The following is a 102,903-nucleotide window of genomic DNA, read 5'->3' as shown; positions in this document are numbered from 1 at the left end:
CGGAGGTTGCTCCCAGACTTCGAAAATGCGCAAAAGGTTGGATCTTGAAACAACAACATTGGTAAGAACGCGAGGCAGCTTTTCTTGGCTGTAAGATCCAGTGATAGTTGAGGGCGTTAGTTTGAGTGTCGTTGCGAATTCAATACCACTAGGGGGGAGTAGTAGTATGTCGTGTCTCAAGGCATGCATTTCTCCACCCCGGTCTGTTTGTTTCTAAAGGTCTTGCCAAACAACCTCAAATTTTAATCGATTATGTAATAAGATCACGTTCTACTAAGTGGATGGATGCTCGGCGCTTGAGTCTCAAGTCTTTCAGTTCCTCGGTGAGAACAGTGTACCACGATGATGAAAATATTTAGTGCGTTCTCCAAATTGGAAAGATCCTGAACATCCGTGTAAAATTTGAGATTGAAATCTACCGGAAAGGTAAGTGATGTTGGTATGTTGCATGGTCACCCATATGCACCCAGGTCTCCGTATTGAGCTATCAAATCAACCTTTGACAAAACATTGACATGCGGCAGTTCCAAGAGCAGCATAGTCCGGAGGGACAGGAGAAGTACGGAAACATATTCATATTTCGCGGTGTCGGTCGCATAGTGCGCATTCACAGAGATGAATTAGCGTTGTTTAACAACAGAACCAACATAATAGAACGTACCATAAACCCGATCTTCGTCAATCGTTGCACTATGCATCTCAGCGCCTCGTGATGTATGCTAAGCTCGACCTGACCGGGTACGTCAAATAGCACATATCCATCAGATCCCAGCTCTTGCAGCCGTGCATCGAGCCAATTGAAGTTGATGTATAGGTACTCCATACAGATCAGGATTCCTCCGTTGGGGCCAAGGCCATGTTGGTCCATGACATCCTGGAGGGAGATCAAAGAAGTTATATCAATTGTATATGGATAAGGCATGTTGTCGTTAGCTGGGTCAAGGTTGACAATGGATATTGGGCGATTAAAAGCAGTAAATAACTGGTACTTCAACATGTGCGGAACTTGAGCAGAAAAATACAACCACGTCCCCATTACAAACTCACCTTGCAAAATAAAGAACGTGAGATTGTATCAGCACTCTGAAACAGTCCCCGATGGTCGATCCTGTCGATGGGTCGAGTCGTCGCAGCTCACTGAAGTGTTTCACGGCAACCCAGACTGAGAGACACAATGCGAGGGCCTCCCAAACAGTGTCGAGCATCCAAACCATTGAAATAAAAAGCCGGTCGTTCACTACAAATTCATAGCTGCACGTATATGTGCCAGAGAGTATCAACTCCTCTGGTGTTTGTCTAATGAGCCGTGCTCTTCAAGTCAACAAGTAAAGCTTACCCAGGACAGTATCGTTGCCGCAATTACTCCGCAGGCGACGTTTACAGCCAGGAAGTTAATAACAATGAACATGAGCATCGCTCTAGATCCCTGATACATGGCATGTAACCGAGCAATCATGATGACTTGCATCGTGTGTCAGTCAGGTCAATATCAGAGGTATTGCACCTGGGTGACTTACTACCCAACATGGCACATTTGTGCCATTCACTGCGTAGTCCGTGATAGTACCTAAAAACTTCCAATTAGTGAACGCCCTCGCACTAGTATCAAAGACTCCAACTTACACCTATTAAGTAACTGTGTTGAGCCAAGTTGGATGCTTGGAAATCTGACTCACTCCCACATATGAGCATATGGATTGGATGGGAATGAGATGGTTACAGAATACTTACTGCATCTGTCATCGATACCGATGGCATATTTCTCGACACATACGTAGAATAAGGTATCCCAATATAGCGCATCTAGAACATTTTGGATTCAGCATAAGTTGCCCACCACGCTAAAGCACAACATCAAATACGAACAATAAAATACAGCACGGTCATGAGAGACCAGCGTTGTCTCTGTCGCAAATTCATCGCATGCTCTTGTTTTCTTCTGATACGGCACTCTTGTCACTCACCCAAATGAGTTCAATCTAGGACACCATTCTTAGTGAGATATCTGCTCCGACAATAACATCGACGTACCTCTTGTCCGAGTGTTGAGATTGAAAATATCAGCGATTTTCGAACATTAATATTGCTCTCTCTGTTCTCATGAGTCGGTCTGATAAATTGAGCAGGGCGGATGATGATAATGAAATATATGACAAAAACATATTCTAATGCCAAGTAAACTATGGAAAGGGCAGACGCAGAGACCCATCATCACGAGTGTGTCGCAATCCGAGGATCTACGTGGCAACTGGTAGATATTCAATTAGACCTCAATAGAGTGTAGCATTTCCAGAACTTACATTGTGATGTTGATCGTTTCTCTGAGTTGTGGACAAACAATATCCCAGCTAGTTACTAGCTCGGATGTGACTGAGATTACCTCCTCGAAGAAATTGGTAGCTTCCGTGCTGTCAGCTAAGTCTGAACTGTAAAAAGGATCAAATGCCCGAATAGCAGCCCAGTTCCAGTTTTCACTGAAGGCATATTGCAACTGAGGGTCAATTCAGTTAGTTACTGGACGAATGAAAGACTACTATACGCACCGTAACAATGGCGCATGCTAGCGTGTACCTAAAATTAATGAGCCCCGGCCCACTATTGAGGACTCGAGGGCCTGCCTGGTTGTTGGAAATTTCATGACGTATGGCATCAGCATAATTGCGGGAGAGAAATTCAGCCATCAATCCTAACGGAAGAGTATTCCGAAATAGTCTCCTGTCTCCCTATATACATTCTCGAATCATCAATGGAATGGAAAAAGAATGTATAACAGTACCCACCGTTAGCGAATCATGGTAGTGTAGCCACTCATACCGTGCTTCAGGCCGTCGGGCTAGGGTAATCCTGTCGACCACGAGAGCACTAAAACTGAACTGAACCGAATCCAACATATTCGCCTGAACAAGATATCCGAAGCAGCACTTTTTCCAAAGTGATAATAGTCGGATAGGGCCGCGTACCCCAATTTCAGTGTTCAAGGACAATATTGCCAGATTTTCTTGTTGAGTTTCTGTTACGTAGTGGTCAGATACATGAAGAGTTTTGAGAATATAAATTACCGCTGATATTATTCTTGAAGGCCACAAATTTGAGGTGGTGGCCTGCTTCGGCTTTCAGTATCGCAGGGGCTAAAGTCCAAGCACGCAATATGACTATAGCAAAAACCGCTTGATGAAGATCGTTAAACATTCGCTTGGTAATCTATATGAAAGGTCAGACAAATTTTAGGTGTCAGATTTTGACTTACCGGAGCGCCGGGAAAAAATGGATGGTCGGGGGACGAAATCATATAAGGGTCATAGTTGGGGGGAGGACCTTGAGAATTATCATGGTGGACGACAGTTCCTTCTTGGTGTGACATGATATGAAGAACAGCTGGGTGTAATCTCAGGTGAGCAGCTAAGCACACTCAACATGCTTTATATTTTGGATGGGCAATGCGGGGCTCAGGGCCTCAGCCAAGTCACACTCACTCGCCTAACAAACTGAATTGCTAGTGTTGCCGAGTACAAAAAGAGTAAAAGTTTAACGCTCGCGAAACGGAACCGAAGTCCAGAAATTCATCTGGAGCGGCGAACTTTGTGAACTCGCGTTCCGATCGGAATGTTCTAGTTTTATGAGTAATGAGTTTAACGGTGCTGACAACACTGATTTTGCTAGTAAGTACATCAAGCTTTTAGTATACTTACCCGAAATAGTCACCTCGTGGCACAGCATCGGCATTCGGTGCGATCAATTTGGGGTTCAAAGTTGAGACTCTGGCGCCACATGCACTGACAAAGTTTCGATACATTAGTTTTCTGAATTCTAAATGGAAACATCCCTTCTAGGCGTGTGATATCAATGATTGACCGAGTAACGTCGTGAGGTATACTCGGACTGTGTCTCTGCAGGGTTTGAGGAAGCTCGGAAGAACTAAATAAGCTTTGACTGATAACGGTACTCATGAACCGAGAGTGATATGGTGTGAAGTCAGGAAGTGGTTCACGTGACCCAACTTGTAATTTTCTACGCGGTCCTGCCGTGGTCGTGACGCGGCGAGACTAACGTGGACTAGGACTAGCAGTAAGACCTAAACCGCTTACAATTGTTTCAGGGTCAGCAAGTCGGGTCCTTGAAATACGTTGATTTATTCCGATAGGCCCATCATTATGAGAACCGCAGGATGTGAGCCATTTATTCTTCAAATCAACGGAAATCAACTCCCCAGGTCTGGTGTCAATCAGCGTCATTGTCTGAGATGGAACGCATTGACGGGTCCATCGATATCGATACCATGTGCTCATTCCACGGACACTGAACTTTTCAGTGATTTCTGTCGACGATCTCAGGTGTAAGCTTGGGCGTTGGTCCGAATTTCAACCACAAGTAGTACGAATTCATGCTCAGTTAATTAGATATATTCATCGTCCTTACTACTTGAATCTATGTACCACGAACAAAAAGAGTTGCACAGCCACAGACCTTCGAAGTTCTGAGTGACTTAGTCTCATCGTGACCTCATAGAGGAAGGAAAATAATCGTTTCAGAATCCTTGGTTAATCTCAGAGAAGGAGCCCTCACTTTCTTTCAGGCCATGAAGGTCGAATTTTGCCACTGGTCCATAGTAATTATCACTAACTCATTCTAATAGATTGCAGTGGAGGGATGCAGCCATGCGCACTGAACGCGATCTACCAGCACCTACGTGACCTAGAGGCCAGGCACAACTATATTGTGGATTTACTTCTTATGTGCGGGGACTTTCAAGCTATTCGCAATCACAGAGACATGCAATGCATGGCTGTCCCGCAGAAGTATAGGCAGCTAGGTGATTTCCACAAGTACGTGCCAATACCTAGTTGACATAAACATGCATTGATACACTTTTCTCTAGATACTATACAGGAGAAAAGGACTGCTCCGGTGCTTACCATCGTAATAGGCGGGAATCACGAGGCATCGAATTACATGTCAGAACTGTATGCATCCGCTCCGCGCGCTACCTATAAGGATATACTTATTTAACTCTCACAGGTATCATGGCGGGTGGCTTGCACAAACATATACTTCCTCGGCATGCCGGATGCATCCAAGTGAATGGTATCCGTATTGCTGGTGCGTCTGGAATTTTCAAAAGTAATGATTTCAGTCTAGGTGATTCTCCAATCATGTTCTCGGATACTCCACATTAAACACATGCAGGTTTTTACGAAAGATTACCTTATGATCATGGCACCATGCGAAGCATATATCACATCAGGGAATTTAATGTTCGTCGTCTGTCCTTGGTGCGTGAATTTTAGTCTTTGTGAGTTCTTGATCTCACATTGGATACATCACAGTTATCCTCCCTGGATATCTTCCTTTCTCATGATTGGCCCCAATACATCGAGCGACATGGTGATACTCAGGGCCTCCTTTGCCGCAAACCATTTTTTAGACAGGATGTACAGACGGGCAACCTGGGTTCCCCTCCTTTAATGGGGCTCTTGCGGACGCTGAAACCAAAATGGTGGTTTTCAGCGCACTTGCATGTTCGCTTTCAGGCTACCGTACAGCATGAACAAACCGGTACTGGATCAAATTCTCTGCCCATGACTTCGCCACCACAAAACCCAGATGAAATAGCAATTGCAGATGATGATTTCGATGCAGTTGAATCTCAGAATCCTCCAATTGAATATTCTCGTTTGCAAACGACTTCTCACAATCCTGATCAAATAACCCTAGAAGAGGAAGTTACACAATTGCCTCCCATTGCTTGTCGGCCACAGCCATCTATGACAAACTTCCTCGCATTGGATAAATGCCTTCCAAACCGAGAATTTATGGAGGTATGTGGCTTTGTGTCGATAGGGCATGGTTCTGATAATTTCTAATATAGGTCATCGATGTGCCTACACATCGGATGAATCTACCATGCCTGGACAACGCTGTGTGCCGAAGTTAACCTTCGATCCGGAATGGCTGGCAATATCACGCGCTTTTCACCCATTCTTCTCCACGAGGCGGCGTCAAGCAGATTATCCCAATGAAGCAACAGCTCGTGCGATGGTTGCCGAAGAGATGGAATGGTCAAGTCCAATGTGCGCAATAACGAAGTAGACTCTTCCGGTGTCCCTCTACCTGGCATCCGAACCATTTTGGATTGCCAGACATTCGTGCAGAGCGCCCCTGGTCCTGGAAGTGAAGGAGCTCAAAAGAATCAACAACGTGAGAGTACTGATTCCTTGAGATATATTAACTGACATTGGTTATGCAGCACCTTGGTACACTAATCCTCAGACTACCGTTTTTTGCGATATGCTTGACATTCAAAACGTGATGATTTCTCTTCGGACAATCGGGCCTAAGAAGCTTTCCCGATGACAAGTGCATATCTCACGTTCAGATCACTCATGCTTTCTACGTGTTTTCCGAACTGCACGTTCATGTATATGTAGCTTGCTTGCGCTCGTTTGCCCCTCCCTTGTATCAGTACTGGGACTTGGTTTGCATTGAGATTGTGTGACTAAGCTTCCAAATATGGTGTAATTACAGTGACCGTCACGCTGTGACAGGAGGGGGGGGACGCCTCTGAGGTTTCTCCGGGTGTATGTGCTATATTCTAGTTTTGCACACCTCTTGTCAACAGGCGTCCATAATATACTTTCCCAAACACAATTGTAATTCATTATTCGACTTTCAATTGACATTTTCTTTCAATCCTTGATCTTCTGCGCGCTGGGCTGTGTTTCCCTGTAATTGACGAAAACCTGTTGGAATTTGTCAGGACTCGTCTAAATCTCGTTGAGAATAACACAAGGACGAGGAGTTCATTAGCCTTCCTAGTGACTGAATTGCAAGTGTGTTTGTGTTTACAACGACAATCCGCCAGATCCACTTATACCTTCGTCTAAAGTCCCTTGCTAGCGAGTCTAGGAGAAAGCATCCAGAAATACGCGAGGTACGGCGGAAAGTGCTCATCCCATGTACTGGCGTCTTACTATGTCCACGCAAAGGCAACAGAGAAGTCGCTTGCGATACTTAGGTCCTCTCTGGAGCAAGCGGCAGCATCTTTGGCATCTGGTACGTGATTCCATTCAAACGTGCCTCGCTTTCTTCATCGTTCACCCACAGACAGCGCACAGTCAGATGATCTTCTCCGTCCAGTGTTCAAGGGGTGTGCGACCAAAAACGCGAAAGTCGTCGCCATCTCGTTGGGATCGCTGCAGCGCTTGATAGCCCTCAAGGCTGTACCACAGTCTGTTGTTCCACTCATCGTAAGCACGATGAACGATGCCATGAGCCAAGACGTGGACATTCAACTTCGGATCCTGCAAACCTTAGTCTCTTTGATCACTAATTCTCTTTCGATACACGATGAGCTCCTGGAAGAGGTACATTCTGTCTATACTACCTGCTACCTATCTGATTACCTTCACTGGAGGGTCACCTACATCTAGTTCTCCGGTGCGTCAATCAATTTCTTTATCTTTTTTTTGTTCAGTTCTTGGTTCAGGCCCTTCTTGAACCGGAACAGGATTATTATCAGACTGAACTGATGGTTCGGTCGACGGGTTTGCTTGTTGGGAGACCTTGGCCAGCCCCATCCATCACTACCGCTGAGTCGTTTACATTTTTCGAGTGTTCTTTGTCATGTCTCCATGCTGCCTAACTTCGTAGAGCCATAACCATCCAATATAATCTTTGCGTGGTATCCACGATCCCGATAGCCCATCTGTCCCTCATCCATATTAATACCCGGCCTCAGGATTATTTTATCGGCGACATGAACATTTGCTGTTTAATCTCTCGTGCCCTACTGCCACCTCTTGGTATCTTTTTTAGTAATAATTACGGACTTTTATTGCCTATACCTTGCTACCCTGACCAAACTCTTTCCGCTGTGATACTAAGTTTTGGAACACGTCACTTGTGGGCTGTGTTACATGCACTTTGCTATGTTGTATTGTGTACTCCGTTGTTGTGTATCGCGCACCCTATGTTGTATCGCGCACTGAGTAGTGTGTCATGCAAATATTAAAGTTGGCTTTGGAGCGTGATACTTCAGCAACTCAAACAGAATAGTGTTCGAGATACAACCATCATTATATACATGTACACACGTAGCAGATCACGAATATGACCCTTACGATCAGCAGAAGACACATACATAGAATGCGCACGCACGAGCTGGGAGGCCAAAAAGTCAAATGCAATGAACTACTATACATGCAGGACATCATATGATAAGAATACTATATACATATCAACTTACGTGGAGGTTGCCACTACTGTTGCCACTACTGTTGCCGCATGTTAATACAGAGATATAATTATGAAATGTGTTGTTACTGCAATGTTGGCTTAGACGTCCCCTTCCTGCGATTGCAATGACCACAAGGTTTGTTCCGCCTCGAATTCCTTCCACTTCCAGTCGTCCAACTCCTCACCCAATGCTTTTAATAACGACAGAAATTGTTCGAATCTAGCTTGAGCAGCCACTCGGCCACCACGAACAATGTGATGCGTGCTCTTTGCTAACTTTAATAGTGACTTCCGGTCAGAACTGCAGAAGTCGACCATGGAGTACTGCAAGTAATATATAGTGAGCAGTTTCTCAGCAGCCAATAGAGTCCAGACTTACCATGTGATGGAAATATTCATTGTTTGCAACCTCTATGCCATACTGCCTCATTGGACTGCCCGCGCTCCCTGCACTGTGCCCACTGGTTGGACTACCTGTGCGTCTTAAAAGGGAGGCCCTCGGTAGACCCGTTGATGTCTGAGATTGGAGGGACATTTGAATTATACTGGGGGATCTTGAAGGTGAGCGCACATCAGGTGATACTATGATGGGGGATGAGAGAGCAGGCGTGGACATTTGGAGATGTGATCCCTCTGGACGAGCGCAAAATCCGGTAACTAGGACCGTGGTTGCATCCAAGGAGATTTCAGTACAAATTTGTAGCGGAGATTTTAAGATACATACGGCATGCACCAAGAGCTGAGTTGGCTCCGCTCCTTCAAGGAGCGATTTTGATTGGCTAACTGTGCTATAGATATCGGCCAATTAGAACTCTTCACTGCTCTTCACAAATGATTACCTGAAGGTGCGGAAAAGATCCGGCACGATATACTCAGTCTGGGTTTAGCTCAAGGGTTGCTGAAGGTGAGTAGGAAATGACGCCCGGTCTATTGACAGGCTTAAATACCTTCACTTTTGGGAGAAACGACACTGCTCATAATCATGTCACCATACTTCAAGTTTCAGGGCCGCTGCTATAGCCACGACTCTCACATGTCTGACCGTAATGACGCAGCTGAAGCGATCTTGCTCGGTGTCAGTGCCAGTAACTCTACTACGGACAACTTGAACGCGCCGGAGGACGTCTTTGCAGGAGTCGCTTTCAGTGACGACTACATTTGCACTCCTGGGGCGGAGAATTTGGCATATGGCCGAGCTGCTCCAGATGTAGACCGTGCCATGAAGCTTGTGGAGCAGTTCGAAGAGGAATACCAGCAACTGAAAAAAGTAAGTGCATATTCTGTCCGCCGTAGCACCAAACATACCTCGTTGCGGTTTTTCAGAACGTTGAGGATTGGAATGCTCGAGTTAAAGATACCACTAAGATTTTGCCCATTCTGAAGAAAAGGCAAATTGCATTGGACATCGTGAGTAATGTTGCGTATCCTTCTACAAATCATTTATTTTTGACAGACACCCTGCAAGTCTGGGCACAACAGGACCAACTCTCCTGAATGCGCTTCTGCTACAGGTTCTATTGCGCCAAAGAAGCGCAGACGGCTACAGACACCGTTTGAGTTCAGTCCACGCCCAACCCGGTCCAAGACCATCATTCAGGCAATATCTAGCATCGAGGGTGCTATTGAAAGACAGACGTTGGTGCTGTCTAGGATCTGTGAAGCTTTAGGCGACGGTCACTGAATTTTCGACTGGTGGTTACTATACCTGAGTTGATACATTTGTATTTGGTCTTTACTGTTGACAAGTGCTCCGATCACCTCCGGATGGAATTCTTAGAGTTGGACCAACTGAGTTGATGGAGGGTACCATTTCCAACTTCGACGTTGTCCCCACTGTCACAGACAAACCTGCTAGTGCATCGACCGGTCTATTTCCTATGGAGGTCCCATCATTTGTCTGAGACTGCTGGTATTGTCGACACCGGCACGACTCGTTCTCATCGCCTTCAGTAGGATAAGTCACTCATAAATGCAACGTCCAACACTGACTTGGAGCCTGAGAATGTTAGATGCGTCTCCCAGTACAGTACTCCTGCGAGAATACAACGGTCGTGACGGATTCGTGCTGCAATGTCGTGCAAGGCGGGCTCGTGCTACGGGCGCAGACTGGAACACATATACAGCCCCAGCAAACCACAAGACTACTGAGCTCACAGGCTGCGAGTCTAGATGCTGTTGACGTGAGTGCATTCCTTCTTAAAGACACGAACTCGATGTGCACTACCTTGTCGTTACGATGTCTCATACAAAACATATACAGGTCATTCCCCTCGTACCTCCAGATTGGCCACTTGGTTCCCTTTCTCCTTTCCTGACTCACTCATTCCGACGTACACTCCACGCTAAGCATGAGGGGGCATTATTTCCCTACTATCAGTGTCGTACGTACATGAAGAACTCGTCTTCCCGGTCCCTTTCTTACCAATCATCGATAAATGACAGCCCCCGGAAGCCGCTTGCTCCACTAGCAAACAACTCTTACAGTTTTTAGAGGTCACGCAGAGGGATATTGGTAGGCTTCCTTTGTATGTAATTGTCAGTCTCGCATGGTATTGACGGTGGCCTGATGTGGTCGATTCATGTGCGGCGAATCTAGATTATTCGTGCACAAAGGCAGAGATGCACGCCTCCCGATATGTGTATCTTATCAGCGTCGAGAAAGGTATTTTGTTCGTATCCACTTCGTCGCTTCTGCACAATGCCCCTTTTGTCATCTAGATTCTAGGTGCATCTGCCGAATTGCCTCCGACCCCACTTTGCAATCACACTTCTCTCTTCACATTACGAATATCTTACTGGTGAGTCACGTTCATTCTGGGCTAATTGCTGTGCTGCTTGACAACACAGCATACAGGCCTCACACGCAAGTGTCTTGCCTTCACATATTCATTCGGATATCACATGCTTCAGATTTTGGAAATATTCAGTCTGGTCATCACATAAAAAGGGATCGTGCTGTCAAGGGTTCCCCATCCTCTGCGCCCTCCACTTCTCTAACTTTCTCCATGGCTATAGAATCCTCCTCTGACCACGATGATGCTGCTGCTGTCGTTCGTGCTAAACGACGTATTGCGGCTCTGGAACAGGAGGTTGAGGTTCTCAGGGCCAGTAACAAGCGGGTCAAGCCGTACGTTTTTGGCCTCTTTTTGACTTGATACTCTCATTCCAAATGTGCACAGGCAAATCGACTCTAACGTACACAAAGGACGAGCCATCCGTCGGCTTGTGTCCTTGTTTGATGGACTCGAGGACCTCATAGCTGAAAACGACCGACGTGAAGAGTTGCTGGACTCATTGGATTTGCCAGATCAGCTTGTTTCTACTCAAGAGTGAGTGCTTCTCTCTGTTTGGCCCGTAACTCCCTTAACTTGGACCAGCGAGGACAGGACCATCAGATCGTTCAATGAACTACTTCGTTGCCTTCCCTGGCTCAAAAAAAAACTTTCGTCGGATGTTGATGAACTTGATTACATTTTGAGAGATGTAAGTTCTTACTTCGGGAATTATTTCTGTATCGCTGATCCTATGTTGTTAGCTGCGTAAGGGCGCGGACAGCGCCCGAGGGGATGATACCGCCAATCTCAAACATGTGATTGTCGCGTGGCTCACTGAACTTTTTCATCCCCTGGACCCGCCCCTTCACACGAATATCAAAGACGATCGCGGGTTCATCCATCACATCACTGGCAAGCTCTTGTGTCCCGTAGAGTATACTTGGTCTCTCAATTTGTAAGTGCCATCTGCACGTGGTAGTATTAATGTATTCACTGCCGCAATAGGACTAAGGAAAAAATCAGGGACAGGGACCCTGACTTTCTTGTCACAGCATACTCTTGGCCAGCAATGTTATACCTGGATTACACTTTTGACTCTGGCAACATCGAAAAGGGACTGTTTCGTTCGGCTCTGCTCCTCAAGGTAAGTCGTGCTATTTCAAATGGCCAACACTGCTTATTTGAAACAAAGGCCTTCAAACATATATTCACATCTCCATCTTCTGCCAAAGAAGTTGATGGTGATGGTGATGGTGCTGACGCTATTGTAGCCTCTCAACGCCGCCGGTCCTCTGAGAGCGACATGACTACTCGTAGTCACGTGGCAAATATTATCGGCATGAAGTCGGTTACCCCACGATCCATCGCCTACACCGCTTGCCAGGTTCGTGTGAGCGCCTTCACGTATTTTTTTTACCTTCAGGGCTAACTTTTACTTATAGCTTCGGTTCTCCCTCTCCAACGTCAATTCCTGGCGGAGTATTGACGGAGACTTCGACTACTACGTGTTCTACAACAACATTGTTGATTTTTTCGAAGTCGCACCTGGCATTGACGCACAAGCCCGCATCAAGGAGTTGCTAAAGTGGTGGAACAGGTAATATTCTCATTTTTTCACGCCCCAACTGGTCTCATTCCTGACAGGAAGGTTTTTGGAAAGACTCGGGCTATACCTCTTACACCAGCGCAGCTTGGGAGGTTCTCCGTGTCTAGGATGACTTCGCAGAGGGCTGTTCATGAGGGAGGTTCTCCTTAAGGCTGGACTGCGCAACTATATAAAATTCTTAGACTGTAGACAGATTGGTTCCAGAATATATATTCTTTATTTGTTCAAATCAGCCGATTCTCAATACTAAGCTACATGTTTCAATTTCATTGGTAGGATATAAACGAGGCAACGCGCACGACGCGCCCATAACGAGGCAACGCGCACGATGCACCAATGACGAGGCAACGCGCACAACGCGCCAATGACGAGGCAATGCGCACGACGCGCCCATAACGAGGCAACGCGCACGACGCGCCCATGACGAGGCAACACGCACGACGCGCCCATAACGAGGCAACGCGCACGACGTGCCAATGACGAGGCAACGCGCACGACGCGCCCATAACGAGGCAACGCGCACGACACGCCCATAACGAGGCAACGCGCCCATGACGGGTCAAACCTGGCAGTACCCTAACTGATAGGAACATATTCCATTTAGAAGCAGAAATGTAGAAATATAACAAAAATAATTCATCGAGTTGACGTAGTTTCATTCATGGACAGCTTTACCTAGAATGGTCATCGACTGCGGCTCAAACTGACTTTGTGTACCCTGAAAAAAGTTGTATGTTGTTCCCGATCCTCGACCATATTGCTGATGCTGGCGAGATGTCGACTGTAGATAGATTTATCATCCATAAATGCACATGTCTACTGTCCAGTGGAATTAGTCCCTCGCCGAGAGAGGTAAGACATGATGCTCTCGTAAAGACTGAGCTTTGCAACCAAGTGCTATTGCGTCTTCGATGGCAAAATTTATACTAACTGTGACCCCAGAATCAACTTGCTCATTCTGATGGCAAAGTACAATGCCTCAACAAAACTCGTGATACCTTACGTATTTTCCTAATCACTGCACAACTCTCACGTACAAAGTCATAAAGACTCAGTGATATATTCTCCGCATAAAGGGTGATGGATTACAGTTCACCCTAATTAATTGTAATACTTCCTATGTTAAGATAATACAGGAGAAATATTAGTGTCCAGCACCGCTGTACTCTGAATGTGTAGCTTTAGGAAAGGAGGGTTCCTGTACATTCCAGTGCATGGGCTGATAGTTCAACTTGTCTATATTACACTGATTACGGACATTACAAGCATTATCGGGGTATATATTCCATGATCCAATTTTTCACGGTACAATGATGCAATTCTTCCTTCTCAGAACTACTTTGTCCGTCACGCCGATTGTCCATAGTGCATCATCGAACATGTGTTTCCCTCAACTTCTCGCCATCAATACACCTCGCGTCGTTAAAGTGACCATTTGCCTGCCCTAATAGGAGCGATTGTGATCAATTGATCTATGCCAATTGGTGTATGTATGTATGCATGTTTGTATTTCATTAGTACTTTACTTTGATGGTCGTGCTTAGCAGGGGCTTCGGCAGACCTCATCTCGAGCTTGTCATGCTCATTCGCTACAGCCAGCGAGCGATGAGTCCGCAGGATTCATTCATTTTCCTTCTCCGTAGCCCGAATGGATAGAAATGCATCTCAGACTAATGAACTATATACATCAGCCAGGTGGGCTTCACACTTCGCAGTCAGTTTTTCATCATTTCAGTGCAAAACTTCGAAAACCGGTAGAATCAGCCGTCTGGGCACTTGCACAGATTATCGTCGTATTTCAATATCTGGCATCAAGTACCACGCACTTCATTCCTTTCATTCTCCTTGGCCCATCGGATGGAGGAAATCGCATCTGAGCACTGGTGAGTTATCGTTATCAGCCATCTGGCTTCACGATCCGCAGTATCTATATGTCGAGACAGTAGAACACCAACGCGCAGAATCAGTGGTCAAGGCACTTTTACTGACTCGTTGTATTTCAACAAAGGACCAGATTGGTTGCTAGACGTTCCGGACAATTTCCCCTTACCACTTGGTTCAAGCGCGGGTACTTTGTTCTAGTAGTGATACAACAAGAAATAGCTTTGCCTAGACCTTTCAAACGTACTATATGTCAAATAAATATCAAAACGGATCCTCGATCAAATTTCTTCTCCCTGCAGACCACTCGACAAGCATCTCCCTACACAGTACTGCTAGTCAATACATGTACATGCTCCTGGAAGACAAGCAAATTCATGCTAGTTTCTGCGTCGGAGTATGCCACGAGTTTGGCGTGGTATCCTCGAACGCTAAGGATGAGGCGTGGTCCCAGCACAAACAACTGAATGACCATACAAATTTGAAGAGTACCACCGAGTATCGAAACTCCAATAGAATCCGAATTCTAACAGAAATGATGAACACTGGTTGCACGAAGATATCAGCAACAGATCAGCGCACCGGAAGTTCTGGGAAAAGAAAAGCAAGCTGGACGCAAGAGACACCAACAAAGCTAACATGTGCGGAACTTGAGCAGAAAAATATGACCACGTTCACATTACAAGCTCACCTTGCAAAATAGAGAACATGAGATTGTATCAGCACCCTGAAACAGTCTCCGATGGTAGATCCTGTCGATGGGCCGAGTCGTCGCAGCTCACGGAAGTGTTTTACAGCAACCCAAACTGAAAGACACAGTGCGAGGACCTCCCAAACAGTGTTGAGCATCCAAACCATCGATCCGAGGAGCAGGTATTTGCCTTCCAATTCAGAACTGCACATATAAATGCCAGAGAGTATCAGCTCCTCTGGTGTTTATCCAATCAGCCGTGTTCTTCAAGTCAACAAGTAAAGCTTACCCCCTACAGTATCCTTCAGTATTATCGCCATGATCACTCCGCAGGCGATGTTTACAGCCAGGAAAATGATAATAAGGAACATAAGCATCGTTCTAGATCCCTGATACATGGCATGCAACCGAGCAATCATGATGACTTGCATCGTGCGTCAGTCAGGTCGATATCGCAGAAGTATCGCACCTGGTCAACTTACCACCCAACATGACAGTCAAGGCCACAATTGTGCCATTTAATACGTAGTACGCAATAATGCCTAAAATGCGTAATTAGTGAACGCCCTCGCACTAGTATCAAAGACTCAGACTTACACCTAGTATTGAGTCATTTTGTTGAGCCAAGTTCAATGGTTGAAATCTCACTCACCCCTACATATGAACGTATTGATTGGATGGGAATGAGATGGTTGCAGAATACTCACCGCATCTGTCAGCGATACCGATTGCATATGTCCTGTGTGTCGCAGGTCAGAAAATGGAACATAGCGCATATGAGACATACCCAGAACATTGACACTAGTTGTCATAGATGTAGTGCTGCCGCGGTCCGGTTCGGTCCGGTTCAGAGGCAGTTTGATGAGAACCGAGAACCGGACCAAGGTCCGGTTCTACCTTTATCGATGAACTTTGGACCGAACCTTTGTGAACGGTTCACAGCGGTCAGGTTCGGTTTTTTTTTGGTTCGAACGCGAACCGGACCCAATTTTTTCTACAGCTAGCAAAAAATACATATAATCGAAGTACTTTGACTGCGGCAGCACTACGAGCTCTGTATCCCTCCACAATACTAACAACAGCACCTGTCCTGGCGACAATACACTCCGCTGAGTCACGCGAAGAGAAATATATCAATGTCATTGCGCATGTACATACATGGGACGGAACGAGTTGTATCTAAGATGCTTGATGCATCAACAGCTAGTAGAATGGGGGACTCATGAGGGTTGGATGATATGTTGATGGTGCGGGAGTGGTGCCTGCCTCAATGGGGTTGCCAAGTCCGAGGAGTCCTGGAGAGGCTGTATCTATATAGGATGGTAAAAAAAAGTAAGTTGCCCAACCAGAGTCGAGTCTACATGCGCAACGTACTACCTAAAGCATAGTGAGACATCATTGAAATGAGGAGTCCTGGAGAATGTCCAATTGTAAGGCGGCTGTGTGAGTTCAAAGGAGAAAGTGAACAAACAATGTAGTTAGATAGAGTTGAGAATACCATGGAGTTTGTGAAGAGAATGGATGTGCATTGAAGAGCAAGGGTGCAAGACATTTCATCATAACGGACCGCTCTTCGTAGCAAAGACACAGGTGACGTGGCGGGCACTTGTTGTGGTGCCGCAGTTGATGGTCTCAATACCAAGTGACATCGGGAAGTAGGAGGGCATGAAAGATGGGGCGTGGCCTGAGAGAACAGGTGGGAGAGTTAACATGAGAGAATGGGCACAAGAGGACAGGTACGAGAGAGCAAGCATGAGAAAACGGGCGCAAGATAGCGAGCACAAGCGAAAGAGTTAGAGCGTGCATCAAATTAATTGAAGGTGAAGAGGTCACTCACCTGACACCTCAAACTCAGTGGTTTTGGTTGCCTTGGTCTTTGTCGGCACGTTGATTTTAGGGGTGGAGGCGGTGGTTTTGCGGGAGTGGGACGATGGGCTTGTGGGAGGAGTTGCACAATGAGACGTGTGGTCTGATTCATCAGTTTGAACAGTGCATATCATGACTAACCTTGTCAATGGGCCTCTGCATTTGATGGAAACAAGTAAATCTTGAAGCTTGAGAATCCCTGAGGCCGAAGTGGATCATCAAAGGAAGGGCACTTCAACAATGTGGCAAGCTTCTTTCGGTTCGCGGTTCGGAACGGTTTGGGACCGGTCCGAACCAAAGTCGAACCGTTCACCCAATGGCAGAACCGAGAACCGTACTGTGGTCCAGTTCTGGCTGACACCTGGACCGTGGACCGAACCACAGGAGAACCGGACCAAAAGTCCGGTTCGAACCATGGTTCAGGACTGGACCACGGCAGCACTACATAGATGAGCTATTAGCACAGTCCAAAGTTGTTGATCTCGATACATACACAAAATACGGTATTCCACTATAGCGTATCTAGAATATTTTGCAGTCAGCACAAGTTGCCCAACAAGCTAAAGTACAACATGAGGTACGAACAATCAAATAGAGTACGGTCATGAGAGACCAGCCAGCGTTGTCTCTGTCGCGAATTCATTTCATGCTCTCGTTTTCTTCTGATACGGGACTCTTGTCACTCACCCAGATGAGTTCAATCTATGACACCATTTTTAGCGAGTTGGCTGCTCGGAAAATAACATCGACGTACCTCTTGTCCGAGTGTTAAGACTGGAAATATCATAAGAATATCAGCGATTTTCGAACACTGCCCTGCTTACCCCAATCGTGTACCACCATGACGCCGGCGGCAACTGCAAAACCCCAAGTCAACCTTAGTAGATCTAGACATGTTGATGAGACGAACCTATCCAATAGCTGTGTAATAAATTGAAATTGATTGTCAGCCACCAACTGGGATCATTTGAGAAGAAGGTCATGTTCGAGGGATGGGTGTGAGCGAATGGGCAGTGTTCGTGCTAGATATCAAATCCTACTCCAGAGTCCACAGACATTACATACAGAGGGAATACACAGGTACACACATACATACAGCAAATGGTCTAGGACTGTATCTAATCCAAGAATCGACGTCATTGGCAAATGCAGAAATTTACCTGTTGGAGCGTTGGACAAGTAAAAGCCATTACTACCTTCGGTGTTTGCCGAGAATCGAAAAATGAACTCACTCTCATTTTCGGACTTTGTTTGTACGCCACAAAGATACTCCACCCACTTCATTTGCCACCCCTTCACAGATACATAAAACTATGTTCGCATTTTCCAATTCATTCAAAACCCTTCACCTTGTCTTCGTTCTAAATACGATCACTTTCGCTATCTAACCGACCCCGTCTCACCATATAACTCATCTCGCCAATCCTCTCAGCTCATCCTTGTCTGGCATCAGGTTCAAATTGACATGTGAGTATTACGCGTACTTCAGCCGGAACGCTGACATACCACAACTCAATTTCATTCCTAGATGTCTTCTCTACAGACTCCCGGTCTGATACTAATGCCTGCCCATAATGTGCGCCCGCACTAATCTGCGCACTCCAATATATGGAGTTTGCACCCCAAAAGAATTGGTACGGGTGTTGGAGACGGCTTATTTAGGGTATCCGGTTTTGACCACTAGTTGTAAGTTGTTTACCCTGTCCCACTACTATCAGCGACATTATGACATATGCTAGCCTGACCGTCGATATATCAGTGCTCGTGCGTCCGCTGCCCTCGAGCGTAGCACTATTACACTTTCAGATATTTTCTTGATTTTCTTTTTCAATCCCTTGTTCTCCATTCGCCCGCGTTCGATGACTCGTACAGACGGATGAGCAAGATTGTTGCGTGACCAGCTGTCTGAACTGACATGCTACTCAGGTCGACAGTGATGAATGACAATGGCGTCAACAGTTGAGTCCATGTCATGATCTGGTTCGACGCATGCTGACAGAGCTACTTTCTTTACGGGTATCAACAGATCACAAGGACCTGAATAGAAACCCGGCGCAAAATTCTAAAATCACCGACTTCCTTTTCTTCGCTGTTTGTGCTCAGACAGTCGATAATCAGGGAATTGATCATTCTCGAGCTATCAGCTGTCTGAGCTCAGGCACGCTAATTTTACTTTCCTGATTCACAGCACTTTTGCATTGTGTTCCATATGCCTGGCCCAGATGCATTATTCAGCGGACCGATGTGTTATTAGCTATCTGTGCTTGTACAACCATTCTCGCTTCTCACTTTTTTTTTTGCCCAGACAGCTAGGATACATCGTCAGTGCAATTTACTCTCTGCTCACTACACCTCGTCTCCTTGCCATGCGCATCTATGGCAGAGGTAAATACGCAAGCCTAAGTATCTCAAAATCATCATACTCTACATTGTTGAATCGTGCTGGACCACAGACAATTGTTAGCTTTGAGTTGGTTCAATCAGACAGTCTCCAGGTTATCAACTCCCTACTTTCCAGGCATTCTGGCTGATCTGACGCATTATCACCCATCTGTGGTGTTGGACTCGCTCAGGTCGCTTCTTCTTTTGCTTTGCTCGGGCACTGCATGACAGAGCCAGTGCAATTTGGTCAAAGTGCGTATATCAGAATATCGTGGTCGGCGCCTCATTGATGCTTCCCAGGTGCGCTTGATGCCTTTCGACTTGAAGCCCCGAATCTCTTCTCTACTCCCCACTCAGCACTTGTCATCTCCCTGCCATGCACATACTCACCCCGTAAATCTCTTCTTATACTCAATATGATCGAATCATGCGTCTGTCCCGTTCTGCTCCGCTCTTATGTGGAGCCTTAGCCACTCGACAGAAAGGGAAGTAGACCGAGAAAACTATTGGTCTCCCAGCACGCCTTCTGTCAATTCGCTCAATATAGATATATAATAAAACTTGGAATGTCAACAAAATCGGCGATTTGATTTCCAATAGATCTTTTCATGTCGTCGTCCCTCGTACAAATTTGCGTCGAATTCCAAAATTCGTATCATCATCCATACTTTATCTAGTCCGGCATCTATTCCAGGCTATTCTTCTTTCATCCATCGTGCTTCTATTCAATGCGGGGCTTTATCGAGATGCATCACGGTACCCTTCAACGCTCCTGCAAAATATCTTCGAATTTCCCCGTTTCCCCCATTCTATCAGACACTTCATTCAAGTACCCATCTGCTTACCCTAGCTATATCGGAGCCACTGTGATCTATGCTAATGGGTGTGTATGCATGTCCGTATCTCGTTCGGTGCTTTACTTTGATAGTCGTGCTTAGGGAGTGTCCCAACAGAATATCGCAGTCGATGCCTCATTAGTAGTTTGATAGGTACGCTCGAGGCCTTCTGACATTATCTGATTCTCCACTCCCCACCCAGAAAACTACATATCCTTGTCATGCTCATTCGCGAGAGATGTGTAGTCAAGCCATGAGTCTAAGTGACCCATCCATTTCATTCTCCGTAGCTCATCGGATGGAGGAAATCCCATCTGAGCACTGATGAGTTATCAGCCATCTGGCTTCACGATTCTCAGTATCTATATGTCCAGACAGGGGAACACCAACGCGCAGAATCAGCTGTCAAGGCACTTGTACTGATTCTCGTTGTATTTCAACAAAGGACCAGATTGGTTGCTAGACGTTCCGGATAATTTCACCTTATCACTTAGTTCAAGCGCAGGTACTTCATTCCAGTTGTGATACAACATTGCCTGGACCTTGTAAATATACTTCAAAACCCTATATGCTAAATAAATACCACGATGGACCCTCCACTGAATTTCTCCTCCCTGTAGACCAGTCGGCAATCATTTCCCTGCACAGTACTGCTAGTAGAGAGTAGATACATGTACACGCTCCTGGAAAACAAACGAATCCATGCTAGTTTCTGCGTCGGAGTATGCCACGAGTTTGGCGTGGTATTCTCGAACGCTCAGGATGAGGCGTGGTCCCAGCACAAACATCTGCACGACCAATAAAATTTGAAGAGCACCTCGGAGTATCGACACTCCAATAGAATTTGAATTCTACAAGAATGATGAGCAACGTTGACACGCAGATGTTGGCGACAGGTCGGCGCACCCAGATTCCTGGAGAGAAAACAGTGAGCTGGAGGCAAGAGACACCGGTAAAGCTAACATATGCGGAACTTGAGCAGAAAATATAACCACGTTCACATTACAAGCTCACCTTGCAAAGTAAAGAACGTGCGATTGTATCAGCACTCTGAAACAGTCCCCGACAGTCGATCCTGTCGATGGGCCGAGTCGTCGCAGCTCACGGAAGTGTTTTACAGCAACCCAGACCGAAAGGCACAGCGCTAGGACCTCCCAAACAGTGTTGAGCATCCAAATGATCGAAATAAGCTGGTTGTTCCCTTCAGATAAATCGCACACATATGTGCCAGAAAGGATGAGCTCCTCTGGTGTTTATCCAATGAGTCGTGTTATTCAGGTCAACAAGTAAAGCTTACCCAGTACATCATCGTTGAGTGCTATTGCTGCGATTACTGCGCAAGCGATGTTTACAGCCAGGAAGATAATAACAAGGAAGATAAGCATCGCTCTAGATCCCTGATACATGGCATGCAACCGAGCAATCATGATTACTTGCATCGTGCGTCAGTCTGGTCCATATCACAGAGGTATTGCACCTGGGTCACTTACCGCCTAACACGGCACACAAGGCCACATTTGTCCCACCTGATGCGTAGTACGTGACATTGCCTAAAACTCGCAATTAGTGAACATCCTCGCACCAGTATCAAAAACTGCGACTTACACCTATTGAGTCATTATTTTGAGCAAAGTTCGATGGTTGGAATTTCACTCACCCCTACATATGAGCGTATTGATTGGATGGGAATGAGATGGTCACAGAATACTTACTGCATCTGTCAGTGATACTGATGGCATATTTTCTGTGTCCCACTGGTCAGAAAAATGGAACACAGAGCATATGAGACATACCCAGAAGACGGACACTAATTGTCAGAGATGAGCTATTAACACAGTGCAAAGTTGTTGATCTCGACACATACACAGAATATGGTATTCCAATATAGCGTATCTAGAGTATTTTGGAGTCAGCACAAGTTGCCCACCACGCTAAAGCACAACATGAGGTACTAACAATCAAATACAGCACGGTCATGAGAGACCATCGTTGTCTCTGCCGCGAATTCATTGCATGCTCTTGTTTTCTTCACATACGAGACTCTTGTCACTTACCCAGATGAGTTCAATCTATTACACCATTCTTAGCGAGTTGGTTGTTCGGGCAATAACATCGACGTACCTCTTGTCCGAGTGTTAAGACTGGAAATATAATGAGAACATCAGCGATTTTCGAACACTGTCCTGCTCACCCCAATCGTATAACACCACAACGACCACGGCAACTGTGAAACCGCACGTCAACGTTAGATTTAGACATATTGATGCGACAAACCTTCCCAATAGCTCAAAAAAATGTTCAAACTGATATGTGGCCAGTAACTCGGATCATTTGAGACGAAGGTCATGTTCGAGGGATGGGTGAGCGAGTGGGGAATGTTAGTGGTGTATGACGATAGCTTCGTGCTAGATATACCACCGTTCGGCCCATGTATCTCCAAAATCAGCATAACGGAGATAGATAATCGATCCTACCTCAAGATTCTTGGTCAGGTGAAACGGAGCGAAATCACACAAAAAGCCGGCAATAAACCTGCACCACGCCAGGAAGCTAATTTCTGAATGTACAGGCTCATCTCTATGGCATCGTGTTTCAGTGAGCATGTAACAGACTAAGATTGAAACTCATCGTTTGCTGGAGTCAGACGAACATGGTAATAGTAGTACAAGCACATGGTAGAAGCTGACCAAGATCACAAATCATGACACAAGTAGGGAACACCGATAACCGAGAATAGCCGGAGCGGATCAGCGTAGTAGCACGGAAGAGAATCAAGACCGAAACACAGACTTTCGGATCGCACACATTCCGGTTTTGACTAGTTTACCCTGTCCCACTACCATCGGCGACATATGCTAGCCCGAGGAATTGAATGCGCTATTGGGTTCCAGGCAAGGGTTCGAGAAGCTCAGCCAAGACGCATGATGCCACCATCACTCAGGCATCTCACATAAATTTCTTCTCCATTGCAGGCTCTGCCTTGTGGTCGGGTTATTTATGTAAGTATATCTGTCTTTCACCGTCTTGTCTGTCTGTCTTCCTTCTGTGATTCAATGGTAAAATTCATCTGGATCATATTGCTCGAGCAATACGAAAATTCGTTCAAAAACAATTGTACTGATTGGCTGTGTCACCGCCAACTGGATATTGCACCATCAATCATGATACCAAAGCGAAAGCAGAAAATGACCCACTGACGTGACATCCCGCTCGGGCTACCGACTATTTCCACTCTGTCAGTCCTGGCATGCATGTATGCTAAGGCGAGTAGGTGAGTGATTGGATCCTGGTTGCACGGCGACCTGCTCATACTCACCCCAACCTGTTCACAAATCAAGGAGTCGCAGCAATCTGATGATAGTTTGCAATAGCCAGACTCTGTCGTACATGCACCAACAAACATAGATGTTGTCAAAGAGACAACAACAGCAAGGAGGGAGAGACGCATTTATGTGTGAGATGATATGGAGTCTTCTGAGAGAGATCTCGAATGATGCTTCTGAGGATAGGGAAACACTGTAGGACGACAACCAGCTTTTATATCCTGCACACTGTGACACACTTATGCATCAGCGGGTCAGATCGTGCTACAGAGTGCTACGAAGCACTCTGTAATCATGGGGGACGATTCTCGATTTGGCAGACTTGTGCGCATACATTGAACCGTTTCTCGGCGAATCTGCTCCACTCTTTGCAATTCGGATATTCAAAATTCTCTGTTTGCTGCTGAACTATTTTATTCTGTGACCTGGCATCTACTACAGACGCAACGCATGTAGCCTTCGTAACACCAGACAGCTCACTAATAACCAAACACTCGGTTCATCAGGAAAAAAACCTTTGACTACAGCGTGCTATATAGTCATTATAGTACCTGTAGCCAGATTTGTCAAGTGTCTACTATGTGGAGCTATATAGCCACGCAGCGAACTATATAGTGCTACGGCCACTCCTGTAGCTCGTTGTAGCAACCAACTACAGGTGCTACAGAATGCTATATGTGCTACAAATTACTACAGGGTGCTATAGGAATAGTGTTAGTATTTGCTCGTTCGAGCTACAGGTAGCTACAGGTAGCTACACACTGCTACTGTAGCTCCCACAATATAGATCAGGCCACTGACTGGAAATCAACAAAATCGAATCAATTAAGGTGCTATAGTAGCGCGTGAGCATGTATACAATCCTCGAGATACAGCCGCCTCAATCACCACCCCCTTCAGAATTCTTGTGCTTCTCGAGCCTCGTCTTCGTGCTCTCGAATAGCTTCATCAAAAACGTCATCTGTGAAGCTATCGATAGTCACTGCCGCCATGAATGGATCCACACCAGCGTGCATCCTTTTTATGAATGTCAGTTTGGATGATGAATGACATAAGTAATAAAAAAATACCGAGCGACGTCAAGAAGATTGACACCAATTTTACCGAGCAGTTTGTAAGCAGCAGTCCGCTCGTCGAACCGCCGCAGGGAGTTGAGATGGAGAAGGTAGACCGGGGAGTAAGCAAGCGATGAAAATTTGATGTCCTCCTTTACTCCAGTCATCCACTCGTCGATGCAGCATTCAATCTGTCAGACCTCAGTTGCAGTACGAACATCAGAATCACTGAATACACTCACTGCTGTGAGTAGTGGTGCCGAAGTTCGGTTCGGTCGGGTTCATTGCCCTATATCTGCGAACCCCGAACTCGACCATTGGTCAGGTTCAGGCCAGATGGCTGAACCTAGGACTGGACCCCTTCGAACGCGTTCGCAAGAGTTCGGTTCGGGTTCAGGACGCGTTCGAACCCTCGAACCATTGCTTCAATTTGCAAAAAAAAACAATGTGTACAGTGTCAATAGCTACTAGGACCCTTCCTTCACAATGCGGTTATCATATGGAGCGACAAACTCAGCCTGGGCTGTCGCAGAGATATGCCCTTGACGGTATGCACTCTTGAGCAATTGAAGAGCCTCGAATGTTGTTGGTTGCAAGCTGCCGCGACGTGCGGTCCCAGTAATGCCGCCGCTTGAAAACGCTCGCTCGGACGCAACAGCCGAGCCCTGAATGGCCAGGTAGTCCTTCGCGATGCGGGAGACAGTCGGGTTTCACGATCCTGGTCACCGAGCATTTTCGTCTGTTGGTATGCTTCCTCTTTCTCATCGTCTTCCTCATCATCTGTAAAATCCTCGAGCGGAGGACATTCTTCTTCAGTGTCATCGTGATCGTGGTTCTCTTTGTTGCTAGCGCTTCGTTTGGGTGCAGGGGCACCTTGAGGAGGTCCTGCAGCTGACCGTTTGGCCGGGACACTGCTAGCTAGGGAATGACATGGGTATACCCATGGGTATCTGTGGTGATACCCCCACCCACACCCACCAAAAACCCACACCCACCTGGTGGGTGTGGGTATATTCATGGGTACCAGGGATGGCTACCCATACCCACACCCATAGAGGGTATACCCATGGGTATGACATGAATGATTGGTACTACACACTTAGATATCTTAATGAATGTTGTAGTAGTACTGGAGACAAATATACTGCTAGTCTCACCTTGTTAATTGGCAGTCATTTGAGAGAGATATAAGCTAAATAAAAACCCAACATCAGTAAGTTTTTTACATACATACCCACCGTGTGGGTGTGGGTAGGGGTGTGGGTATCCTAAGTGCCTACCCCCACCCATACCCCTGGGTACCCACACCCACAACCCACGGTGGGTGCTAGATACCCATGACATTGCCTACTGCTAGCAGTCTCCCGGATCTTCTCCGTAGGTTTGGTGGCTCGACCCGAACGGCGTATGAAAGAGTTAAGAGTGCCGTTGTGCGCAGGGGGGGGAGGAAGAGGGGGAGGGGGTATTGGGGAGTCATCATCAGCGTCGTTGTACCAAACTATCTCAGTGGCATCTTTCAGTGAGCCGTCAGCGCGACGTGCGGACGACATGGTTGCCGAACTTGTGCAACACATTAGTGTATTTTAACTAAATTCAAAACCGTTGCGCACCTTAAAACGCCGAGACGTGAACATTCCGCATCATAAAACACCGAAGTTCGAACCAGTGGCAAGATTGCCAACTCAGAGGTGCCAAAGCATGGCAGAAAATAATTATGGTGAATCGCAAGCACGGACAGTACATTCTGCGATAAATGACATGAGAAGTTAGCAACTAGTAGCAACCAATTGTGATGGACAACAAACTAGTTGTAAACTTACCAGCGCGTTAGTGAGTCGCATTGCTGAAGACGCCGAGAAGAGAGAAGAACACGGGAGAAGGCAGAAGACAGTAAAGATGGGCAAGCACGATACTTGAATAGAATGCCTCACCCAAAACGTGAGGCTTCGCCGAAGTAGCACAGCGTTAGGTTCAAACCGGTCTAGACGCGTCTGGACCGGTTCACGTGGACTAGGATAATGCCGAACCTAGAACCTATCAGGGGGTTCGGTCCAGGAGAAATAACGGACCCGTGACTGAACCATCGGTCCAGTCCACAAAGGTTCGGGTTCGAACCTTGGTTCGGGACTGGACTGTGGCAGCACTAGCTGTGAGTATAAGCGCAATGGTTTGAACGGGTAAAGGATCGAAGTATTTAGCATATACTATACCCTCGTCGCTTCGGTTTGCGAACCACATATCATTCATCGCCTCCTGGATTAATCCGGTCTTGTATATGCCACATTTCATTTCCCAGTCCTTTTACTCCACCAGTCAGACGTTGACTAATGATGGTAAAATTGAATTTAAACACGCACCTTAAAAACAAAACGTGATCCTTCCTTGAGAGACTCAGCCAGGTCACGGTTTTGCTTGATGGCGGGTATAGATCTGCTTGCACGGAAGCCAAAGAACGAGGCCGTCAGTGGGCGCATCTTTGTTTTAAGCTCCCCGCGCACTTGTGATGTGCGCCTCGTCATCTATATGCAACATAAAATCAAGTAGGGCAAGGACGCGGACACGAGACGTACCATTTTGACAAGAGAAGGGGTCAGTTGGATGGTAAGCTCTGCCATGTTAGATGCCTCACGCCAGGCATCCTTTGCTAGCTTGGTCTCAATGATCAGTGTCTCTGGAAAAGGTGCGCGAGTCACGACTAGACAGCGGTAGATAGACGTGGCAGTGGTGAGCAAATCCTTGGTGACGTTGTCGAAATCGCTGGCCTTTAACCGTTGGCGTGTTCCGTCTGGACCTTTATTGAACTTCATGTCAGTATTGAGGACCTCCGAGTCCTCCAGTTTGTGCTTGGTGCCGACAACCAGTGGTGAAGAAGCTTCGGCCACTTCGTCATGATCATCGGGAGTGTTGTCCGCGCCACAATCAGACTCGTTCTCAGTGTCGTCCTGGTCCATGCTATCGACAAAGTTGTTCGAATCGTTGCTGTTGCTGCTGCCCTCACTGTCACTGTCGTTGTGCAAAGACACAACAGTTGTGGACGCTGAAAAAGTGTGTTAGTTCAAGATACACACAGGACAAGACATAGTACCTTTCTGTGGCTTTGTATGGATCTTACTCGTGGGTTTTTGGGCCAAGACAGTTGGAGGGGTCTTGCTCATACTGTATGTGAGCGCCTGTTGATTAGGTAGTCTTGTAGGTACACTGCGGTCCGAAAACTATTATGTAGTTGTGAGTAACATGGAGCGCCTGGACAAATAAGACACTGACCATGTTGTCTTCGTCCCTGTCAGCATCGCTGAGAAGCCCAGCAGGCTCGCTGTCGAATACCTCGGGATGTGTCCGGTATGTAGTGCGCAGTGCCTTTAAGTCGCGCTTCTTCATCTTTGTTTCTAAGGCTTTTTGGCGTTCTTCTCCTCGATGAGCTTTTAAAACTGTTGAGCAGAAACATGTAAGTGAGCGCAAGCATTCATGTTGGGCTTGATATAACTTACTTCGATATGTTTCTTTTTCAGTTGGCCGACGTTGCCGACCACTTGCGGTGCATCCCGCGGTCGACACCATCTCTGCACGTAGGTTCTCCTGGGCCTTCAAAAGTGCTGTTTTACCTCCCTTTTTGGAGGGGGCTTTTGCGGGCATGATAGACGGTAGTCAGTAGAAATAACGATGACAGAAGGAGGGGGTATGCATGCCTTTAAAAACCCTACAGTGGCGTCGAATCAACAAACAATTTTTGAGTTTTGTTGATTGAGTTTTGTTGATCACGAAGTTAAAGTTTTCAACTGACCAAGCGGTGTCAATATATTGGCATAAATAAGAGGGACGGGGATGACTTTCCTTTCAAACATACAATCAATACTACAGCGAAATCAATACTACAGCCAAAATGAATAAATTGTAAGTGGCTGCCTTCTCCAATGCTCGCCTCACACTCACCGATGTTGTAGTTCAGCGTTCATGTCGTTGAACGAATCAGACAACGTGAAGCCGAACATCTTGTTATTGAACAGAGCTGAAGAGAAACCGAACACGCTTGAAGTCAGCAAAAGGTGATACTCGACCATAAACCATGACAAACACTAACCAACCATCAGGCCCGTACCTCCTCCAAGTCAACCATTTCACGTGGTCGTTGCTCCAGGACGGGCTAGGGAGGTACCTCATACACCAAGGGAGGTTAAGCCTGCTCTTGATATTCAGTTTCCATTGGCGCCATATCGCCAAACTCCAGGACCCATCAAAACCTCACAGACCTACCTGCGAACACTTGTCCTAGAGCGCTGGGATGCAGAGATTAGGCTTTGTGATGAGTCATGCAGAGCGCAGCTCTCAGAGCACATACAAGGTCCTGTTGCTCACCAAAATTTGGTGCGGGAGATGATAACGGTGCGATGGAATGCTGAAAAAAAGCGGTGTGAGGAGTCACGCAAGGTTCAACTTTTGGAGCTCTTACTTGCGGCTCATGGCATTACTACCCTAGCTTAGTTGTCAGTTAGTTTTAGTCAAGTGTCATTCGGAATAAGGGTGCACCGTGTGGATCACCTTTATTTTCAACGATGTTCGGGTCAATCTCCATATTATGAACTGCGTCCGTGACAGTAGTTGGTCACTTGCAAGGGTCACATCGCTGCAAACGACTTTCGTGTTAGTCACAATTAGGGCCGGTATGAGGACTCACTTGAGGGTCGGCCTGGTCTAAACTCAAACTGGGCGCAGCAGTAACCAGGCGCTGCGCCACAACTAGATCCGGGCACTGCGCCACAACTAGATCCGGGCACCAATGAGGCGAGTACCATAGGTAGATTGAAGATGCTTACATGTATGCCAGTCGAATGGCAGTAGCACTTCAAGGTCATGAAACTTCGAATATAGTCCGATTTTGGTCTCCGCGAGTCCAAGAAGGAGGACCTTCTGGAACGCGGTTTGTGTATGCCAGTCGAATGGCGGTAGGTCATGGAACTTCGAATATAGTCCGATTTTGGTCTCCGTTTGAGCCTGGACAGGATAGTGTTAGCATGTTTTTTCCATTTTTTGTGGCGTCAAGATACTTAGGGCCGGCACAACACGACTTGACACGAGTTTCGTGTCAATCGCACCGTCAATCGCACCAGACAACCCAGCATGCCCCACTGTGTATTCTGTGGGAAGGTAACAACTACACCTGAGGGTCTCAAGAGACACATTGTAGGGCGTCCTGAATGTCGAACGCAGTATGAATCAATGATCGAAGAAGTAGAGGCAGAGAACTTAGACGACGCACCAGATGTTGACTTCCCCCATCAAGATGCAGCTCCAGGCCATGTTCACCCGCGCCCGTCTCCAGATACAGACAATAACCCAGCGCTCAGCAAGACTCGTCGTGTTACAGTCGAGGAAGTCGAAGATGAAGATGGGATGTCGTTCACCAATAATGGCCGATATTTCGAACCTCGGACAGATGCTGGCTGGGCACTGCATGAGGGGGAGACGAGTTTTGAAAAATATAGAACATACCAAGAGGAAGAGGGTGAGGATCCATGGTCGCCTTTTGAGGACGAGTAAGTGCTTGAATGCGCTGGCAAAGCATCTACTAAATAGATATCACTCACCAGGGAAGAGTGGGATCTGGCCCACTGGCTCGTCAAGAACCTTGGTCAGACGCGGACCGAAGAATTCCTGAAACTGCCCATAGTAAGTTTGAAAGCATTGATCAAAATTTGAACTTACAATATTGATACCCTAACCAGACACAAAACCGCAGCAAACTTTCATTTCATAACAACCGCTCATTCTTGCAGCACGTGGATAAACTTCCACGCGGGCCAGGATGGAGTTGTAAGAAGGTGACTGTGCGTGGAAACTGCGAGGATGAAAAAGGCGAAATGTTGCAAGAAGAGGTTGAATTGTGGAGCCGGGACCCTGTAGAATGCGTGAAAGAGCTCATTGGCAATCCTGCCTTCAAAGAACATATGGCGTACTCACCTGCCAAAGCATATGCAGACCATGCAGGGCAACATAGAGTCATCGACGAGATGTGGACAGCAGACTGGTGGGGCGAGAAACAGGTAAGACTATTTGAGAGGGAGCGACCGCCGACAAAGTAACAGACTGACCTCGCACACAGAACACCTTGCCAGAGGGTGCAACGATAGCACCAATCATTCTATCTTCAGACAAAACGTCATTGTCGCAGTTCCGAGGGGATAAGTCGGCATGGCCAGTGTACATGTCCATTGGAAACATTGCTAAAGCAAAAAGGCGCCAAGCATCAGCACGAGCAACCGTCCTCATTGGTTACTTACCAGCTAGCAAACTTGACTGTTTCACCCCCGATGCACGCTCCTTGGCTGGATACCACCTCTTCCACCATTGCATGGCTCTACTGCTCCAACCTCTCATCGGTGCTGGAAACGACGGTGTCGAAATGGTGTGTGCGGACTCGTGGGTTCGTCGTGTCTACCCAATTCTTGCAGCGTATGTCGCCGATTTCCCGGAACAGTGTTTAGTCAGTTGTTGCAAAGAGAACCGATGTCCGAAGTGCCTTGTAGCAGCAAATGAGCGAGGGGATGCACTCAACTCGGCAATGCGTGATCCAGAGTCAACAAAAGAAATCTTGCACAAGCGCAAGATTGGTCAGCATCCTCCGGAATTCGAGGCCAATGGTCTACGCGCCGTTTACAAGCCTTTCTGGGCTGATCTGCCTCACGCGGACATTTTTCTAGCTTTCACACCCGACCTTCTGCATCAACTTCACAAAGGTGTGTTCAAAGACCACCTTGTGAAGTGGTGCATCAATATTATTGGGGAGGACAAAATGGACGCACGTTTCAAGGCGATCCCGAATTATCCCGGCCTTCGACACTTCAAGAAAGGGATATCGAGTGTGAAGCAGTGGACAGGACGCGAACATAAAGAGATGCAGCGAGTATTTGTTGGCTTATTGAGCGGGGCAGTACCTAGGTGTGTGTTTATCGAGTCGTTAAGATGATGTTTTGATGTCATGCCTGGCAGTCGTGTTTTGGTGGTTGCACGATCTATTCTCGACTTCTCGTATTATGCCCAGCTGCACATTCAGACGACTGAGTCCCTCGAAGCCCTACAAACTGCCCTGACTGTATTTCACGCAAATAAAGACATCCTCAAGGAGCTCGCTGTTCGAGAGCATTTCAACATACCGAAATTACACCAGCTCTCTCATTATGTGCAGTCCATCACGTTGTTTGGCGCAGCTGACGGCTTTAACACAGAACTTCCCGAGCGCTTGCACATTGATTTCGCAAAGGATTCATACCGTGCTAGCAATAAACGGGACTACGAGGAACAAATGGCTTTGTGGCTCCAACGCCAGGAAGCCGTGTTTATACGTAGCGCATACCTGGATTGGTTGTCACAACAGCCTCACTCAAACCCACATGACTTCGACGCAGATTCAGACACGGACTCAGAGTCGGAAACACCAAATCTTCCCGCCGCTGAACCACTTCAAGCAACCCATGTCCTTGCAAAAGTCCCCGCACATCCTCACCAATCTGTTCAAACCATCATAACAGCACATGGTGCTACCGAGTTCCTCCCTGCTCTCCAATCGTTCTTACTCAAGAATCTCCCGCACAACACCATAGTCCCTGGTCTTCAAGACCGATTCGATCTTTATCGTCAAGTGGTGATTGTGACGCCACCAGATTTACGAGTTAGCAACGTGCCAAAGCGAAGGCGCATCAGAGCAACTCCAGAAAAGTTGCCGTCAGGCCGGAAGCCTGGTACCCCAGCCCAGTTTGACATGGCATTGATAGCAGACAGGCCTCGCTCTTCGCATTTGCATACTCTTGAGGGTATTTTTTTGCCGAGTTTCTCAGCGGTCAATTTTGATAATAGTCTGGTTGCAGGTGTACGAGTAGCCCAAGTTCGCGCTATTTTCACCCTACCTCACCAGTTCGGCGCATATTCCAGAGCCCTCGCTTATGTCGAGTGGTTCACACCTTTCAAACCACCCGACCCTTCCTCTCGAATGCGACAGGTCTCGCGCTCAACCCGCCAACTTCGCCGCAACGCTGCTGTAATCCACGTTGACGAAATTGTGCGGCCGTGCCATTTAATACCGAGGATGGGACAATCAGTAGATCTGAGGTTGAGAAGCGGAAATGCATATGAGGTGGCGAACGATTTTTATTTCAACGAGTTCATTGATGGCGAAATGTTTTGCGCATGTGTTATAAAGTAATTATATACAACGACGTGTCACGTACGTACTACGGTTGCACCTGTAGCTGCCTGTAGCCGCAGTGGTAGCTCCTGTAGCTGCCTGTAGCACCCCCCAACCATATAGCCGCTTGTAGCATGGCTTAAGACTATATAGCGCTATATAGGTCACTGTAGCATAAGGTGTGCCTACATAGTGCTACTGTGCCTAAAAAGCGCTATATAGCTGTCGCCCGGGCTACGGCATTTTGGGTTTTTTCCTGATGTTCTTGTTCTTGATGATCAGGTATTCGATACTCAATTAGTATCCACACATCTAAAAAAACGAGTATAGAATCATAAATAGGCGTACACGTCTGCTATTTGAGACGCGCAAGGTAAGCTGTTCCAGCAGTCTCCGGGACGATCCTTAACTGGATCGTTCCATCTAAAACAATAACAAGCTTCTACTCACAGAACTTCCCTGTTGTATGTACAAATCGTAGAAGGAAAAACTAGATTAAAAGAGGCATTGTTGACTAGAATCCTGATGAAGTTTTCACAGTGTTAGTAAATGAGAGAAAGTATGGGATTGACATACAATTGGATATGAACTCGACAGCTGCGGCGTCTGCCTCTGAGTCCGACGTAAGATAACCTGCACAGACGCAAGTACCTGCAAATATGTCTGGGTTGGGTTGGTCGCTAATGCCAATAAGTCGCATGACTGTCATCACTAGAATAATACTCACTAAGGGACGAGATGAAGGCCTGATAGTCACTATTTGGTCAGAATAATACGAGCGAATTGTTAATTACTACGCACAGAGGACATGGCTCCAAGAAACTCTCCACCCCTTATGATAATGCCCCCGCTACCTTGGAAGTCACTACAGCTTGCAAACAATACCTGATATCTGATCGTCAAACAGACTTCGAGTTGAGGAGCGTATTTCACTTACCACATGAGCTTGCGGGTATTTTGTAAGAGCTCGAGAGTTCGCAGCATGCTGTTTCAGGTGATCACTGGGTTGATACTAAGCAAATGATTAGACAGTCGCGAGTGCATCAAGTTGCATCTTTGGACTGACGATGTATGGCAAATCTGTGCACGAGACAGATCAACAAAGAAACACAACATAGTTATATGACAGCTTCATACCAAGGACAGATCCAGAATAACATGACTAGTATTCATGATACAATCTGTTCAACTTGAAATTGGCAACTAAAACTTACATCAAACAACACCTGTTGATAAAAAAAATTGAAGTTGGTTGACACATAAAGCCGCTCACAAACTCACATTAAGGCAGCAGCCAGTGGGTAGGGGTTTGACCTGTGTAAAAGTTAGTATCAACCTCACAGTTCGCATTCCCAGTACTTGCCATCACGTCGTATAAGTCCTGTTTGAGAATTAACATCGCATATAATCAAAGCAAACAAGTATACAAACGCACCTCGCTCACAATCTCACCAGCGCGTTCCCAGTCAACTGGATGGATAGCTTGTTTGCGGATCAGCACTTTTCAAATTTGGAACTATCGTGACTGTTACCCTTCTCAAATCCATCTACACGGTGACCATCCACACGGCGACCATCCAAGTCGACGATTCATCCTCCATGTCCAGAGTCTGGATACATCATCAATCGCTTGTTCAAAAGACAGATACGTGACTCACAGTGAAAGAATAAGCAATCTCCAGGCTGGGCGTCTTTCACTATCCATCGCAACGCGCTAAGGATGTTCCGTCTTGTCGGCATGTATTTCAGATTGTATGGCTCATCTGTGAGCACCATGATGTCCTCTTTCGCGTAATTCCAGAAGGCTGTTACATGGTTGTGTTGTTCAATACTGAGTGAGTAAGAGATGATCAAAATGGACAAACATTTTAGAAATTCTGCAATGTTCCAAGCATCATTCACACAGCCACGAAGCTCTCTATCCTGGCTTTTGTAGTTTATACCGATCTACCCGAAGGTAAGCTATGCAAGGACAAACTTGAAAGGACTCACGCATAATGCCTTCTTCTTCCTCGCACGTGGAGGCAACACTTTGATTGTCTGTGGAATATCTATTTCAAGTTGATCACACAGGTCACAGTTGCACCTTGCGACGACAGGTCGTCGCGCAGCACTATAGGGTGAATGTATGTGATGTCTCGATGGCTCTATACTCTCTCCCGTCTGTTGCTGAAGAGATTGCGTCGATTGCGTCCATCCGCGGTGAATAGTGGTGGCCAGGTCCGGTTCTGAACCACGGTTCGAACCTGAACCTTTTCGAACCTGACCAGCGTCCAGTTCAAGGTTCGGGCAACAGGTAGAACCGGACCATTGGTCCAGTCCTCGGTTCGAGGATGATGCAGACTTACAGAACCGGTTCAGAACCGGTTCGAACCTGTTCAAACCATTAGTAGTAAGTCTTTGAATTAGTAAGAATAGATCAAGTGATCCGCACTTACTTTGACAGATTGTTGATATCATGGACTCATCTGCGACTCCGATGCCTTGACAACGACACTTCAGATCCTCAATCAATGAGTTCAAGGTAATTTATCAAACAAACTGACATTTTTTCAATCAATAATCATGGCGCCGGCTTAAAGCTGCAGCGCATGAGTTCTATGGTGAGTTTGACTACAGTTTCCCGCCCACAATCATGACTGACCAGTGTGCTGTTGGCGCTGATGGCAATCTCAAAGATGCTTCTGAAATCGTGTGGCACAACGACCCAGATGACGAGTGCCCTCTACCTGCCCCTGGTCCCACCACCGAACAATCTACTGCCCCAGTGCACCATTTCTTTACTGGTGCTCGACGTAGCGCTCGAGCACCAAGACCTTCGACGAAAATTGTCGACCCTGACAATGTTGCCTCGTCAAGTTCAGCCCGGAGCAAGCGAAAGGCTGTGGACAGTGGTCCAGGGACCAGTCGGCGAGTTGCACGCAAGGTAATTCCAGCTTCCAGTGTTTCTAGTGACGATGCAGGCAACGGCGAAGATGACGCAGAGTGCACAGACGACGGTGCAGAGGCTTCATATGTGCAAACTAAAGCTATGGGGGATGCGGACCGTGAGGCAGGCAGGACTCGTCTCAAAAGCGAACGTACTGCAGACGTCCGCACCATCTTTCAGGCTATAGTGTCATTCTATTGCATTAAACTAGGCTAAGTATCAGTAGAGTGTGATGCAGGAGACAGGCTAAGTGGCTGCATTACCTTCTCACCCAAACTGGCAGTGTAATGCATTACATCTACTCCCCCTATTACTAGGCCTGTCCTATACACAGCCGCACTTTTTGCATTTTTGAAACTCAGCTATTTGTCATTTCAGGTATATCATGACCGCAATTTTGGCTTCCAAAAGCGGAAATTCATAAAACATATCTTATTTTGGTCACCTCCTCATCCCCACATTATCCCCACACATCACATCTCCGCATTTTTCACCCCCACAGTGTGGGAATTACCCCACAACACCAAAAACATCGACCATTTTGGGAATCTCTTCAATATCAATTATTCCCACACCCTCCCCACCTCACTGCAGCTTCACCACCACACCACAATAGGTCCCTGTTCATATATAAGTAGTAATTTAGTATATATATATCTAATATAATATAATAAACCGCTTTTTTTGTCTATTTGTGTGACTGCTCCTTCTCCAGGGGCAATTCAACATAGGGTAGGGTACAAAACACTTTCGCATTTTTGCCCCTTTGGTGGGGAGGTGTTCTATGATATTCAGAACATGTTTATGAACATATATGAGTATATTCCCATCTTTATTTGACCCCCTGAAGGGTCCTACATCAATAGATACAGCACATATGCAAGAAAACACAAAATATGTTCTCATTTAGTTATTTCTAGGTGGATATACTTGGAAAGATTATTCCCAGCATCTATTCAACAATAGTAACAATGTATCAGGAGCCCAGGACCATAGGAGAATCCCTTGTTGCATGGTGTACCCTTCCTCTCCTGATGGTTTACCCCCTGTGAAATTTTTTCCTGTAGGACCGGACCTTAATTGAGGTGAGGGGTCTATTTCTATGTATATTTGGAGTAGATCTATCATATATATGGCCCAGGACACACATAGGATCCTACTACAAGAACAAAAACATAGAAATCTCACTTTTGACATTTTTGATGTTTTTCAGTATCTTACTCTTGCATAAATGATCTAACCTGTTCATATATCATTATCATAGCATATGTACTTGCTTTGTATGACAAGGATCAGCTCAAAATAGGTCGGAGTTTTGAGCTGGTGTGGATACTTGCTATTTTTACTGATAAGGAGCCCATACTTTCAAAACATCGAAATTTAATAATCAGACACCTGGAGTAGATTTCAAATATATTCACTATCATATAGCTAAATTTACAAAACAATCCAACAAGAATTGAGTGCTGAGGAAGTGAAATAGATAAGAAATTGAGTGTGGGAAAGTTCAAAGCCCCAAAACATCGAAAATGGTTAGTTGGGCAGTAGTAGGACTTTAATGCTAGGTCAACTCAGATATACACCATATTCCTTCCACAACCCTCTAAGCTCAGGGCAGTATGTAGTATAGGTTCCTTTAGTAGTATACCATATATCCTACATATTTTTAATGGAATATTTGACTTGTACCATACATAAATGTGACTTTGTGAAAAAAGATGTCAATTGTCACTTTTCACACATATGTCATTTTACTTGACATTTGGTCAGTCCTTCATGGATCTTTCTAAAACTTCAGATACATCATTAGGGACATATATGAGAGCTATCCCAGGTATCTGATCACTTATCACAGGCTTGATTACTATGTAGGCCTCTTATCAGTAGAAATATCCCCTGTACATCAGATATCAAATTTTCGCCCTATGTAGGGCTGATCCTTGTCATACAAAGCAAGTACATATGCTATGATAATGATATATGAACAGGTTAGATCATTTATGCAAGAGTAAGATACTGAAAAACATCAAAAATGTCAAAAGTGAGATTTCTATGTTTTTGTTCTTGTAGTAGGATCCTATGTGTGTCCTGGGCCATATATATGATAGATCTACTCCAAATATACATAGAAATAGACCCCTCACCTCAATTAAGGTCCGGTCCTACAGGAAAAAATTTCACAGGGGGTAAACCATCAGGAGAGGAAGGGTACACCATGCAACAAGGGATTCTCCTATGGTCCTGGGCTCCTGATACATTGTTACTATTGTTGAATAGATGCTGGGAATAATCTTTCCAAGTATATCCACCTAGAAATAACTAAATGAGAACATATTTTGTGTTTTCTTGCATATGTGCTGTATCTATTGATGTAGGACCCTTCAGGGGGTCAAATAAAGATGGGAATATACTCATATATGTTCATAAACATGTTCTGAATATCATAGAACACCTCCCCACCAAAGGGGCAAAAATGCGAAAGTGTTTTGTACCCTACCCTATGTTGAATTGCCCCTGGAGAAGGAGCAGTCACACAAATAGACAAAAAAAGCGGTTTATTATATTATATTAGATATATATATACTAAATTACTACTTATATATGAACAGGGACCTATTGTGGTGTGGTGGTGAAGCTGCAGTGAGGTGGGGAGGGTGTGGGAATAATTGATATTGAAGAGATTCCCAAAATGGTCGATGTTTTTGGTGTTGTGGGGTAATTCCCACACTGTGGGGGTGAAAAATGCGGAGATGTGATGTGTGGGGATAATGTGGGGATGAGGAGGTGACCAAAATAAGATATGTTTTATGAATTTCCGCTTTTGGAAGCCAAAATTGCGGTCATGATATACCTGAAATGACAAATAGCTGAGTTTCAAAAATGCAAAAAGTGCGGCTGTGTATAGGACAGGCCTAGTAATAGGGGGAGTAGATGTAATGCATTACACTGCCAGTTTGGGTGAGAAGGTAATGCAGCCACTTAGCCTGTCTCCTGCATCACACTCTACTGATACTTAGCCTAGTTTAATGCATTATCCCTACAGGATCTTGTGCATCTTTGTCAAAAAGGATGATGTGTCCGAGCCTGGACATGTTTGTACCATCTGCGAGTGAGTTTTAGTAATCATACCAATATTACCTTTACTTAACTGACTTGGTTCTGTAGAAAGAACGGTGTCCCGGCTCACCATTGCTTCTTCAAAGGAGGTATGTCAACACTTCGTACCCATATCGCTAGGCGAGTGCCATATCTTTGCTGACTAAGTACTATTGCTGACGGAGCAGTGTTGTAGGCATCCCGACCACTTTGCTGTTTATCAAGCATGCTGCAAGAATCTGCAAATCCCTATGCACGCGCGAGCATGTCCAAAGTCTGATGGGACTCTCCAAAGGTAAGTTTCCTCTGTAATCTACTTACTACATACTCATTGTGTAATTCAGTCAAGGAAGTCTTGATGGCATTGTAGTTCATCAGCCTCGGGCACCCGTTTTCACTACCAGCGGTCTTCTCGACTACATTGTCGAGCTAGTTGTATGTGAAGACAAGGTAATTCAATTGTTCATATTCAAATAACAACACACGACTAACCAAATCATACAGGCATTCCAACTGGTGGACAAGGGACCATTTCAGCGCTTGCTGACATATGTCCGACCAACCTTGTCTGACAAGGATATTCCGCACCGAAAGGCCCTTCGCGAGGAAATCATCAAGAAAGCCAAAGCTACTGAAGTGCGCGTCAAGGAAATTCTCAAGGTATGTACTTGTATTATTTCATGAGCCCTGACTCGTACTGATGCTGTGGTGCAGGATATACCTGGCAAAGTCTCGTTCACCTTTGATGCTTGGACTTCGGATCCTGGTGACCCTTTTCTTTCGGTAACTGGCCATTATATACATGCACCACCTGAACGTCCTAACACCTGGAAACTCCAAACTGAACAACTTGCCTTTGCTCCAATGGAAGGACGGCATTCAGGAGCCAATATGGCCAACTTGCTCACACGAACTGTTGACCGCTATGGTCTTCGCAAAAAGGTTGGTTGGTTCTCGTGTGATAACGCTGCCAGTAACGACACATGTCTCATGGTGTTCGCCGACACTATCAACACCAACAAGAAGTCCGAGTCTGATGTGCAGAGGTGGGATCCAGTAGAAGGTCACATCAGGTATGATTTTGCCTCGTCATTTGGTGCATTCATCACTCACTCAATATCAGATGCATGGAACACACTATCAACCTTGCTGCTGGACATTTTCTCATGGCCGTCTCACCAACATCCAGCCGCAAACTTCTAAAGAAAATCAAGGCGGCAGTTAAACGCTCGGATATCGATTTCGATGCTTTAGATGTCAGTTTGGATGGGATTGATTATGAGGGAGCGGATGAATGTGAAGAGGATGATGACGAGGATGACGAATTCGGAGTCGGTGACTCGATTGGTAAGGCTCTTGCGCTTGTGAAACAGGTTCGTTGACTTCCGTCTGACAACTTTTATATTCTACTAACTATTGATTATAGATCCGTGCATCACCTCAGGCCCGCGCATTCTTTGCACAGTCATGTAAACAAGCAGATGTCCCTGTTCTGGAGCTTACACAATGGATACGGACTCGGTGGGCGTCCATGCACAGTTTTATCACCCGCATGTTGTTACTTCAAAAGGTACGTCTCTCATATGTTGCACGTCCATGAGCTCATTGTTCTTTATAGGGTGTCAATCTTTTTGTCGAGCTCGCGGATGACAGCGAGGAAGTCCCTGGCCTCAAAGGCAAATGTTATGCAGACTTTCGTCTTGACAAAAAGGACTGGGAGAAATTGAAATTGGTGCACGAAGTTCTTCAGGTATGTGTATCTAGTTCTACCAGCTGTACTTATTACTAATATTTGCACAGGAACCAGCGAGCGCCACACAAACGTTTTCCAGTTTGTCCGATCCTTCCGTCTGGCGGACAATTCCAGTCCTCGAGTTTTTGCAGAAGTCCTGGGAAAATATGGCAGCCCTTCCTCGATTCTCACAAGTCCACGACGCTATTCTCAAGGGATTGAACAATGTTGCAAAGTGGTATGACAAAACAAAAGCTACTAACGCATACTTTATTTGTCTAGCACTCGATCCTAATGTCAAGGTGGCCTATTCCGAGCATCAGTGGGATACGGAATCCTTCAAAATCGGTCTCAAAGATCTCGAACAAGTGGTATGTTTAATATTTGTTGACCATTGAAGCCAATATTTGCTGACATGTTTCGATAGTTTGACGAGTACTATACTATTGCCCCCGTCTCAGCTCCTGTGGATGCAAACATCGAACAAGCACCACCTGGGCAAGCCCAATATGGCCGTTCCTGGGTCCTTGCTGCTGTACAAGCACGTCAAGCATCTGATCGCACCCAGCTTAGGCCTTGTGCTGAACTTACTGCATACCTCTGGAGTCCTCTCGAGCAGACAGAGGATGTTGTGGGTTGGTGGGGTGTAAGTCTTTTTTTCTCATCATTGCAAGTTCATTTACATCAACTTCATACAGCACCATCAGTCACAATATCCGACACTTTCACGCATGGCCCGAGATTATTTAGCCATCCAGGGTAGTAGCACAGCATCGGAGCGTGCCTTTTCAAGCGGTGGACTAACAGGAACCAAACGACGGAACCGTCTCAACAAGGATGTATTCGAGAACTTGCAACTGTTGAAGAGTGCATACCGCAATGGCCACATCTCTGCCGCTAGTGATGCCGAGCAACATCTAGATTCGTTGATTGCTGCACTCCATGACAACACAGATGACGAGGATGGTGAACTGGTCTAGTAGCATTTAGTATTAGTACTTCTGTTGTCAGGCATGTTTCGTTTATATGATTTTTCTTCATGAAATTTTTATTATTTTGGATGGTTCGGTTCTCGGTTCGAACCCTTGCTGAACCAGAACCAGACCATTATTGGACCGAACCGATGGTCCAGTCCTTGGTTCTGCTCACTGGTAGAACTGAACCTATGGTCAGGTTCGTGGTTCTCAGAATTTGCCTGAGAACTGGACCGAACTGGACCTGTCCATCACTAGCGGTGAAGCCGCGAAGTCACATGTTGTACTGGCCAAGCATCTGGCGTAGTCCTCCCGTTGTACTTGGAATCATAGGAAGGCACCGATGGAGGAAGGGCTGCATGTGCACTGGAGGACGTCGGGGGAGGATGTTGGCGTATTAGCGCTCGGCGCGTTTTGGTAGCCGCTGGTCTAACCGATGTGAACTTAACACGACTTGATCACGTGAAGTTGAATGAACTTACTTCGGAGATGGCGATCGCCTCATGTGAACGACTGCAGGGATGGACGAAGTGTATGAACTCCTTGATCTGTCTAGCCTTTCGAAACGAGTCAATACTAGGCAGGCACATCCTGCATTGACGGTCACATTACCCCTTGTTTCGGCGACTGTTAAAGTCATGGGACTACGTTAGCGAGGACAATAACGATCAGGAGGTAAACATACGAAATCAGCTTGGCAGGAGGGACAGACATACGCGCTTATCAATGAGGGCAGTTTATGACTACTAGCTACGCTTCAGAGTGCGTGGGCAAGTAGCTAGTGAAACCCTTGAGAATCTACCCATGCGTTTTATTAGGGTAAGGATTATCAAGCTCCCACCCTCATAGCGCTAGATGATTCTGTCAAATTGACTACAACACACTATCACTAGGTGATATATACCAGTCTTGGCAAGCTTCGTTTGACAGGTGCATCGCAAAAAAGACGGATAGGAGGAAGGTGGTGTTCTAAGTTAGCCGAGGCACGAGGCTAACGTAGAAGTAAGTCTACGCGCAAATAAGCGAAGTGGCGCAGAACCTCTTGCTTCTGCCCACTTCGCACTCATCCATCAGCTTCAGTATAAGCATCTAGTTCTACATTTTTGCTTACACCTTTTATGACATGGCCAACGTTAATCCAAACGAAGCCGTCAGACCGGACTATGCTCTAGCTGAGTACCAGCAAGAACGTCAACAGCTAATAAATGAAGGCCTATCTGAACAACAAGCCGTTCGGTCCCTTACAGCTTTATGGAACGTGAACAACAACGCAGAGAAACAGCGTTGGGCAGACAGACAAGATCGCCTGCGCGAAGCCCGTCAGCAAGCAGAGGAGGATGAGCTCCAAAGACAACAAGACCGCAGAGACGAGGAAGAAGCGGCACGGCTAGAGGAGAGAAAGAAGAATAAAAACAAGTACGCACCCATCAAGCGCGGAAAAGTTCCTTCGGACCCCACTATCCTTCCAGCGCAGTATGCGACTCGGAAACTCAAAGCAGGCGACTACTGTGAATTACATTATTTCACTAACAAGGGCTTAGATGATGCCAGAGTATCAACATCCATCGCCGAACCAGAAGCGCTGGTAATGTTACCCGCTGCGGATGGAATCCATTCCTGGGTCCCCGCAGCAGCGGTCAAAGACCCGAAAGCAGCACCTGTAGTCAAAGATGAGAATCTTACCTGGGAAGAGTTCAATGAAGCTGCACCGCGCATGATCCTTTCCATGAAGATGCACGACTGGCCGGATGACTGGGTGGACATGCATGTTCAATTCTGGACAGCGCTACAGTCTCATCGCTGGCGCCATACACCCGACCCCCTCAAACAAAGAGCATTGTTACTATACCAATCCCAACAACGCCGCCGCTGGCACCTCACCATAGGAACCGCGCAAGGCTGGAGCTTGGAAGAAATCAATCAAGACTTGCTGTTGGAGGCGAGGGAGGAATTGTTCAACGAGAAACGCGAGAAGGAGACAGCGATGGCAGTACAGGTCAGTCATAATCCCTCCCACAAGCCCGTCTTCTCACCATTTCGAACACCTTCAAAACCACACTATCTTCTTCCTTGGGCTATCGCATCCCTTTTAAAAACGTTATTGGCCAATCGCGTGCCAATAACGCCAATTGCAAACGCGGGTTATCACAACCTCACCCAATGACACATCACGCTGTCTATTGGGGCTGTCTTAATGACAAATGTTCATCACGAACATTGGTTATCACAACCGAACACCCCTGGGATGCACACCGCGCGCAACCGAAACCACATACCACATGTGGACGCATCACTTGCTATCACAGCAAGCAGCGGCGGCGTTCATCGCCAGCAACCTAGACTCTCTACGGCCGCCACAAATGACTTCAACGCGCCAAGTCGCCAGCGGGCAAAAACACCCTCTCCCACCAGCAGAAGAAGTATCAAACTTTAACAAGAAGGTACGCACCATTCGTGCACCTCCTGCATCTGGTCCCCTCCCATGCTGCGCAGTGTGCCTCGGACGTAACCCCCATAAGACCATCGAGTGCATGGCCTCCCACACGTGGGATAAGCAACACGAGACCTTTGCGGAACGCATCCACAAGGGTCTGTGGACGAAAGACGGAAAGCAGCTCTGCACTGCCTGGCAGCGCGAAGAGGGCTGTTCCGTGGCCAGACATGACACCAAACATGTGTGCTCAGGGTGCGGGGCCGCCACTCATGGAGCCCAAAGATGCGCTCGAGCGCAGAAAGCAGAATCTGCTAACGCCGTATAAGGCAGAAGCTTGGAATCGCGCGCTCAATCACCCAGAGTTAGCTAAACGTTTCGCGAAGATCGCAGACGGCCTTCGTAGCGGCTTCAAAATAGACTTTCCCGTTATCACCAATGTACAAACCCCCCCTAATAAAGACTCGATTAGCGAGTTTGCTATCGAATTTCGCGCCATTATCCAAAAAGAGATCGACAAAGGAAGATACATCGGCCCTTTCGATGCTGACACCTTAGAACGACTGATTGGACCTTTCCAATCGTCCCCGTTGTCCATTATTCCAAAACCAGGCAAACCTGGAAAGTTCCGACTCATTCAGAACTTCTCATTCCCACACAAAATCAACGCGACATTCGCAAACGCTTCAGTGAATTCGAGCATAAACGCTAATGATTTTCCAACAACATGGGGAAAGTTCTCAATAATCTACGACTTGATAGCCAATCTTCCTCCAGGGTCAGAAGTAGTGACTCGGGACATAGCTGAAGCTTACCGAACAGTACCGCTACATGAATCCCAATGGCCGGCAGGTATAGTCAGAGGTTCGGAGACATCCTTTTGCGTGGATACTTGTACAGCCTTCGGCGCAACGCCTTCAGCAGGAATCTACGGTCACATAGCTGATGCCGGAGCCGAAATATTTCGACACGAAGGCATCGGACCGTTAGACAAGTGGGTAGATGACCACATCTTTTTCAGGATACGTCGCGAATTTCTCGAACGTTATAACGAGGACAGAAAGACATGGCATGAAAAATTCGCCAGTTCTGGCTTAAGGCAAATGGAAGAAAGACTCTGGTTCGGTGAACGTTGTCCTATCAGTGGAAAAATAGAAGAATCAAACGAAAGTCGCGCGCTCCCCTTAATTGACCTCTCGAACCGATCACCTCGTTCGAAACACGATGCCCTATTTACGTTCTGCCTACAGGACATAAATGACCTATCAGACGAGCTAGGCCTAATCTGGGAGGTCTTGAAAGACCAACTTTTCAACACGTCCACGATTTACATAGGTTTTTGTTGGAACCTCAAACTAATGATAGTAGCATTAAGCGAGGCTAAGGTAGCCAAGTACTTAGCGGCCATACACAGGTGGAGGAAGCGTCACGCACACGTCCTCCAGGACGTTCAAGAACTTTATGGCAAGTTATTGCATGCGTGTGCCGCAGCACCTCGAGGCAGAGCGTACATCACCAGCCTCGAGGATATGTTAGCGGTTAGTCAATCCAACCCTTTCTCACCCCGAAGGGCTGGGAAAACAGTAGCCGAAGACCTTAATTGGTGGTCTGAACTACTTCAATCTGGCGGTGTGGCCCGCGACATCTTCGCTACTCCCCCACTCCAGAACCCTCTAGCATTCTCTGACGCGAGCTCTGGGATAGGAATAGGGATAGTCATCGGCGATTATTGGAGAGCGTGGAGACTAATTCCAGGTTGGCAAACCCTCAATGGCAAACGAGATATTGGCTGGGCAGAAGCCATCGGCTTTGAACTCCTCGTGCATGCCATCTCCTCTCTCCCTGGCACTAGCAGCAATGTCCTCGTCCACGGAGACAACACAGGAGTCGTGGAAGGTTGGTGGAAACACAGACATCGTAATAAAGAAGTCAACGGGGTGTTCAGAAGAATCCATGATTTCCTCCACAATCTACCCTACCGTCTCGAAATCGTCACTACATACGTCGCGAGCGAGCACAACCCGGCAGATGGCCCATCTAGAGGCATTCTCGGACCCACCCACCTTCTTCTTCCCCCCATCAGTATCGCTAGTGAGCTTGAACCGTTCCTCATCAACGCAACCCAACCTCTATCCCCCACTGAACTACGGCTACTGCGGGACGGGAAATACTCCGTTCCCGCGGCTAAGCTCATCAATCGAGCACTCGTCAAGCAAAGAGCAGCAGAACGACAAGAGATCTCTCGAGCAGAAGAAGAAAGGCACATCAGTGCAGTGCTCCGAAACGAATGACTCTCAGAGCCGCTCACGGTTCGGAGCTCCGTTAGCCCAAAGCCAACCAGTGCAAATAGCTACCCCCCAAATCTACAAACAGTCCCTAACACCGCGCCCTTCAGTCCTTCGTCCACACTGTCTAGCACGAGATCGACTAAGGCTTTGGGTACCAGCAGGAGAGAGTACCAGGCAACTAGCGTCGACGCTAGAGAAGTCGCAGAACCACGAGGTATCGGATGAGCAATTGGATCGAATCCTAGATGTAATAGGGTCAGCGTGGGCGCAATCCACAAAGGAAACGTACGGGGCGGGCCTCTTAGTTTTCCACGTATACTGCGATGTCAACCACGTTGAAGAGGACAAGTGTTGCCCCGTTAATCCCAACCTTCTCCTAGAGTTCCTGTCCAGCTGTGCTGGTTCCTATTCAGGGTCAGCAATAGCAAACTTCATAGCCAGCATTAAAGCCTGGCACTTACTCCATGGTAGAGCCTGGATGATCCAACCGGGAGAGCTTAAAACATTACTCGAAGGGGCATCAATCCTTGCTCCTCCATCTTCGAAGCGTCCAAAGAGACAGCCGTTCACTCCCAACTTCATCACATGCATCCGCAACCAGATGGACTTAAACAAACCGCTTGACGCAGCTTTCTACGCCTGCATGACGACAACGTTCTACTCTATAGCACGTTTAGGTGAATTCACGGTCAAAACAATCAAATGTTTTGACCCACGCAAACACGTCACGAGAAACGGAATGTCCGAAGCCACTGACCGCAATAATCTACCAGTAACCAAGTTCGCACTACCCAGCACGAAATCATCTCCGCTTTCGGGCGAAGAGACCTATTGGGCTGCTCAGAACGGCCCCACAGACCCAAAGGAAGCCATGCAGAATCACTTACGAGTGAACCCAGGAGGAGGCGAAGAACACCTCTTTGCGTGGAAACACGACAAAGGCATAAGACCGCTATCGAAGTCGGAATTCGTCAAACGACTAGCGCTAGCAGCAAGCGCAGCAGGCTTACCAGACCTCAAGGGTCATGGGCTGCGTATCGGGGGAACGTTGGAGTACCTGTTGAGAGGAGTACCTTTTGATGTAGTCAAAACAATGGGGAGGTGGTCGAGCGAAGCATTCACCATTTATTTGCGAGACCACGCGAAAATACTAGCTCCATACATCCAATCATCGCCCGCTCTAGAACCGTTCACGAGGTACACACTACCACCGGTGCGCTAGAGCGAAGCAATTAGTGAGTCCACTCCTTCTTTTCATAGGGCACCAAGCTTCGCCATACACGTTGTAGCCCTCCTAAACCATCGGGAACACAGCTCACCTTGCTATACCAGGTTCGGTTTTGAGTTTCAGACCGGAAAGGCCCTGCGGGCCTTCGCCCAGTAACCCAACAACCTGTCACATTTTGTACTTGCATAGATTCGTATTCCACACCGTGTCGACGATTCCATCTGCACCCTTCAGACGTTAGCATTTCCCATCATTCGAATTTCAACATTCGTTTCCTCGTAAAGTCCAAGACGTTTCGCAGTGCAGCGCATAGACGAAGCGCTGACTTTGCAAAACGGTACGGAGATTATATGGGGCTTGCGATGAAATAATCACTCTCGCGACTGAAGAGGCGCGATAAGATACAGAAGTAGTGTGACTTGTGCCAATCTGGCCAATAGCCCGTCGGATGGGGAAAAAATGCATCTGAGCACTGATGAGTTATCAGCCATCTGGCATCACGATTCGCAGTATCTATATGTCCAGGCTGTGAAACACTAACGCGCAAAATCAGAATCAGTCGTCAAGGCACTTTCACTGATTCTCATTGTATTTTAACATTGGCGATCAAGGACCAGGTTGGTTGCTAGTCGTTCCAAATAACTTCAGCTCACCACTCGGTTCAAGCACGAGTATTTCGTTCCAGTAATGATACAGCAAGAAATAGGTTTGTCTAGACCTTTCAAATATACTTCGAAATACCATATGCTAAATAAATACCACGACTGATCGTCGACCAAATTTCTCCGCCCTGCAGACCACTTGGCAAGCATTTCCCTACACAGTACTGCTAGTTGGTACATATACATGCTCCTGGAAAACAATCGAATTCATGCTAGTTTCTGCGTCGGAGCATGCCACAAGTTTGGCATGGTATTCTGGAACGCTCAGGATGAGGCGTGGTCCCAGCAAAAACATCTGCACGATCAATAAAATTGCATGAGCACCATCGAGTGTCTCAGTTCCAATAGATTCTGAATTCTACAGAAATGATGAGCAATGTAAAGGTGTTTATAACGAGCGCGAGAACAACGAGGAGTCTAGAACGAGAAAGATCTCAGTGTCTTGAACGAAACTCAATTACAAACGGTGCGTCTACCTAGAACGAGAAAGCTACAGCTAATGTTAGACGTGTTAACAACTCTAGGTGACTTTTAGAACGTACATCTCAGTGTCTTGAACGAAACTGAGATGCACCTGCGCTACTGGTACTGGTCTTATAGTAAGTGTGTCAGGAACTTGAATATATGAATGAGAGACTGAAAATAATCTAGGATGCGAGCCGATGTCACTCCACCGCTCGCCTATGTCCATTTTGGCTTGAGCTCGTACCTATCACCTCCCGGACATCCTTATCTCGGATCCTTCGGCTTCTCTCGTCTCGGACGTCTCGGCTTCGTAGTCCAACACTCCCCCTCGAGCGCAAGCCACGCTCATCAGCATCCTCAACTTCTGGAGTCGTGGTCGTGGGAGCGCCTTCGTAAAGGTGTCAGCGATGTTGTCCTCGGAGGGGCAGTAGAATAACTTGAAGGTGCCGTTCTTGACGTGTGAGCGGACGAAGTGGTATCGAAGGTCGATGTGCTTGGTGCGTGACTGGAACTTTCCATTGGATGCTAATGCTATCGCAGCTTGATTGTCACAGAACATGGGAATGGGATGTGGGACGGGGTCGTAGAGCTCTTCAATGAGCAACTGAAGGTAAAGTAATTCGCGTATCACACTGGTCAGGGCGATATACTCAGCCTCTGCCGTGGATAGCGCGATCAGTGGTTGCTTACGGGCACTCCATGCCACTGGCCCTCCGTTTAATAGAATGACATACCCGGACATCGAGTGTCGGTGGGGTTGGGACGCCCAGTCTGCATCCACGAAGGCTTCAAGGCCGCCGTCCGTCGAACTGAGTGTCAGCTCGTAGTCTCCCGTTCCCTTGAGGTAACGTAGCACCCTTTTGGTGGCCTCCCAGTGGGGCCTACCAGGATTGCGCATGAATTGCGACAGCGTCGCAACGGGGAATGCTATATCAGGTCTGGTGCTAGTGGCTGCGTACATCAGCGAGCCAATGGCTCGCTGATACGGCATGTCGCGCATGGCCTGGATCTCCTGCACTGTGGCAGGTCCCTGCTCAACGGACAAGGTAAGTGTTGGCTCCATCGGCGTCTGCGCACTCTTAGCGTCTCCCATGTAGAAGTGTTCGACGATCGTGTCGACATAGGCTTTTTGGGAGAGGGTCAAGGTACGTGCACCACGGTCTCGTGTTACCTTTAGGCCTAACAACCAGCTTAGCTCGCCTAGGTCCGTGATTTCGAAGAATTCGCGGAGGTGGGACTTGAAACGGGTGATGTGGGAGGTGCTGTTGGCGGTGACGGCCATGTCGTCCACGGAAACGGTGATGACGACGTGTTCTCCCGGTGCCCGCCTGTAGTACACTGCCTGGTCCACCTTGGACCGGGTGAATCCTATCTTCGCAAAGACTCCCGCTAACTCCTCAGCCCACTCAAAACCGGCCTGCTTCAAACCAGGTAAGCTCCTTCGCAGCCACAACACCTTTCCTCGCTGACTCTCCGTGAGATAGCCAGGTGGCGCGCGCATGTAAATCTCCTCCTGGATACTGGCATACAGGTACGCACTTTTTATATCGACCTGGTGGATCTCCCAGTCGTTCTGAGCCGCCATTGTCAGCACGGTGCGTATGGTGCTCATGTTGGCTGTCGGCGCGAACGTGTCGAAGTAGTCGACGCCGAATTGCTGCCTCTGGCTGTTGGCAACGAGTCGTGCCCGCAGTTTGAGTTTTTCGCCATCGGGTCCACGTTTCGTGGCCAAAACGAAATGGCAGGGGTTAGAGTGGTGATGGGCTGGACGCTATGAGGTAAGTTATTATTATTACTGTTGCCGCTGTTATGTTCGTTAACAGCAGTAGGCTCCCCCTCGTCCAGTGCATCCACCAGGATCTCCACCGGTGCAAAGGTGAGGTTCCTCTCCACCGATACACGGCGTTTCCCCGGCCAGTACACCCTATAACCCTTGCTTTCAGCGTCTACACCCACAAATACGGCCTCTACAGCCTTCGGCTCTAGCTTCCCACCCCCCAGCACGTGCACAAAGACCTTCGCCCCAAACTCATGGGCGCGCGACAAATCCGGCTTGCACTTTCGCACCAGCTCGTAGGACGTGGTGCCGGGGATGGACCTTGAAGGTAAGCGGTTCTTTAGCCATGCTGCGTAGTTGATGGCTTCTGCCCACAGATACTTTGGTAGGTCCCGTCCTATCAACATCGCCCTCGCGTGCTCCACCAACGTCCAGTTCAGACGTTCGGCTACGCCATTCTGCTGCGGTGAGTCGTGGACTGTCAACTGACGTTCAATGCCTTGCTGACGGAGGTACAGGTCGAATTCGGCGCTAAGATATTCTCCCCCTCTGTCCGAACGGACTTTACGAAGCGTGACAGCCGGCGTCTGACGCGCCAGCCACGCTTCATAAGCCTTGAAGGCGGTAAGTGCTTCGCTCTTCAGTTTCAAGAACTGAACCTTCGTCTGCCTGCTGTAGTCGTCGGTGAAGCTGATGTAGTAGAGGCTCCCGTTTAGACTGGTTGTCTGCGCAGGTCCCCACAGGTCCGTGTGCACTAAGTCTCCATAGGTAAATGCGCGCGTACTGGACTCATCTGGGTAGGGTTTCTGCGTTGACTTCGCCTTCACACAGACATCGCAAAACTCGGGCTTGGATGTGAGGTCCAGCTCTATACCGGTGACGAGGCTCTTCTTCACGGCGTCCATGGCTGCTGCTTGGGAGGTGTGTCCTAGGACACGGTGCAGGCTCCCTACGGTGAGTTTTTGCCTTGCTACATTGGCATGATGCGTCTGACGACGCGCAACGACGCTGTAGAGTCCCTCCAGCTGCGGAATCTCGGCGATAACATGTCGCTTCGGCCCTTGGGAGAGGATCCGGCACATGCGTCCCTTGAAGAGGACTGCTAGGCCAGCCGCCGTTATCCTGTTCGTGGAGATAAGGGTGAATGCCATCCTAGGTGCGTATAGCGCATTTTTCAGCGTCACAGTCGTGCGCTTCTGACCCATTGGCAGCTCTATCTGAACATCACCTTGGCCTATGGCACTTAGAGTCGAGCCGTCAGCCATGTGCACGTCTTGGGGTGGAATGGTGACAAAATTCGTGAATTTGGCCCGGTCTGGGCAGAAATGAGATGTGGCGCCCGAATCTACGATGGCTCCTCTCTTCTCCACTGGTACGTCCAACTGCCCTGCTACGTTCGCTAAATCTGACGTTACGAAAGCATATTGGTCGTCCTGCGCCTCAGATTGGGTGGCTGAGTTGGCTGCCTGCTTCGGCGCCTTCTCACCTCTCCTCTTCTGTTGGTTGGGACCTTGTCCCTCCTTCCCACCACCCGGACGCCAACAGTCGGTCTTGTAGTGGCCTTTCCGGTCACAGTTAAAACAGGTGACGTCCGGATTGGCTTTGGCGGCGCCTGCTGACGCTCTACCTTTCCCTTTTGTTTCTCTCGCGGAGAGGGCGGAGCCAGAGGCTCCCTTTTTGGTGGGACGACGTTCGGTGAGTAGGCGATGCTCATACTCTTCGGTCACGATGCTGATTAGCTCGTAGGAGGTGATCGGAGTTTTGGTTATCCTAGCCGCTGCGCTGATGGAGGATAGGAGTGGTCGGTAGGATTCTGGGAGCGAGCCCAAGATGATGGCGTGGAAGTCGTTGTCGACGATACCTGCGCCCATTCCGGCCAAGGACTCGCGGAGCCTCATGAGCTCTGCGAAGTGGGCCTTAACGTCCCCTCCTTCATCACAGCGTGTCTCTTGCAACCGACGCCGTAAGTCAATTTGCACGAGTTCAGTCTTACCCTCGTGAATCTGACAAATCTCGTCCCAGATCTCGGAGGCGTCCCCAAGCTTCTGGACGCGCAGTAGTAGCCGATCGGTGATTGTGCTAAATATCTGCTGCTTCACGAGTGAGTTTTTCTGGTGATACTCGTCGATCTTGTTATCGAGCTCGTCTATTTCAGTCTGCGATGGCGTTGACCCGTCAGGCTTTTTAACGGCCTTGGTTTTCGGATCGACGACGAAAGGAATAGGCTCGCAGACTCGACCATCGGTATATCACATCAAACCTCGCGCTCCAATAGCCGTTAGTGTTCGTTCTTTGTAAGTAATTCAGTTCGAGCCGTCTTCTGCGAGCTTCGGGATATTGAACAGGCTGGAGTTGGTAGCGGGGAGCGTAGATTCCATGATGGTGGCAGGGCTCATAACCTAAAGGTGTTTATAACGAGCGCGAGAACAACGAGGAGTCTAGAACGAGAAAGATCTCAGTGTCTTGAACGAAACTCAATTACAAACGGTGCGTCTACCTAGAACGAGAAAGCTACAGCTAACGTTAGATGTGTTAACAACTCTAGGTGACTTTTAGAACGTACATCTCAGTGTCTTGAACGAAACTGAGATGCACCTGCGCTACTGGTACTGGTCTTATAGTAAGTGTGTCAGGAACTTGAATATATGAATGAGAGACTGAAAATAATTTAGGATGCGAGCCGATGTCACTCCACCGCTCGCCTATGTCCATTTTGGCTTGAGCTCGTACCTATCACCTCCCGGACATCCTTATCTCGGATCCTTCGGCTTCTCTCGTCTCGGACATCTCGGCTTCGTAGTCCAACACAGTGGTTGCACGCAGATATCAGCAACAGGTCAGCGCACCAATATTTCTGGAGAGAGAGCAGCAAGCTGGAGGCAAGAGACACCAGCAAAGCTAACATGTGCGGAACTTGAGCAGAAAAATATAACCGCGTTCACATTACAAACTCACCTTGCAAAATAAAGAACATGAGATTGTACGAGCACTCTGAAACAGTCCCCGATGGTCGATCCTGTCGATGGGCCGAGTCGTCGCAGGTCACGGAAGTGTTTCACAGCAATCCAGATTGAAAGAGACAATGCGAGGACCTCCCAAACAGTGTTGAGCCCCCAGGCCATTGAAACCAGAAGCTGATTGTTCCCTTCAAGCTCAAAACTGCACATATGCATGTCAGAGAGTATCAGTTCCTCTGGTGTTTATCCAATGAGCCGCGTTCTTCAAGTCAACAAGTAAAGCTTACCCCCTACAATATCGTCGAGTCCTATTACCGCGATCACCCCGCAGGCGATGATTACAGTCAGGAAGATAATAACAAGGAACATAAGCATCTTTATAGATCCCTGATACATGGCATGCAACCGAGCAATCATGATGACTTGCATCATGTGTCAGTCAGGTCAATATCACAGAGGTATTGCACCTGGGTAACTTACCGCCCAACATGGCAGTCACGGCCACATTTGTCCCATTCAATGCGTAGTACATGATAGTGCCTGAAACTCCCAATTAGTGAACGCCCTCGCACTAGTATCAAAGACTCCGACTTACACCTATTGAGCCATTATGTGGAGCCAAGTTCATTGGTTGGAATCTCACTCACCCCTACATATGAGCGTATTGATTGGACGGGAATGAGATGGTTGCAGAATACTCACTGCATCTGTCAGCGATACCGATGGCATATATTCTGTGTCCCGCTGGTCAGAAAAATGGAACACAGTGCATATGAGACATACCCAGAAGAGTAACACTAGTTGTCAGAGATAAGCGATTAGCACAGTGCAAAGTTGTGGGTCTCGACACATACACAGAATACGGTATTCCAATATAGCGTATCTAAAACATTTTGGAGTCAGCACAAGTTGCCCACCACGCTAAAGCACGACATGAGGTACGAACAGTCAAATACAGCACAGTCATGAGAGACCATCGTTGTCTCTGTCGCGAATTAATTGCATGCTCTTGTTTTCTTCTGATACGGGACCCTTGTCACTCACCCAGATGAGTTCAATCTAACACATCATTCTTAGTGAGATAGCTGCTCCGGGGATAACATCAACGTACCTCTTGTCCGAATGTTAAGACTGGAAATATCATGAGAAAATCAGCGATTTTCGAACACTGTCCTGCTCACCCCAATCGTATACCACCACGACGCCTGCGGCAACTGTAAAACCGCAAGTCAACGTTAAATGTAGACATCTTGATGCGACAAACCTGCCCAATAGCCGATAAAAATATCCAAATTGAGGAACGGCCACCAACTGGGATCATTCGAGACGAAAGTCATGTTCGAGGGATGGGTGAGCGAGTGGGGAATGGTGGTGTATAACGACAACGTTCGTGCTAGATATACTACCGTTCAGTGCTCAGCCCTTGTCAGAGATGGATTTTTGCTCACGCCTCAAGACCTTTGATTGGGTGGAACAGTGCAAAGTGAAACAAAAGCTGGCAATCAACAATTCAGTATTACGCACAGGACTACTTGGACACCAGGAAAGTTCCAGCCGTTGGTGATGTCGGTCACTTATTTGAAACACGATTTTTGCTGCAAGGTTGCAAAAATCAAGAGTTTCATGTAGTCATCGATCTAACACAGGTTGAAGTGTGATATGCGTGAAACAAGTATTTACGCACTCTTTGGCATCGCTGGCTGACCCCGAGGCGTAACAGCCCTCCGAGTACTCTTATGGAACAAGTGTCACTCTGCGGAACTCAGACAAGAAACCATGACAGAGTGGGTCTAATATATCTTACCTTGTCCGTCACCTGGTACGCTCGAATAATTGAGCTATTTTATCCAAATGATGTACAAAGAGATGGTAAGCATAAAGCGAATTCGATAGAAAGCGCACTTGATGTCATGGTGATGCAGATGTATTGTACTGCCAGATACATCCTGATTTGTGATTGACTAATTATACGACACCATCGGGGGAAATTGCACACGGGAAAGGCTCATATCGATGGCATCGTGTTTCAGCCATCCTGTGTCGGAACATATCAGTGCCTTAGAGTGTTAAATACATGAAAGCTATGATATAGTTACCTGTGGCGACACTAATTACGGCGACGAATTAAGGCTTTCGAATTGCTATCGACGAAGAAACGGAAACTAGGATCGAAAATAGCTTGTCGAAGGGTCAAAGTTCAAATTCAAAGGTGCTTTGACGGTTGTGCGATGCGTTGTTGTTATAAGTACGAAATGGTCGCGGTGCTTTGCAAACAAACAGTTTGTGACAGCGAATTGCGAATCACAGCTCGATCGACGTACCAAATACACAGTCGGGGGCGAGGAGATAGAGTAGTGATAGGATATGTGACAGTGAGACCTGGCAGGGCCAATTTTGCTGTGGTCGCAGACTTGTTTGCTGAAGTACGTTGGTCACCGGCCGTGTTCAGCAAAGCACTACTATTAGTTATGACCATCGTCCAGAGGAAGGCCTGATCGTTTTGAGGCAGGAGGCTGAAGATACAGATGATCCTGGGCAAAATGAATGAACAAAACAAGGAATTTGCATTCGCGCACCCAACATAATACAAAAAAGGTGCATGCGGAGTCTCCATGTGTTCGCAGCCTTGAATAAGCTTGAATGTTGAACGTTGAACGTTGCAACGTTGAAGCTTCTAAATTTTAATTACATAAAGCCCGCGGCGCTACCTTCGGCGTTTGCGGAGTCAAAAAATGAACCACCTACTGTAACCTTCCAGCTCTGCAAGTAGTGCCGCACCCGTTCCGAAACTCACACCTGTGTCAATTTCTCTTGTTACATCGCCCGCATCGGTCACGGAAGATGAGAATCGACTGGCGTATGTATATGAAGCTCGACGGACAGGCACTATGTCATCGAAGCTAAAGGAACGACTGTCGTATTTGGTCTGCCTGTGACATAGTACTCAAGTATATATATGAGACTAAAGTGTTGCTCCGACTCACCCAGGTCACTTCTTCTTTTGCTTTGCTCGGACACATGATAGAGCCAGCAAAATCTGATCAAAGTACGTATATATGTCAGAATATCGTGATGGGCATCTTACTGATACTTCTCAAGTGCACTTGATGCCTGACGACATACGGGTAGACCTTGTAGAGAAGGGCCATCAGCGAGAACTTTCCAGGCACGCCTCAAACCAAATATGTTCTGTCAATTCGATTGATCTAGATAAACAAAAACAGAATAACAAAATCGGCGATCTAATTCCCGATCACATACTTTTCTTGTCGTTTATGTCGTTGACCATTCTAGGCCGATGACCCTTCTTTCATCCATCGTGCTTCTATTTAGTGCTCGATCACGATTCACATATCCCAATCTCGCCATCGATACACCTCGCACGCGTCTCCATCGATAATGCCCTATCAGACACATCATTCACCAAGGATCATTTGTTTGCCTAGGACTGTGATCCATGTCGACGGTGTATGTATGCATGTATGCATGTCTGTCTCTCGTTCGCTAATGGGTTGTCAGCTACCTGGCTTCACGAGTCGCAGCATCTATTGTCCGGACAGTGAAACATCAACACGCAGAATCAGCGGTCAAGGTACTTTTACTGATTCTCGTTGTATTTCAACAAAGAACTAGATTGGTTACTGGACGTTCCGGATAATTTACCCTTACCACCTGGTTCAAGCGCGGGTAGTACTTCATTCCAGTAGCGATACAACAAGAAATAGCGTTGCCTAAACCTTTCAAATATACCATATGTTAAATAAATACCACGACGGATCCTCCACCAAAATTCGTTTCCCTGCAGGCCACTCGGCAAGCATGTCCTTACACAGTACTGCTAGTTGATACATGTACATGCTCCTGGAAAACAATCGAATTCATGCTAGTTTCTGCATCGGAGTCTGCCACGAGTTTGGCGTGGTGTTCTCGAACACCAAGGATGAGGCGTGGTCCCAGCACAAACATCCGCACGATCGATAAAATTTCATGAGCACCTGCGAGTGTCAGGGCTCCAATAGATTCTGAATCCTACAAAAATGATGAGCAGTGGTTGCACGCAGATATCAGCAACAGGTCAGCGCACCGAGAGTTCTGGAGAGAGAATAGCAAGCTCGAGGCAAGAGACACCAACAAAGCTAACATGTGCGGAACTTGAGCAGAAAAATATAACCGCATTCACATTACAAACTCACCTTGCAAAATAAAGAACGTGAGATTGTATCAGCATTCTGAAACAGTCCCCGATGGCCGATCCTGTCATTGGGTCGAGTCGTCGCAGCTCACGGAAGTGTTTCACAGCAATCCAGACTGAAAGACACAGTGCGAGAACCTCCCAAACAGTGCTGAGCATCCAAACCATTGAATACAGAAGCGGGTCGTTCCGTTCAAGTTCAATATCGCACATATGCATGCCAGAGAGTATCAGCTCCTCTGGTGTTTATCCAATGAGCCGTGTTTTTCAAGTCAACAAGTAAAGCTTACCATCTACAGCATACTGGAGGTCTATTCCTGTGATCACTACGCAGGTGATATTTACAGCCAGGAAGATAATAACAAGGAAGATAAGCATCTTTCTAGATCCCTGATACATGGCATGCAACCGCGCAATCATGATCACTTGCGTCGTGTGTTAGTCAGGTCAATATCACAGAGGTATTGCACCTGGGTGACTCACCGCCCAACATGGCAGTTACAACTAGATTCATCACATTCCCTGTGTAGTACATGATAGTGCCTAGAACTCCCAATTAGTGAGCACCCTCGCACTAGAATCAGAGACTCCGACTTACACCTATTGAGTCATTATGTTGAGTTAAGTTCAATGGTTGGAATCTCACTCACCCCTACATATGAGCGTATTGATTGGATGCGAATGAGATGGTTGCAGAATACTCACTGCATCTGTCAGCGATACCGATGGCATAACTTCTGTGTCCCGCAGGTCAGAAAATGGAACACAGGGCATATGAGACATACCCAGAAAATTGAGACTGATTGTCAAAGATGAGCGATTAGCACAGTGCAAAGTTGTTGATCTCGACACATACACAGAACACGGTATTCCAATATAGCGTATCTAAAACATTTTGGAGTCAGCACAAGTCGCCCACCACGCTAAAGCAAAACACGAGGTACGAACACTCAAATACAGCACAGTCATGAGAGACCATCGTTGTCTCTGTCGCGAATTCATTGCATGCTCTTGTTTTCTTTTGATACGGGGCTCTTGCCACTTACCCAGATAAGTTCAATCTATGACACCATTCTTAGCGAGTTGGCTGCTCCAGCGATAACATCGACGTACCTCTTGTCCTAGTGTTAAGGCTGGAAATCTCATGAGAATATCGGCGATTATCAGACGCTGTCCTGCTTACCCCAATCGCATATCACCACGACGCCAGCAGCAACTGCGAAAATGCATGTCAACGTTAGATCTGGACATCCTAATACGACGAACTTGTGCAATAGGTGAAAAAGATATTCAAACTGATATATGGCCAGTCACTGGGATCATTTGAGACGTAAGTCATGTTTGAGGGATGGGTGAGCGAGTGGGGAATGTCAGTGGTGTATGATGATAGTGTTCCTGCTATATATACCACTGTTCAGCCCTTGTATCGCCACAATCGGCGTGATGGAGATAGAAATTCGATTTCGCCTCAAGATCCTTGATCAGGTGAAAGGGTGCGAAATCAAACAAAAAGCCGGGAATCAAAGTAGACTTTTATTTCCAACTCACTATTACGCACGGGACTACTTCAACACCAGGAAAGTTCCAGTCGTTCTTGATGTCGACAACTTATTTCCAACACGATTTTTTGCTTGTGTTTGCTGCGAGCTTGGAAAAATTGAAGAGTTCCCTATGAAATCATGTGGTCATCGATCTAACACAGGTCGAAGTGTGATTGATATACGTGAAACAAGTATTACACACTCTTCGGCATCGCTGGCTGAGCCCGAGGTGTGATATCCCCCCGATTACTCTTATGGAACAAGGGTCATCTTGCGGAAGTCAGACAATAAACCGTGACAGAGTGGGTCGAATATATCTCACCTCATCTGTCGCCTGGTACGCTCGAATCATTCGGCTATCATGATCATATCAGAATGATGAACGGAGCGATGGTAAGAATAGAGCAAATCCGATGCAAAGCTCACTATGTTCAATGCATCATGCACATCATGTCATGGTGATGTATTGTACTGCCAGATATATGCTGAAAATTTCACAAGGAAGACGATGAGCGACGCACCAGAAGCCTAATTTCTGATTGTACAGGCTCATCTCGATGGCATCGTGTTTCTGTAAGCATGTAACAGACTAAGATTGAACCCCCTCGTGTGCTGAAGTCAGACGGACCATCACAGGGTAGAAGCTGACCAAGATAACACAGCACGACGCAAGTAGGGAACGCCGATAACCGGAATAGCCGGAGCGGATCAGCGTAGCACGGAAGAGAATGAAGACCGTACTTACAATAGAATTCAGTCGAATTATTAATTGGCCTTCTAGGCACGCCTTGAACCAATTCTGTCAATTCGATCAATCTAGATAAATAAAAACCTGAATAAGAAAATCGGTGATCTAATTCCCGATATCGGTTTTCGTTCGTCCTAATGTGCGTCTTCCAGGACAATTCCAGGATTTGTATCATCATCTGTGCCTTATCTAGTCTGGCATCTATTCTAGGTTGTGCTTCTACGCCATCGATTCACCTTGCGTCTCTATCGATAGTACCTGCAGGAATAGCTGTTCTCCTCAACATTCCTGCAAAATACCTTCGAAGAGTGATCACCCGCCTACCTAGCTAGGACTGTGATCTATATTTATATCTCGTTCGGTGCTTTACTCTGATAGTCGCGCTCAGCGAGGGCTCCAACAGAATATCGCAGTCGATGCCTCATCAGGAGTTTGATAGGTACGCTGGAGGTCTTCTGGAACCTCTGATTTTCTTATTCTCCGCTCATCACTCAGCAGACACCATATCCTTGTCATGCTCATTCGCGAGAGACACGTACAGTCAAGCCATGAGTCCACGCGATTCATCATTTCATTCTCCGTAGCCCGTCGAATGGGAAAAAATGCATCTGAGCACTGATGAGTTATCAGCCATCTGGCTTCACGAGTCGCAGTATTTATATGTCCGGACAGTGGAACACCAACACGCAGAATCAGCGGTCAAGGTACTTATACTGATTCTCGTTGTATTTCAACAAAGGACTAGATTGGTTACTAGACGTTCCCGATAATTTGCCCTTACCACCTGATTCAAGCGCGGGTACTTCATTCCAGTAGCGATACAACAAGAAATAGCTTTGCCTAAACCTTTCAAATACACCATATGTTAAATAAATACCACGACGGATCCTCCACCAAATTTCGCTTCCTGCAGGCCTCTCGGCAAGCATGTCCTTACACAGTACTGCTAGTCGATACATGTACATGCTCCTGGGAAACAATCGAATTCATGCTAGTTTCTGCGTCGGATCATGCCACGAGTTTGGCGTGGTATTCTCGAACGCTAAGGATGAGGCGTGGTCCCAGCACAAACATCTGCACGACCGATAAAATTTGACGAGCACCTGCGAGTGTCTCAGCTCCAATAGAATCTGAATTCTACAGAAATGATGAGCAGTGGTTGCACGCAGATATCAGCAACAGGTCAGCGCACCAAGAGTTCTGGAGAGAGACCAATAAGCTGGAAGCAAGAGACACCAGCAACGCTAACATGTGCGGAACTTGAGCAGAGAAATATAACCGCGTTCACATCACAAACTCACCTTGCAAAATATAGAACATGAGATTGTATCAGGACTCTGAAACAGTCCCCGATAGTCGATCCTGTCGATGGGCCGAATCGTCGCAGCTCACGGAAGTGTTTCACTGCAATCCAGACTGAAAGAGACAATGCGATGACCTCCCAAACAGTGTTGAGCACCCAAAACATTGAAAGCAGAAGCTGCCCGTTCCCTTCAAGTTCAAAAGCGCACATATGGATGCCAGAGAGTATCAGCTCCTCTGGTGTTTATCCAATGAGCCGCGTTCTTCAAGTCAACAAATAAAGCTTACCCCCTACAGTATTGTCGAGTCCTATTACCAGGATCACTCCGTAGGGGATGTTTACAGCCAGGAAGATAATAACAAGGAACATAAGCATCTTTCTAGATCCCTGATACATGGCATGCAACCGAGCAATCATGATCACTTGCGTCGTGTGTTAGTCAGGTCAATATCACAGAGGTATTGCACCTGGGTGACTCACCGCCCAACATGGCAATTACAACTAGATTTATCACACTCTCTGTGTAGTACGTGATAGTGCCTAAAACTCCCAATTAGTGAAAATCCTCGCACTAGAATCAGAGACTCCGACTTACACCTATTGAGTCATTATGTTGAGTTAAGTTCAATGGTTGGAATCTCACTCACCCCTACATATGAGCGTATTGATTGGATGCGAATGAGATGGTTGCAGAATACTTACTGCATCTGTCAGCGATACCGATGGCATAGTTGCTGTGTCCCGCTGGTCAGAAAAATGGAACACAGTGCATATAAGACATACCCAGAAGATAAACACTAGTTGTCAGAGATGAGCTATTAGCACACTGCAAAGTTGTTGATATTGACACATACACAGAATATGGTATTCCAATATAGCGTATCTGGAACATTGGGGAGTCAGTACAAGTTGCCCACCACGCTAAAGTACAACACGAGGTACGAACAATCAAATACAGCACAGTCATGAGAGACCAACGTTGTCTCTGTCGCGAATTCATTGCATGCTCTTGTTTTCTTCTGATACGGGACTCCCAACCAAAGTCCTGTGCCATATTTTTATTCACTCTCCCAAAAACCGCCTAGACGCTACCTGAATCAAATTCATATTCTATTCTACTCGTAACTCACCAGGGTATGCCGTCGATGGAGGAATGTTTCCGTGGACCGTCGTGGTGCAGATTCATATTATCTATAAGAATCAACTGGGAAAACTTGCAGCAGCAGCAGTTCTTCTGCTGTGACTCAAAGGCTCAGGTGCACGCGAGGATACTCCCTCTCCCCAGAAGTTGACATGTGCTTAAAACATGACTCTATCTCTTCATGAACCCTTCTACAAGCTTACATGTCCTCTCTCAGTGTCACATTAGCATTAGCCTAAGTGCGTATATTCCTTATACTCAAGAGCACTCTACACTACAATCCATCTGACCACCCATCTCCCGACCTCCACTTTACGCACTCTCAGGCTCGAGTTCAAAGTATTGTCTCGTTCTACCCTCGACCTCTCAACCCTGTATGGGCCTGTCAATTCTGACAATTTATAGATAAAAGCGACACGTCGTTCGCATGCGCTTGGCTCAAATCAGCTCCCAACCTCTCCTCTGCAAACTCTGAGTCATGCATGAATCTCACCTAGGACCCACTTACCCACACCAATATTCAATCGTTGTCTGTCATAGCTAGCCCAAGTGATGAGTTCGACCCAATTCGTCCTGTGCAAGGTAATGGTCGACCTGCGCACACGGAACATGCATATGGTCGCCTTGTTTCAATCCGAATACAAGAGTACCTTAGTTCCATCTTGAGCGTTGGCGAGTGCCACTGCCACACATCGAACATCACACACGTCAAAAAAACCGTAAAATTGCATGCACGACACTCATCAAATAAAAACGACCAGTCACGACATAATATATATCTATACCATTATGAACTCTCCACGATCCAAAATTCGAAAGAAAGCATTGACGTCGATAACAAAATGGATGTGAATGTGGACGTGTAGACTGGTTTGGCTCGTAGATGGGCTGGTCACAAGCCTATTGGACGTGTACGTGGTAACATGCGGGGTTGAGTGGAGTTGTATCTAACATGTGGAGTGGGCGCAACGCAAGCCTGAGCGCGAGTTAACACAGGTTATGCGTACATGACGGTCGTGGCCGTGTGCAAATGACGATCGTGTTGTGCATATATGCAAGTGGGTGATGTGTACAAGGATGTCGGTAAATGGATATGCATGTATAACAGTGCATCTGGGCGGGCTTTGGCATCAAACGGAAGACGTACAACGACGTGGCAGTGTACAACACAAGGTGGCACCGTACAACACGAGGTGGCAACATACAGCGAGGACACGCGTACAACGAGGTACAAAGCCCATGTGGGAATAATCAATTCTTCTGATACAGTGGTTGAGATGAGACGGGCCTAACGCGTCAGGTCCTGCGATAGCGCACGTATACGGCGCATGAGCTCGCAGCTTCACCGAGCTCGCCTGACGAGCTTCAGACGGGCTCGCTGGTATAACCAAAAATCCTATAATCCTGATGTGGATCAGGAAAAATTATCGCTACATTGATATTGTGTTGAGTCGTGGTGTGTGGGATTTTGGGGCGGGTGTGATGTGTGGGTTGTGTGATAGTGATGAGGTGCACAAGGCTGTGGCGATGAGGTGAATGTGATGAGGTGAATAAGACGAGGAGGTGAATGCAGGTACAACAAGGCATACAACAAAAGAGGTGGACCGCGAGTGCTCCAATCCAGCGAACGACGACCAGCACAATTCACCCAAGCGCAAATCTCAGCGTACTATCCGCTTCTCCGATGGAAACTGGCTGCGTCATCGAGCCCATTCCTATTCCTTGCCCGCCCGCGCCCATGCCTAGACTCTGTGCCCCCATACCGAGACTCTGCGTCCCGCCTAATCCAGCTTGCGTCCCTCCTAAACTCCCTACCATACCCTGTGCCCCTCCTAAAACGCCCATATTCATACTCTGCGGCACACCATCGGCACCCATGCCCTCGCCGCCCCCTTGCGTACCCTGCGCTCCAAGCTCATACCACCCCGCGCTTCCCGTCCTGTCCCCTTCAAGCATTGCGAATAAGAAACTCGTCCATTCGCCTGGTACAGCGTGGGCGTGGGCATGTGTGTGAGGTGGGTCTTCGTGGGGGTTGGGATGCGGATGTGGGTCTTCATGCTGTTGGGGTGCGTGTGGAGGTTGGTGCTCGGTGAGCTGCAGTGGTTGTGGGTTCTCGTGCCTCGCTATATCCTCTTTGCGCAGTTGCTCCATACCCATACCCAGGTTCTCTCCACACTGTATGGGCTGCAGATGCATATGATCTCCCCCATGTCCCAAGCTCAGCCGTCTCCTCTCCCCGCTCTTCCCATATACTTGCACACATCCCCACCTCCCCCACTCGCTCAGCCGCCTCCTGTCAGGAGGAGTGCCACGCCCCATGAATGCTCGGGGAGGCTCGGAGAGGAGGGTTACGTGGAGGGAGGAAAGGGGTGGAGTGCGTGGGAGGGTGGGAGAATGTATTTGAGGTGGCGTTTGGGGTGAGTGTATCGGTGGTGGGGGTGTTGGTGTTGAGGGAGATGCGGGGGTTGAGGAAGGCGTTTGTGTGGTCGTTGATGTAGGGGTAGAAAGACGCTGGGGAATCGGAGGAGAGGGCGTTCGACGTGGAGGGGAACACGGCGGGGAGGCACATAAAGGGCGTGGAATAGGCATCGTGTCCAATAAAGACCGCCCAGGCGGCGATGTAGATCTCGGAGGTGATGTAGCCTGTTTCTGCGGTGTAGGCGCTATCGGTGGCAAAATTGACGGAACAGTCGGTACCGTAGGAGTCACAATCGCCGGGACACAAGGCGTCACAATTGCCTTGGCACCTTCAACATCCATCGAAAACAATCCGTCTTCACCCTCTGCATCTTCTTCGTCATCATCATAATCATCATCATAGTCACCAGAAAGGTCACATTCATCCAAATCTTCGTCTTCATCCTCTTCGTCATCCATATCAAAATCAATAGCTTCAAATGCAGCTGACTTGTAGGTGTAGCTTGCGCGTTCGAGGTAGGAAGCGGGTGTGTAGAGACGAAAGCGGGTGTTGGAGGAGTGGGTGGATGGGGAGGGGAAAGTGGCGCGTGCCTCGGATGCGACAAGGGCTTTGATTGTGTCTGTGCCGTAACGACGAAGTCTGGGGGACGTCAATGGTGTGGAATCAAAATGAAACTAGGAGACTAACAAGAATTCTACTCGTTCTTGACATGCTAATTTCCAGATGTTGACTTCTCGATCGCGATGTGGGGCGGGTGTGTAGTCAAACGAGTTTGGTTGCGAGAAAGTGGCTGGGATTGTGTTAGACGATGGTAAGAATGAACAAGGAGAACATACGTTGTTGGGGGTATCCGTTGGATTGGTTGTATCCATTGGTATACTCTTGGTCAGGGAATGCTGTATTTGAAAAGGCATTGTCTTCAGAGTGAGAAAAATCGGGTTGGGGGATGAACTGGTGAGAGAAGCCAGTGGAGAAGGAGGTTGGGAATGAATTCGACCCGAAAGGACCGGGCTGGGATGATGGAAAGGGGATTGTATTTGGAGAGAAAGGATTTAAATCTGCGGGAGGGGAAAATGTCGGATTTGACACAAAGTCTGAAGAGTTGGTATAAGATGGGTCATTTGGAGGGAATTCGGGTAAAGGATCTAATGGGATTAAAGAGTCAAGGTCGAGTGGCGTCGACGACGGCGTCGGTTTGGTCTCCGTCGTTGGTTTTGACTCCGTCGACAACTTGGTCTCCGTCGTGGGTTTTGACTCCGTTGTCGACTTGAGCTCCGTTGATGCAGGCTCGTCATGATCCTTGGGCGCTAAAATACTTGGTTGATCCGCGAGGACATTACGAAGGGATTCTTGAGTTGTAACTGGTTGTATAGGTAGATCGATGATTGTTGGTGCTAGAGGTGGAATGTGGCGTGGCTTTGGCACGTTTTGAGCACGGGTTCTGACTCGTACTTGGCGGATGCGTCGACGCACCTCGCCGACGTTACCATGAGCGACATTCGTATTATCATTCTCTTTACGTCTCTTTCTCCTATGGTTGGTCTCTATATGAGGTAGTAGAAGACCGTCCGAGTCAAGAGCTAGACGCTGACGTTTGAGGGCTCTGAGTGCACGTGGGGTGAGCTCGTCATTCTCGCTTGTAGAAGAAGTATGCAGTTCTTCCAAGTTATTCAAAGGACGTCGTTTAGTTGTATGGTGATGATGATAATGATGAGGGTGTTGTGCTATTCGGGTGGAACGGCGAAGGACGAGGTCAACGGCAGCCATAGACAACGAGTCCAGTACAATTCGATCAGGAAATAGAAATTGCAAAATGAATCCACAATCAACGAATCACGTAAGCGTGCACGGACCATATCACGTGTTACTCGCGACATGTTAAACCCCCTTTTACGCCGCATCATGAATATTTAGTCTCGCATTTACTAACTTACCTACTGAAGTTCTTATGCAATATTTTCTTCCTCTCCCTTCCCTCAAGATCCATTGTCTACCTTTCTTCACGCACTCACGCTCCCCAATCTAAGCGAGCTTAACATTGGCACGAGATTCTGGACTGGTGAAGAGTTGAAGGGTGTTGATAGTCTTGTGGTCGGAATAGCTGTTGATATCTGCATATGAGGCTGGATTTCAGGATTGTTATGAGCAGCACTACTGGTGAGCAGGGCACTTCTTGGCTTTGAACAATCTGCATTCCGCAAAGGTATACGTTATTTTATTCCTGACCCGTTCTGTATCAAATGATGGTCAACCTCCGCACGCGGACCATGCAATCAATGTGCTCGGTCCCAAAGGCCTACGGCAGCCAAAGAAATTAAGGGGTCCGAGTCTGCCGCAGCCAGGGAAACCACAGCACGAAGCTCTAGTACCAAATAGTCGATCGAGGAATAGAAATGGCAAATTGAATAATCAAATGCAATTGCACGACACACTCAAGCTAACCGGAGGTGTGCTCAAGATCGAGGGCAGAAAGACCAACTGAAATCTGGAGACTGGGAATGTTAACTCCATACGAGCTTCAGCCGGACACCGCTACTCTGAGTGGACGAGCCGACAGTCACGGTCATCACGATCAAGTACTTTCAATGTACCTTTGGCCAGAGATGCAACATTAGGAGGTATGGATAACGATAAACCATGTGCCCACATCTGATCCTCCCCGCCGACTGAACCTCGTTATTTGAATGGCCGCAATATTCAGAGGAAACTCACCATAAGGATTTGCCGGCAAAACGGGACGGACGTGAGTGTTCAATTCATTTAGCAGAATATTGGGGTCTTCTAAGAATATGGTTGGACTAGAACGATGAAAAGAGACAGGTCGAGTTCAGCAAAGAGTGCAAAGAGCCTATCAAACAGACTTCTTGGGCCAACAGGAACTGAGGAAGCGATAAGAGACGAAGCGACGTTGCTGAGAAGTGGCAAGCTTGCGCTCGAATACATAGCTTGTTTGGAGGACATGTCGACAAGCACTGGGAACCAGTGACTAGCAGTAAGCTGTGTAGTTGATGCGCCAGTGGTCGCGGCCGTTGCCGCAGCAGTGGCGCAGCATGTTCAAGATGCCTGCGGCGTTTTCACGATTGTGTCATTTGCCGTGTTTAAATGAGCTCTAACTAGAAGAGGTGTTACAGCCGACTATCCATCATGTAACCATCATGGATAGTACGAGCGCTGAGCGCTGGACAGTGGTATATCTAACACGAGCACCAGGATCGTTACACACCCACATTTGCTCACACCCATCCCTCGAATATGACCGTCGTCCTAAATGATCCCAGTTGGTGGCCGAAAATCAATTCGAATGTTTTTTATAGCTATTGGATACGTTCGTTGCACCAAGATCTCTCGATCTAGTGACATTGACTTGCGTTTCGCAGTTGCCGCCGGCGTCGTGGTGGTATACGATTGGGGTGAGCAGAACAGTGTTCGAAAACTACCGAGATTCTTATGATATTTCCAGCACTAACACTAGGACAAGAGGTAGGTCGATATTATTGTCGCAGTAGCCAGCTCGCTGAGAACGGTGTTAGATTGAACTGATCTGGGTGAGTGTCAGAGTCACATATCAGGATACTAATGAATTCGCGACAGACGCATCGTTGGTCTCTCATGACTGTGCTGTATTTGATTGTTCGTACCTTATATTGTGCTATAGCATGGTTGGCGAGCTGTGCTGATTCTCCAATGGTCTAGATACGCTATATTGGAATACCATATTCTGTGTATGTGTCGAGGCCGAGAGATTGGCACCGTACTAATAGCTCACCTCTCACGATCAGTGTGTATATGTTGGGTATGTTTTATATGCGCTGTATTCGATTCTTCTGACCTGCGGCACATAGCATTTGCGCCATATATCTCGTTGACAGATGCAGTGGGTATTACGCAACCATCCCATTCCCATACAAATGAATACACTCATTTGTAGGGGTGAGTGAGATTCTGAACATCGAACTTGGCTCGACATAATAACTACACAGGTGTGAGTTGGAATGTTTAATCCTACTACGATGGTGATCACTAATTGGGTGTTTCAGGTAATAACATGTACTACGCAATAAATGGGACAAATGTGGTTGTAACTGCCATGTTGGGCGGTGAGTTACCCAGCTGCGATACCTCAGTGATTGACTCGACTGGAACATGATACAAGTCATCATGATTGCTCGGTTGTATACCATGTACGAGAGATCTAGAATGATCCTTATCATCCTTGTTTTTATCTTCCTGGCTGTTAATATTGCCTGCGGAGTCGTGACGGCAATAGCACTCAAGTATACTATACTGGGTAAGCTTTACTCGTTGACTTGAATGATGCACCTCATTTGACGAACGCCAGAGGAGCTGATCATTTCTGGCACATATATATGCGATCTCGGATATGAGGGAAATGTCTGGCTTCTGAACTCACTGAATTGGATGCTCTACACTGTTTGGGAGGTCCTCGCACTGTGTCTTTCAGTCTGGATCGCTGTAAAACACTTTCGTGACCTGCGACGACTCGGCCCATCTCGGACAAGGTCGACCATCGGGGACTGTTTCAGAGTGCTGATAAAATCTCACGTGCTTTTTTTTGCAGGGTGAGTTTGTAATGTGCATGTGGTGATTTTTCTGTGCTGAAGTTCCGCACGTGCTAGCTTCGTCTGTGTCTCTTGTCTTGAGCTTGCGATTCTTTCTCCAGAGCTTGCGACTCTCACTCCAGGGCTCGTGGTGCGCTGACCTATTGCTGACATTTACGTGTAACCACTGCTAATTATTCCTGTAGAATTCAACTTCTATGGGCACTCAGATACTTGTTGGTGTTCTTCCGATTTTCTTGGGCGTGCAGATGTTTGTTCTGGGACCACGCCTCATCCTTAGCATTCGAGAATATCACGCTAAACTCGTGGCTAACTCCGATGCAGAAACTAGCATGACTTCAATTGTCTTCCAGGAGCGTGTGCATGTATCAACTAGCAGTACTGTGTAGTGCCACACCGTATTCAAGGACTTGATCTCCGTGAATCTGATCTCTTCACCTCCGGCATAGATTTATCGATAACGTCTGCGAGACGGTTCGGGTGTTTCTTCAATTCTAAGCATGTATTGTTAAAAGATTATGAGGCTAAAATTGTACCAAAGTTCATGCAATCTACATGTGTTCTTGGTTCAGAGGATCATCGAAGACACTCCTTCTTTCATCACACACTTGGACATATTGAAATGTGCACAGCGAACGACCTGCGACATCACTACAACTTGACATGCCTCTGAAATAAATATAAATCAATGAAGATACTGCACATCAAGCTTGAAGCCGTCCACCTTCTCCCTTGTGCTGTTCTTCAACATTCACTGACATCAATTTTTTGTTAAGGTATCGCCAACGTATATGAAATATCCCATTCAAACACCGGCTAGGAAGCTCTTCTCCTTTGGCAGACACCCTGATAAATGGTCGAGTACATGGAGTGCGTTCTGCGGGCGTCATCGAATGGAGGTCAGCAAGATCGGACACATTGACAAATGCTGATTGGAGAGCTTCGTCTGACAGGTAGTGAACTAGCACAGGACGCAGCGACCAATTCATGAAAAGTACAGGTGGTCGCGGCTCGCCATATAGCACTGGAACGAAAGAACAAAAAAGGAGCAATGAGAAGTGGTAACAGGATGTGAGCTTGCGTGAGTGTTGTACGGCGTGCTGGATGGTGTAGATGGCATTGGTATCCATGTATGGCTGAATATAGTGTCGTGAAAGAGTAACTTGGAGGTCAAAAGGAGGGACTCCGGGGCCGGAGGGCACGCAAATAAATTGCAAATGAGCAGCACAGCATGACGGGGTGGACAGCATTGACACCGAGCCGGCGGCTATTCGTTAGATATATATGTTAGACATAGGCCTAGTGGCGGCACTGGCACAACATTTTCACGATGCCCTCGGCTAGCTTACTAGTATAGAGCACTGGCATGATTTGCCGTGTTCAAATGGGTTCTAACTAAAGGAGGGTTTTTCAGGGTTTTTCCTGATGAAAATTCAGGTACAACCAGCTATCCATCACCATCATGTAACCGTCATGCCGATTTTGGTGATATTACCAGCCCTGACTCGGAGCGCTGAACGGTACTAGGTATATTTGACACGAACACTAGATCGTTACACACCACAACATCCCCCACTCGCTCACCCATCCCTCAAATATGACCGTAGTCTCGAATGGTCCCAGTTTGTGGCCAGTAATCAATTCGAATGTTCTTTTCAGCTATTGGATAGGTTCGTCTCATTAAGATGTCTCGATCTAACATTGACTTGCAGTTTCGCAGTTGCTGCCGGCGTCGTGGTGGTATACGATTGGGGTGAGCAGGACAGTGTTCGCAAACTGCTGACATTCTTATGATATCCAGTATTAACACTCGGACGAGAGGTAGGTCGATGTCATCTTCGGAACAGCCAACTCGCTAAGAATAATCTTATAGATTGAACTGATCTGGGTGGGTGACAGAGCTCCATATCAGAAGAAAAACAACAAATACAATAATTTTTGCGCAGAAGCAACGCAGGTCTCTCATGACTGTGCTGTATTTGGTTGTTCGTACCTCATGTTGTGCTATAGCGTGGTTGGCAAGTTGTGCTGACTTCAAAATGTTTTAGATACGTTATATTGGAATAATATTTTCCGTGTATGTGTCGAGGCCAACAGATTGGTACCGTGCTAATAGTTCATCTCTGACAATCAGCACCAATATCCTGGGTATGTCTCGTATACGCTGTGTTCGATTCTTCTGACCGGCGGCACATAGCATTTGCGCCATTTATCTCGCTGACAGATGCAGTGAGTATTACGCAACCATATCACTCCCATCCAAATGAATACAATCATTGTAGGGGTGAGTGAGATTCTGACGATTGAACTTGGCTCGACATAATAATTGAATAGGTGTAAGTTGGAGTGTTTGATCCTAGTACGAGGGTGATCACTAATTGGGATTTTCAGGCAACATTTTGTACTGCGTAATAAATGTGATAAGTACGGTCGTGACTGCCATGTTGGGCGGTGAGTTACCTATCTGCAATACCACTGATGTTGACTCGACTGAAACATGATGCAAGTCATTATGATTGCTCGATTGCATACCATGTATGGGAGATCTAGAATGATCCTGTCAATCCTTGTTGTTATCTTCCTGGCTGTCAACATCGCCTGCGGAGTAATGGCGGCACTAGGGCTCAAGGATACTGCAGTGGGTAAGCTGTACTTGTTGACTCCAAGAACAACATAGCTCATCGGACAAACACCAGAGGAGCTGATAATCTCTGGCACATATATGTGCCATCTTACACTTGAGGGGAATGCCTGGTTTCTGAACTCAATGTCGTGGATGCTCTACACTATTTGGGAGGTCATCGCACTGTGTCTTTCAGTCTGGACTGCTGTGAAACACTTCCACGACCTGCGACGACTCGGTCCATCGACAGGATCGACTATCGGGGACTGTTTCAGAGTGCTGATGCAATCTCATGTTCTTTATTTTGCGAGGTGAGCTTGTAATGTCAATTTAGTTTTCTTTTTCTCAAGTTCCGCGCGCGCTAGCTTTGTTGGTGTCTCTTGCCTTGAACTTACAATTCCCTCTATAGAGCTCATGGTGCGCTGACCCGTTGTCAACATCTGCGTGCAACCGCTGCTCATCGTTTCTGTAGAATCAAAGTTCTTTTGGAACTCAGATACTTCTTGGTGCTCTTCCGATTTTATTGGTTGTGCAAATGTTTGTGCTGGGACCACGCCTCATCCTTAGCGTTCGAGAATATCATGCCAAAATCGTGGCTGACTTCAATGCAGAAATTAGTATAACTTCGATTGTCTTACAGGAGCGTGTACATGTACCGACTAGCAGTACTTTGTGGTACCACGTCATATTCAAGGAGACTTAGTCTCGCCGAATCTAATATTTTCGCCTTCGGCATCAGCTTATCGACAACGTCTGTTATCGGAAGGACCATGATAACCCTCTGATATCACTACAACTTGATATGCCTGTGAAATAGATCAACGAAGAAGCTGATACGTTGGTAATCACTGTACATTAAGTAAGCCGTCCATCTCTCTCTCGTACTCTTCTTCAACAGCTACTGACAATACTTTGTTGAACCAGGTATCGCCAACGTGTATGGCATTTACCATGCAGTTGAGAAGCTCCTCTCCCTTGGTAAACACCCTAATAAACAGTTGTGTAGATGGGGTGGGGAGATCGTGTTCTGCAAGGGTTATCGAACGGAGGTCAGCAATATCAGACGTATCGATAAATGCTGGCTGGCAAACTTCGTCTGACAGGTACTAATGAAGTGGCACAGGACGCTGGTTCTGCATTGGAATCGCAGGCAATCTGACATGGCTTTCAAGGTATCTGCGGCGAGTCTGCATAGAAGGCGACCGGGGCACCCTGGCAGATCAAAATCAGTTTTATCTATTCATAAAGTCTGATGCTCCCATCGCTCGGATGGATTGCGCTTGACATGGAGATTCAGGATGATATGATGTCCCAATCTCTGATAGTATATTGAAAACTCACGAACAACGTTTTCACCAAAGGTAAGGATGATGAAAGCGGATCAGAGGACGTGAAAGAAATAAGGCCTTCAAGAGTCACTAGTCAAGTGTGAACGAGCTCCGCATGGAGAATGAGAGGACAAAAGGGATCTTCGCGATTGCTCTACAAAGCCGACCATAGACGAAACTATGGATGGAACCAACACCTCGAAAGATAGCGTAAATGCCTGAAAGTAGCCTATGAATCCCAGAGGACAGTTTGTATTTCGCCCCAGAATTACGAATGGGCTTGTGAAGCTTGGCAATGAATCTGTTCTCATATTCTTAAAATTAGACCGACCTCACTGGAGAATTGTCAACCCATACCTGCCCCTTTTCCACCGACCAGAACAGTGGTGATCTCGAAAGGCAATACGTACCGTATGATGGCTACACACGGCCATACACGAATCGCTTCTTGGTTTAGCACCAAGTGGCACCCTGACTAGGACCCCGAAAAATCCCGGATCCCAGCACTGCGCTCACCAGCGTTCTAGACGTCTCAGACGTCAAACCTCTCGAACCTAATACTAATAAAACGCCAGTCCAACTCCAACAGACTCACTGTTGTTCCTAGAGTCGAATGGCCACCGGGAAGTCGCGTCCAATGCCCTTGGGGACCGGCAATACGAGCACTCGTGCTCCTACTCCCACAAATAGAATCAGAGCGTCCCATCGAAACACAGTATCTCTACTGTTAACGAGAGATGAAATTATGCAGCAAGAGTACGATGTCAAGAATAATGAAAGCAGCATCACCTTTCTAGAGAAGTCCCCCTTCCGTCATCCAGGCGAGCCAATGTCAAACGAAAGTCTTATACTTACAATTCTTCACATCACCCAATACACAGGAATCCCTCGCACAGCTATAGAAGGTCTCAGAGCCGTCGCAATACTCTTAGAAGACAACCTCACGAACAGCCCACCACAAACGCCATCATCAACCACCAAGCAACTAGCCGACTCCCTTACGACATCACTCTCAGCCCAAATCGTAGCCGACCTCTCGTCATCACTTTCAGCACACGTTATAGCAGCTATCTCACCTCAAATAGCCTCCATACTCACCACCTCAGAGAGCCTCAAGTCAAACGTAGAAGACCTAGCGAAACTCAAATCAGACATGGAGGCTAATTCTGAAAACACCAGCACCACCACCTCAGCATCAGCAGCCGCTACCCGAGCAGAACAAGCAACCGACGCTATTTTAAATAGTATCACTGACGTAAAGAATGCCCTACTGACAGCTAGGCCCCCCTCAACCCAGCCGAACAACCCTCTCTCTTACAGCGCAGTAGTACGGCAAAACACACAGACCCCAGCCCCAGTCTCGGCAGCCCTCTTACGCGCCGCAATTAAGGAACGTCAGATCCTAATTGAACCGGCACTCGGCGGAAGATTATACGAACCCGAAGACAGCTCGGTAGACATCGCTAAGAAACTCAAAAACACCTTTGCTGCAATCTCGGATGGAGAATCTCCTGACATTCAAATCAAAGCCACCACACGACTACGAAACGGTGGCCTAATTGTTGAACTAACCACAGCAGAAGCAGCAAATTGGCTACGTATCCCAGAAAATAGACTAAAGTTCACGGGCGCTCTAGACTCCCCGGTATTCATCAAGGAACGCCGTTTCACCATCATTATACCGTTCCTACCAATCACATCCGGTATCGAGGACGCAGAATGGCGACGTGCAGCAGAGGAAGAAAACAACCTGCCGACAGGCTCTATAGAAGCAGCGGGATGGATCAAACCCAGAATTCGGAGATCACCAGGACAAAAGGTAGCTCATGCCTTATTTCACTTTGCGGACCCAAAAGCAGCCAACATAACGCTACGCGACGGTATCTACATCGGTCAGGAGAAGTTTCACCCACGCAAAGATAAACGGGAGCCAGTAAGATGCGTCAAGTGCCAAACCTGGGGACACATAGCAAGAGACTGCAATGCCCCAACGGACACCTGTGGGACGTGCGGAAAGAACCATAGAACCAACGACTGCAACGCTTATCGAACCTTCCACTGCGTAAGCTGCAACTCACAAGATCACGCAAGCTGGGACAGAAACTGTCCTGAATTCGAAAATCGCTGCGCAGGAATCGACGCTAAGCTCCCAGAGAACTCTATGCCTTACTTCCCTACTGACGAAGACTGGACACAGGTAATGCTGCCTCCAAAACCAGCACCATATCGCAAGCCGGTCGAACAACCACCCTCCAACTATAGACCCATGCTCCACCAGTCAAATCTTCCCTTCGAAACCAGGAGACCTCACGGCAAACCTTCGCGAGGCATGCCCAATCATTTTGGCCGCTCTCACCACCGAGCCTTCACACCGACAGGCCCCAACTCGATCCCAATCTCCTCAGGCTGGGACATAGAACCTCCTCGAACAGCACCACAGAAACAGACTCCGTCTATGGCACCACACAACCCATCAACCCCCAATCACCCATCTCCATCCTCATCCTCGTCCAACAAACCATCATCCCCCTCCCGCTCATCCTCCCTACTCTCATCACCTCCAAACTCCCCACTATGCAATGACACCCCACGGACCCAGACCCCCCCTAATGTCTGAACGAACTAACAATATGACGACCAGACTACGAATTTGGCAGCAAAACCTTAATACTTCTTTGATAGCCCAACACTCACTCCTCAACAGCCCTATTGCCCGCGACTGGGATATACTAGCCCTGCAAGAACCTCACATTAATCGCACGAAGAATACAATATCGTCGCCCTACTTTCATGCGGTCTACCCCACCACCCGCTTCTCATCCCCAGAACTAACCTCCCGAGCTGTCACACTAATATCCAAAACTCTAGATACTAACTCCTGGCAACAGATCCCATTTCCGTCCCCTGACGTTGTAGTCACCCAATTTCGCGGACCCTTCGGACGTTGCACCATTTTCAACATCTACAACGACTGCAAACTAACGAAAACTCAAGAAGAACTAGCATCATTCCTCGAACGCGAGATCACCCGTCTACGTCCATCAGCGGACGACCACATGATATGGCTCGGGGACTTCAATAGACACCATCCCCTATGGGACGAGGACAGGAACACGCAACTCTTCAATAACCAGTATCTCAACGCGGCACAGCCACTTCTAGACCTCATAGCGGACTATGGCATGATCATGACGTTACCCAAAGGTCTACCGACCCTCCAATCGTCTAGCTCAAAGAATTGGACACGTCCAGACAACGTGTTTTGTACTGACCACACAGGAGAATCCTTTATAAGCTGCACGACTAACCCAGCCTTACGTGGACCAGCAACAGACCATGTGCCCATCCTAAGCATCCTCGAACTCGAACTCCCCCAAGCGACGACTGATATCAAGCACAACTACCGTGAAGCAGACTGGGAAGTATTCAACGAGGAACTAGAACTAGAGTTGGACAAGATCCTACCAGCTCAACCGCTCGTTACGGAAGCCGAATTCCAGACTGCGGCACGCACTCTTACGGCCGCAATCCAAGCAGTCATAGAACGAGTCGTCCCCAAGTCCAAGCCCAACCCCCACTCCAAGAGGTGGTGGACCAAGGACCTAACCATCATGCGTCGCGAGGTCGCGAAATTAAGCCATCTCTCGTACAAGCACAGAGACTTTGCAGGCCACTACAGCCACGAGGAGCACCGAATCAAACGCAATCAATACGCTGAAGCCATCAAACGGACCAAGAAGGACCACTGGATCGAATGGCTAGAGGACCTCTCAGGTAACGACATATGGACTGCTAACAGATACCTTACAGCAACAGCTAGCGACGGAGGCTTATCTAGAATCCCCACCCTCAAGCGATCAGGCGGAGGCACAGCCGACACCAACAAGGATAAGAGCGAGGCCTTAGCACAAGCTTTCTTCCCCCCCCCTCCAGAACACTCATCAGTACCGGAAGACTACAACTACCCGGACGCCGTCCCTACCCCGGCACCTATATCTATGACGCAGATCGAGCGTAGCATCTCAAAGTTGAGCCCATACAAGGCCCCAGGCCCTGATGGGATTTGTAATATAGTATTCAAACGTTGCACATACTTACTCCAACCTTACCTTCTCCATTTGTACAGGGCCGTATTCACACTCAAGACGTACTATAACCCATGGCGCGACTTCATAACCGTTGTCCTACGAAAGCCGGGTAAACCGGACTACACAGTAACGAAAGCCTTCAGACCGATAGCGCTTCTCAACACAACCGCCAAGCTATTGACTGCCATAGTAGCAGATGAAATGACCTACCTCCTAGAACGACACAACCTTCTCCCCAGCACACACTTTGGAGGCAGGCCGGGTCGCTCAACGACAGACTCACTCCATCTACTCGAAGCCACGATCAAGGACGCATGGCGCCAAAAGAAGGTAGTATCTGCTTTGTTTCTAGATATAGAGGGAGCCTTCCCGAATGCGGTTACTGACCGGTTACTACACAACATGCGTACCAGGAGACTCCCAGAAACACTGGTGAGATTCACGGAACGACTGCTGACAGGAAGGCGCACGCAACTCAAATTCGACGGACACTTATCGGATTGGATCCCTATTACTAACGGTATCGGACAGGGCGACCCTCTCTCAATGATATTATATATCATATACGACTCGGACTTGGTAGATATAGCCAAGGGTCACACGAAGACTGAACGCACCCTTGCATTTGTAGACGACACGGCATTTATAGCCATCGGGAAGACCTTCCAAGAGACTCACAATACATTGAAGAACATGTTGGAACGTAGAGGAGGAGGCTACGAGTGGGCCCTAGCGCACAACTCGAAATTTGAAACGTCTAAGTTCGCACTAATGGACTTTTCTCTGAATTCAGCTAAAGACCGGCCCCCACTAATCACGCGCGGTACCACGATCACGCCCACCGCGACACACAAATTCTTGGGAGTTATATTGGACGATGCGCTCAGATGGCAAGCTCACATAGCCTACACCATAGCGAAAGGTACAGCCTACGTCTTCCAACTTCGCCGGCTCTCCTCCACGTCCAATGGTATTCCACTCTCCCTGATGCGTCAGCTGTACCTATCCGTAGCACTACCGAAAATGCTCTACGCAGTCGACTTATGGTTTCGCCCTTTGTTTGTCGGCAACAACGACAAACCTCAACTGGGATCGATAGGAGTAGCCCGTCGTATAGGCCGAGTACAAAGACTCGCTGCCCTAAGTATTACAGGCGCCATGAGAACCACCGCTAATGATACCTTAGAGATTCACGCAAAGCTACTCCCGATGGAACACCGGATGCAAAACCTATGCTATCAAGCCGCAATACGACTAGCCGCGCACCCGAAGTCTCATCCGCTAAGCGAACCCGTCCGTAAAGCAGCCAAGAAGTATGTCAAACACCACCGCTCATCCCTGCATCATATATATCATGCCGCTGAACTCGACATCAACTCGGTCGAGACCATCAAACACAGCAGACGTCCCCCGAATGACAAGAACTCATACTCTACCCACATCGCATCGACAAGAGAACTAGCCATAGCAGCCCATAATGCTAACAACGATGAAGTAAAGGTCTACTGCGATGGGTCAGGGATAGACAAGAAAGTAGGGGCGGCGGCAGTACTGTACAGAAGAGGAAAACAACGCCCGAGTATCCTACGCTACCATCTTGGAACTACTGACGAGCACACAGTCTTTGAGGCAGAAGTCGTCGGTTTAACGTTAGCAGCTCAGTTGATCTCGCAAGAAGAAGATATCACGTATCCCGTCTCCATATTCGTCGATAACCAGGCATCAATTAAATCCGGTGACATCTTCTCCACCAAACCAGGCCATTACCTGACAGACCATTTCCGTAGTATATTGAATCAACTTAAGAAAACCAGCCGCAACCGAAACTTCAAGGTCAACGTTCATTGGATCTCAGGGCACGATGGAGTAGAAGGAAACGAGAAGGCAGACAAGGAGGCTAAGATAGCAGCAAAGAACCGCAGGGACAACAGCGCCACGCACAGACTGCCACCATACCTTCGGAAGGGAGTCCTCCCCAGTAGCCTGTCGGCGTTGAAACAGGCCCAGAAGAAAGATTCATCGAACCGCTGGAATAGAATTTGGCTAAAGTCCCCAAGACACGCTCACGCTACCTCCATCGACCCCAAGCTCAACGCTGCAAGCAAATCGTTCATCTCGCTAGTTCAACATCTACCTAAGCGGCACATCAGTTTAATGCTCTGGCTCCGCACCCGCCATATCTCACTCAATCAACATCTGCATCGCATTGGAAAAAGCATGTCCCCCAACTGCCCTCACTGCGTCGACACCCCAGAGACCGTCCAACACTTCCTCTTATCCTGCCCGCAATACGCACGTGAGCGTCACACACTCACCAATGTCCTCAAACGTCGCGCACTCTCCATTTCATACCTGCTGTCAGATGCCAAAGCCACGGACCATATCATTCGATACGTTAACAGTACAGGACGCTTGAAACCCACTTTTGGTGATGTCCCTCCCAGTACTCGCAAGAAATAGATAACGTCAGTTTGCCCCACAGAACAAACAAACATCCTACGCGTGCTTGCAACCCATGCAAGCACCTGGTAGCACTCGCTGACGCAGGGCAACACGCGCCAACCCAAGGCCAATCTGGAGATCAGTCGGAAGGAGACACATGAGTTGAGGAAGGGCTAGAACTTTCGTCGAAGAGCCACACGGTACAGCAGGGATCAACTCGCAGCACGTCGCGCCAGCCCAGTCTTACCTTTACCTTTCTATCCGCGCTCCACTTACTCCCCTCGTACAACGATCGCTCAGGCGGTCCGAGTATTTGTATATCCATTATCACACGTCAGGCCTACATACAAACGAGAAGTATCAGAAACGGCCCCGTGGAGTAGTAGGCTCGTGCACCTAAAACGGCCGGCGGGAACGGCGGACCAGTAGAGGCCATACCTCTATTGGGGCATTTGCAGAGCCGGAGACACGGCAGGGGACACAGGTGTCCCCCTTTCCTAGATAGAATTGTCCTACATAGGGTATTGTACCCCAATCGGACAAAAATTGGATTAAAAAAAAAAAAAAAAAAAAAAAAAACGGCCATACACATAAGGTGATATATGGTTCTCAAATGACTATAAACCGCAACCGTCAGATTTGACTTAACGGTACGTACGGTAACCGTACTACAGCACCGTATAATCTTGTTGTACGGCCTACAATGACTAGCCCTATATGAAAAGGTCACTATACCGACGACGACGACAGGAGAATCTTGGCATAATGTGTTCGGCTCCTTGATGAGGCCACTAAGACCAGTGGGAGTTATTCTCCTAACGACAACGGATGAGTCCGTAAGGTAGCCTGCAGTACTGTCGTTAAGGAGTAGAGGGGGAAGATACCGATGACCGGGGGAGAGGTTTGTCGTGGTATAACATGCTGGGGGCTCTCATCACGGCCTCTAGGACCGGGGGGGCTATCCTCTAACGATGACGGATGAGTCCGTGGGAGGGTGTTTCTTGAGGAATTGAGAAGCAGGCCTCAGAGAGAGGCAGGTCTCAGAGATAGGTTTCGTCCTACAACTTCGAAACCAAGTTCAAATCAAACGCGAGAACAGCAGAACAGTGCTTCGAAGGGTGAACTCTTGGCAGGTGCAGAAAGTGCTTGCAGACTGTCATCAGCTTGCACAGTCAGCTGTGCAGTATCGCTGTGGTGACCAGAACGAACGCATCAGCAGAAGGAACCAACAATCTTGGAAACGCGCTGCGATTCAAACCAAGTAGAAGAGGAACTTGAAGACCGAACATGCATGTACTGGCGTGAAAGAGTGCAAAGGTAATTGGAGTGCTTCGAAGTATCATATGTAAATATTAGTTTAGGCGGGGTAAGGACAATAAATATTCTTTTAAAAAAAGGCTTGTAATGTCAACTGGGTTTGAAAATATAACCGTAGACACACATACCAACTCAACCAAATAATCTGTTTTTGGCCTCGACCTGGACCGTCCGGATCATCGGACGCAAGGTACAGTCGACCCGAGAGCTCAGCGCTCAGTACTCAGTGCTCACCGCCATTCACTGCTGCTGACAGAGTGGCCGTCCGAACTCAGCGTAGAATGGACCCAATGACCGTCCAGTCGGACGCCAAAGGAAGGAAGGAAATCTACGAGCATCAAAACAAAACAACAGCATTTCATCATGGTAGGTTTTTACTTCTGACAGAATGAAATACAGGGATGTTGGGTTTAAAATTTGCCCGTCACGAATATTGTGTAAAGTGTTGAATTGTGGTCGCAGCAGTTGCGCAGCGTTTTCACGATGCCCTCGGCTATTAGGAACACCGAACTAGTTTCAACTAGAGAGGGAAGGTTCTCCTGATGGCATATCACAGGTATAGCCAGCTACCCATCACCATCATGTAACCGTCATGCTAATTGTGGCGATAGTATATTAGTACAAGCGCCTAGTGAGGCTGAATGCATGATGGTCTTATATATCTGGCACGAACGATACATCATTATCATCCCCCACTCGCTCACACACATCACTTTAATATGACTGTGGTCTTGAATGATCCGAGATGGTGGCCGATACTCAATTCAAATGTTTTTTTCAGCTATTGGATAGGTTCGTCGCATTAAGATGCCTTGATCTAACATTGACTTGCAGTTTCGCAGTTGCTGCCGGGGCCGTGGTGGTATATGATTGGGGTGAGCAGGACAGTGTTCGCAAACCACTGACATTCTCATGATATCCAGTACTAACACTCGGACAAGAGGTAGGTTGATGTCACTGTCGGAGCAACCAACTCGCTCAGAATGGTGTTATAGATCGAACTGATCTGGGTGAGTGACAGAGTCACGTATCAGAAAGAAAGTAACAGAATACAATGAACTTTGCACAGAAGCAACGCCGGTCTCTCATGACTGTGCTGTATTTGGTTGTGCGTACCTCATTGTGCTATAGCGTGTTTGGCAAGTCGTGCTGACTCCCAATGTTCTAGATACGCTATATTGGACTACCATATTCTGTGTATGTCTTGGAACCCAACAGATTGCCGCTGTGCTAATAGCCCATCTCTCGTTATCAGTATCAGTGTTCTGGGTATGTCTCATGCACTGTGTTCTATCCGTCTGACCGTGCAACACACAGTAAGTATGCCATCAGTCTCGCTGACAGACGCAGTGCGTATTCCACAACCATCTCATTCCCATCCCATCAATCCAATAATTTCTAGGGGTGAGTGAGATTCTGAAGAATGAATGTGGCTCAACATAATGACTCAATAGGTGTGAGTCGGAATGTTTGATTCTAGTACAAGGGTAATCACTAATTGGGTATTTCAGGCAATATTATGTACTACGCAACAAATGGGACAACTGTAGTCATAACTGCCATGTTGGGTGGTGAGTTACCCAGCTGCAAAACCTCTGTGATCTTAACTCGACTGAAACACGCAAGTCATCATGATTGCTCGGTTGCATGCCATGTATCAGAGATCTAGGATAATACATATATTCCTTGTTATTATCTTCCTGGCTGTAAACATTACCTGTGGAGTAATCGCCGCAATAGGACTCAAGGATACTGTATTGGGTAAGCTTTACTTGTTGACTTGAAGAACACAGCTCATCGGACAAATATCAGAGGAGCTGGTACTCTCTGGCGTGTATGTATGTGGTCTCGCATCTGCGGATGACGCCCAGATTCTGGGTTCAACAGTTTGGATACTCAATGCTGTTGTGGAGGAAGACCATCTTTTGGCCTTAATGCTTTGGATGCTCAACACTGTTTGGGAGGTCATCGCATTGTGTCTTTCACTCTGGATTGCTGTGAAACACTTCCACGACTTGCGACGACTCGGTCCATTGACAGGATCGATCGTCGGGGACTGTTTCAGAGTGCTGATACGATCTCACGTGCTTTATTTTGCAAGGTGAGCTTGTAATGTTGATGTGGTTATCTTTTGTCTCAGGTCCCGCATGTACTAGCTTTGTTTGTGTTTCTTGCCTTGAGCTTGCATCTCTCTCTCCAGAGCTCATGGTGCGCTAACCCTTTGCTCACATCTGCGTGTAACCACTGCTCATCATTTTCATTCTGCAGAATTCAATTTCTATCGGAACTCAGATACTTGTCGGTACTCTTCCGATCTTATTGGATGTGCAGATGTTTGTGCTGGGACCACGCCTCATCCTGAGCGTTCGAGAATATCATGCTAAGCTCGTGGCCGACTCCGATGCAGAAACTAGCATGAGATCGATTATCTTCCAGGAGCGCGAGCGTGTACATGTACCAACCAGCAGTGCTGTGTAGGGAAATGCTTGCCGAGTGTCACTGAGCGGTCTGCAGGGATGCGAAATTTGGTCGAGGATCCGTCGTGGTATCTATTTAACATATGGTGTTGTTGAAAGGCCTAGGCAAACCTATTTCTTACTGTCTTACTACTGGAATGAAGTAGCTACCCACCCGCGTTTGCACCGAGTGGCAAGCTGAAATTATGGCAAGTAACTAAGTCCTTGAAGCCGATGCTAAAATATAACGAGAATCTGCATAAGTCGCCTATACAACTGATTCTACGTCATAGTTGTACTACGACAGCATTTAACGATGCGACTGCAGCACGCGCGTAAGATTTGCGTCAGGGTCCTTGCAATGTTCCTCAATGAAGTTCATCCTGTTGAGCACGGATCGTCGGAGTAAAGCGCCGACTAAGATACAAACCCCGCCTGTTTATCAAGCTCTCTGCCCCGTGAGGCGAGGATAGCACGGTTGTGTTCAAAGCGCTGGATGGCACTCTCGCACAGCAAACAGGAGTAGTCTAGAGCGCCTTGCAAATTCAGGTCTTGTTCGCGCATGAGCACAACAATAAGATTATGTGTATCATGGCGAGATTGCTCCACATTGTAAGAGAAAACATCCTGTCAAGAGTGATATCAGCAGTGCCGACAACGTCTGACAAAGAATGAGAAACCACATTGGACCAAGTGATAAAATCATTGGCTGGATCTTCCACGGCTGTCATGACCGGATGTGACATTACTTCATCAGGTACTAGAGACCTGGTTCGGAGGCGAGTGAATTCCGAGGGCGAATGGAAGTCACAAAACCAGATAAACAACTCGGCTGCAAGAGGTGGGCCGGATTTGCGGCGGTAACGGATTCATATCATGTGCTATCCGTGAACCTGATTTCAAGAATAAGTCGCAGGAAGAGACGCAATAACATTCGCCTAGGCCTCAGCATGTTGACGTAATGTTTTTGGTACCGGCCGCAGCGGCATTTCCTTTGACGTACTGGAAAACATAGATGTCGATGTAAAATTGACAACATTATAGTCATCCAGAGTGGATTGCTATGTATGATGATGTTTACGACGTCAACTCGCTGATGTGGAAACCGTGAGCATTCCAATCGACGAAGTGCACGTGCTTACTCACATCAAGAAGACGACTTCGCATGATATCCTATACAAGAGAAAATGGACTTCGTGTCGATGTATTCAATTAGTCTCTAAATCATGCTCCTCGCGTGGCATCTCTCCTGCGGGGTTCCATAGACTTCAGAATATTCCTGCTGCATTTTATGACATAGCAATTGAATCCGCTTATCAGGAAGACTCACCAGGTTCTTGCTTTCAGAAAGAAATTGTTGTTCGATCGTTGTCCACCAGGAGGTGCTTGTTGATTTTGTAAAAGAAACCGCCGTAATATGTTGCTACATAGTAACCTAGAAGCGTGCAGCAAGTGGTCTGACCGGTCAGGCTGTCAGGGACAATACTTACAGTAACTTACTAGTGCTAAGTGGATCGTCATTAGGAGAAAGCTTACCAGATATTACGAGTCTTGAGTCTTGACTCCGCCAAATGCTATTGTATTGTGTCTAAAACACATTTGATACAATACAACAGCATTTCGTGGTACGGACTGTAGCTGGCCAAAGGTCGAGGAGAGATGCTGGGTTTGAAATTTGTAGTTCAACGTTGAACGTTGAAGCTAAGTCCGCCTTGTTACATAATACGACGGGCCACCTTTATCGTGATGTTCTGTTATGTATGTGCTAATTCTACAAACATACTATGGTTGACTATACCAACCTTAGTATAGCTGTCCTTGTCTTGACCGGGCCTAGTCTCTCCACTATCCTCGTGGTTTGCCTTATTACCTTCATGTATCCGTCACCTTACATGCGTCCACCTTGACCGACCGTTCATACTGCTTCTCCTTTCCCGCACAGCTGGTATAGTCGACTCGTCAATTATCTTTAACTAATGTCTTCATTGCTCACAGCCAGTCTTGAGCCGCCTCGAGTATTTGCACTCAAACTACGTGTCGTTCATCGGCCGTTCCGCTCGCAAGGTCAGCTCCCGCCTTTCAATTCTTCCTACCTTCGACAAGGAGGTGCCACCTGGGGACTTTTTAGATGGCATGGATGTGATATTAGATGCTCGGGTATGTATCTCATCGCGTTATTCCTGCTAAACATGTAGATTTCGTCATGCCACAAGCACCACACCGCTTCTACCCAGACACGCCATTTCAACCCTCGAGCACATTCTATATACCAACCACACTCTCCAGCATTAATCCAGCACCCAACTTTATCCACCGCCCGCGCACCCTCCAGCACCCTGCTATGTTCCCACCGTCTTTTACGGCACAGTCGCGGACCTCGTCACCGGTCGTCTATGCTCTCACTCTCGCTGTGTAGTCTCGCGCACTGGCAAGTATATTCTCCCTTCTCTTGTTTTTTTATATACTTTTGTACTAAGGACATTAAATAGACTGCTCCATCATCCTATCTGTCCAATTGGCACATCCGATCTATCGCACATGTTTTTAGCACTCTCCGTCACGTATCTCACTCAACAACCCATCCACCTGCAGAGGTCACGGTCTCCGATTTTCTCAGCATCCACTGCCTCCAACCGCTTCTTGCCTCCGTTTCTTCGCTGTGCCGTTTTCCCTTACTGCTCCTCATCATCTTCTAGCATCTCCTGCCATGTTCACAACTATCCATTCATCATTTAACCTGCTGCGGCTACTGACGCTTTCTCGTGGGCCGTGGCTGCCGTGGCTGATAAAACCTACCACACACTTTTGTACCCACTGTTTAGTGATGACAAGTCAGCCGGCTGGTTCATCCGTATTTGCGTGCGCTTTCCAATGTGTTGCGAGAAACTCGCATTTTGGTCTATCTTTTCTACTGATAATCCTACCACTACTCACCAGCCGGGCTCCGGGATCCTGCGAGTCTTGTGAGAATCAAGTTACTTATGCCCACCATGATGGCGAACGCACGTAGGCAGAATGGTTACGAGTCTAGGTTCTATTCTGGGCACTAGGAACTTCCTTGTTGCTGGCCACATGCTCTGGACTCTGCATTGGCGCCTTGAAGGATATGATTAATATAAACTCATTCAATTATTCTCTTGAAATGCAGCACTGAAGACTAATAGTAGTGCGTTCTAACTCTCAAGTCCTCCAGATTTACTTCGGCTTTCTGGATTCTGAGATGATATGAAAATCCATCACTGAAGTAGACCGCGACAGATGTGCATGTGTCGGTCAAATATCAGTGGCCAATATTCAATTCCAAATCAAGTTGATTTTCTGTTATCGATGGCTTATGTCGTCCCGCAGTGTCATTCAGCGTTCCATTTATCCTCAATATGCACTAGTACTAACTACTGGTAAGAAACATTATTTTTGTCAGTTTATGACAACTCGAGCAAGACACGTCAGAACTCCGGAAGCGACAGGTAACAAAATCCCATAGCGGACCAAGAAAGCGAAGAAAGGCCACGGTGGCACTGACCGCGCCTCGAGATGACTCGGATGCCCGCGGGTGCAGTCACTCGTTCGGAAGAAAGGAAAACAACATTGCACCGGGAGGAATGAGACTACAATGTAGAGGTGGTTGTTTAACGACAAAGAAGATATACAGTCGTTGATACAATATATGGAAGACCTGATTTGCAGACCGGGAGTATGATGATACCGCCTGACCGTGACTTTGTCAGCGTGTATATAAATATAAGCATGCTCGACTCCATGGTTCGTTTGGAGCACTGGGAGGTTCCAAGTGACTAGCAGTTGATGCTCACTCACCGTTTGGTAGCACCAGCAACAGCGGTCGCGGCAGTTGCCGCAGTACAACCGCAGCAGCATTTTCATGACACCGCCCATTCTATTGCTGGATTAGGTACATAGAGGAGAGCTTCCATCACAACTGGTTCTTCAAGATACCTTCCAATATCGGTCGACTTCATGTCTTATCTGCGTAGTTGGTTTTCGCTTGATACCTCAAGTCCCGTGACCACAGTTGAGCCCAACGACTCCTACCCAAACCAGTCACTTCCAGTCCTACAAGTTAATGAAGATGACGAGGACGATGGATCAGACACGGCAGGTGAAGACGACGCACCGCCCGCTTTCCCAGCGATCAACAGTGCACAACGTGCTGCTACTTCGCCTTCTTCATCTTCAGACTCATCCAGGGGATTCAGCATACCAAACATACTCACCGACTCTGCATTGATGCCCCCGCCGCCTGCGCCCAACCTTGCTACACGCCGACCAGGTGTTCCGCCTCCACAGAGTTCATCGTCTCTTCTTGCACCTATGACTACGACTCAACCACCCAAACGACTTTCCAGACGGGATAAAGTTGCTTTAGCGCCTGGATTTGGTCCTCTTGATTGGGGAAATCTCAAGGCATCTGGCCAGAACTTACGCGTAAGCAAGTCGATGGCGTCTCTAGTGCGATGTAGTGAGATTTTATCAGGGAGTCGATGCATTAATGCGCATCCCACCATCTGTGCTTAAGTTGCACAACAAGAAAGAGGATGCTTGGACAGCGATCAACGGGAAGGTCTATAATATCACACCCTACCTCCCATATCATCCAGGTGGTGAAAAGGAGCTCATGAGAGTAGCGGGTAGAGATGGAACTAAGTTGTTTTGTGAGTACTTGTCATATCTTCATATAGGCTGCATCATTGAACGGGATAACTTAGCCCTGACACATGCATGGGTGAACGCGGACTTCATGCTTGATGCATGCCTAGTCGGATTTCTAGTTTCAGAGCCAAGCTAATAATTGATGGGACGTGACGTTGCATATAATTGTTTAAACTAGAACTGCATGCTGCTATCGATATCTGTACCCGATCATCCGATCACTTGCTGTGCTATGACGGGTGCCGCATAGGTACTGTGATGTACTTGGCGCCCAAACCGGACCGCCACGAGATGGACATTTGGGCTGTGATTGCTTGTGTGTTCTTCTTCTGCTAATTTTGATGCAAGGCCCTAACAGGTGACTACCAGAGTTATCGCAATCGTAATATTTAGTGTCGCAACTCACTACAAGATTATGGAAACATCCTATCACCTTGATCCGATAGAAACGTTGCCATGCGGCTGAAGGCACCTCTGGAACTCGGTCGTCCGTCGAAGAACGCAGAGAACCGACAATCGTCATAATGTGCTTCAGAATATCTACTTTGATTATATCGCATCCCAAAATGGCAAGCGAGTGATGTGGTTGCGCAATATGACCTTCGACTGGCACCATACTCCGCATTGAGTTTCAGGGAGCGGTCGCCTGACCTATTTGTTCCAATATAAAGTACGAGGAATTTGTAACGCAAAAGCTGACAATATATTCTTTCCTTTCAAATCGCATCAACATGGCACCAGTAGCTATCAGTGAAGAAAGCAGCAATGGAACTATCGGCAGTGTTGCAGAGTCGAAGAAAGTTCAAGCTAATCAACGGATAGAGGAAACTCGGATCATAAATCCCTTCTACTCGCCCAGTGCTGGTAACGAGAACGACGATGACTATTCGTATGCCAAGTATAAGGTGAGTGACTTTGGATTTCAATCTCACAGGCAAAGACTGATGGTTTACCAAGCCCCGCTTCCCCGTTGTGAATTGGGAACCGCTCACAGAAATTGAGGTCACCGACCGCGGCCACTTTGCAGATTCAAGCAAGACGGCTCTCTTCAGTGCTGCACAGAAAGTGAAACATCTTACACCCGCCATTGGCACAGAGCTCGTTGGCATCGACCTCCGCCAGCTAACGGATCAACAAAAGGACGAACTGTGGGTACCATCTACACGACTGCAACTATGTTCTAAAGAGTTTATCATTCCAGCGCCCTTCTTGTTGCGGAGAGAGGCGTTGTTTGTGAGTGAACCTAAATAGGTCTCCTACTTGGTGAACTAACACATCCCTCGCGTAGTCTTCCGAGACCAGGAGCTCAGCATCCACGAGCAACTTGACATTGCTAGACACTTTGGACCCCTTCATAAGCACGCGACGACCCCCGTCCCTCGAGAACCAGGACTTGAGGAGGTCCATGGTGAGTCAGATTATTCAAAAAACTGTGCGACTGTTAATTTCATCCTTCAGTCGTTTACAATGACGCTTCCCGACGCCCTGACGCTAGCGCGTTTTCGAAGATCGAGCTTTGGCACAGCGATGTGACATACGAGATCCAACCGCCAAGTACCACGTCTTTGAAGGTGATTACTGGTCCCGAGTATGGCGGTGACACGCTCTGGAGCTCTGGGTAAGTAGCAGAAGATGTCCCGCTGTGCAAAGAAGTTATCCTGATGATCACGTACAGTTATGCTCTTTATTCCTCCCTCAGTCCAGGCATGCAAGTGTACCTCGAAGGTCTTACAGCTCTGCACAGCGCCGTCGCGCAAGCGGATGGATCTCGCGCGGCTGGCCTCCACGTCCGTCGCGAACCTGTTGAAAGTATACATCCTGTCGTTCGTGTCCACCCAGTAACTGGCTGGAAGAGCGTTTATGTCAACCCTGGCTTTACTCGTCGCATACTCGGCGTCCCCAAACCTGAGTCTGACACCATTCTCAATTTCTTATTCCACCAGATCGCCGAGAATGTTGACTTCCACGTGCGCTTCCACTGGGAGCCGAATTCAGTCGCGTTTTGGGATAACAGGGTCAGTGCTGTTTTTACTTGACGAAGAGCGCAGAGTTTGACCAGATACTAGATTGTGACTCACACCGCAACTTTCGATTTCTGGCCTCAAACTCGCCATGCACTCAGAGCTACGCCTCATGGCGAGAAACCCGAGTCTGTTGAAGACTACGAGAGCCGGACAGGCAAAGTGGCGAAAGATCGCCAGATTGAGATCTGGAAGGAGCAGGGAGTCGAGATTCCTCAGTCGAAGAAGGGTCTGTCTCGGGCACGCGGATATAATGACTGAGATGTTAGTCTATGCTTTGATTTGCAGAGTATGATAGAAGTTCAAGCCACTGTGGCTTTTAGACAGAGCGAGTGCACAGTTACGCAGCAAAAGCCTTTGATCCAAACAACCTTGGGAACACCGCTACATAGAGACGTTGACTCAGGCTCTGGCTGATAGCAGAACTACTACTAGTGAGTACTTCGATGTGCCCTTTGCAGCCAGTCTTTATTTAGGTTTGAGCATACCATCCACCAACACAAAAGTATACGGAGTTCCCATCTCGACAAATGCCCACTTTCAAGTTGAACTCGAAAACTTGAGCACATAACGTGCGGTAGCCCTGCGCCATTGAGTTCATTGCGTACCAGGCTCGCCTCAATCTCTGACAGGTAACCATACTCGAGACTTTTGGCGTCGTACTTGCTTGATGGTCCCTCGTGAATCGCGACATTGTGCTCAAATTATAGACTTTGTATCGTAAACACATTACGAGAAGACCACAAAATGTTGAGATGCAACACTGAAGTGCTCCAGTCAAAATACGAGCAGACAAATTATATGGTTCTTCCTCCTTATTAGTCCTCAAACATCACAAGCGAAAATGATACACACATATGGTAGTCATAGGCTCTCAGAACCCTCGCCATTAATTGCATTGTTGAAACTTAAGCAGCACTTTGCCAGACGGAATAGTTGTTTTCCGTCCCGATCGATCGCAAGCAATAGCGGAGTAGAGATACCATCTCGTGCTGTGGCACCCAGAAAATCGGCAAAGTTGCGCAGGGCTCTTGTGCGATGACCGATACGTCCTGAAGTCTCCGCGTCCATATCTGAGTGATCCTCGAATCCTCGTAAAGCGCGTTCGTAGTCGAGCACACACCGGATCAGATGAAAGAATTTTCCTCCGTCCCGCTCAACAGCCTCCAGAATGCGATTGTCCGTTTCATTCTCGCGGAGGCTGTCAAGCCAGTCAGCAAATTTGGAACAAAGTGAGGCGATCTCTATGTCTGGGCTTGAGTTTGAGTTTGAGAAATACGATGATTCATCAGAAGAGCGATGGCCATCGCTCTTGTAGCCTTTCCCGAACTGGATGTTTTCTCAGAGTCAGTGTAACACTTGTGGAAACTTGAAAAAACCTACCTGTTTCCTTGGAGGCTGGCGTCCAGTGGATTTGCGAGCGATATTCTTCCGGTGGCGCTTCACTCCACCAGGGATGGAAGTTGGACTTGGATGAGAACCTGACACAGAGATGTTGAACGACATGTGAGTGTGTGGCACAAAGCACTAAGCAGGGACCTCGTGTTCAAAGTGCGCGTCCAAGTCTGCACGTGGGAGTGAGTGGCTGTTATGTAACAATTGTATTAGGCGTGTATTCCTCAGGTACGGTAAATTGAAGCGTCATACTCGGACATTGCCATGCACGTCGCACCCCATAGACATGCTATGAGAGGTTCAGTACACCATGAACTGCACTCACATCTTCCCCACGTCTCTTTGGAATCAGGTACAAGACCGCCAATATTAATTTTCAAGATTGGGTTCGGTTTCGAGGCTCCAGAGGAACGTTCGACTAGGTTCTCGCAAGCGCACTTTTAGCATGGCTTGTGCAGTCTTCCCTCCTTGCCAACCATCCGAATCGGGTTCCAAGAATGTTATGACCAGGTCAGGTGAAGTTTTCGGAGACTCGCCATATGAGTTACTGAGAGTATGTGACAACCTCGGCATTGCCTACGACGGTCAGCGGCTAGAAGGTGTGTACAACCGACCTAAACGAACAATCTAGACTTATGTTAGACCAGCGGACGTGATCGATAACAGGGCATATGGTGTAGCTGGTTATCACATCCGCTTAGCATGTTGCTGGAGTGCGGGGGGTCTCCGGTTCGAGTCCGGATTTGTCCACTGTTTTGCTCAAGAATCATAGGCCCAGCTGTACAATGTTTTATCGAATCTTCATCAAATCGAATTTTCAAAGATCGGTCGCCGACTCGCCGATAATCAATGCGTCTATCCTTTCTTGTGATACATCAGTGAATTGATGAGTCCTCGATATTGTAGCCGTGAGAAGTATAGCACGATGTAATTCTGCTGCCGCCAAATATTAGCTTTTATACTGCGAGCAATTTGAGTCGCATATACATACTCATATATGCTTGTAAATCCAGCTTAACATGAATAATCTATGACAATGCTGGGACATTCCGCCTTTGCAGCCAATGAGTAGTGATAGTATACCTGAGCCAATCGTTTTGAGCTTTGACATCTCACCTAGTCTCGTTTTTTAACTACAATGTTATTTAAGGCCTTTTCAAGGAAAGAGCCTCTGACATTTGTCAATAAATCTAGAATACCATCAGATTTAGCCACAAAGCTATGACATTTCTCCGTTTCAGACGATAAGGGGTGGTATTAGACTTATCCCAACTATTTCGTGCATTGCCGTTTGGCCCTATTGATTTGTTCCATTACAATGCTATTCAAGCCCTTCTCGTGAAAACTACATCAAATATTTTACAGCAGTGCTCTACAACACTCAAACGACAAGTCTGAGGCAACGTCGACTTTAAAAGTTTCAAAAAGTTGTGACATGTTGAAGTCACAGTACCGTATATCAGTGGTTTTCGAGCGCATATACGAAATGAAAATTTATCGATACCGAACAATAGTAGTACACGAGCGACGAGAGATGGTCTGAAGACTCCGTGTCAAAGTCTGGGGGACAGGTTGTCCAGAAAGTGCCAGGAAGTCTATGTTTGCTGCCCGCCGTATTATGCCATAACTTAGCGTCGGTATCTCGCCATCAGCCTCTCCCGCCATTTCACGTTGCCCACCGTGCTCACAGACAACATACCATCGACTACAGCTCCACAGCTGCCAAGTATTCCAGGTGCCATCCTGCAGATGTCATCAATCGGACTCGTCATTGATTGCACCTACTGATACGTGACACAGGGATGGCTGAAGTGCTGATGGGGGGTGGTTGATGTAGATGGCAGGGGTGGCTAGCCACTGATGGGGGTAGCTGATGGGATCAGTGTCGCAGTAGCTGACGTAGATTGTGGCGGCAGTGATGATGTCAGAAGTTCGGAACAGACAACCTGGAACTTGCCGACAAAACACACCCAGACATGTCCCCCAGACTTTGGGGCGGAGTCTGCGCAGACTTAACACAGACCGGCCATTTCCCACATGCCCTCCACGTTCGAAGGTCTGCGCGGAATGCGATTCGGTGGAATCTGAAGCGTGAGCCATCGCGCCGAAAAAGGTAATCGACCTCATCGACCTCGTCGATAGCATCGATCTACTACGTCCCATAGAAATCATATCTGGACGTCAAATCGAAAACACTTACCTTGAACGATGGCACCTCAGGATGAGGTGAGTATTCCATCGTGGTGTCCGATCAGACGCGCTGACTCTAAGTGGTGGATCAGCGCTGCTGCAGCATTGATCGTGCAAGAAAGATAACCAGGGAGAGGAGTGAGAGGGAGAGGGAGGGAAGGAGAGCGGGGGAGGAAATGAGGAGAAGGGAGAGGGAGAGGGAGAGGGAGAGGGAGAGGAAAAGGGAGAGGAAAAGGGAGAGGGAACGGGAGAGGGAACGGAAGAGGGAGAGGGAGAGGGAACGGAAAAGGGAGAGGGCGAATATCTTGCGGTCAGCACAAACGTTTGGTATCGTGTCGAGGTGGCGGCGTGGATTGTTGACCGTTCTGGGATTTGGGAGGGGGCGCAGCAGCGTGTTTGCCGCAGAATAGATACTCTTGCAAGGGTGATTCGTGCCTAACAATACCGCGTGCTCACTTGTGAAGAATATAATTAAATTTTGGCCGCTACTTTCAATACGAAGTCAGACATACGATAAACGAAAGATCCCACATCTCTATCTTGAAAATGTATCCTGACAGTTCCGGAGAGCACCAGTTTGCTTGAGGTGGTTTGGCATGAGGGTTCACGGTGTAGTCAGTCACATACAGGGTGTCAGGTGCACTAGTGTTTTCATAGCTGTGCAAAATCTAGATTTTTGTCAGCTCCGCATTTACGACAAGTTGTCTGTAAACTCACTTCGACGGTGCAATCGATGGAAATATGCCTTTGAATCAGAGCTTTCAACCTTGAAAATAGAAAAAGAGACGAGACAAACAATCAGAACGGACAGGATGATAATGGGGAAATACCTTTAACTCAGCATCCTTGGGCAAAGCATTCTTGGGTACTGCCCACTCTGACGGGGCGTCAATTCTGTCAGGAACGCGGAAATGCCGGGCTTGGGTATCATAGGTGGTCCAGGACAATGCGGGGCGACAAGGGTGATCTTTATACTGTCCTGACGTCATGCTAACAGCATCAATCGAGCTACAGTTCAGCCATCTGCCAGCCTGTTTGATTAAGTTCCATACGACCTCTGGATTGTTAGGAAGTGCAGGTAAGAAAATTCGGAGTGATGATGGTGATCTACCATTCCTCGTGTTTGACGCCTTGAAATAGGGAATATACTGCGCATCGTGATCATGAGAATAGCCCTTCAACTTGAAAGACTGGGAAAACGCACTGGAGGACATGTGAGGGAGCTTTCCGGAAATGTAAACGACAGTTAAACATACAAAATATCTTTAAAGTTGTGAGCTGCTAATCTTTCCATCTCTTAGGTATTGTTTGCGAACTTACGAATTGCACCGTGGTCAAAGATCGGAAGCTGGCACAATCTAAGGCGAAATTGCGAAGGTGACAACTCATTAGTCCCATGTGCCTTTCGTCCAGGAAAGTAACCAACTGAGCACCCCCAGGGAGTGTTGCGACCTCAGAACGCTGGATAGTATGATGCCGACAGCAATCGTCGCTGTGTACTGTGCGTTATCGGAACTGTCAAGTGGAAGGTTGGTAGATGTTGAATTTGGGGCTGATGCCTTTCGAGACCGGTATGACGCACTGCAGGATTATATTAACCAGAGAGTCGCCCATGATGTAGCGTTTTCGGAGCGATGGAAAGATTACGAGCAGGTTACTCGTGCTAGGTTGCTTGAGATTTAATTAGTACTCATACTCGATCGCGATGATAACGTACCTTGCTACAAACTATTGAGCTCCTCGATGCAGGGACCGGGCTAAGTATTGGGGATTACCTGACCGGTTTTCCTCCACCAGTCTTATCTATGGATGGGGTGTCAACATTTCCGCGGGGATTCCAGGGTGAACCAGAACCTCTGGGGGAGCCCTTACCACATCCTGTCAATCGCAACCACGGACCATCGAAGAGAACTCATCCATTTCTGTTTCACCCATATTCACACCAACCCGGGAATCACGAGGCAAGTGCAGCGGATGTGCAGCAGCTGAATTACTGACGGAGTCATGGCTGCATAGTCCCAAGCTCCCGAGTCTGGACCATCCATAGTCCAACAACCACTACTCCCCTCGTATGCTGAAAGTAATCCTTTGCACATGGAGATTGTTCGGTCTGCATTGGACCACGTGATTGACTACGCAGTCAATGTTCACTGCCTCCTAAATCAGAAGGCGAGAAAAAAGTTAGTCGAGGAAGCCTTGACCAATGCCGTCAACTCCATCTGCCCTCATACACAAGCAGGTAAGCATGCGTGTCTCTTTTTTTGAAAAAGAACTCACTTGCCTAGCGAAAGATGATGCGGTGCGATCGCACAGTACCAACAATGAATCATAGGCTCTAGTAATGAGTCAGACTTGGATGTAAGTCATTGATACAACCCTGCAGAAACTGGTGAGATGGTCAAGGTCGAGCTACTCCAGTGCGACAAACCTTATCGAGAATTTTCCTCCCAATCTCAAATCCGAGTATGAGACTGCAGTGGCGGCAGTGCGTATGTGGCATAGGCTACACAGAATCCAAGTTGATGTCTTAACATAGTGGTGTACTAGTATCGGCTCCACAGGATAATTCTTGAGTACCAATGTCGACCAGCCTTTGTTATAGGATTGCTGAGGCTTGCCCGCACTGAGTCTGTTGGTTCAAATCAGCTCGTATGATGACTTGGATGATTCTATGCAACGTGTCACGGCAGCGATCGATAACAAATGAAGCAAACAAGGTAATACACTCCGACTCCGACTCTGCAACGTGTACTCCCGCTTTCATGCACGTGACTCAGGAGCACACTATCCGCTATATACTATACAACTGAACTGTCCGCAGGCGAGCGGATTGTTTGTACTAATTAAGGCGAAGATAACTTCAATTCAAGCGATAGAATGTGAGGAAGGCATTTTTTTAGAAAGAGAATTCCAACTCTTCGTCCTCGTCGTCACCATAATGCTCCCCACTGTCCATTCCATCTGAGTCCACGTCCTCTTCATCGACTTCATCGTCACATTCCGAATCGTCATCCTCGTCACTGCAGTCTTCTTGCTGATAGTCACATTCCTGAAAACCCTCACCGCCATCTAGGTCCTCCTCATCTACAACGTCCATGGCTTCGGTCCCTGTCCAAGTCAGTGAATCTGTACCAAAAGCGTCTCGTGCGAGCCTTCGAAGTGTGACTGAATGACCAACGCCCAAATGGGTATAGCGCATATACATGTCTCTATCAACGAATCTGGCTCAAAATCGTGAGGGTTATGACACAAAGGGTAAGGGATATTCACACTTACATCCCAACGTAGTATTCTTCCCAATCATCTAGCTCCCCTCCAGGACGTGCAAGCGACTTTCCATGTCGAAGCGAACTTATACCTCTTCCTGAGTGAAATGCAGGAATCAAATGCGCCCCTCTGATGACTTGCCCTGGGTCAAGGAAGCCAAATACATCCATGTCCGATTCTTCTACAAATGCAACCTTCGGAAGGCGAGCGCATTTCATACCAGATCTATGGTTCTGTACGAGTGCCAGCCACCTTACCCACAGAATATCTAGGTGCCACTTCACAGACAGGTGACCGTCGTTAATCCATACCTCCACATGATAGATGCCTAACACCCGGGCATACCAGTATGGGTGCCTAGGATTTGTCTCCCCTGACAGCACCATGACATCCCCATGAGTTCGGGGGTTGATGACATCATACTCATGCCTCAAGTCGTAGGTGGTGTAGTGCACCTGCATTGTCTGAACCGCGTATATTACGTTGTTGGGGATGATCACCGAGTTACGTTCCTCGTCAGTGAAGACGTGGTCACAAAAAGTAATGTCGAGCTCCCGCAACCTATAAAGGATATGGTCCTTTAATTTTGGAATGAATTTCTGACGAACTCTGTGAGCAGATTACAGGTGCGTCCAAGATAACTTCTACCTTGACAGCTGGATCACCCTCATGTTCCCGGATAAAGGCGAAGATCTGTACTGGATTGTTCCGATTTGTTGCGATATGATGCTGCTGTTCCGAGGAAGTTGACTGTAGGGCGTCGGCTCCTGACTGATTGCCTGGCGACGAGGTGCCCGCTACTTCTGCCACCCGCTGCAGAACACGACGCCTACGCTCGTGCTTCGCCAGCTGCGCTGGGGTGTCTAATTTATTTGTCAGTGGATAAAACGCCTTCAGGGCTCTGTGAGCAAGCTCTCCCTGGGCAAACTTCAGATACATAGCGTGAATGTTAAAGGTACCTACAATCTGCGTTGTGAACGAATCTGTAGTTCCGAAGAACCGGATGGTTCTCACATAATCACCCATCGCATGAAATTTATAGGTACTTAAATTAAATGTCTTCCAGCGCGCCCCACTTGAATCTGCAGACATATTGTGGGTTTCAGAATGTTGAGCGGCCTTTCGTTGGCGGGCTGCTCTCTCTTTGGGTAGTTCCACAGCGTTAAACGCGGCACATGTGTGACGTTGGAACTTTCGTAGCATCCCAGACAGGTTTTTGAAGGTTTCTGCCAGGAAAGTAACGCTGGACTCAGAGTGAAGCCTGAGTTTAGCGAGTGCATGCCATTGGGCAAACCAATACAACAAAGATTGTACCACCGCATCATGGGGGACCGGAAAAAGTCCTTCAAAGGCCGGAATGGCGCACTAAGAGCGTGTCAGCTAGTATAAAGTATAAAATAAATAACCAGAAGACCTGTAAGATGTCTTCAAAGTCGCGCGCCGCTAACCTCTTCATCTCAGAGGTGTTGTTTGAAAACTTGCGGATCACCCCATTGCCAAAAGTGGGGATCTGTCGAAATCTATAGAAGATCAGAATTAGGCTACTAGTTAGCAAGCGGTAGCGCTATGTGAAATCTCCATACCTGCTGTCCAGGGTTGACACTAACTGACTCCCGCCAGGGATGGCATAGAGCAACCTGATAAGGTGCGTAAGTAGCGCCTTCCAGGTGCCGAGTTCGCACTCGTGCATGAAATCAACTACGAGCATGCCAAATGCATCAAGGCCAAGTGGTCCAAGCCTTTTGGCGAACTGATTCTGCAGTGTATGACGTGTAGTTGATCCATATAACACAAGGAAGCACAGTTGCACTCACCAGGATGGGCACCCAGGAGCCCTCACCAAGACTGTGTTCTACCTTTACGCCGTCAACCGTGCTTCCATTGTAGATAAATTCACGAGCCTTCAAAACCTTCGCCAAAGCATATACCCGAAGATTTGTCACTCGACTTTTCATATCTTTCACGAGCCCGAGAAAACTAAACGAGTTTTTGGGCGCAAGACAGCGGGGGCAAGGGCACAACCCCATGTCCTTGATGGTTGCAATTAAAACCCTGTAAATCAACAGTGATTTAGCAGTCTCGAAATAGGTATTCAGAGGAACATACTTTTCAGGATAATCGGCAGAATATGTGAAGATTCGAGGAAAGACCCTCCGCCATATTCCGTCAGCACATTTAAGAACGACGCCGTGACTATATGCGTGAATGAAGTCCTCGTCCAACAGGATTTCCCAGCAGGAATGAAACAATTCCCTGCGGCAGTGAGCTTGAAGGGACGCTATGCCGGTCTTTGATACGCGATATAAATTACTTAGAATATCTTTCACGCTATCGGGAAGCTGACTTCATCAACAGAAGGCGAGTGTGCTGAATGTAAGGAAAACTTACTGACGGCAAGAATCCTACTAGATGGCAAGCTCCCGATTTGGGCGACGACCTTGCATACTTGGTCAGATTTCCGAAATATAAGTAAAGCGGCCAAGCTTTGGCAGTCCCAAAGTTTGCCAGATGCGTGGCATCAGAAAAGAACATCAGACCGGCGATAACACGCTCCAGTGAGCACCCATGCTCCCTGGGCAGCTTCTGAATGTGGTCCTGAGCTGCCAACCATGCATCGGAGGTGTATAACTCGTCAAATACCCGCTCTTCATGGCCGTCCAAAGGGTCTTTCCACAGCCGTTTGAAAGGGAGGAGATGAAAAGCCTGAGCTTGAACATCTGCGAATGCGGCGCGCATTACTTCAACAAGAGGGCGGTAGTGGAATCCAGGAACAGTATAGGGCTGGGGGCCGTCCTCCTTCGACTTCGTCGGAATGTTAATGGTAATGTCAGTCTCAATCCAATCATCAGGGAAGGTTACTTTTTTCCCATCCTCATCTCTATCCAGCTCTCGCAAGTTTCGCTTCACGGAGAAGTTTTCAAGGTGCTTGGGGTCAAAGTCTTCCGCCAGTATCACGTCCTTGACCAAGCGCGAGACTTTAGTTTCAGACAAAAGAGCACTCCCGGAATTCATCCAAGACATAAGTCTATGGATCGTCATGTTAGGAAAGGGATAAGGAGGTGGAAAAACCTTTTGTTGAGAATCAGTTCCTTCAAGTTGGCTAACCGTTGGAGACGTCCTTGCAAGTAAGGAGGATGGGATCAAATGATCTGGCTCGAAGGAGGGACGACGAGGGTACAATCGACAGAGACCGAACGAGTTATACGCGGTCTGTAGAGTGTCCCTTAGCATTAGAAGGACTCGTCGAATCCTGGATTGAGCAGGCAATGAAACCGAGGCTGGAACTGGTGGGACGTTGGCGTTATCCAATTGGTGGAGGTCGTCTTGTAAAGGCTCGACGTCGCGGAAAGCTCTCGGAATTCTTCTCATAGATAGTCTAGTTTCTTCTGGAAAATATCAACTGATTGATAAAACGGTCGCTACTCAAGGAATACCGACCTAGACTATCACGATAATCCGAGACGTTAAAGTTTGGCTCCACATTCTCTATCTCCGAGTCAACTTCGATAGGGATACTTTCGAGTTGCTTTGAGTTAAGGGGAGTCTGCGAGTCTAAGACACTGGAGACATCTTGCAAGCTGTCAGCCATAAATATGGGCCTGCGGAGCTTGTCAGGAGCAATTGGCTTCAAATTTGGGCGATCCTTCACATGTCGGACAGCAGATAGTATTCTCTGAGATTACATTGAGTGACTGAGTTCAAGTTTGAAATAGATAGAACACTTACTGGCCTATTACTGAAAGGGCGCAGAACCGAGCTTGAAGAAGCGGCCTCCTTTGCCCGTTCTTTTCTCCTTTGACTGGCTAGAGTACTAGATCTCTTATAGAAATGGCACGTCGCGCGATGCAGGCTGAGTCCTCGGTTGTCGGTCGCCCTTTTCCAAGAGCAACCCAGAGTGTCACAAGATAGCATTACAAGAAACAAGAGAAGGCCAGCCCAGAACGTGCGCATTGCGCTTGCAAATCGCTGGGCATAAGCAATTAAACCATGCAACCGCGTGACTAGTAGTAGTAGGCCGCTGTTCCCATGAACCGTAACTCTCCGAATGACGTACTGTCTCGGAAAGGCCCGTGAGTCGGGCCTGGAACGTTCTAACTCTCGATCACAAACCTTTCTGCATCGTCACACTTTCAAATGGAATCTTCTGATGGCGGCGGCAAGGAGCTAAGTACCTGTATTGCAGAATCTGCACTAGTAATACTGAGAGAAGACGAATGCCTAGTAGTACACGTATTGAAGTTGGTGCAATGGTTTGTAGCAAGGTACATTATCATCGCGATCGAGTATGAGTACTAATTAAATCTCAAGCAACCTAGCACGAGTAACCTGCTCGTAATCTTTCCATCGCTCCAAAAACGCTACGTCATGGGCGACTCTCTGGTTAATATAATCCTGCAGTGCGTCATACCGGTCTCGAAAGGCATCAGCCCCAAATTCAACATCTACCAACCTTCCACTTGACAGTTCCGATAACGCACAGTACACAGCGACGATTGCTGTCGGCATCATACTATCCAGCGTTCTGAGGTACCGTTGGTAACCAACTTCCTGAAGAGCATTGAGAATGATGTCCCATAACACCCTGTTCTCAAGCGCATGACCGTCATTCCCGGCGCTAAATTTGGGAGGGAAGACATTGTCGTCAATGAGGTCTTGGACTATTTGTCTCTGGTGCTCGGGTTCAGAGATACCTGACCAAGGTTCAGGACGCAAACGATATCCAGTTTGGATTTTGGCTCGTGCGATTCTCTTGCAAGCGGCCATGATCTTTTTGAAAGGATCAGAAATCGTTTGGTACAGCGCCTTCTTATTCTTTTTGACCCATTGCTTTCTGGTCCCTGATGCACGGCCAAAACTTGCAAGTGAGTTCTTTTTCAAAAAAAGGACACGCATGCTTACCTGCTTGTGTATGAGGGCAGATGGAGTTGACGGCATTGGTCAAGGCTTCCTCGACTAACTTTTTCTCGCCTTCTGATTTAGGAGGCAGTGAACATTGACTGCGTAGTCAATCACGTGGTCCAATGCAGACCGAACAATCTCCATGTGCAAAGGATTACTTTCAGCATACGAGGGGAGTAGTGGTTGTTGGACTATGGATGGTCCAGACTCGGGAGCTTGGGACTATGCAGCCATGACTCCGTCAGTAATTCAGCTGCTGCACATCCGCTGCACTTGCCTCGTGATTCCCGGGTTGGTGTGAATATGGGTGAAACAGAAATGGATGAGTTCTCTTCGATGGTCCGTGGTTGCGATTGACAGGATGTGGTAAGGGCTCCCCCAGAGGTTCTGGTTCACCCTGGAATCCCCGCGGAAATGTTGACACCCCATCCATAGATAAGACTGGTGGAGGAAAACCGGTCAGGTAATCCCCAATACTTAGCCCGGTCCCTGCATCGAGGAGCTCATAGTGATTGTCGGATCATGCGGCCTAAGACTTGGCGCTCGTAGGTGAAGGGTAGTCCCTGGGTTGTCCACTGTTGTGTGAGAAGGTTGCTGTATTGCTAAAGTGTTATGGTTGAGCCAATTTTGGCTCGAAGATGGCGAGAAGTGATGGGGGTGAGTCTCTTCTTCCCTGGTAATCAGAAGATTTGATGTCTCTGGCTCGCTAGGCTGCACGAAATTATTATCGAAAAGGTTGGGGTGTGGCGTGGGTAGTCGTCGTGATCATGGGGGGTTAATTCATCGTTGAACAGACTGTCCAAGTTATATTCATCGTCAGAAAAGAAATCTAGCTGCTGGTCATCGCACGTGTAAGCGGGTAGCATCGTTGTGGTGGACTGATGATGGGATGATTAATTAGTATTCATACCTCCTTAAAACTGA

At 47.5% G+C, this 102,903-nt stretch overlaps 26 protein-coding genes and 1 non-coding gene across 27 annotated transcripts; 16 read left to right on the top strand and 11 right to left on the bottom strand.

Moving 5' to 3' along the window:
* Positions 1 to 4,311: 4,311 nt before the first annotated feature.
* On the top strand, positions 4,312 to 6,351 carry HD556DRAFT_1425804 (lariat debranching enzyme, C-terminal domain-containing protein; the record flags this gene model as incomplete). The annotated part of the gene is made up of 9 exons (XM_041304613.1): positions 4,312 to 4,333; positions 4,634 to 4,823; positions 4,896 to 4,961; positions 5,120 to 5,136; positions 5,185 to 5,270; positions 5,325 to 5,820; positions 5,867 to 6,036; positions 6,063 to 6,195; positions 6,245 to 6,351. Coding segments are annotated over 9 exons (1,287 nt in total), but the record flags the coding sequence as incomplete, so codon positions are not given.
* A 2,914-nt stretch (positions 6,352 to 9,265) lies between these two features.
* Positions 9,266 to 10,133, top strand: HD556DRAFT_1451357 (uncharacterized protein; the record flags this gene model as incomplete). Its single annotated transcript, XM_041307943.1, has 4 exons — positions 9,266 to 9,499; positions 9,556 to 9,639; positions 9,686 to 9,905; positions 9,979 to 10,133. The coding sequence occupies 4 exons, from the start codon at positions 9,266 to 9,268 to the stop codon at positions 10,131 to 10,133; spliced, it is 693 nt and encodes a 230-aa protein (XP_041152336.1).
* Positions 10,134 to 11,237: 1,104 nt separating this feature from the next.
* Positions 11,238 to 12,762, top strand: HD556DRAFT_1250727 (uncharacterized protein; the record flags this gene model as incomplete). Its single annotated transcript, XM_041298961.1, has 8 exons — positions 11,238 to 11,359; positions 11,412 to 11,561; positions 11,610 to 11,715; positions 11,768 to 11,961; positions 12,012 to 12,150; positions 12,199 to 12,327; positions 12,449 to 12,603; positions 12,651 to 12,762. The coding sequence occupies 8 exons, from the start codon at positions 11,238 to 11,240 to the stop codon at positions 12,760 to 12,762; spliced, it is 1,107 nt and encodes a 368-aa protein (XP_041152335.1).
* A 2,053-nt stretch (positions 12,763 to 14,815) lies between these two features.
* Positions 14,816 to 18,033, bottom strand: HD556DRAFT_1531850 (uncharacterized protein; the record flags this gene model as incomplete). The annotated part of the gene is made up of 10 exons (XM_041309511.1): positions 14,816 to 15,019; positions 15,076 to 15,127; positions 15,185 to 15,422; positions 15,474 to 15,608; positions 15,667 to 15,726; positions 17,636 to 17,678; positions 17,738 to 17,752; positions 17,805 to 17,824; positions 17,875 to 17,907; positions 17,961 to 18,033. The coding sequence occupies 10 exons, from the start codon at positions 18,031 to 18,033 to the stop codon at positions 14,816 to 14,818; spliced, it is 873 nt and encodes a 290-aa protein (XP_041152334.1).
* Positions 18,034 to 20,857: 2,824 nt separating this feature from the next.
* On the bottom strand, positions 20,858 to 22,945 carry HD556DRAFT_179383 (uncharacterized protein). Its single transcript, XM_041309815.1, has 14 exons — positions 22,743 to 22,945; positions 22,543 to 22,673; positions 22,460 to 22,492; positions 22,390 to 22,409; positions 22,323 to 22,337; positions 22,225 to 22,263; positions 22,133 to 22,161; positions 22,062 to 22,075; positions 21,977 to 22,012; positions 21,759 to 21,818; positions 21,566 to 21,700; positions 21,283 to 21,514; positions 21,175 to 21,226; positions 20,858 to 21,119 (listed from the first exon to the last, which is right to left on the bottom strand). Exons 2-14 carry the CDS (start codon positions 22,613 to 22,615, stop codon positions 20,922 to 20,924), a joined length of 936 nt encoding a protein of 311 aa, XP_041152333.1. The 5' UTR covers positions 22,616 to 22,673; positions 22,743 to 22,945; the 3' UTR covers positions 20,858 to 20,921.
* Positions 22,946 to 26,782: 3,837 nt separating this feature from the next.
* Positions 26,783 to 27,258, bottom strand: HD556DRAFT_1203661 (uncharacterized protein; the record flags this gene model as incomplete). The annotated part of the gene is made up of 3 exons (XM_041296423.1): positions 26,783 to 26,944; positions 27,004 to 27,165; positions 27,217 to 27,258. Coding segments are annotated over 3 exons (366 nt in total), but the record flags the coding sequence as incomplete, so codon positions are not given.
* Positions 27,259 to 28,526: 1,268 nt separating this feature from the next.
* HD556DRAFT_1314756 (uncharacterized protein) lies at positions 28,527 to 29,125 on the top strand (the record flags this gene model as incomplete). The annotated part of the gene is made up of 3 exons (XM_041300996.1): positions 28,527 to 28,537; positions 28,588 to 28,689; positions 28,735 to 29,125. 3 exons carry the CDS (start codon positions 28,527 to 28,529, stop codon positions 29,123 to 29,125), a joined length of 504 nt encoding a protein of 167 aa, XP_041152331.1.
* Positions 29,126 to 29,860: 735 nt separating this feature from the next.
* On the top strand, positions 29,861 to 32,840 carry HD556DRAFT_1250744 (uncharacterized protein; the record flags this gene model as incomplete). Its single annotated transcript, XM_041298963.1, has 6 exons — positions 29,861 to 30,177; positions 30,232 to 30,310; positions 30,367 to 30,684; positions 30,744 to 31,579; positions 31,631 to 32,466; positions 32,506 to 32,840. 6 exons carry the CDS (start codon positions 29,861 to 29,863, stop codon positions 32,838 to 32,840), a joined length of 2,721 nt encoding a protein of 906 aa, XP_041152330.1.
* Positions 32,841 to 33,317: 477 nt separating this feature from the next.
* On the bottom strand, positions 33,318 to 34,598 carry HD556DRAFT_1451350 (uncharacterized protein; the record flags this gene model as incomplete). Its single annotated transcript, XM_041307942.1, has 12 exons — positions 33,318 to 33,344; positions 33,399 to 33,502; positions 33,550 to 33,568; positions 33,624 to 33,707; positions 33,760 to 33,834; positions 33,889 to 33,902; positions 33,960 to 33,984; positions 34,037 to 34,048; positions 34,104 to 34,136; positions 34,192 to 34,203; positions 34,258 to 34,304; positions 34,481 to 34,598. The coding sequence occupies 12 exons, from the start codon at positions 34,596 to 34,598 to the stop codon at positions 33,318 to 33,320; spliced, it is 570 nt and encodes a 189-aa protein (XP_041152329.1).
* An 859-nt stretch (positions 34,599 to 35,457) lies between these two features.
* HD556DRAFT_1451349 (uncharacterized protein) lies at positions 35,458 to 35,967 on the top strand (the record flags this gene model as incomplete). Its single annotated transcript, XM_041307941.1, has 1 exon — positions 35,458 to 35,967. The coding sequence occupies one exon, from the start codon at positions 35,458 to 35,460 to the stop codon at positions 35,965 to 35,967; it is 510 nt and encodes a 169-aa protein (XP_041152328.1).
* A 6,709-nt stretch (positions 35,968 to 42,676) lies between these two features.
* Positions 42,677 to 43,439, top strand: HD556DRAFT_1314751 (uncharacterized protein; the record flags this gene model as incomplete). The annotated part of the gene is made up of 2 exons (XM_041300995.1): positions 42,677 to 43,309; positions 43,338 to 43,439. 2 exons carry the CDS (start codon positions 42,677 to 42,679, stop codon positions 43,437 to 43,439), a joined length of 735 nt encoding a protein of 244 aa, XP_041152327.1.
* A 10,516-nt stretch (positions 43,440 to 53,955) lies between these two features.
* On the bottom strand, positions 53,956 to 54,754 carry HD556DRAFT_1425715 (uncharacterized protein; the record flags this gene model as incomplete). Its single annotated transcript, XM_041304612.1, has 7 exons — positions 54,626 to 54,754; positions 54,543 to 54,575; positions 54,473 to 54,492; positions 54,308 to 54,346; positions 54,218 to 54,244; positions 54,064 to 54,105; positions 53,956 to 54,010 (listed from the first exon to the last, which is right to left on the bottom strand). Coding segments are annotated over exons 1-6 (234 nt in total), but the record flags the coding sequence as incomplete, so codon positions are not given.
* A 2,530-nt stretch (positions 54,755 to 57,284) lies between these two features.
* On the bottom strand, positions 57,285 to 59,176 carry HD556DRAFT_179096 (uncharacterized protein). Its single transcript, XM_041309813.1, has 12 exons — positions 59,102 to 59,176; positions 58,820 to 58,951; positions 58,737 to 58,769; positions 58,667 to 58,686; positions 58,600 to 58,614; positions 58,502 to 58,540; positions 58,410 to 58,438; positions 58,339 to 58,352; positions 58,255 to 58,290; positions 58,037 to 58,096; positions 57,844 to 57,978; positions 57,285 to 57,792 (listed from the first exon to the last, which is right to left on the bottom strand). The coding sequence occupies exons 2-12, from the start codon at positions 58,890 to 58,892 to the stop codon at positions 57,551 to 57,553; spliced, it is 696 nt and encodes a 231-aa protein (XP_041152325.1). The 5' UTR covers positions 58,893 to 58,951; positions 59,102 to 59,176; the 3' UTR covers positions 57,285 to 57,550.
* On the top strand, positions 58,519 to 59,479 carry HD556DRAFT_1425692 (uncharacterized protein). The gene is made up of 6 exons (XM_041304611.1): positions 58,519 to 58,614; positions 58,667 to 58,686; positions 58,737 to 58,769; positions 58,820 to 59,222; positions 59,277 to 59,364; positions 59,417 to 59,479. The coding sequence occupies exons 4-5, from the start codon at positions 58,934 to 58,936 to the stop codon at positions 59,327 to 59,329; spliced, it is 342 nt and encodes a 113-aa protein (XP_041152324.1). The 5' UTR covers positions 58,519 to 58,614; positions 58,667 to 58,686; positions 58,737 to 58,769; positions 58,820 to 58,933; the 3' UTR covers positions 59,330 to 59,364; positions 59,417 to 59,479.
* A 1,502-nt stretch (positions 59,480 to 60,981) lies between these two features.
* Positions 60,982 to 62,432, bottom strand: HD556DRAFT_179211 (uncharacterized protein). The gene is made up of 8 exons (XM_041309814.1): positions 62,092 to 62,432; positions 62,000 to 62,028; positions 61,929 to 61,942; positions 61,844 to 61,879; positions 61,626 to 61,685; positions 61,433 to 61,567; positions 61,144 to 61,381; positions 60,982 to 61,086 (listed from the first exon to the last, which is right to left on the bottom strand). The coding sequence occupies exons 1-8, from the start codon at positions 62,197 to 62,199 to the stop codon at positions 61,026 to 61,028; spliced, it is 681 nt and encodes a 226-aa protein (XP_041152323.1). The 5' UTR covers positions 62,200 to 62,432; the 3' UTR covers positions 60,982 to 61,025.
* Positions 62,433 to 63,930: 1,498 nt separating this feature from the next.
* HD556DRAFT_1451342 (uncharacterized protein) lies at positions 63,931 to 66,472 on the bottom strand (the record flags this gene model as incomplete). The annotated part of the gene is made up of 3 exons (XM_041307940.1): positions 63,931 to 65,344; positions 65,393 to 65,495; positions 65,542 to 66,472. 3 exons carry the CDS (start codon positions 66,470 to 66,472, stop codon positions 63,931 to 63,933), a joined length of 2,448 nt encoding a protein of 815 aa, XP_041152322.1.
* A 1,352-nt stretch (positions 66,473 to 67,824) lies between these two features.
* On the top strand, positions 67,825 to 69,832 carry HD556DRAFT_178515 (uncharacterized protein). Its single transcript, XM_041309811.1, has 13 exons — positions 67,825 to 68,030; positions 68,083 to 68,115; positions 68,166 to 68,185; positions 68,236 to 68,250; positions 68,297 to 68,335; positions 68,399 to 68,427; positions 68,485 to 68,498; positions 68,548 to 68,583; positions 68,743 to 68,802; positions 68,859 to 68,993; positions 69,045 to 69,285; positions 69,343 to 69,415; positions 69,471 to 69,832. The coding sequence occupies exons 1-13, from the start codon at positions 67,958 to 67,960 to the stop codon at positions 69,672 to 69,674; spliced, it is 972 nt and encodes a 323-aa protein (XP_041152321.1). The 5' UTR covers positions 67,825 to 67,957; the 3' UTR covers positions 69,675 to 69,832.
* A 774-nt stretch (positions 69,833 to 70,606) lies between these two features.
* HD556DRAFT_178654 (uncharacterized protein) lies at positions 70,607 to 72,661 on the top strand. The gene is made up of 14 exons (XM_041309812.1): positions 70,607 to 70,722; positions 70,784 to 70,955; positions 71,006 to 71,038; positions 71,087 to 71,106; positions 71,159 to 71,173; positions 71,232 to 71,270; positions 71,334 to 71,362; positions 71,420 to 71,433; positions 71,483 to 71,518; positions 71,677 to 71,736; positions 71,793 to 71,927; positions 71,982 to 72,219; positions 72,318 to 72,325; positions 72,381 to 72,661. The coding sequence occupies exons 2-14, from the start codon at positions 70,883 to 70,885 to the stop codon at positions 72,473 to 72,475; spliced, it is 795 nt and encodes a 264-aa protein (XP_041152320.1). The 5' UTR covers positions 70,607 to 70,722; positions 70,784 to 70,882; the 3' UTR covers positions 72,476 to 72,661.
* A 2,376-nt stretch (positions 72,662 to 75,037) lies between these two features.
* Positions 75,038 to 75,430, top strand: HD556DRAFT_1212265 (uncharacterized protein; the record flags this gene model as incomplete). Its single annotated transcript, XM_041296585.1, has 1 exon — positions 75,038 to 75,430. A coding segment is annotated over one exon (393 nt), but the record flags the coding sequence as incomplete, so codon positions are not given.
* A 385-nt stretch (positions 75,431 to 75,815) lies between these two features.
* Positions 75,816 to 76,208, top strand: HD556DRAFT_1250735 (uncharacterized protein; the record flags this gene model as incomplete). Its single annotated transcript, XM_041298962.1, has 1 exon — positions 75,816 to 76,208. A coding segment is annotated over one exon (393 nt), but the record flags the coding sequence as incomplete, so codon positions are not given.
* Positions 76,209 to 81,802: 5,594 nt separating this feature from the next.
* On the top strand, positions 81,803 to 83,561 carry HD556DRAFT_1314742 (uncharacterized protein; the record flags this gene model as incomplete). Its single annotated transcript, XM_041300994.1, has 15 exons — positions 81,803 to 81,875; positions 81,926 to 81,958; positions 82,007 to 82,026; positions 82,079 to 82,093; positions 82,153 to 82,191; positions 82,252 to 82,280; positions 82,321 to 82,352; positions 82,401 to 82,432; positions 82,486 to 82,487; positions 82,538 to 82,539; positions 82,595 to 82,654; positions 82,809 to 82,844; positions 82,896 to 83,184; positions 83,240 to 83,291; positions 83,352 to 83,561. The coding sequence occupies 15 exons, from the start codon at positions 81,803 to 81,805 to the stop codon at positions 83,559 to 83,561; spliced, it is 924 nt and encodes a 307-aa protein (XP_041152317.1).
* A 201-nt stretch (positions 83,562 to 83,762) lies between these two features.
* HD556DRAFT_1425573 (uncharacterized protein) lies at positions 83,763 to 84,691 on the bottom strand. Its single transcript, XM_041304610.1, has 2 exons — positions 84,223 to 84,691; positions 83,763 to 84,166 (listed from the first exon to the last, which is right to left on the bottom strand). Exons 1-2 carry the CDS (start codon positions 84,283 to 84,285, stop codon positions 83,957 to 83,959), a joined length of 273 nt encoding a protein of 90 aa, XP_041152316.1. The 5' UTR covers positions 84,286 to 84,691; the 3' UTR covers positions 83,763 to 83,956.
* A 2,823-nt stretch (positions 84,692 to 87,514) lies between these two features.
* On the top strand, positions 87,515 to 88,343 carry HD556DRAFT_1250722 (cytochrome b5-like heme/steroid binding domain-containing protein; the record flags this gene model as incomplete). The annotated part of the gene is made up of 3 exons (XM_041298960.1): positions 87,515 to 87,982; positions 88,032 to 88,209; positions 88,264 to 88,343. 3 exons carry the CDS (start codon positions 87,515 to 87,517, stop codon positions 88,341 to 88,343), a joined length of 726 nt encoding a protein of 241 aa, XP_041152315.1.
* A 324-nt stretch (positions 88,344 to 88,667) lies between these two features.
* Positions 88,668 to 90,885, top strand: HD556DRAFT_178224 (uncharacterized protein). The gene is made up of 7 exons (XM_041309810.1): positions 88,668 to 89,112; positions 89,165 to 89,355; positions 89,409 to 89,440; positions 89,496 to 89,615; positions 89,666 to 89,825; positions 89,883 to 90,222; positions 90,274 to 90,885. The coding sequence occupies exons 1-7, from the start codon at positions 88,939 to 88,941 to the stop codon at positions 90,487 to 90,489; spliced, it is 1,233 nt and encodes a 410-aa protein (XP_041152314.1). The 5' UTR covers positions 88,668 to 88,938; the 3' UTR covers positions 90,490 to 90,885.
* A 1,403-nt stretch (positions 90,886 to 92,288) lies between these two features.
* Positions 92,289 to 92,373, top strand: HD556DRAFT_t127. The gene has a single exon. It is a non-coding gene; the product is annotated as a tRNA-Ala (tRNA).
* Positions 92,374 to 93,378: 1,005 nt separating this feature from the next.
* On the bottom strand, positions 93,379 to 95,027 carry HD556DRAFT_1451335 (uncharacterized protein; the record flags this gene model as incomplete). The annotated part of the gene is made up of 7 exons (XM_041307939.1): positions 93,379 to 93,517; positions 93,585 to 93,772; positions 93,824 to 93,838; positions 93,889 to 94,248; positions 94,326 to 94,470; positions 94,531 to 94,558; positions 94,610 to 95,027. 7 exons carry the CDS (start codon positions 95,025 to 95,027, stop codon positions 93,379 to 93,381), a joined length of 1,293 nt encoding a protein of 430 aa, XP_041152313.1.
* Positions 95,028 to 101,376: 6,349 nt separating this feature from the next.
* Positions 101,377 to 102,412, bottom strand: HD556DRAFT_1314735 (uncharacterized protein; the record flags this gene model as incomplete). Its single annotated transcript, XM_041300993.1, has 4 exons — positions 101,377 to 101,918; positions 101,980 to 102,077; positions 102,110 to 102,201; positions 102,242 to 102,412. 4 exons carry the CDS (start codon positions 102,410 to 102,412, stop codon positions 101,377 to 101,379), a joined length of 903 nt encoding a protein of 300 aa, XP_041152312.1.
* Between the last annotated feature and the right edge of the window lie 491 nt (positions 102,413 to 102,903).

Source organism: Suillus plorans, assembly GCF_016647745.1.
Source record: "Suillus plorans strain S12 chromosome Unknown HD556scaffold_127, whole genome shotgun sequence".
Classification (NCBI taxonomy): Eukaryota; Fungi; Basidiomycota; class Agaricomycetes; order Boletales; family Suillaceae; genus Suillus; species Suillus plorans.
This window is presented reverse-complemented; position numbering and strand designations above follow the sequence as displayed.

Excerpts from the sequence above, each read along its gene's own strand:
- HD556DRAFT_179383 (XM_041309815.1), bottom strand. The coding sequence starts at position 22,615 with ATGACCTTCGTCTCAAATGATCCGAGTTACTGGCCACATATCAGTTTG. Across the intron at positions 22,493-22,542 it reads TTTTTTGAGCTATTGGGAAG|TTGCCGTGGTCGTTGTGGTG; the intron begins GTTTGTCGCATC and ends GCGGTTTCACAG. Across the intron at positions 22,162-22,224 it reads TGACCGTGCTGTATTTGATT|ATACGCTATATTGGAATACC; the intron begins GTTAGTACCTCA and ends AAAATACTCTAG.
- HD556DRAFT_179096 (XM_041309813.1), bottom strand. The coding sequence starts at position 58,892 with ATGACTTACGTCTCAAATGATCCCAGTGACTGGCCATATATCAGTTTG. Across the intron at positions 58,687-58,736 it reads CGTGGTGATATGCGATTGGG|CCTTAACACTAGGACAAGAG; the intron begins GTAAGCAGGACA and ends TGAGATTTCCAG. Across the intron at positions 57,793-57,843 it reads CCTCCAGTATGCTGTAGATG|AGGAGCTGATACTCTCTGGC; the intron begins GTAAGCTTTACT and ends GATAAACACCAG.
- HD556DRAFT_1425692 (XM_041304611.1), top strand. The coding sequence starts at position 58,934 with ATGATGATAGTGTTCCTGCTATATATACCACTGTTCAGCCCTTGTATC. Across the intron at positions 59,223-59,276 it reads TGGAAAAATTGAAGAGTTCC|GTGAAACAAGTATTACACAC; the intron begins CTATGAAATCAT and ends TGATTGATATAC.
- HD556DRAFT_179211 (XM_041309814.1), bottom strand. The coding sequence starts at position 62,199 with ATGGCACAGGACTTTGGTTGGGAGTCCCGTATCAGAAGAAAACAAGAG. Across the intron at positions 61,686-61,843 it reads ATCGCTGACAGATGCAGTAA|GCACTATCACGTACTACACA; the intron begins GTATTCTGCAAC and ends TGGGAGTTTTAG. Across the intron at positions 61,382-61,432 it reads ACTCGACAATACTGTAGGGG|AGGAGCTGATACTCTCTGGC; the intron begins GTAAGCTTTATT and ends GATAAACACCAG.
- HD556DRAFT_178515 (XM_041309811.1), top strand. The coding sequence starts at position 67,958 with ATGACCGTCGTCCTAAATGATCCCAGTTGGTGGCCGAAAATCAATTCG. Across the intron at positions 68,031-68,082 it reads TTTTTATAGCTATTGGATAC|TTGCCGCCGGCGTCGTGGTG; the intron begins GTTCGTTGCACC and ends TGCGTTTCGCAG. Across the intron at positions 68,803-68,858 it reads TGTAACTGCCATGTTGGGCG|TCATCATGATTGCTCGGTTG; the intron begins GTGAGTTACCCA and ends ACATGATACAAG.
- HD556DRAFT_178654 (XM_041309812.1), top strand. The coding sequence starts at position 70,883 with ATGACCGTAGTCTCGAATGGTCCCAGTTTGTGGCCAGTAATCAATTCG. Across the intron at positions 71,271-71,333 it reads TGACTGTGCTGTATTTGGTT|ATACGTTATATTGGAATAAT; the intron begins GTTCGTACCTCA and ends AAAATGTTTTAG. Across the intron at positions 71,519-71,676 it reads CTCGCTGACAGATGCAGTGA|GCAACATTTTGTACTGCGTA; the intron begins GTATTACGCAAC and ends TGGGATTTTCAG.
- HD556DRAFT_1425573 (XM_041304610.1), bottom strand. The coding sequence starts at position 84,285 with ATGTCACATCCGGTCATGACAGCCGTGGAAGATCCAGCCAATGATTTT. Across the intron at positions 84,167-84,222 it reads ATTTTATCACTTGGTCCAAT|GATGTTTTCTCTTACAATGT; the intron begins GTGGTTTCTCAT and ends CACTCTTGACAG.
- HD556DRAFT_178224 (XM_041309810.1), top strand. The coding sequence starts at position 88,939 with ATGGCACCAGTAGCTATCAGTGAAGAAAGCAGCAATGGAACTATCGGC. Across the intron at positions 89,441-89,495 it reads TGCGGAGAGAGGCGTTGTTT|TCTTCCGAGACCAGGAGCTC; the intron begins GTGAGTGAACCT and ends TCCCTCGCGTAG. Across the intron at positions 90,223-90,273 it reads TCGCGTTTTGGGATAACAGG|ATTGTGACTCACACCGCAAC; the intron begins GTCAGTGCTGTT and ends ACCAGATACTAG.